We start from the raw sequence: 132,072 nt of genomic DNA on the forward strand, positions 1-132,072 counted from the left end.
TGTGCAGTTGTAAAAATATTTTTGTGCATTACTGTTTTTTTTTTTTTTTTTTAAGGTTTCTGGATTTAATATTTGTTTCTGTGATTTTTAACAGAGCTTTAGAGCTTTATAATTGTTTAGGTTTTATATGATATTATTTGTGTTTTACAGGGTTTGCTGTAATTTTTTTATGTTTTCATTTTTAGCATTTGCATTTAATTACTTGCACATCAAACATGCATGTTTTCCACGTTTTTAAAAAAATGTTTTGCGTTATGTTTCATTTTGGGTTTGTTTTTTTGTGTGTGTTCTTGTCTGTTTTTTTTTCTGTTTTTCCATAAATTGTGACATTTTTTGGTGATATTTTGTGTATTACTGGTCTTTATGTCTGTGAAGGTTCTCAGTCATCCAGGTCATCGTAGTCAAAGGAGCTTGCAAAGAAAAGCGTCTGGACTTCTTTAAGTTGCTTGAAGACGTTTCACCTCTCATCCGAGAAGCTTCTTCAGTTCTAAGGTCAAAGACCTTAGACCTTAGAACTGAAGAAGCTATTACTGGGTTTTATATTTTTGTATTTTCTCTTTCCCTACAAATTGCTTTGTAGTTTTGTTTTAACATATTTTTGTGTTTTATTGGTTTCACACAGTTTATGTTGTATTGTATTTTATGTTGTCTATAGGTTTTTTAAACAAAATGTGTCCATAACAAAGCATTTACAATGAAAATCTACAAAAGAAACTTAATCTGTGACAAAAATGCAGATTGCTGTCCTGACTCGCTCCAGTTTATGCTTTTTTTAACAGCTGATGTTTTTTATTTGAGATATTTTGTCCACTGCATATGAAACACAGAAGAAAGCTGGCCTTTTGCTTCTCTTCAACAAGACTAAACAACTCCTGTAATTTCTGATTTCCCAACCTCAGCATGTTGGCCAAAGTTTCCCTAAATCGCATTTGGCCTCAGGAAGAGTTTTCATGTGGGAATCATCATTGACGTGAAGACGCTGATTCAGAAAAAAGGTATCTCTTTATTTCAAGGTCCTGAGGGGCTCGAAAGCCACTCGGCGCTTTCTGATAAAACTCCAGGTGTCAGACTGTCGTACAGTAAATCAGCAGGAATTCATCTTCAAAACAAGATGATAGCAGCAGGTTTTTGGTTTTTATTTACACTCTTATGGTGTTGCTGACGTCTACATTTACAGTGAGAGAAGAAAAGTGAGACTTCAAGGCTTTCTGCAGATATACTTTTTACAGTGAGAACAAGTCACGCTGCCCTGTGACCCATTCTCACTTCAGCAGGACTGAAACTAAAGGAAAAGTACTTTGCTTCAGCAAACCGGACGGCCAAACCGCAGCTCTGCTTTAAGTAATCTTAAGTTCGGTGTTTACCCAGTGTTTTGGAATAGGGAAGTTTCAACAAATTCTGCATCTGTGTTTTAAAAGATCTGTTTTTGCTCAGCTACGCAAATTGTTCCTCAATTTTCTATAATCACTCTCAGAGGGATGAAGCAGTGAGGTTATCCAGTAAAACCCACAGAATAAGACCAGATTAGACACATGATTTTATGTGAAAAGTTTTAGTTGATACAATCTATAATTGAGACTAGAACTGCAAAATCTATTTTCTCTAAAGACTTGTCAATCTAGGAACACCATGTTTAACATTTCACATCTATTAAATAGACTATATTTTTATGTACAGTTACGTATACAAACCTAAATTACAATCTAATTGACAACCTACCACTGAGTTCCTTTAACTCCATGTTCAGACCTCGATGCTTTCACATGCTTTGCACATTTTGTAAAGACTTCGTTCAGATTTCTCAAAACAGATTAATGTTTTTGTTAATTATTTTTTATTTTGATGGCAATGACGAATGAAGTATCTTTGTCATTGTAATATTTTTAAGCCAATTCATAGCAAGAGTTGCCTGCTGGACACAAAGGGCTGAGGACGATAACTTTTTCTGACAGATATTTGTTGGTGACATATTTAAACTAAACTAAATTATAATACTAAACGTGCTTTCCAATGAATAGAAAACAAACATGTTGCCAGTGGAAATTGCTTTCATATTTTTATTTCTGGTACAGGTCAAATTCTCAGGACAAAGAGAGTTTCTACTTTCCGGTGAAAAATGTGAACTTAATTGTCTTCTGTGGAGGTAAATAACCTCACAAACCAATTCCTGCTCTTCTTATTTTTCTTTGTCTTCTCCTGCTTCTTGTGACGCTTTTCTGACCCCTCTTCATCAGTGTCTCTTCGTCCTCCCACTCAGACATTGCCAGCTCTTCCTTAATATGATGGTTAAAAACCTGTGCTTTCTTGATCTTCTCCAAGGCATCCTTATACTCTGAAACGTTATTATTTTGCTCACAAGGATTCATGTGCTTGTAATCTGCACTGTCCTCTGGATTTTTACCCTCAGTGGTCAGAAGGCTGGAGGTGGGCTTCTTTTGCTCCACTCTCTCCATCTGTGGTAGGTCTTCTGACTGATGGGAACAATCCTGCCTGGGGGTCTGCAGCACAGGTTTTAGAGTCTCCTTCAGCTTAAAAGTTATGGCCTTGTTTCGAGCAGCCTCCAAACTCACTGTGGTGGCATTTTCCTGCATTTCCTTCACCCGATGTTGTAACCAAAAGTTCTCCCAGCACAACTCCTCGGCGTACGCTTCAGACAATCTTGAAGTTGAGGTTTTTACAACCGCTTGCTTTTTTGCTTTTTTCCTCTTTTAGCATCATTTTTAAGTTAACTTTTTAAGTTTCGCGTTCCTAAGATTCTCAGAAAACTTGACCTCTGACCTTGAGGTCAAGGTCAATGAGAATTGAACTTGTCTGAAATTTTCAGTAGATGCACCTATGGTAAGAATTCCAAAACACTACGTCTCCTCATTGTCCCATTAACAGGATTTTCAGGAAACTCGACATTGACCTCGACATCAAGGTAAAGGTCGAGTTCAGAGGTCAAGTTCAAATTCCACCTACTGTATCCATTTCAAACACCTATGTTGCCTCATGCTCGAGTAATCACGTTCATAAACTTGGGTGTTCGTGCCTTCTGCCTACCCACCCAATGTTTTCTGATTTCAAAATATTAACATAAAATCATTTACAATTAATTTGTTGTTCCTGGTTACTATTATGTGTTACTATTGTTGGGTTAAGGCTGCCAGCCGTGCCAGCGCCATCTTACCCTTCCGACCATACATACATTACACAAACATCACATGGGAAAGACAGGTCAGAGAGGTATAACAATGGAAAATACACAACATGAGGCTAGACGAGGAGAAAAAAGAATTCCCCCCAGACTGAGCTCCAACAGAGAGAACAGTTTGAGAACAGAGAAAAAAGAAAAAAAAAACTTATTTTCAAGAGGATTTTAGGTTTAAATGTTTGATTTGTGTAAAGAAAAGAACATCTTGGGGCTTTCTCACTGACTAAACATGTATAAGAGTATGGACATTGATGTCATGTGTTGCAGTGTCGATGAGCCTCTTTCATCCCTGCACTTCTCATATCACATGACACAAAGCCCAGTCTGAGCCGGCGCAGCGATAAGGTCAAACGGCAGCGTATCACTGCTCTGAAAAAACGCCCCCTTGACCTTTATACCCTGCGCTCTGAGCCTCCAATCAGACCTTGCTTCTCCCTCCATAAACGAGGCGGCGGTGCAGGCTGAGGCCCAGACATCGATGACATGTCAAAGCGGTGTGTCGCAGACGCACTCGAGCGCCGCCTGTCATCAGATGCATCTATCTGAGAGAGGGGATGCGAGGGCCGGCCGCCCGGCACTGAACTTCAAAGTGACCTCCCGTGTGATACATCAACGGCGTGGTGTGGGAAGAGAAAGATGAGGGTGGAGGGAAAACAAAGGCAACCTGCTGACCTTTTCCTCGACACACCTACACCTTCGACAGAAAACCATTCATAAATATCAGGACGACCATCAGCGATGGAGACATTCAGAACACTAAAAACGCAGGAACAGAACAAAGAACCTGTTGCTTCTTAGACATCAGCTCAGTCCACTTTGTCTGGAGGTCATTTAATGTCTGATATTTTACGTTCTTCATGTATTATACACATTTTAGCCTTTTATTATTATACACATTTTAAACTTAAAAAAGAAGTCCTTACTGACCCCTCTTTTCCATCTATCAGGATGTGGACTGGTTTCTAGAAGAAAGACTGAACCCCTGTTCTCTGCTTTCAGGATCAAGAGTATGCAGCTACAGCTAACATTTGCTTAGAAATGGAGTCCACCAATCACTAACATCTCCAGTAGATCAGCTCCAACACAAATGTGTCATGAGGACCAAAAGCTAACACTGATGTGACTCCACATTAAATGTTGCTCATCCCTTCAATCTCATTGCTATTTCCAATAACACTGAGTTCAACCCTGCTACTTGCTGTACTTTTAGTAATATTTCAATAATAACAGGAAATTTGAGTTTTAAGTTCACACACAATTTACAGGACAGTCAAAAAATATTAACGTCTTATCAAATCCTAACTTAACTGTATTTGTTTTGTTAAAAAATATGAAGATCGAGGTTAGATATAATTCTCATGACCTGCTTTGGGAGTGAAATGCCGAGTGTTTCTTGCTAAGTGCTGTTCAACCTCACTGTCATCATTGAGTTTTTACAAGAATGCATTTTTGTTGCGATCACATTGGGTTCAAATTGTCTGTAACAGGGACGACCACAAAATGGTTTTTAATGAGAAATAAATGTCTAATAAAAACTATGATTTCATGTAAAATCATATTTTCTAAAATATTTAAGGAATCCATTATCAGATTAATATAATTAAGTATATACAATTGGAGTACTGTTACTATTATTGGTCATGTTTTCAGAAAAAGTATGATCCAAAGGACTCAGGTCTAAAAGAATCACCCAGGTAATATTAGTGAGTAAACTAAGATTAGCCAGCTAGCTCCTAAAACAGGTATCAAGCAACTTGCTAGATTAATGCTAGCTAGGGTTAGCTAATGTTAGTCAAACAGCTAATTTTAACTAATATTACAAGGTAAGATAACATTACTCATGACATGTTAGCATCTTAGCTAATGCTAGCTACTAAGCTAACACTAGCTAATATTAGCTAGGGTTAATATTTTAGCTAATGAAACAATTCGATAGCAGTTTTTTGGGTGTGAGGATTAAACCCAACCAGCTTGAACTAAAATCAGGCTAATTTTAGCTAAAATTAGACTTATTATAGCTTTCAATTAATAGTAACATTGACTTTTATTTAGATTTACAGATTTTTCTTTAAGTTAAATTGAACTTTTTAGTTTCCACAATGGATTTGAATATGATCAAATTGACAAAAACAATCTCAAGGGTCTCCTGAAAACCTCTTTTAGTAGTTTTAACTCTGTAAATAACCTTTTAAAAGCTGTGTTTGTGTCACTGCTCTTCAGCTTTATCAGATACATTATCAGTAATATCTCATTATTTTAGTATTGTAACTTTAAACTCATAATGTTTCTGAGGCAGCACATTTTGAAATTTTCACCTCCTGCTGGTGTTTGGTTCGGGAGGCAGCAGCCTGCACCCCGGGCCACTGTCCCATGTCAGGGCGGCATATCATGTAGCTGCCCGCCTCATCCATCACTGAGCAGGACGGATGTGTGTAGTTTCTCATACGCATCGCTCTCATTAAATATTTAGGACGTATTCTGTCAAAACTGGCGCCAAAACAAGTCAAACTGATCCTTTAATTTCACGCTGTCACCTCCTGCAGCAGAAAAATACACTCCCGCTCCTGAACGGCAGCTACAAGCAACTAATAGCGGAGAGGTCAGAGGTTAGGAGATGTAATGAAATATCCCTGTGAGCTTGTGGTGGGCTCATATTATGCACAAATGTGAGGAAAGCGGAGAAGAAGAAGTGGGTGGAGGTGGAGAGGTTTGTTAGAGTAAAAGGGTGATGGGTGGGAGGAATTATTCTCACCGTCCTGTTCAGTTTTCATTTTTAATGAGATCAAAATTTGGAGAATTTTAAATATTAATGCTACATATCTCTAACAGGCCCAGAGAAAAGCAGGAGGAGTTTTCTGCCATGCTATTTTTCGTATGGGGATGATTTAGATGAACACAGCTCCACCTTTGTCCATGAGATGCTACTGTGAAGTCAAAGAGCATGACCTTTGTTAAGGGTTAGTATTATTATTGTTATTGTTATTTCTGACTTTTAGGTGTTTAGCTTAGTTAGCAATGCATTACAACAGAACTGTACCATAAAATAAAGTCAATATATTTTATATAAAATACAATGACTTATTCTTATGCTTCATGGCATAGAGGAAAAATTCCTCAGAGATGTCGGTTGGCATGATTTTGGTTCTCATGATAGTGTCACACAGAGTTGCTGCTGACGTGTCGGTTGTACATCCATGATGTGAATCTCCCGCTCCACCACATCCCGAAGGTGCTCAATTAAATTGAGATGAGGTGACTGTCTTAGCACATTTGAGCTTTGTGACATTGTGTATTATCCTGCTGGAGCCATCACTGCAGTCATAAAGGGATGGACATGGTCAGCAACAATATTCAGGTAGGCTGTGGCGTTTAACTGATGCTCAGTTGGTACTAAGCCAGAAGTATACTAAGAAAATATACCATACCATTACACTACCAGCAGCAGCAGCACCTTTGATACAGGGCTGGATAGATCACTACTTCCATGTTGTTTACACCAAATTCTGACCCTACCATCTCAATGTGGCAGCACAAACTGAGACTCACCAGGCAACGTTTTGTTGTCTAGTTTTGGTGGTCCAATGCAAATTGTAGCTTCCGTTAGTGCAGTGTACTCTTCTGCTGCTTTATCACTTGTACTTCTAGGTTTGAGTTGTTATCCCATTAAAGCCATTTGCCAATCTCTTCAGAACTCTGACATCAATAATGGATTTTCACCCAGAAAACTGCAGCTCAGTGGATGTTTTCTCTTTTTCAGACCATTTTCTGTAAACTCTAGAGACGGTTGATGGACAAGATCCCGGGAGAACAGCAGTTTCTGATCTCCCTGTGAGACCAACAACATTGCCAGAGTCAGGCCATGTCTACATGCCTAAATGCACTGAGTTGTTACCATGTGATTTGATGATTAGATATTTGCATTAACTAGCAGTTCTATCTAACAAAGTGAATGTAAATATTTAGTATTTAGATACTGGTCCTCAAAAAGACCTCAAAATGTGATTGCAAATCGTGATAATGTCTCTTGTCATGCTGACTTTCGGTCATCCAGCAAATAATACTCTCGAGCAGCATTTTAGGAACTGATGCTAAATATATGACACAATGACAACTTTAAGATGTAAGAAGTTCATAACTCATGTTAAAATCATCCGATTATCAGATATGATGAGATTTAACTTCAAAGTTCATTAAAAATATTTTTGCTGTAGTTGCTGCAGCAGACGTTTGCAACTAATGCTGTTATTTCAGGAGAACTGGTCTTAAATATATGAGTAATTTGCAGCAAAGTCATTAAGGTCAAAGGTCACGGCTCTCTGACAGCTGATAACATACGACCGTTAATCCGTCATCAGGAAACGGAGAGAAGTGATGAATGTGGAGCTGATTTCTTTCAGCATAGAGAGAGAGGAGAACATTAATATGGAAATAATTAGGTGTGAACCTCGTGGTCACTGCAAAGGATAGCACAACGAATAAAGTTTAGATCAAAAAGGAGCCCACAGATGCTGTTCCTTATCTTTCGAGTGGTTCCAATAAAGGAGCTGAAGTATGTTCTCGTCTCTAAATAAAGACACTTTATGTACACACAGCTCTCAGCCATGTCTCATGTTTTATCCGAGACTCTTGACCCCGCAGCTGGCCCGTTATAGCAGCTCGCCACTCTCCTCGCTCTGGAGGAAGCATGCGATCGACTTCCTGTGCATTCCTCTCCATCTGAAGAATGCTGTCCAATAAAGTGGAGCGCACATGTTTGTGTAAGAGGAGAGGAGCCGGCGTCGCCGTCATCTGTCCACCTGGACGTCTGCAGAAGTTGGCCGCGTGCAGTCTCAGACGTCTGTTTCGGGCTCCAGATGACCGCGGCCCATAATGCAGCCCAGGCCTCCAGGATCAAGGCGCTTCCTCTTAACCCCCCCTCTGACAGCGATCCCAGCTTTCGTTAAACTCCGATGTAGCCAAAAAGGTCGGGTGGCTTGTCTCCACGAAGCATCTGTTGGAATTCCTCGCCATCTGGGATCAAGGATACGAGGCAGTGGGACCCAGAGAAAAGATGCACATTCCTTAGTTAAGAGCAGCCATACTGCATGGCCAGAAGATGATGGAAGATAGTTTAAATGTAGACGGACAAAAAAGTGAAAGATGAGTCACATCTCAGCTTTAATGTGGAGATTTATGTCGCCCAGAATCTTTGAAAACTGCCGTCTGGAGAAAAGTACAACAGTTTTCCCACATTTATCAGCCTGTTATGTACGATGTCAAATATGTAAAAAACAAAAAACATAGAAAGAAAGAAAGCAATCACTAAAATGGGCTCACAGCGAGCTGAAACCTCTGGGGCTGAAATATAAAGTGCCAAAAACTGCAGTAACTCAAATATCCACTAGAGGCTGGCTCCAAAAGTGAGTCAATCCCCATAGACTCCCATACTAAAATGCCAACTTTGATCAAATTGTCAGTCAACAGTTGTTGGCCAATGAGCAAACCCAGAACAACACTTCTTTCTAAAACAGAATAAAGTCAACAGCAAAGTATGGAAGCTTGTTTCCAAAAACGCCAGAAGTAAGTCGAAATTTTGACTTATCAAAATTTCATGTTACATATCTCAAAGTAAGTCAAAATTCTGAGTAGGTCAAAGTCATGACTTATGAATTGCATTTTTCCCCAGAATTTTGACAATTAAAATTTTTACATCGAGTACCTCCAAATGATTTAAAAATCTAAGTAAGTAAAAAATGTTGAGATACATATCAATATCAAATTTTCAAGCTTTTAGATTGAAATTTCAAGATGCTAACCCAAAGTCTTGAGTTACAGGTGGCTTTCTACTTTTTGTTTGTTTTCCCAGTGATGGTAACAGTCTTCCATAGAAAGACAGGAACAGAAGTCTTTCTGCAACTTGGGGGGTTTGTCCCCTGATGGCTGTTAGAAAGAATGCAAATCCGGAAGCTAGGTTCATCTTTTATACAGTCTGAAATGATGCTAACCAGTGCTCCCTCACCGCCAAGCATTTTTTCGTCCACTTTTACAATCAACCCAAAAACACTGTGTGGGATCATACATGTGAATAAGATCACCATAATTAAAAATGCAGCGTGTACAAGAGATTTCCTCTCCGTTAATTAAGGCAGTACTTGTTTCTTGGCGGTTCCTTAAGTTAGTGCTCAATATGCACAAAAGGATTTAACCTATCATTCAAACATATAGGAAAAAGAAGGTATTTTGGGAATATCTCGGATTGATTTCTGGAGAAAAACTGAAAATCTGCTTTTCTTGGCATTAAAAACTAACTTTAGAGCCTCTAGCTGTTTAAAGGAAGTTCACAGACAGCACAGAGACAAGCTTTTGTAAACTGTCTCCTCAGGTCTGTGGTGGAGGCAGACACCTCTCTGCACTGGCCTTCATGTAAAGCTCCATCATTTATGCTGGACGTGCTTTAAAACTATGAGCCACTCAGACCTCTCTGCATTCTTCTTCTTCGCTTGTTTATAAACGTCAATAACGTTTTCCACACACAAATATGTATTTATTTACAGAAGCAACAGTCCAGGAAGACGAGGGCGTCACGTCTTATTTGGTAACTTTATTTTTTTCAAACATTTTAAAGAAAAACAGTCCAGGGTGGGGGAATGTTTTTAAAGATATATTTTGCCAAAAAGTTATTATTCCTACATAGTACCCAGGACTTCATGCTAAAAAATAACAAAATGTGGAAAATGTGATGACAAGGAAACAAGAAACATGAGGAGAGGAAGTATGACAAGAGAGAAGATGAAGACAAGAAGGAGTAAATTAGTAGAAGAAAATGACAAAAGGGGAAAAGAAATATAAGGTATTCAAGAAGAAGAAAATGAGAGAAAAGGGAGGAGTAAAAAGATGAAGGAGTAGGAGTTAAAGAAGAAAATGAAGAAGCAGAAGTAATAGAAGATGAAGAACAAGAAAGAGAAGTATAAGGAGAAGGAGGAAAAAAGATTTTAAAAAAGAGCTGAGAAAAGGAGGAAGATGAAGAAGAAGTAAGAAAAAGGAGAAGGTATAAAAGAAGGTAGACAAAGAATGTAGGAAGAGGAGGTGGAGGAGACAGGAAGAGGATGAGATAAATACAGGATAAAAAGGAGCAGAGGCATAGAAGAAGAATGAGAGACAGGGAGAAGAAATGAAGTAGAGGAGGGAGGAGGAGGATTAAGGTAAAGAAGACTGTCACCTATGTGGAGGTTGGAGAGGAGAGGGAGGAGCAGGGTCAAAGGTCAGAGACAAGCTACATGTTAGTGAACACCACAAAGAAACTCTCAGCGTGTGTGTGTGTGTGTGTGTGAGAGAGAGAGATCTCTGTGTGCTAAGTCAAAACACAATATGTCTTTAACCATGTGTCGATTACATTAATATTTACATGTCTTTAATTTGTACTTTTACTCGTTATTGTTTCTCTTTATTCAGAGGAGGTTCAGGACATGCTCTCGGGGAATAAGGCTACAGAAATGCCTTTAGAATAAACAAATAAAAATCTATAATTCATGTTAGGTGCTGTAGAGCTACCTTTACATACAACGCAGACTTTATACAGTAAATGGCCTTACAATTATTTTTGTAAACATAAACGCATTAACTGAGGTTTCCAGATATCAACATATATATCTGCTGTATGCATGGATTTCATTGAACGAGGAGTTTACGTGGATTTTCCAGGACGCACTTGGATCAACCCCCTCAGGTTTACAGTCCTCTCTGTGAAACTGAGCTGAATGAAGTTCAGGCTATCACAGCTGCTTACTGCCCTCTAGTGGACGCAGAGACCTTACTTCGTCTCTCAGATGTGATCTGTTTTCCTTTAGCTCACAGTGTTTTAATTCAGGTCAGGACATCTGAAACTCCCAATCGACCTGAAGAAGATCACTAAGTTGTGATTTCAATCTGTTTGAGAGCACTTAAACCCTTTAAAAATAACACAACTCTTCCAGTTGGGGTCAAACTCATAAAGGAAATAAAAATGATTGTATGACCCTAACTATTTGAGGAATGCGACAAGCAAGAATCTAATATATATAGATCACCAATTAGTATCTTTTTGACGCCGAAGTGTGTGTATTTAGATGAGAGGGTAGAGCTAGTAACCTTAAACCTAGTATTTGTTCTTACATATGGAAATATTTTCAATATGATATGTTTGGAACCATCAGCCAGTGCCCAGTCATCAGCCTATATGGCTAAAAAAGGAGGAAGTGCCAAAGACTGTGTTTCCTTTAGTGACCACTAGAGGCTATCTCCAAAAGTTAGCCAGTCCCATATACTTCCATGTTAAAATGTCCAACTTTACATATGAAATAAACATGTTCACAGCATGTACTGTTTCTAACCATTGCACACAGGCTGACTTTTTGCTAACTCAGGTCTAAATTTGTTAAGCCTTAAAGTTTACATTAATACATGTGTGGCCTCTTTGATTGACAGGTGGATGGAGACACAGGCGGCCGGTGGCTGTAGCTTATAGCTGTCTGTTAGGCTTTGCTTCAGCTAATTGGAACCACTGATTGGAGTGTTTTGTTTTGTATGATTATTGTAATAAAAAGAATCACATCATCAGCATATGGAGACTGTTCTCAGTTTGTCCTTTTTGGAGCATTTTTATGCAATAATCTGACAAATAATGTGGATTATTCCCAGAAGTCTTTACTCCAGTTTAGCTAAAAAGGCTAACTCATTGTTAAGTGATAAATTAGTACTCCACCTTCTTGTACAAACACAGTCATTTCTGGCTCTAAAAAACAAAAGAAATCACAGTAGTGGTTATTCAAACTCGGACTGAGGTTTTCAAAATATTACGTGTGGTTTAACTTTGATTAAGAGAAACACTGTTTTTCTAGCACTTCATAGACAAAATAAATAAATAAATAACTAAAAAAAGCACCAAGCAGTAGATGTTTCCAGTAAGAAAACTGTCCAGGACTCTAGAAAATTAACACATTCATGTATCACCATCTTTCTAAAGTTACTATAAGCTACTGCTGATGAGCCTTATAACTAATACTGCAGCTCCAGTCTAGATCAAGTCTCATCAGTAAGAAAATAGACCTGTCTCGTGGCAGTGAAATGAGAAAGGGGGGTCTTGCAGATTATGGTTTAGCTGTGTGGGCCCCAACCCTCCTTCTCACAAACCCCCACCACCACGTCACAATGGCTGAGCGGAAGCTGCCCTGCTGCTGTACCAACTGATTCCCAACGCCACAGCACAATAGGCCCAAACCTGCCTCCATCCCTGGGCTCTAATCTCCTCTGCCTCCTCCCTATGCCCCTCATTCAGCCCACCATGCGGTGCGTGGGCACAATGGTGCTAATAACACTGCAGAGTGTCCCCACTTCTCCTGTCAAACAAACGAGGTTTATGTCCCAACAAAATGGCCGCAGAATGAAGGGTTTGAGAGGAACGAGGTGTCTGAGCACAGATCTAATTAAAACACAAAGAAGCAATTACTGCAGTTCTCGGTGTGACACATGAACAGCATCACGCCCAGCATGGACACATGGAGACAATACATGAATACACACATATGTACTGCTTCAGTTCTCAGTGCACAGATTGACAGAATTCATCCCTTTTCAAGGGAAACTGTGTGTCCAAAGAGCAAAACGGAACATCAAAAAAGTAGATATTAGCACTTATTGCACTGTTAATATGTAAAAATAAGAAGATATGAGCTAAGAATGCAAATTTAGTTAAATGTACCCTAAAGGTTCACTGTTAGATGAGCTCAAAAAGAGACATGTGACCAAAACACCAAATGCTGTCAAACCTGGTAGCTTTTGACAAAGGATACCCAGAAAATGTATGTATTCTTTAATTTTATAATCATGATGTGTGATTGCTACAATATAGCATAAGCTGAATGTTTTTGTAGCGTAACCTACAACCAAGAAGTTAGCCCATGTATCTTGTTAGTCTCCTGCTAGGTTTAATTTCTTTTCTTTTTCATAAATGAAAAGGGTATATGAAAGATGGATGTAGCTTCCAGTGGTTTTGGGGACTCCTTTTCACCCATTAATAACAGTATAGTTTAGTCATTGCATCTAACTTAGCAGTTTTGTCCATGAATTGCTAAAGATAGTTAGCAAACTTATTTTTGTCTTTTATCTTTTTATCGAATACCTGTTTCCCACGGAAGACAAGTATTCAGTTTATTTCCATCTACATTGTCTTCTACGCAGGAGGGGGAAATTGTTACTGTGTGCTAGAAATTCTCACTGTGACATGTCTAAAAACATTATTCACTCATCTAAACTGAAATCAGTGATTTTAATGCATTGTTTTGCATATGAAAGGATTTAAAAACCATTTCAGAATCAAAGATTCTGCCCCAAACAGCAGAGGAAGCATATCTGACCAAACCCTATCAGGTACCACTCTCATAAAGGCCTCGTTGGCTCCCAAACAGTCCCCTCAGTGTGACAGAGAGCAGGCCGATGGGACCGGTCAGATGTGACGGGACCTCCACGAGGGGATCCCACTCTGCACTTGACATTCATCTCCTCTCAGATCACTTGAGTGTGACTTTCCCTCGCCTTCGCCCAGCGTGGAGCCCGTGAGTCCTTCTCGGCGGCGCTGACATGCATTGTTGACGTGTCACTGGTTTTTGGAGAGGGCCACGTGCGTCCAGTCGCCTGAGACAAGTGCCTCCATACATGATGCGAGGCCTGAGAACGGACGAAGCAAAACGCGCTCCCAGCTGCAGGCATTGACGGTTACAAAGAGACTTATCTGAGAATCAGGGACCGTTAGAGGCTTTGTGAACAGGATGACGTCTTCGTGTTCAGCAGGAATTTACATTTTTACTGTTCTGCGTGGCTTATGCTGTCATACAGAACCGTTTGTGCAGGGTGAGTGCTTGAGGGACTTGCTCAAGGGCACTTGAGCAAGAAAAATACTCAAGGCATCTGTGGGCTTTTGAATGGAGGATAATCTCTAATCTAAACCAGCAGGCCGTGGAGGCTGTGGATTACGAGGGAAATCAATTAGGAGTAAACACACAAACACTGTTTAGCCGCTTCAGAAAAGTCACAGTGCCTCGTTTTGTCCTCTGCTGGTTTATTTTTCTGACAGCCTCAGTTTATCCTGACAGCAGAAACCAGACATTAACCCACCGCCTTCTCACCACCTTAAAACAAATAAACTGTCTGCGCTGAAGCTGGAGGAGTAAACAGTAAGTGGGCTGGACAGAGAAGACAATGAAAAATGGACAAAACATGTTTATCTGAAACAAACCAGGTCAAAATAAAAGTTATGATGACACCACAAAGCTCACAGTCATGCACTCTGTATGCACCACTCGTGGCTAAAACAGTACCGTTTGACGTTACAGATCACGTTACCTGGGGTTATAATTTAATGAGTATGGCCACTTGTAGCTTGTACAAACATTTATCTCTTAATTATTAATCCTTACACACACACACACACACACACACACACACACACACACACACACACACACACACACGCGCGTGCACACACACACACACACACACACACACACACACACACACACACACACAACTCTACTTAGTATTAGTATTTACTATATTGTATTTATTTAGAAATAAATAAATAAATAAGGCCCCAGCCACACAGGCATAGAGACCCATTACGGACCAATCACCAGTTGCTAGGGAAAATGTATATTGTGCAAGTGTATACGGTGTTGCACTAAAAGCATTCTTGCAATTGCTTTAGTTGCTAGCAGATATCTACAGTTTCTCATGGAAGACAACTGACCTGCAAGAACTCAAAATGACCAAAGGTTATACAAAATCCAACATGCAATAAACCCATTTGGGAACCAACTGGCTACTCTGTTGCTATAGTACCTGCGCTCTTATTTTATTTTATTTTATTTTTGTATAGCTTCTGGATAGAACATTTGTGGAATATATGTAATTATGTGTAATTGTGAAACAGTTTTAGAAGGCGAATAAAATGCTAAACAGACACAGGTTTTGAAGTTCTGTTACTGTGAATGCAGTCCTTTTCACCAGATGGTTTTCCAGAAACTGCTATGGACAGAAACCAGTTTCCAAAAAACAGAAACAAATAAAAAGCACCCCCAAAACCCACCACCAAAGAACCACCATCCATATGGTCTGGGTTTTGTTTTAGCCACATGCTAAACAGACATTTTTAACCTCTTGGACCTGGTGTCCACAGATGTGGATGTCACATTTTGGGTTGTCTAGACCAAAATAGTAAGTTTTGCTCTACAAGCACCTGATATCCACTTACGAGGACATTATGCTGCCTCTGTTCTATCGAAATTTAAAACAAATATCCTCATATGTGGATCTCATTTTTTCAGAAACAAAAATCAGGTAAAAAAAAAAATATCTGGCAATTCTTTGTTTTTACATGCATCAGGTCCCAATATGTCCAAATATCAAAGAGAAATTAAAAATGCATGCCATGGAAGAGTTTGGGTCTTAGGAGGTTAAAGACACTAGAAGTCTGAGTGAAGACGGGTGGTTGGGTTGTCTTGATGCATGCTCAATCATCCAGGTAAGTAAATCCCATCCAGGTAAGTGGTTGGGTTTTTAGTTACCTGGTGGAAAGGATGAAGTTATGGTTGAGGTTATGGTTGTTAAGATTGAGGAATATAAAGTTTGCATTTACTCTATATGCAGAAAAATTGAAAAAAACATCCGACCAAGACTGTAAGTGACTTAACCTTAAGTTAGTAACTCCTTAATGTGCCTCCATTGCTCCATAAACCACTAACCAAACATTTCAAAGCTTCCTTTCTGGTATCCAGAATGAACTTTAAAGGAAACGCTGCTGCTATCGACAGTTCAGATGGAAGTAAAGTAAATGAGCAGAGAGTGACAAATGGCCTCAGACCTGCTGGGTGTGAATGAATCGGTGTCATCAGTTAGTCAGACAGCGAGACAGGCGAGACGGCAGGGCCGTCTGTATCGACCTTATTGTCCCACCGGACAGAGGCTGATGGGTCTCTGAAAGACTGACAGATTTCACTTGGCCATAAGCCAGCACACACACACATTTACATACGAGCGGCACCCTACACAGCATGGGAACTTTTGGGGCTGCTGGTTTCGATGAATGGATTACGGAGGCGGAGGGCAGATTGTCAAACTATTAGTGTCAAACACGGGATTCAAAATCCCATCTCCCGCCAGTTAATGGAGAAACAAACACTGCGATCATTTATTTTTAATTGAAAACAAGTGAAGTGCTCTCTGCTGAGCTCTCGCTGATGCTTTGAAGTGCTTGTAAATGGAGAACAACGCCCTCTTTACCCTCGCACCATGAAAAATGACACAAAGACAGTGACCAACCAGCACAGAACACAATATGAACACAAATAAATATAACTAATTCCACTTCTAACAGTGACTAATGATGGCTGTGAGAGCTTGTTTTGTCTCGGTTTATGGACCGAGACATAAAAGACAAACAGGGGAGAACGTGAAGGTCAAAGTCAAGCTGCTCCTCACAGAGACCAAAACTAATGGTGTGTTCTGGCGCTCTTTGTCCACTTCAGTGTGCAGTTTAACCAAGTTTAAACAGTAATGCACTGTTATATCAGCACAGATAAAATGCAAATATGATGAGGTTCTGTAGTGTCCAAAAGCTGACTAAGCCAAAGTAGATTATGGGAAGAAATACAGGTAAACACTAGATGGTTGGTACTGGGATTTTTAATAACTGTTTAAAAAAAAATCCATGCAGAGATGCTCCAGGGTTCCCACCTGGTAGGCCATGCTCCAAAGTCTTCAACTGGCTCCACTCCATGTAGATTCACTCCTTCAAACACCTTACCCTTTCACACCAAACATAAGCTGTGCTTGCATAATAATACTTGCATGAACACAGGGTGAAAAAAACTACAAATAATCACCCAACAGCCAATAGGATGAGGAGAATGCAACTGATAGCTAGAATTAAGCTAAAAGTTCACATATTTTCAAGTCCCCTTTTTCCTGGTTCTAAATACAAGTAACAAATAAGCTGAATGACGATGTGAGAAGAATCCAAAATCTATGGAAGAATCCCAGAAGATGAGGTTTTGCAATGCAGCATGAAGCAAAACTGCAAAATTGCAACATACTGCATAAACTTTTCATGCAATTTGGTTGCATGGATACAAATGAAGGAATGATAAAGACAGAATAGTAAAGCATGCTGAGCTCTCTTCACTGTAGCTGATAGTAGATAGGCCAGACAGTAGGTAGGACAGGTAGACATCAATCCATCTGTCAGTAAGACCATAAACCCTGAGATACCTAAACTCTTCCACATGAGGCAGGACCTCATTCCCATCCTGCCCTTTTAGACCAGACAGCTATGAACTAGGAACTGCTAATTTTCATACCAGACACTTTGTACTGGCAGGAAGACCAGGACACCTGGAGTCTTTCACTGTGACGCTATATTGTTGAGTTATTTTCATGGAAATATTTAGCATTGTCTTGCTGAAATAAGTAAAACCTTTGCTGAAAAAGACTGCAACTGGATGGCACCTGGAGGCTGCACTCAACAGGAATCAAAACCATCAAACAGACTCTGGATCACCACGCGGGGACAATGCATGGTGTCCATGCAGTGTCCCTGTTTTCTAAACACGATGTCAGGACAGTTGTCTTCAGTCTCAGATCATCTTAATTCAGAAAAGGGAAATAGTGGCATTTCTAGATGTTGTTTCTATTTTTCTTTCTGTGGTAGGGTTTGAACTTGCTTTGTGGATGCAGCAACCCACATAGCAAGCTGCTCTGGCCCGGATCTGGTATCAAGCTGGCACTGCTGGCTGACTTCTGGCATGATAAGATGTATGTCATCCAGATATGGGCCAGACATGGCATAGATGGCACTGTCGATGTGATGTCATGCCACATTTGGCTCGATTGTGGTTTGGTTTATGTGGCCCAGTGAAAAATATTACATAAGAATCAGTCCATTCACTGTCTGAACAGAGTTTCGTCATGATACTTTTGCATTATTATTCACATGTTGTTATTACATGGCTTAATTAAGGTACACATTAGGCTGACATCTGGGGCCAGAGCTGAAACTGTTCTGGCCCAGCACAGGACCACCAGTGTGTCTGCAACTGGCCTTGTGCTGGCCCATGTGTGGGCCACCTCTGGCAAACCAGATCTGGGTCCCCAAAGGGCCGTCATTATTCAGTATTGTTTGCAACATTGAAAGCAGGACTCTCTTAGCATATCCAGTTATAAGCGAGTTCTTGAGAATGGCTCGTTATATTCCAGCAAGAAGTATTTGAAATTTGAGGCCTAAACTGCAACTTAAAGAAACACTGATGTTCTAAACTCTTAGGTAAAGTTAAAGTATTTGGTTAAGTTTCAGAAAACTATCCAAATGTATTGATTCATATCAAAAGAAAGCAACAATATTAGATTTTAACTAACAAGACTTAATGTTGTTGTTATCCTCAAACCAAAGTACAGTACTTTAGGTATTCTGGTACAAAGTGAGCCTCAGCTGTAGTTTGTGTTCAGTGCTAATACAAATATGCTGCTATGCTAGCCTGCTGAATAAAAATGGCGTTGGGGTAAACAGTCTCTGCTAACTATCAGGATGTTAAGGGGGTTACCGTGAAGACCTTGTTATCTGACAGAGCGATTTCTCAATCATTCACCCTCTTTCTCACGTGGGCCCTTCCTGTTTTCTTGACACTGATGTCGTCACCCCACCCATGTGAAACAACACTGAAGAAACGAGGCTGAACTGGGGGCTGCATATTAATCTGCTCGCCCCCCGTATTAAGGTCAATGGAGTTGCCTGGTCAGTCATAGCAAACACAGCAGAGACTGGGGTCTAAATCAATTTACTTAGGAAAACCTGAGGTCACCCGGGGTTAAGTATGAGGAGGCAGGGGGGCAGTGGTGCTCCTCCAGTCAACACAACATATCTGATTTAATACGCATCAGAGCAGGCGAGTGCAGGGAGGAGGGGCGAACTAGCAAATAAACTTGGCGGATATTAAAGGTCAAAGGGCTACCTAACATGTGTTTCTCTGGGACAGACTTACTGAAGGCTGAAGCAGACGAGTCTCAGCTAAAATCAGAGAGGTGTACACTGAAAATAAGACCTGACTTCCTTGAACTGTTTAGTCACAAACAGGTATGACAGTGCTTAGATTCGGATGAGATGATGAGTAAATACGTCAAGGTAACTCAAGAGATTTTTACTGTTATAAATACAACCCTGTTTACCAAACTGAGGAAATTTTTTAGTTTGGAAGTCAAATGTTTAACAGTTCAGGACCTTTGTGGTTGCATTTTGATTTGTTTGAGCACAGTCGAAGAAATCCAGATGACAACACAATCCATCAATCCATATTGTTCCTACACCTGCAAATATCCTTTGGCATCAGTGCTGCTTTCACGGATGTACCAGGAGACTGTGGGATGCATACAGTGTGCGTGCCTACCACTAGCGAGAAACATTGGCTGTGAACTGCATGTCTTCTATGCCACGAAGACCCATGTGGCCTAGATATGGGATTCTCCATTCGGTGGTAGATGCTAAACTGGGTACCACAAACCACAAGATATCAGAGGAGAATAAGACCTGTGATGCATGGTATGTCAAGCCCATCTGTGATTGGACATGCCCTGATGCCAACAGAAAAAGTCTGCAGCTATGAGTACATAGCTTTACTGCCTTGTAAATGACTTGGAAAAACTAACGGCTATGGGAGAAAACCCAGATGGAAAATCTGCATTGGACAATTGGAAGGACGATCCAGAGAGAAATCCCAGTCCATTAGAGTAAAGGTTTAGTATTGGTTAACTAGCCTGAAAAAAATAATAAATAAACAGTTATAGAAACTACATTATGTAATTTGAGACCAGGGTTTAATCCTGGGAAAATCCAATTTAATGATGAAAAACAGGAAACAAATTAACTTGGGTGCAATACATTAAAAAAATGTAATTACAAAAAATGAGAAGTGTGACTCTCAGAGTGAGAACATCAAAATATATTTCATGGCTGGTTGTGAATGTATCTTAAATTCATACTAATGATAATGACACTGCGTTTGTTAAACTAAGAATATGGATGAATGTATGCATACTTTTTCTTCGCATGTTGTATTTAGTGCTGATTTAAATGCCTGGGATTCCCAGAAAAAGTGGCTTCAGATGCCTGTATTTAAAATGTCCAAGTTTTGGGAAAAATATTAAACCCTATTTGAGACTTAACTCTATCTACGATCTACTGGGTGACTTGGTCAGGAATAAGCTCCAGTTCAGTTTTCCAGTAGTGAAGTCCTCTAAACCCAACCGGTCGTAGCAGATGGCCGCCCCTCCCTGAGCCTGGTTCTGCCGGAGGTTTCTTCCTGTTAAAAGGGAGTTTTTCCTTCCCACTGTCGCCAAAGTGCTTGCTCATAGTGGGTCATAAGATTGATGGGTTTTTCTCTGTATGTATTATTGTAGGGTCTACCTTAAATATAAAGTGCATTGAGGCGACTGTTGTTGTGATTTGGTGCTACATGAATAAAATTGAATAAAATTGAATGAAATTAGGCCAGGAAGTAAAGTTAATATCGAGGCTTGAAGGAGACATCAGACTGAACATGAGAGTAAGGAAAAGCAACAGTAGAACAGAGTGAGTGTCAGTAGGAAGGATATGGAAAACTAAGCACTGACCACACAACACTATCCTCATGAAATAAGGATAACAATGTTAACAGTGTCACTATGATCGTGAACAATGAAAAAGCAGGTACATTGTTACACAGGGAGTTAGCCCTGCTGTGTGCATTAATACTCTTTGTGAGTAAAACGAACAGTACAGTAAAGTAGTTGGCTGAGTTTAAGATAACAGTGTGAAAAGTTATTTAGTGTTTAAGGCGTTGAACATACAGTGAAGCTTTCTAAGTATTTCTGAACATGAGCTGTAACCAGCAAATTGTTTCTGGGACACTGACATCTTCTCAGACTGTACTCTGTACCTGACAGACACCTCGCTACAAATGTAACCGCACATGAGGTCACTCTTGCCTGCAGTGTCTGTGATTGGCCTGTTCCGTATGATTGTTTCCTGACACACATTTCTGTTTTCTTCTACTGCCATTTTTCAAATGACCAGAAGACGCTGAATCAACTTGAACAGAGGAACACCAGCTCCAACTAGTGTCTTGATGGTGAAATGACAAATGTGAGCCAATTGTAAGTTTAAATCATAAATCATAACAGATAAAAATCTCATAATTATGCAAGGTCTGATGTAGGGCCCTCGGGGAAATAAACATTCTGGGTTTATCATGTTTACTTGTTATACGTTTTTACACATTAACACTTTTTAGTCAAAAAGCAATCTTTTTTTTACCATTTACCCCAAAATGTCTTTAAATCTTACTGTTAAGTCTCTTCAGTTAAGTATGTTTCCAGTGTTTTTGATGTGAATGATTCTTGTACATTTTAACAAAAAGCAAATTAAAAAGAAAATGTGCTCATGATATATTTGGCATTGTTTTGTAAACTGTATTTGATGAAGAAGTTTTAATAACCAACCAAACATTTTGAAAGTTTTTCATCTCATTTAGTTTTTTTAATGTTTCCTATCGCCAAATGTTGTATGTTCATACATCTGAACACTTTGGGAGAGCCCCTTCAGTATAAATGTCCAAACCTGTCTAGACCTGTTTTTACACTTACAGCCAGTAAAGAGCAGAGATGATCGACACATCTCCAGTGAACAGTTACATGTTCAGAGGCTGATGGACTAAAGCTGTGAACTTTGCCTCCTCCATCCACTATGACGCACTTCACTTTAAACCCCGAAAAGTCAGATTTCTTCCTGCTCTGGGGACGAGCACAGGAACGTCTGTGGAAGTCATCAGGATCAGGTGTGGAGATGGGAGGCAGATTTCTCACGCTCTACTTTAAACAAGAAAAGATATTCAATATTATTTTTGCTGTGAGGCAGGATTATCTCCATATGGAAGTGATACGAGTGATACATCACCTTTTTTTTTAACCGTCACGAACTGAGCTGCTTTATTTTCATTTAATTTGGCCGCACAGATGCAGTCGAGGATCAGACTGCAGATGGTCCAATTTTCTGCCAGGAGGTGACACCACATGTTTAACCCATCATAATTTATTATTTACAGTAATATGTATTATTATTAATATTATTATTATTAAAGCTAGCAGTAGTAAACAAGTAACTGGAGAACCGTGTGGTTCTTATAAAACTAAAGTTCTCAACACTCACCAGCAGGTGGAGATAATTTGATGAAATACAAAAACATCTCTGCTTTCTCTGCTTTTTGTCAGGTCCTCACACCTGGCTGCAGAGTAATCCGAGTACAACAGCTGATGGATGTTTCATTTCCCAGGAAGCATCTGGAGGACTGCGGAGGCTCATCAGTGGAGCTGTAATCAGTTAAGCTCAGGAGATTCCTCAGTGGAAGAGTTTTTATCTTCCATATATACATACAGAAGACATAAACTGCCATAAATAAAAAATAAATGCATTTAAAAGAAAAAAACATGAAATTCAACATAAATAATATTTTTAAATGGATGAAATTATAATGTATTATAAATGTATATTTTTATTTGATACAATTGTATTTTCTACTCTTTTAATTTCTCTATTAATGCACTTACTGTTTACCTACTAAAATACGGATTTATCTACACGAAACATAAATAGGTAGACGTAGATAGATTCAGACATTTTAATTTATTATCAATTATAACTGATAAAATTTTCAGTCACTTTTATTTCTTCAATTTTTTCATTCACTAAATAACTGAAATGTATTTAAAATGATTAGAAACATGACTTTATTTACAATATGTAAAAATATATTTCTGATTTGATCTGATTTCAGGCAGCAGATTTAGATTCATTTTTATTTAACATATTTAGTACTTAGTGTTGTAAGATGTACAAATATTTATTCTGTTTTTACTTTAGTTCGGTGATAAGCTGCAATAACGAGAGCTAAAGAATTGTGATTAGTTCATATCATGTCAATGGCTGAATGACAATAATGTTGAGTCTGAGTCTGATCAAATGTCTGTATGTGGACAAGAGTCGCCCAAAGTCATGCATAATCACATTTACCACATTTGGTGTAGGGAATTACTCGCTTTAGCCTTTTATCATCAATGAACAATAAGCTGAAGGACAGAAACACCATATATTCACCTTGTGTTTGTTGTAGTCACACAGTTTATCCACTGGGGGGCGCTGTCACAACACAAGTGTTGGTCACAGCATTTTGTAAAGATAAAATGAGTGTCCGTGAAGAACAGTCATGTTGAAGGACACGTGGGGTTCATACTTGTCTGTTTAAGGTCAGATACCTCAGCGCCTCTGCTTTACTTCCTGTTTGCTGTGTGTCAGTCATTTATAAAATTAATTAATACACTTTAATTTTTTTCTGTCTTTGCAGAAATCTCCATGTAATCCAAAACTGTCTGCATTCCTCCTAACTTTATATTTTTTTTCTATTAAAATGGTGTAAAACATGTAAGAATTATTGAATGTGTACTCTAATAATACTCAATACTATTAAAATATTAAAAGAAAATACAAATTTGCGTTATGATTGCATTATAAACTAAAATACTATTATTGTTGCTGTTATTCATATACAAAATACAGAATAGCAATAATGTTTAACAAATCAAACTGTGTGATTATAAAACACAGTACATCTTTAAAAATAGTAATAATTATTATTAAACAAAATAAAAAGTGTACACATAAAACAATTAGAGCCTCTGCTGGATAACAATACTACTACTACTACTATTAAGAGTAGCAATAAAATGAAATGTATAATAAAAAATAGTACATAATAATTATAATAGTCATTATCAATAAAGTACTAAATGCAAAAATAAAAATATGAATTCACTGTTAAGATGATTACACAATAATAAACCACTGTTGTCATCATTATTAATATATGTACAACATAGATTTGTTGTTACTGTTATGCCCAAGATTAAAGTCACAGTGATTTAACTTTAACTATATGATAATACAATAGTTTTATTTAATATTTCGGTGTCTTTTAATCAGAAAGTCATTTAAATTGATTAATTAAATAGTTAATTAATTATTAATCAATACATTCATTCATAATTATTTAATATCTGTGTGTCTTTGATATGAGAAGGTTATTTTATTTCATCTATGTTTAATTTTTTTTCTACTCCTTTACATTTGGCACGGAGCACATATACATTGATAATAAAGGGAAATTCTATTCTATTCTATTCTTCTATAATTATGTGTCTAACAAAGAGAAAGTCATTTCATTTATTTTGTTTATTTATTCACTACATTTTACTGTCTTCATGTTCATGCGTCTGTTATGAGCGACACTCGTCGTGCAGTGGAAGGCAGCCACCGCGAGGTGTCAGTATCACTCTGAAATGCACCTGTGCGTGTTCTCCTTCCGCTTACTGCGCTTTCAGGAAAACTAAGTTTAAGTAAAACTCTCAGTCAGGAGCCTGAGTCCAGCTTTGAAGACAGAACACACACACACAGTTAAATTAACACAGGCAGTTTTTTTAATCCTTCTTTTTCACAGAAACACTCGGAGTGTGTTTGAAATATTCACCTTTAAAAACTGAGATCGTGTTCGCAAACCTCAATTATGCGGAGACGCGCTGAGTGGCTTTAAATAGGACACACACACACACACACACACACACACACACACACACACACACACACACACACACACACACACACACACACACACACACACACAGTTTTGCACTAATATTAAACATCAAACTGATGAACTGACGGGGTAAAGTGAGCCGGTAATGCCTCTGAGGTAACCTGAATCTCTCTGTTTCAGTCTGAGTTATTGGGAAGTTCTGAGGTTTGCTGTGTGCGCGGAGTCAGAGTCACTCCTCTCCTCTGAGGTGATGAAGAGGAGGTCTGTCCGTCCCATCAGAGAGAGAGAGAGAGAGAGAGGGAGGAGAGAGAGAGGAGAGAGAGAGAGGGGAGGGCGGTGAAGCCATCCAGAGTGACGCTCCGCAGCATCCCCGGACAGGAAAAAAAGTTCCTCCTCTCTTCCAAACTTTGGCGTGGAGAGCTGATCGGAGTCTTCCTCTGCTGCTCCGAGTCCCACTCAGGCTGTGCGCTCGGACATCTTTCTGCGGATACTTTTCCACCCGAGGCGCGCACTCCTCCGCGTGTCTGCGTGCACCGCACATGGATTTCAAGCTTTGTGGGTCTTAGATGAGAGGAAAAGTTTGAGTGGAAGGACAGAAGGAGAGAGCAGAAGACTGAGGAGAAGGTCGGGTGAGTCTCCGCTGGTCGGCCATGTGCTTACGGAAACATTAGAAACTCCGAGCAGAGCGCAGTCTGCAACTTTTAAATCAGTTTAAATAATTGAGTTTAAATATCACACTTGCTTTATTTTCTATCAGTTATATTTTTTAAAATTAATTTCAGAGTATTTTTACTTAAATTTGCTTTAAAAAAATCATCTGATTTTAATACTTGATCGTTTTCTGGCACAAGAGGAGGTGAGAAACGGGAGAAGAAGACACTTTGGGAGCTTTTATTCCAGGTGATGTTTGAAGGTTTGCAAGGAAGCAGGAATTCCAGGAATGTGCAACCTGATATTTAAGATGCTCTCTGAGCTTTTCCTTTACATTACTGTCACTTTTTACAGCCTCAAAATCAGATGAATTTAAAAGCTGTTCTGATGGAGGCTTCCTGAAGGCCTCAGACAAACATGAGGCGCACTGACACCTCCTTTCCTCCCTCAGCTCCAGTCCACAGCAGATTTTTTTTTTTAATTTGAATCCTGAAAGGCCGGTTGCATTAATTTGCATCAGAAAAAAAAGTTTTAGTGCATTTCCATTGTGCAGGATGAAGAGTTCCAGCAGTCAGGGAGGAGGAGGAGGAGGAGGAGGAGGAGGAAGGGGTGCAGAGATGGGAGAAAATAATGGAGGGCCCCCCTTTATTCAGGATGACATGGGCATGGGCGACGGCGGATGGGGACGTCCACTTTCATCCTGACTGAGGCTGGAAGAAGTGAAAGAGAAAACTGGGGGAAAACGAGGGATTCGGGAAGGAGGAGGGGGGGAGAAAAAGATTGAGGCGAGCGAGAGAGGGGGGGAGAGAAACGCCCCGCTGTGAGGACTCAAAAGTCTCTTATCCCACAAAACAACAAGTCCGCAGCAATTACGCCGTGTGGCCCCGGGGCATCGCTCCTGGTGGGTTTCAGTGGGATGAAAAGCAGAGGAGGGAATTGGAGGGAGAGAAGCAGATTCACCGTTTAGCACAGAAAAAAACACACTGTGGACAACCTGACCTCTGTCCTAGGAAAGAGGGAGCCCCGAGAGCTGAAAAAAACACATTTGAGTGTTTAAAAGTGAAAAATGCCTGAAAAGAGACTTTTTTAATTGTCTGAACACCAAACTAAACACACAGATTTACAGCTCCTGCTTGTTTCAGACACAGAAAAAAAGTTCTTTCTCTTTTGAGAAAAGAAGCAAATCTTCCATCTTTGCATCCTGTATGATTTGAGCTTGAAACTTTTTGTTATTTTGAGCGAATATTTGCACCGGTTAGCAGCCGTCTTCAAAACGCTCAGATTCTCAGCTGCTGCAGATGTTTCCCACCTGAATCAAAGGTCACGCTCTAAAGTGAGAACAACATCCAGATGTGTCGCTAAAGCCGTTCACTGATGAGTCGGGAGTTGTTGTTTTGTTCCAGGATAATATTTGCTGCTTTCCTTCTTCCTAAATGAGAGCAATCTGAGCAGGACTTTTTTAGGAGTGTGTTGGAAAAATAAAATCAGTGTGTTGTGAATTAACTGAGATTAAAATGTTGAAAGTGCAGAGAAATCAGCAATGCAATGATTGTTTTTTTTGTAGGATTTAACAAGGGGCTGAAGGTGAAGATAAAGCCTGCTTCTCCTTCTGCCTCTCTCTGTCTCCTTTTGGGTTTCAGTCCAATTGAAACACTTCAGGAGTTTAAGGGAAAATAAATAAAGTCGTATAAAACCTAAAAGCCGCAGAGGAACTCAAAGATTTTCCCATCTTTATTAATTAAAGCTGACGTGAAGCTCCGTCCGCTGATTTTCTTTGGTGCTTTGACTTCATGTTGAAGGACTGAAGCAGTTCGGGCTGAAAAGGAACCGCGCTGATTCTCAGCTGTTCTAAACATCTGGATCTGTCGCTGAAGCTGAAATCTGTTTATTAACTGAAAGCGGTCGGCTTCTGTTTCACATATTTTTGCTAAAAGACCTGCTCTGTCATTTCTGCTTCATGAAAGCGGCACATGTTCAGGCTTTTTTGTGTCATTTTCCCCTGAAAACAGAAATCATTAAACAGATTCCAGCAGCTTCACCGACACGTCCACAACGTTCAGATACAGCATGTTTTTGCGCAGTCGGAGATTTATTTCTCTGTGCTTTAGAGAAAAACAAAAGGACTCCTGAGAGCAGATTTCAAAAGACCGAAAAAGAAACCGAGAGAAGAGAAACGTCCACGTCACAGGCCTTAGAAACTCTAATTAACCTGCACCTTCTTTCTGACCTAATAATCATTTCTACCCCTAATTTATCTGTAAATTTACTTAAAGCATTTGAACAGCCTTTCTTTGCCCCAAAGTCCCTAAAACCTTCTGAGATTGTACAGATTTTTGTGTCATTTTTCCCTGAAAATCACTACCTGACTCATCAATAAACAGCTTTACCTGCTTTTCTTGTCCCTTTAAGTTTATGGTGGCCTTTCCCCATAAATATGTCCACTTAGTTATCTTGATTCATCAGTCACATTAAACATTTAAAGCCAGAATGATGAAGAATCCGTGGACAGAGCTTCCTTTCAGTTTTTCCTTTCGGAGCTGTTTGGTGGTTTTTAGGCTGCAAGGACTTTGGAGGACGCTGATTAAACAGTCTGATGAACAATTCAAACCTTTGGTTTTTCGTTTGTTTTCGTTGCAGAGAAGAACTTGTTTTGGATGTGATCAGCTTCGCTCATGTTTTCAATAACCAGAAACGGACAATGTTTGGGTTTTAGATCGTTGTTCAGAGAAAATGAAACATCTTTTCAGTCTCTGAGAACTTGTCTCAGGCAACAGTTAACCCTCGAAAGGTAAACTGTGCTCAGGTTTTAGTTGACCCTCCTCTGCTCACTCTCTCTGCTGGTTTTAAGTGGCTGTTTGCTTTCCTTGCCGGCCCCAGCGGGTCAAACGAGGGGAGGATTATTCAGCCGCTCGTGGGGACAAGCTGCAGGAATAAAGAGTCTCTCAGTCGCTTTCAGATCTACAAACATTGACTCTGAAGCTCGCCCCGCTGCTCCTCCACGACACGAGAAAACTTCCTCCAACAGAGGAAACGCAGCCGTCACAGAACGTGTTGACAGCACGCACATGTAGAAAAACACTCGGAGGACCGGCAGAAATCAAAGGTTGCCGTGGTCCGCCGGGGGCCTGTAGTTCCTCCTCTTTGCTTTTCAGGATCAGCTTTGATGCTTCTTATAATTAACTCCTGCAGGGACAGCGAGCTGATCTGAAGGGCGGATGTGAAGGATGCTCCTCGCTGCGCGGATAGACACCCGCCATGACGCGCTGACACGTTAAGGAAACGCTGCATCCTTCCTCGCCTTAAAACGAGCTCTGAAAAGCTGCCAAACTACATCAGCTGACAGAAAAAACCACTTTCTTTTAAATACTTCTCCAACTTCTTTAACACATGGCGTCCCCGCAGGGCTTCTGGGATTCTTTAGCAATCAGTCACCCCTCAGTAGCGTTTGTACATGATTGCCGACCCCCCCGGACACGCCCAAAACTCTGAGACAGGAACCTGTGAGGGGTCGGGGATAGACTTCATCTCCCAGGAGGCTCTGCAGGTATCAGCTCTGCTCTGACCAAACGACCAAAAATCTCCTCTCAGGATGATGCCTGGTTCACATTCACTAAAGGCCCATTAGCTCTGAATAGATAAAAACTGATGAACTTTCCTATTTACTAATCATGTCTACTACGCAGCAAAAGCATCAGAAGGAGGTGTCAATTGAAACTCTTTGGGGAGAGCACTAAACATGCAGCACTTTGCACCGCTACCACATCAAACTCCAAACCGTGCAGTCGACACCATTTTAAAGGTCTTAAAGTTTGCAAATGTTGTCATTCAGCTTGTAGGATGGCAGTGATGTGCACCTTTACCGGCATATAAACTCAACAGCTCATCCTCGATCATTGGTTCAGCAGGAGCCGATTAAAGAGGCATTTACCCAACTACTTCTAGTTCTTCTTTAATACCGATACTTTGGATTCAGGTGCTTTTCAGTATATTGAGTAGAAAAGCGCTATGTGAGAACCAGTTCATTTACCATTTACCATATGATTAAGCTTTAATTCTTGCTGTGGCAGGGACACTTCTTATGTGTGTTATCACATCAGGATTGACTTAAAACAGCTTTCCTAACAAATACATAAAATAATAAGAATCTACTGAATCTGAATTTACTGTATTAGGAAACAAAAATGAATGATTCTGGGGACACAGAAGTGACAGAAACCAAAACTTATGAGGAGCAGAAGATTCATCAGTGTTGTAGCCGTTTACTGTTAGCTTGTCACTTCCACAGCTGGTCCGTCAGCTTATTGTCTCCCCAAAAACGGTTGTGTTGTGTTTTGTTAGGTTTGCTGCACTTTTCTGATGGCTGGTGTTTTCTTAAGCTGCAGTGCGTTACTTTCTCCTGTCACTGTGACGACACCTCCTCACACACAGAGTGCAGAAGTTAGACACTAGAAAAGTCAAATAAGAATAATCAAGTTGTCAAAAACATGTTATGTTACTGTTAGTGAAAGTGAACCTGACCAACAAAAGTTAAACCAAGCGTAAGGAGAGAGAAGCTGACAGGGAAACCATCATCATCATCAGCGTCGTCGTCTGAGTTTACCTTAAGCCTGCCATGACCACTGCTAACAGGTAATCTGTGCCTTTTAAAGATGCAGCAAAAGAGAAACTTATGTACATGAATAACCTTTTCCTGCTGTGATCTTTGTGGACATAAACCTGAAAGTTCATGTGGGTCAAAAGTTGCCTTCATAACACTTAAATAATTCAACTGTGAAGACTTTTCTCCTTTTTGGGAAAAACACACTGAATTTATTTAATCTGATTGGATTTACACTTCCACTTTTTTTTATTTAATAAAAAACATCTTTATGAAATGAGAAGCATCCACACACAAAACGAGTTCTTGTCTGAAGTTCACTGGATCCTTTTTAACATCCTGTCCTCCAGCTCTATTGCAGGTTGCTCTGGTCACACAGCAGTTTCCTCGCTATCATGTCACAGTATTGAACAGTTACTACTTCTAACACTAACTCTAAGAATGAAAATGTAAGAATGCAGTTTAAAAGAGTTCAGTAACAACATCTGGAGTCAAAATAAGGGTGCTGTTTCCATCAGTAGTATTTATTTATTTGGTTGGGTTGTCAACCTCAACATGACCGTTTATGGACAAATAAATTCAAATTCAAATTCAAATTCAAATTTTATTTGTCACACACACACAACCATACACAGTATGACATGGGGGTGAAATGCTTGTAGCTGTACAATGCCCGACCATTAAATGACAGAAGAAAAGTTTTACAATATTTACAATTTACTACAAAAATTTACAAATTAACTTCGGAATTTACAGTAAAGAATGTGCAGATAGCAGAAGAGATTATAAAGATAAGGATTATAAATTATAGGAATTATAGGATTATAGGAAATGTGTGGTGGTGCGTGTGGTGACGAGTGGGAGAGTCCAGTCCTACACCTGGTTCAGGCCCCGAATAGCCTGGGGGAAGAAGCTCCTCCTCATTCTCTCTGTTTTGGCCTTAAGGGAGCGGAAGCGCTTCCCAGACCTCAACAGTGAGAAGAGTCCATTGTTGGGATGGGAGAGGTCCATCATAATCTTCCTAGCTTTGGACTTGCACCGCTTGGTGTAGATGGACAGCAGGTCAGGGAGCTCTGATTGAATGATGCGTTCTGCCGAGCGCACCACCCTTTGCAGATCTCGTCTGTCCTGCTTGGTGCTGTTCCCAAACCAGGTGCAGATGTTTGACGTCAGGACGCTCTCGATGGTGCAGGAGTAGAAGTTCTTGAGCACCTTCAGTGGCAGATGGAAGTCTCTAAGTCTTCTGAGGAAGAAGAGACGCTGACGGGCTTTCTTAACCAGGGTGTTGATGTGACAGGACCATGACAGGTCCTGAGTGATGTGGACACCCAGGTATCGGAAACTGTCCACTCTCTCCACTGGCGTGCCACTGATGATGAGGGGTTTGTAGTTCCTCGCCTGCTTTGTAGTGAAGTCCACGATCAGCTCCTTAGTCTTGCTGATGTTTAGGAGGAGGTTATTCTCCTGGCACCAGGTCTCCAGGTTCCTAATCTCCTCCAGGTAGGCCGTCTCGACGTTGTCGGAGATCAGGCCCACAACAGCAGTGTCGTCAGCAAACTTGACAATGGAGGTGGTGTCGGATGTCAGAAAGTGCATTTGAGGATGAGGTGGGGATGGGTGTGGGTTGCAAAGCAGCTTGCAGATGCACAGACACTCGCTCAGCTTATAAGATAAGATAAGCAAAAAAAGGTGAATGATGTAAAAACTACTTAAAAGAAAGGAGCTCAGTTAAATAAAACATGAAGTAAAAATCAAATAAAGGAGCTCAATGAGTAAAAATGTAATTAAAATAAATAACTGCTCATTCAAAACAGCAAAAACAGACTTATTCAGACTCTAGTCAACAAAGAAATTATGATTCATCATTCAGGCTATGAGGCCTTTAGTTTGATGTAAATCTGTACTGCTGTAATATCCATGATATATCCAACCAAATCTGTGTTTGGTGTAGATAATGTAACTGTTATATTAGTTATTTATTGAGCTGTGCAGCAATTGTGTGTCACTATGGAAAATACTAGACCTGTTCCAGAATCACCAAAGTTTAGGATTTACTGTAGATCCACCCAGGCAGCGAGGAGGAAGTCTGCGGTCCAAAGTGAGGCTGTAAAACAGCAAGAGGCCGGGCTGTAGACGGACCATTTGGCTGGGGGTCAGGGATCAAAGCGATTGGTCAGCGTGGACTCGACGCCATCGGCACGCTCAGGCGGTCCTTCAGAGTGTAACCTAATAAAAAAGAGGCAGAGAAGAAGGAGAAGGGAGACACTTTAGGTGTTTTACTCACGGTAACGGGATTAAGTGTCAGGAATCAAACCTGAAACACGTGCAGGACTCAAGTAAACTGTGACTTGATCCAGTAATTTACCAAAACATTAGGGACACAGCAGTATTATTTTAAGCTGTGAATCATGCAAAGCTATTCAGTGGATCTATTTTGCAAATGAGCAGAATAGATCCACTGTAAGGCAGAACTGATAGATAATCCCTGCTCTGGAGACAGAACTATCAAACAGGATATCTGAGCATTTGTTTTTCAACTTTGATGTTTAATGTTTTTGGTATTACAATTAAAAATTAAAATTTCAGTTAATGTCAGCTGGAAGTGTCTGACCCTTTAAAATCCAGATTAATCATTTAAACGTAGGGAAAGAAGTGAGAACATCTAAGCTCTGCTTCTTTATCGAAATGAATGCAAATACATTCAATAACAATAAAACGGAATTTCTCACATGTACAAGCTGAAAGAAATATCTTCCTGATTAATCATCTAATTGATAAAGTAAATAACACATTAACCCTGTTTATGTGTTTCATTTTCACTTCTGTGTCTGAGATGACTGCGTGAGTTTTGTTATTATTGAATTATTGAGGAGATTTAGAAGACTAAAAATAAATAATAAAGAATTTCAAACAGAACAGGTAAGGAGAATACAAAACACCAGTCAGGTATCACAAAGCTCTACTGTCAAAAAACACAGATTAAAAATAATTCATACATTTTTTTTATTAGAAATATAGTATATTAAAATACAATTTTGAGTAAGATTAAAAGAAGAATTTCAAACTTGTGTTCTATAATATTCTTGTGTTATAAGTAAAACTAAATTATGGTTTAGTTAAGATAAACTGTTAGAATTAGAAAATCTATAAATATTTAAATTTGTATCAAATTGTAATAAAATATTATGAAATGGCAGTTTGTATTTATTTATAATAAATAAGCATTTTAATAAAAATGCCACAAAAAATGAAAAAGGTAACAAAACATGGGGACATCTTGGTAAATGAGTTTAAAAATTCTGGTTAAATGTCTCTAAAGTTTTATTTTGATATTTTAATTGGTAGCTTTACTTAAAACATTTTCCCAGGTACAGGCCCTCGTAGTGATGGGTTCAAATTTGATGCTTTTTAATTACATTTCCAGCATTTTTCAACAGTAGTACAGGAAATGGAAATATTTTAAATTTAATGGTTTAATGGTTGACAAACACATTTAGGCTCTACAAAGAAACTAAAACCAAAACTTCAGAGAGAGCCTTTTTGTTAAACTTTCAGTGCTCATATCACCATGTGGCACAGGCGGCTGGTCCAAACTCCTGGTTGTAGTGTATGAAACATCTCCTTCTTGGTGTATATGTATGATTTTTTTCGTACCTATTTAAAACATTTTCTTTCAGGTAAAATGTGGGTTTTATTTCCAGCTTTGAAATAACATGAGTGCTCTGAATTCCTACGAGCCTCGCAGAAAGCTCTGGGCTGCCTCAAAAACAACATAAAAGTGAGGTCAGGGCATGCCATGGCACTCAGGTGGGAGGCATCCATTCATCCCGCCGTGCTGCTTTCTCCTCTGAACTCGGCCGCCACATCTGTTTGCTGTTGGCGAGGGCAGGAGGAGATCAGCCACAGGATATTGAACATCCTCCTCTGAGGGGAATCTCACGGAGAAACATCCAGCCTGGCTGATGGTCCGAGTCTGTTTACCATCAGCTGAGGGACAAATGGGGGCCTCGCGGGGGACGTTTCCTCGGTATAAATCCACATGTCACCGTTAGCCTCTGTTTGTGCTTTCACACAGTAAACAACCACCCCTTCTATTTATTTTATTTTAGACTTGCCACCGACCCCGGCTTCTTTTACGGGATAGCTATTATTCAAGGGAGAATAGGTGTAGGCCCCAGCCATAAATTCCAGCAAGTGGCCCTTGGAAAAGGGGGTACCGCTCCGAGGAATTGACTGCGTGCTCTGTGATTTTACTCCACTGCGCTGTGACCTTTTGAGTCGAGACAGAGTCATTTGTTTGCCTGACAAGAGCTGCTCTAATAATTCAGGCAGACGCTGGCTGATGAGCCAAACTGTACTCGAGTACACCTAGAAAGGAGAGGCATTTGTTTCCCGGACGCAGGGAATACCCTTCCACTGCAGGCCCTTTGATTTCTAGAAGTCGTGGCCCTCCACAGGAGGAAGATATATCCTGTGTGTCAGCGGCTGTTAGTTAATTTACACAGTGGCAAAGGTGTTTCTCTCAGGTGACTTGCTTTGAAATTTCAGAGCGGAGGCAAGCACAGAAAGAAAAAAAAACACAGGTTGTGCAGACTGTGCATGATTGCACAGTTAAAAACTGTACGTTTGCGACCAGGAAAGCCATAAAAATTAAAGTCAGATGTGTTAGTTAAACAAACTGCTGTGTTTGTGATTTAGAGTGACGGGAAAAGGATGACTTGGCAGGATAAACAGCCGCTGATTTCCTCACAATGACTCTGCAGAAATCGGGGGAGGGACGCTCTGAAGCTGTTGTTCCGTTAAATAACCCCATTGCAGGGCTCTCTTTCTGAGCTTTTCCACTCAAATGAATCATTGTGAGGTTTTTGAAAAGACCGACAGACAACAGTGGGAGGCCACGCTTAATTACCTCACTGACTGAACTGTTGACTTGCTAACGTGGTTGTTAGATACTCCCACGAGTAAATTCACTGATGCTTTTGCTCACTGCCATGCTCGCCATTTAATTTTCACCATAGTTTACTTTGTAGACTTTTTGAGGAATTAAAAAAACAAACATATGTGACCTCCAGCTACACAACAGAAATCGTGCTAGATAACGTTATTAGCTAACTTTACTAGCTATAAGTTATTAGCTAGTAAAGCAAGTCAAGTTGATCGTATGTCTTTAGAGCTAAAGAGAAAAAATGGTAGGGTGCAAGCTCATCTTTTATCAAGAAAATTAGTGCTTTGGCAGTTCTTCAGCACTTCTTAGCCAATAAATAGCTGGCATCACCTGATGACTCCATCATGTCATCCAAATATGGCCACTTTTGCATTTACAGATGCTACTAAGCTAGCAAGAGATAGACCTGATATAAAAAATTAAATGGAAAAAAAGGATTTTGGTTAAAGTTTAGTGAGTGAAATTTTGGTATTTTATTAATCTGTCATTCAACACCAATTAGCTAACAAAGCTAGCAAGCATTAGCTGATAATGTCCCTTTTTTCCTAATATGGTCACTTTTGCAACTTGTGTCACTATGAAACGAACTAATTGTATCTTTGGAACTGCGCAGGGAAAAAAGTTCAGTTCAGGTTTTATTTAAGTGAAATTTGAATAAGTTATTAGTCTGATGCTCACAATTAATTAGCAGGTATATTTGTTTTACCAATCAAGTTAGGTGGTGTTAGCTGGTGACTGACAGACTAATGTGTTGAATCTATACTGTACGGACATTGTTAGCCCTCCTGAAACCCTACAGTGTTACATAGATCTAGATTAACCCGACATGCACGCCCCTGAAAGTGTAACTACACCTCAGGTTGGCGCAGCCTACAGCTACCATGCTGTCAGTTCCTCTTATGCATTTCTATTTCCTTTTTTTTAATGTATTGTTGAAAATTCTGAATCATGTTAGAAGTTTACATTATAAAATTAAATAACTGTCATATTTGTAAGTTTAGCAATTGGTATTTCTGCCTTTGTGTCTTTACAACAATTTCCCAAGTAATTAATCCCCTTTTTAGGCCAAGAACTGTGACTCTTAGAGACGAATGTTTTCTGAGAGGCCTACACAGCTAAATGTGTGAACAGTAAATGTTAAGCTTGACTAATAATGATTTGCGAGGACACATCAGAGGGCTGTAGGCGTGAAAGGCTGCCATTACGTGCCTCATTTATCACCTCAACTAAAAGAGGTTTGTGTGTGGTGAGGAGCTTCCCATGAGGCTCCACTGCTGTCCTCTCACACCTGTTACACTGATTCATCCTGAAGACAGCAGGCACACCTGTCAGTCAGACTACCTGCTTTTTCACTAGAGGCAGTAAATTGACTTTTGGTCACTGACAAACTCAGTGAACTGAAGGTTTATCAAAGTCTGCAACCTACAGCAGCCAGATTGTTGTTGGAGCCAAAAGGTCAGAGGTCTGTCTTCTGAAACTGCCACTAAATCATTAAAAAGATACAGAAGATATTATACATGGGGCAGGACCAAAGACTCTATTAGGGACCAAATCTGCATATGTCAGTTTACCATGTAAAAACATTAGGGTTTTCAGAAAATGTACTTTAGTGGAAATAATCAGAATCAGAATACTTTATTAATCCCTCAAGAAATTATGTGGGTTACAGTTGCTCCAAAACAGTAACAGAACTACAATGCAATACTGCAATACTGCAATACTGCAATGTAAAAAGCTTACAAGCAAAAGACTTAAAACAACTTACAGTATATACATTTAATGATAAAGTTAATCTTATTTTATTTTAATTATTTTATCTTATTTTATTTTATTTTTTAATTTTTATTTATTAACAGTGCATTTTAGCACTGAAAAAAATCAGCAATTTTAAGTTGTCAGAAAAACATTATGAACCTGAATAATTAAGCTGAGAGAATTTTTCATTGGTTTCTTTACACGACTTTCAGTCAATTCTTGATACGTAGACTCATTTAAAAAAAAAAACTGAATTAATCCAAAGATTTGTTGTGGTTTTGATGCAAGCTAGTCCTGAACTAGCATTTCTACTGTGATACGGTTTTGCTAATAAAATAAGCAAATATACTAATATTAATAAGCTATACCATTTAGCCAGCTAACTGTCAGTTAGCCTCACCAGTCTAGCGACGTTTAGTGCATAACATCATCTGATAAAGTAATTTGAAAATGAAGTTATTTAACTTATATTGCTTTGTTTTATATTAAAAGACCAAAAATGTCTTTTTAGAACGATATACCAGCATAGTACTAACTGATTACCTGTTTTGGCTCTTGTTGAGTAGGTGGCATGTGGCAAACTCTTATCAGGTTTCTAAATTTATAAACAACTTAAATGATCAGATGTCTGTGTAATTAATTTACACTGACCCTCTTTCGTGTCATGTAAATCGCTTTCTATCCGTATTTTCATCTTTAAATGCATGGGATTGTTGCCAGTGGTGCCCATTGTTTGACACCAGATTTACTTCTGCTGGTTTTGGATCCAGTCCAATCTGATCTGCCAGGCTTATTAAAGAAACAGAAGGAGGAAATCAGGTTCCCAGATGTTTAGTTTTTTCCTCCTTAAAGGAAAATCCCAGTCACACTATAGAAGCTGAATTAAGAGTCCTCTTCATCTCCATCTCAGCTTTGAAGATAAAGTTGTATTGTTCCAACTTTTTAAACCACGCAGCAGCTCTGAATAGCAGTGGTGGAAAGGTCAGTAGTCAAATAAACTTTGATGACATGCGAGCTAAGACCCCCACCTCCTTATCCTCTAACCCCTTTAACCCACAAACTGACCCCCATGGTGACCCCCGAGTCCCCCCTTCCTTGTGGCAGTGGAGCAGATTGAGTCGTGAATAGCGAGAGTTTGCGAAAAGACAAAAATCTCGTGAAGTGAGCTGCTGCTCATCGTAAAATCCTCTGACATGTTTGCTTGGTGCTCTGTGAGATTATCTCACCCCTTCGTGGGTGACTAACGAATGGTGCTTGGCTTTGAGCCAATCACAGCACCAAGTGGAACTAGCTGATGGTTTATGTTCAGATTTTATAGCAGCACCTTCATTCACAGATCATTCACAACTTTTTCTTCTTCAAGGAAATATTTGATGATATTTCCCCAAATTCACGAAACTATAGATGATATAGTGAGCTTTGATTTGTGTATTACGATCACTTCTTGCAGTCCAACACAGTTTAATTCCAACTACGGGTTAAGAGACTCAGTGAAGAGTCAGAAGTCAAAGAACTGTATTGTTTGACTGATGCATTTCGGCGTACAGCCCTGTCAGGGTCATCGATGGAGGTCCATAAGTTACAGTGTGTTGGCTGCACAGTGCGTTTGTGCATTTGCCCCCCTCAGAATAATTTTTTCCATATAATTATAAATGTACTGTCCAACCAAAATGCTGGCAAAGCTTTAAGGTGCTGAAAAAACATCTTCAGAAATTAAGAGTCCAGAGTTTTTTGAATGGGTTATCTTTCAAATAATATCTTATATGTCGATTTGTGCTGATTTTAAAGTGAAATTTCTGCTTGGAGGTGGAAACTTCATAAAAAAAGAGGTTGATATTAACAGAACCATAACAGAACTTGGTTATGTTGGTCGATGTAAAGAGGTTAACTTGTTAGACATGTATTAAAACTACTTTAAAAGATTTATTTAATATAGCTGCTGTTCCATTTTGAGGTCTTGGCCTAAAAAGGCTCTCTTTGGGTATTTTTCAGGAACCTCTAAGTACTCTTAAGTGCTTCCAGAGTGTTTGTGGAGTGTCCTTTTCCTGGCCTAAATGAACACTTTCTTTCGAGTGTGCTCAACTTGGTCGGCTCTAACACCTCTTTTTGTCTCCTCTTGCTTTTGCAGCTCTCGACCATGGAGACTTCACCACAGAGAGCCACAGATAAAAAAGACAAAATGGACGGTAGCGGATTCACCGACCTCCCAAAGAAACCCTCACCCTCAGAGACCAGAGGTAAGGCACTTCTTAAAACTTTCTCCTTAAACCAGTGACTGAATTTGAGTTTGGAGCCCAGCATCAGGCCTCGCCACGCTGTGAACCGAGGTCTCCCAAGTGTTCAGCCAGGGGGCAAAGAGGGGAGCAAACCAAGTGATGAAATATACATTTCAAAGACAAGGCGCCAACTAGGGAGCTGATGCTCGTGGCTCTCCTTAGATACTAGCAGCAGTCAGAGGTGACTTACAGTAGATGTCTGATAGGAATCCTAAGTAGACAATGCTCAGATGAGCATCATTAATGGGCATCAAGGCCCAGTGTCTACAGTCAAGGAGTGTGGCACCATTTGTAAACGCTGATGAGTGGATAACAAGAGAGGTGGTGGTGGTGGGGAGGGGGTGTTGGGGCAGGTGAATGTTTGTGTTGTTGAACTAAATGAAGAGTAGCACCGATGCTGTCTCACAAGGGAGGGACAGACAGAAAGAGAGAACCCATGTTTTAAAGATGTCAGCGAACGTGTGATGAAAGCTTGGCATAATGAGGCTCAAAGACCTTGTTCTTACCTCCAGAGTATAAAGGCAAAAAAAAAAAGTGGAGCTGACGACACGGAGCTTCAGAGATCGACAAAGATGCAAGCCGATGGGCTGGCTTTGAAATGCAAATTAAACGTGTGATTTAGTGACATTTTTACTCATTCATGAAGGACTTGGTGGCCTGCCATTATAAAGAAACACTCATTAACTGGTAAAGAGGCGACAAAGCTGGCAACGCGGCCCAAAAGTCAGCACCTCGCGAAATCACAAAGGATTTTCTAGTTAGTACAACTTGTATTTTGTCAAGTTTTATTGGATATTATAACTCAGTGTGTTGTTTGAATAGAGACGTAGAGGAAATGGAGTTGGTTTCCTATCATTTTCCAACAGTTAATCTTTAATAATTCAATGAATTAAGTGTTTAACCTGCCTGTGCCTTACCTTTCACAGTGTTTTTGCAACTATATGGACTTGATAAAGCCCATTCAGAAAATGGGCTTTATTTGTACTCATGTGATTATCAGGAATAATTTGATGAAATTAATAATAATGATTAGTTAAACCAGTTTAAACCACAAATCCGAGGTCAAACTGAAAGCCTTGGTCACGCCAACCTTATTGCAGTGAATGTGGGTTAAACTACAAACTAGAACTAAGCACAAAACCTTTTGTGCAAGTTTTTTCTATCAGGAAACTCAACAGTAAGTTAATTGTTGTGTTTGTATTGTATTACTTATTTCGTACGTCTTATATTTTAACACAACACAACCTAAAACTGGATGGGGTCAAGAGGTAGAGGAGGTTGTCCGGTAATCGTATTTTGAAGGATGGTGGTTCGATCCCCAACTTCTCTGTGCGTGTTAAAGTATCTTTGGGCAAAATACTGAACCTCGAGTTGCTCCTGTCTGAGTGACTATTAGGTCCTGAGTGACATCCGGAAAATATTTACTGAGCTCATAATTAATGTGAGAAGTAGGCTCACGTTCCTATAGACGTCTAATAATGAGACTTCTGTTTGCAGTCACATCCTGTTGGATGAAAGCAGAATCACTGCACTTCACTTTTGTCTTATAATATAATGTGGATCTGCTAATAACTCATAAACCACAGTCTATGCTCAGCCTGTATTAATGTGTACAGGTCCCTGCAGGAAGACTGGATATGAGCAAAGATGAGTGAGTTAGGATGAGGTGATAGCTGGACATTTTTACTAGCCAGATTGTTTTTTTTTTGTTGTTTTTTTTTTTTTTTTGGGGGGGGGGGGTCCCATTAATGCATAAAATCAATCAATATTTTCATTTTAATTATATTTATATAAAATTATTCAGCCTTGTTACAGTTCCACTTTGCTAACTTTCTTTTAGAGCTTAAAGTAACTGAGATTTGCAGAGACGTTCAATTATTACCTCAAATCTTGGTTTCACTGGCCATAGAAACGTGAGCCATTTTACCCAGACTGTATAAAACAGATTGAATGAGTTAGTATAGCTACAGGTTTAGATATGAAATTGGAAATCATCTTTTGGCTTTTCGAATTGGGGGGTCTCTACTCTCACCTCCACACTCCTGCCTTTCCTTCTCTCTCACTATCTCCTAACATGCCTCTCCCCTCTCCTCTTCCTCTGTCTTCGACCGACAGTAGTACAGTTTCCAACCTCCAACAGCAGCAGAGGCAGTTATTAACTGAATCAGCTTATACTGGCGTTCAACTTCATCTTATAAGACAAGCCATTTTATCTCATGAATCTTTAGGGTCCAACTCCCTAAAAACCTGCTTTCTTCTGACTGGCTGACTACAGAAGTAAAAATAACAATGGTTACTTTTAGATACATGTATCTGCTTTTCTGAAGCTTCAGTGATGTTTAATCCAACGTTGTATTAATGACAGAAAATAAGGAAAAGAAGAAGATGAAATTGTGTGAGTACCTTCAGCTGAGCCACATTTAAACTACATGAACCACCTGCTGAGGTATTTTCATGATGAATGTCTCGTGAAGTGACATGAGAGGCAGAAAGAGATGCATGTTTTAAAGATGTCAGTGAACGTGTGATGAAAGCTCTCGATAATGAGGTTAAAAGACCTTGTTCTTACCGCCAGTGTATAAAAGGGATGAAAAAAAAAAGGCCTGGTGGAGCAGCTCTGACGTGGATGCAGAGTGGGCCGCGTTTGAAATGTAAATACAGCCAGTGATTTGGTGACATTTCTTCTCTTTATTAATGGAGAACTTGGTGGCCTGCCACAATGATGAAGAAATACAGCTTTAATTGTTCATATGAGACTACATGTTGGGTTCAAGTGAATGGCGCTCCATTTCTGGACGTGGACTTCTTTAATATTTTAATAAAACCACACACTTTCTTCTTATGGCCAACACTTGGACACACATTTTTACACACTGGGTATACCCTTAGCCTATTCTTTCAACATGTAGGGTAGGCATCTGGGCACTTAAGGAAACGTACTCTCGGACTTTCACCCAGGAGACTGGGGATCGTACTGCATGTCAGACCCAGAAACTGAAAGTAAAAACATGAACATAGCCACTGTGACATTACTGCTTTTTTTAAGCATATTTGATGAAAGACTGCAGTTCTCAGCGAGTTCCCAGCTAACAGTACCTAGCTTAGTTGGCAGTTCATTATCCCATAAATAAAACTACAATGATAATCTATAATTCCAATATGTCCAGATTTTAACTGTGGACTGTGAGTATAAAAACAGGACATTTCTGATACATGGCGATTCATCTAAAGTGAAAAAAACAACAACTAGGAGCTTTTACCAACCACACAAATCACCACTTCAAGCCCGACCAATTAAACAGCCATCAGTCGTAAGAGGAAAGGTGAATAGTTGCGGCACCAGAAACCTCTTTACAATTGCTAGCGCGGATGCTGTGCCAGCCTGTAGTTTGCAAACCTAACAAGTGGAACATTTTGTGTTCCACTTTTCGGTTTCATTACAACTCAGAGACCAGTTGGCAAGTGTTTCTAGACAAGTTGACATCTTCTGTGCAAACTATAGCAACCGTAGCAATCTACTACCGACAGAAGCAAATAGTGCCGCACCGTATCCCTCTTTGGAATCAATTTCAGTATGTGACTGCTAGCAACCTGTCACCAACCAATTCAGGAAAAAAACATTTTTCCCTCATGACCAGTGGTTGCCAGATAGTTGCGAATTGATCTCTAGGCCTGTGTGACTGAGGTCATTATTATTTTGTTGACATTTACAACAAAAACGACATCACATCTACTGGTACAAGCTCCAATTTGATTTTAGTCACCTCCAGCATTTTGCTGTTGCCACAAAAGCACCATAAGAATAGAATAGAATAGAATAGAATAGAATAGAATAGAATCGAGTAGACTTGCTCATTATTGTCATTGTAAATGTACAACAGAATGGTAACTGCAAGTATAAATGGATGTGGCTGTGTGATGACATCAACACTGGTGCTCAAAGCAATGGGGTCTTAAGAAAGCTGTAAAACTCAAGATACTTCATTGTTAATGAGAAAAGCCAAATTTATGTCCTATTTCTTTGCATTTTTAATTTTTTAGAGCCACCCACTGGGCCAGATTGTATTTGGCCCAGTGGGTATTTGACATCCCTGCTCTAAAATGTCTTTTGATTATTATTATTTTTTGTTCAAAGATCTGTCAGATTAAAGTCTTAAATAGAGAAAATCGACTTTGAGTCTTCGAGAAAGATTACTGGTACAGCTGCAGTTTGCTGCAGAAAAATGAAAGAGAAGCTCCATTTTTCATCCAGAATAAGCCCGCTTTGCATGAACTCCTCTGACCCTCAACACAGCTTTAGCTGAACTTTAATAAGCCTGCACTATTGTATATTTATATGTAGCCATTTTTAATCTTCTTCCTACCTAAAATAAAACGTCTCTCCATAACTCTTCCTCCCTATCAGCCTCGTGTTTTAATCTTAAATAAACAAGAAGCTTCGATTCTCCAGCCCGCTGCCCGTCTCCACCAATCAGATATCCAGCCTTGGTGCTAAAAACCACAACCGTCTGCCACTGCGTCGGGACAGAGCAATTACTTATCGTGGTAATATGCATTATTATTCCTGTTGCCAGCTCCTGATAAGTCAATATGCAGCATGAGAGGGAGGCAGATGAGCCGAGGTCCTTGAACCTGAGAGCGTATTTCCAAACAAAGCTGGGAAAAGTGGAGGATATACGGCTGCTGTTCGGCGTCTTTTATTGGCAGCGTATGCTTTACTGCTGTCTGCAGCATTCCTGTCACCTAAGTCATGCCCACCTCTGAGCCTCGGCTCCATAACAGCCCGCCCTGCTTTATATTCCCGTCCCGCGTTATTTATTTAGAACAATTTCCTCTCTATCAAAGGACATGGCTAATGCCGAGTTTTAATATGTTATTTACACATAAAAACAAGCTATTTACAGCCGCGTACGGGTGCAGAAGGGAGGAAAATGAATGGGCCCCCGCGCTCCCTCTCCGATCTGTTATATCACAGTTTAACAATCTGGATTGCTAATAGAACCATTTATCATGGAGCGGTCATTTATTTTACGTGAGCGGCCCGGGTCCCGTTCCCAGAGGCCTATGGAAATGGGGTGCGCATATAATGAAGCTCAAGTGAGAGTCACTTTGTTTAAAAAGTGGGGACGCCACGCTCCGAGTCAATTAGGATGGACCCAGGTGCTCCAGACGCTCCTATCTGCTCCGTTTGATGATCCGCCCTACCCCCTCGCCTTCCCCTTCAGGAGATTTGTTTTTTTTAGAGTGAAACATAAAATAAAACTCTGGCATGGCGGCTTCTGGACCAAAGTTTGCTGTCATTTACCAACACTCGGCCCCAGCAGCGGGGTTTTAAATAATTTTAAAAAATCTGAACTCCCCTCTCCTCGCCTGGCCGAGCCCGAGGCTCTGCTGCCCAGTTAATAGATTCAAATGAGTGCTTGTATTTCCTTTGACAGCACGCATCTGTCTGCTCATACAGGCCGGGCCACGGCACGCAGATTTACGCCAACTCTGGGACCTCTATGATTTCAGGCCCATTCTCATAACTGGAGGTATTTAGAGGGGGAAATATTACTAAGAAATGTGCGAAAATGACAAAGAAGCCACCAAGCTTTTATTGATGTATGTGTCAGTTTGTAGACGCGGGCCTCGGAGGATTAAAGTCACCCCGGATTAGGAGTAAAATCCCCCCCGCCTGTTTATATACATATATGTTCAGAGACATTTTATGAAGGCTGAGCTGAAATGTGATTTTGTTAAATTTAGAGTTATTGCCTTTTTTCAGGTAGTCGAGGAAACACATTAAAGGCACACTTGATCCATAAAGGCTCCCATACTACCTGAAAGTCATCCAGTCTGGCCAGTTTGTGAATATAAACTGGAAAACCTCCATTAGGATCAAAGGAGCCAAGCAGTGCCTACCTTGTTAACTACATTAATAACACTCCATTTAAAATTAAAAGGAGTTTTATGCGTAATACATAACATACACTTCTGTGCATTGTTTTTAACACCTTTATGCCTTTAGGGTATTCAAAAACTGTTAGCAATACTAGCTAAAAATAGCTTAGAATGCAGACTACTAATCACTAACGCCACCAAACAACTGTCTCCAAGCATGATAAGACTCCACATAAGAGCAAAAATACTAATGCTGATGTGGCTCCATAGCAAATTTGGGTAGATTGCAGCCTAGCTAGCTGCTGCAATCGGTTCAGATTTTTAGGTAAAATTTCTAGCTAAAATTAGCTCGCTTCCTTAACGAGTCTAAACCAATTTAAATCAAACTTTGCATGAAACAGATATAAAGTTAACCAAATGCAATTCTAAAAAAATTAGTTTTTAGTTGTTTTTTACAAGACACTACTGAGTCCACAGATCTTAAGCTTAGACGCAGAGAGTTCCACAGTCTGGGGGCCACGGTGGCAAAAGCTCAGTCTCCCTTAGTTCTCAGCCTGATATGCCGTAGGCCCTGATCACATGACCTCAGCGACCTGCGAGGGACATAGGGCTGTTGAAGTTCAAAAATGTAAGCTGGTGCTTGTCCATGAAGAGCTCTAAAAGGCAAAACCAGAATCTTAAAATGGACTCTGAATTCAATGGGGAGCCAGTGCAGCCGTATTAGCAACGGTGTCACATGTCAGTACTTAGATTATTTGGTCAGAAGTCTTTCTGCCTTGCAGCCTTGCTGATGTTCCCCATTTGCATTTCTTTCTTGTGCCACAAAACGCACATGACCGCACGTAACCGCATGTAACCGTATGTAACCGTACGTCACCACGAAATACGTTATGAAGAATTTAAAAAGTAGGTACACAATGGCTTCCAAGAACATGCCCATAGGACAGGTTTTTCCTTGCAAACAAGAGTGGCCTACAGACCACTCAGTAGGGCTGTGCGATATGACCAAACTCTCATATCCCGATATAAGAATTTTATCGTCCCGATAACGATATAAATCACAAAAATGTAACATTTTCTGTAAATTATGTGAATCTCGGGCAGCTCGACTTGCGGGAAGTGTTTCCAGCTGCGCGTCATGTACCTGGAGTCGAGTGTTTTAACCGATGCATGAAACGATACATTTTTAGACATAAGTTGTGACGGCCGCCGATTTCTTTGTGAGTATTTATTACACGGCGTGCTGCGGGGGAAAAGCCTGTTCTAACATTTGAGTCTAAGGTTTATTTTTTAGCACCTGGCAGCTCTTTTTTAATTCTCATCCGTAAATAATCTGCTCTTCACGTGATTCTGTTTATTTTGAAAAGTCTCAACAGGATCTTGAGCTTTATTGTGAAAGGTTTATGTGGAACATAAACAAGCGGACATGCGATGGTGTTACCATCGTTGTTGCTAACCACAACGCATAAAAACAGGTGCATGTCCGTCCTTAGTGTGGTTATGTAAAATATAAGAGAAAGAGAGAACTTTAAGAAATTAATATAGCCACTACAGTGACCATCCAAACGATGAAAAAATATTGGCGTAAACAGTTTATTTTGCGACACCAAGAAACAAACGATAGCGTAAAATGAAACGATAGACGTTTTTATATCGTCATCCGATATATATCGTTATATCGAACAGCCCTACCAAAAAGAACCTCCTTGTGTTTGCTTTGGTCGCTAGCATACAGCTGCAACCGTTGTTTGAATGGAAGTAGCGGACAACTCTTGAGGAATGTGAGCCTGACATAATGTGAAAAACCTCGACATATGTATTTAAGTATTTAAGTATTTATTTATTTATTGTCATTGTCAAGAACAATGAAATTGCGTTTGGGGCTTCCATACAACCCAAAAAAAAGAAGAAAAAAATAATAAATACCCCTTAAAACCCAAGTGTACATATTTAACCCAGTGTGACTCCAATGCAATAAGACAATCCTTAGCAATAATGTTCGTAGAAATTCAGACAAAGACCTGAGAAACATGACAAAATACAACAATGCAATCCATTCAATATTATTGTACTGTGAGATATGATATCAGATATGATAGTTATCTATTTAAGAAAGAGGGGGGGGGGGGGGCAGGAGGGGGAAGAGAATAAAGATATGATGCACCAATGCAGACCAGTTCATTGCTATTAAGAAGTTGGATATGGTTATTGTCCGTGAGAGGGGGGCAGAGAGTTCAGGAGCCTCACAGCCTGTGGATACAGGCTGTTGGCCAGTCTGGATGTTCTGGCCTGTATAGACCTGTACCTTCTCCCTGAGGGCAGCAGATGGAAAAGGTGGCGCGCAGGGTGATGTTGGTCCCGCAGGATACTGTGCACCCTCCTCAGACAGCGAGTGGGGAAGATATTACTGATCTCTGGCAGACTTGTTCCAATAATTCTGCCAGCTTCTTTCACCACCCGCTGGAGTGCTTGCTGATCGGCCTTGGTGCAGCTGGGGAACCACACTAGAAATCCATACGTCAGAACGCTGCTGATGGCACAGTTGTAGAAGTTCAACATCAGAAATCTGGGAATGTGTGCGCTCCGCAGTCTCCTCAGGTAGTAGAGGCGCTGTTGGGCCTTCCGTACAACTGAGGTGATATGGTTGCCCCAGGACAGGTCCTCGGTCACAGTTACCCCCAAGAATTTAAAACTGCTCACCCTCTCCACCGCCTCACTGCCAATGAAGAGAGGCAGATGGTTGTTATGACCCCTCTTCCGGAAATCTACAATGATCTCCTTGGTCTTTTTGGTGTTTAAGACCAAGTTATTGTCGTGGCACCATGACTCTAGTTGTTGCACCTCTGTCCTATAGTTTGTCTCATCATTGTTGGATATAAGTCCGAGCACTGTAGTGTCATCTGCAAACTTAACAATGAGATTGGACGCGCAGGAGGAAATACAGTCATGGGTGAAGAGAGTGTATAGCAGAGGGCTCAGAACACACCCCTGAGGGGCACCGGTGTTGACCACAAGGGTGGAAGAGGTGTTCTTACCCACTCTGACACTCTGTCTACGGTTATGAGCTGTCATTGTACCGATACAGACAGTATTTATGCTCCTCGCAGTACAGTATTTGTAAATCTGCAGTTCCAGTGGCTGGACGTGCCATTGAGATGAGTTTTTCTGGATGCTATGCTCACCTAATTCAATCTTACCACTATGTCCTTTTAGTGGTGCTTCTTAGGATTTCAGTGATACCACATCATCCATCACTTCAAGCCACTTTTTCCTGCTTTGACTTCAAAGTTCATTCTTGGGAAATGCCGTTTTTCCTCCTGGTGTATTTAGAGTATTCTTCCAGGGCTGTTTCGATCTAACATCAGTCTCCTCTCCTGCTGTTTCCAGGGTCGGGATTGGTCAGTGAACCTGAGCATTTTTAAAGCAAGCGTGGGTATGAAATCCTTTTACATGCTCTGAGAAAAATGGAGGCCGCATATCCCGGTGGTTGTGTACTTATTTATTAGTTTATTCTTATCTGGCCCCGGAGCTGATCTGAAACCAGAGTTATTACACGTGAAAACCATGTGACCTTTAAATCCTTCACCGGCTGCAGATTTCTCTCTGTTCTCGCAGCATTCAGCGCTCGCCGCTTCCTCTCAGTCTGTGTCGCTAAACTAGGCCAGAGGAAGCTACTGGGTGCCGCTAATGATTTGATTAACTGGTTTCGGCGGCTCCTGACATACATCTTACAGAGAGTGAGTTTGTCATTCGGGAGGGAGATTGATGTGCCGCGGTCGGCGCCCACCGCCTCCCACCCCATCCGATCCCTCCCAGGTCTATCTGCTGAGCCCGGCTGGTCCTCCGGGAAGGAGCCTAAGTACTTAGCACCTCCTCGGCTTCCCCGGGGCAGGCTGGGTGTGTGTGTGTGTGTGTGGGGGGGGGGGGATGTTGAGGGGGCAGCACACCTAAATAGGCTGTAGCATTCCTGAGCACATATATTCTGGAAGCCTGTCAGGAAAAATGATCAGTTAACCAGTTTTTAGCTAGAAATGTATTTAAATTTGCTAAAAATGATAATTGTTTATTTGTTTTACATCGATGCAGGTGGTTATTTCTGGGTTTTTAGCCAAAATAAAGAAATGTTAAGATTTAAAACACCAAAATTGCTCTTTTTTTTTAAACAATACTAATGTGGGACTAGTTGCCACTTTTTCTTTGTCCTCACTAAAGTGGTGTGTTTTTTTAGGGATTTAAACTAATCCTCTGATTGGCCGTGACAGCAACCGGCCTCCTTTGAGATGCTTAACAAATACAAACATCTGCCTCGGGTGTCACAGAGTCAAACTGGAGTTGGGCAGAAACAATGGGATCACGCCGAGCTCCCTCCGTTAGATGAATGGCGACGTGGCTGGGCTGTGTAAATAGTATTTTAAGCGAGCCGGGGTTCGTGATAAGGACAGATCTCTTTATCGGGCCGGGTGGACAGTGAGTAATTGATGGTGGCTGGATGCGCGGGGCCCCGCCGCGGGCGAGCGAGCTGCACGGGGAGCGCTCAGGGGGTCAGGCCCGCTGGCAGAGAAAAATGTGACAGGGAAAAAAAACTCAGCGTCCACTTCCTACTCCAAAAGGACGGCCACTAATCTTCCTGAGAAGAAGAAGAAGAAGTAGGAGGAGAAGACGGCGAGGAGGAGGCAAAAGAAGAAGAAGAATAGGGGGCAGTTCTTTTCTCCTTCTCTGCCTCTGTCTAAATGAGGCCCAGCCCGGGGAGGCCAGAAAAAGAGCCCCCTGACATCAGATCTGGATTACTGCACAGATGAGCTGAGCTGACACTGAGCGCTCATGCTAAGCTCATTGTTAGTGTTTCATCATAAAGTGACCCTTAAAATCAAACTTATTTACAAAAACGTTCCTCTTTATCCATCCAGATCAGGGATGCCAAACATCTGGCACAGGGGCTACAACCAATGTAGTGTGAAGCGCTTTGGGGTCCTTAGGGACTAGAAAAGCGCTATACAAATGCAGGCCATTTACCATTACTCTCTGAAGGACCTGTGATCTAGGTTGTCGTCTAATAAGAAGAAGATGACTTGATCAAATCCCCCAGCTCCTCCTGTCCACATGTTGAAATATTCTTGGACACTATACTGAACCAGGAGTCGCCCCCGATGCATCCATCAGTGTGAATGTTAAAGGTGCTTGTGTGAATGAGGCTTGCAATAAAAAAGCAGTTACTCAAATAGATAAAAGAAACACACACACCATATAAGTACAATTTACTTTATCCTGTCACTGTAGGCATCATTGACATCAAAATAATGACCTGACGCAGCAGCGCTGGTTTGTGGGCTTTTAAAAAGGTCAAAAACAGCAAATGTCTTGTACAGATGTGAGCCACAGCAGAAAGCTGCCCAGATGTGGCTGCTACACCTAAAGTGTACTTTATACTTCCACATTGAATCTTTATGGAGAATGACCTGAAACGTAACAGAAGAACCAATGAAGAAGCTCCTTCTAGCAGGTAGATGGCCTTCTGATGTAACCCAAAGGGGAATTGTGTCTCTGACTGGAATTGAACCAGCAACCTTGCACTTGCCAAGTAAAAGTAGAAGAACCAGTAGCTGGGAATGCACATAAGGAAGTGTTGGAACTAAACAGACCAATCACAGTCATTGTGGGCAGATTACAGGTGTTTCTGGATCTTTGGGTCACAGCCGTGTCACTACACATCGTTTTCCAGAGCTTTATCTCAACTAATATGTCTATACCACAGCTTTAAAGCAACATGCTGTGACAGGGAATACAGAGAGATAAACATTAGACAAATTTTGGACAAATTTCAAGTTAAATTGAAACAAATGGAAGAGACAGTTCAATTAAAACTTGGTGTGTTACTAATAAGAATAAAAGCAACACTAGATCAAAAAGAAAATCCACAAGAAAAGATGAACAAATGACCAACACAACACCAAAGAATGTGTTTTAAGGAGCCAAGAGCCTCGAATGTACGGTTACCTGCTGGGCTGAGCTCAGATTAAGCCTGAATGTGTCTGCTCTGACACTCAGGAGTGTTTACTTATTGTGTTTACAGGAGTGTTCTGTACGGTATTTTTCACAGGATCAGCTGTGAAAAATTTCTAGAGTTTTCCCAGATTTGTGTCAAAAGACGTGCTTTTTAAGCCTCAAATCTGGCTCTGTGTCCCCTGAGCACAGCCCCTCAGTGCAGTACAGTTTCCAGTAATCACAGTGGCTCTCTGCATTTCCACATGTGAACCCGCTGCGTATACAATCATCGAGGCTAATGGGCTTCCTACACACACACACACACACACACACATTTCTGCGGCTCTTTGTAAACATTTAGCTTGATGACTTTCCAAGATGCCCTCGTACCATTTGATCTGAAGTTTCCCTCTGGGGACCGGCTGGTCTGAGGAGCCTCGAGATTAAACGAACTGAAGTAAAAGCAGAATTTTTTTTTTTTTTCAAATTTCATCTATTTATAGGCGGGTACAGATTGCTGGATAGAAAAAAAGAAATTCTACTTCCAGGCACTTATTTTTCCTTGTTAGTTGTTTTCAGACTTGCGAGCAGTCATTAAGGAAACTTGTAAAAATATGGCCTAGATTCACGGGATGAACGGCACCTCACATCTGCTGGGAATCTGGCAAGTCCATACCAAACTTTGGCACTTTTAATGCCTCATACCTCCTCTTTAGGCCATTTCCTGGCACCTTAAAGATGATCAAACATCTCCTGTCTAGTTTCCTTTTAACAGAGAAAACAGTAGATAAAGAGAAACCCAGATTAACACAACCAGAGCTGAGAAAGTGGCGTTTTGGGCTTGAGGATCAAAGTAACTGAGGCTCTCTCGGCCCTGAAAAATACAACCACAGGCTTCAGGCGACTTCTGGAGACTCTGAGGTTTTCCTTGCACTGGATCCAAAAACAACAGGCTGCATTCCTGCAGATTTACAACTGTGGGGAGTGAGCGCTTGGGAGCGATGTATGGATGTTTTAGAGGATTAAGCCAAAACTCCCCAACCACCACCACCGCCTCCTCCTCCTCTATGGTGTCCCTCCTTTCCCCATCTACTAGACTACAAATGAGCTCTCCGCCCCCTCTGAGAGGTGGCCTTAGAGGTTTGGGGGGCAGGTCCCAGGTTTGTCTGGGCTCAGCACACAGACACTTGCATGGGGACCAGCCGCTTTGTCACCATTCAGCTGAAAGAGCTATGACTAAATGTATGTGTCGCCTTCCGTGGTTGGAGTTTGGGAGGTGCAGAACTGTCAAAATTCTCACAGATAAGCCACGAAAATCAGTTTGGTTTGGACCACTGTTGTCATAAAAGATTTTTATGTATATCTGCAGTCAATATGATGCTGATTATAGCACGAAACTGCATGGAAAGAGCAGGAATGGTGGAGGAGGGTTGCAAAGTAGTCTGCACGAGCAGCAGTAGCACCTATAGGCTTACTGACTCATCATTGCCATAACTTTCAACACATGCAAAGTCTGTGCAATCAGGTGAATGCGAACAAATCTGAGTTGATTAAACTTCACAGAAACACATAAGCTGGGATCCTCCTGACATGAACACCAATATGAAACAGAGGAGGAGCGTATTGATGCACATATTGGAGAACAGTGAGATGACTTGATGGTAAATCCTGAAAATACTTGATTACAGCTATCAGCTGGACTCTTGTCATCCTGGTGGCTTCCAGTGTGACTGCATTAATACCCCATGCTAAGTATGAGAGCACCATTATTTTCTTCCTGTGCATTTATACTCTGACACAAACTGTAAATGCAGACTGCTAATCCAGCTATTAAACACAGCCTACCTCCACCATAGCTGCTCCTGTCATGTCTTTGGTGATTGATCCTGATGCTGAAAGAATTAATAAAACCTTCTTTTGATCAAAGCGGTCCTGACCAAGCTGATGTTGGTGGGTTTTAGACAAATTAGACTTTTTCCAAAAACAGAAACGCTGATTTTAATGAAAACATAAAGACACGAAATCATATATTTGTTCTCTGGTTCGCTGAATGCTACTTAAAAAAAATATTTAAATCAGCAAAAGTCTCTGCTACAGTATAGATAACCCAGTTTTTTCCCTGTGTGCCTCTAAGATCTTAAATCTTAGAGGCACACAGAAATATGTCATCATCTGAACTCTCCACTGTCTGTTTCTGAAAAATAAAAAATCAGTTCAAATGCCTCACACTTTAAGCCAGCTTCCCCCTGATTGGTTGACACTCCTAAACAGAGGAGGATGGGAGGAGCTTCTGTGTCTGAGGTGACCCTATTAGTTATTTCCCCCACTCTGTGAGATCATGCAGAGCCAAGAGTAGAAAAAAATTGTCTGAAACTGAGTGTTTACATCAGTCTCAGGTTTGAGGCTTTGATTCACAGGGATGAACCATTTTTCCACCAGTGGAACAAGTCATCTTCATCAGAACAGCATTCAGTCCAACACAAGTTGGAAGAAACTGAGCTTTCCAAAAGTAAAACTAGATGCTAATTTAATAAAAACCTTCTCAAAGGCAGCTGAGGAAGCCAGGGCTCCACAGACTAGAGAGCTGTAGCTCAGTCAGAGCTGCTCCGAAGCTCTAAAGTTGACCACAGATCCCCTCTAAACACACTGGTGGTGGTGGTGGTGGAGGGCCATCTTACTGTGTATAAACAGGCCGTAGCGGTGGACTTGCTGATGAAGACCCAGACTTCTTTTCATTACTGCAGGCACATCTGCACAAGTCAGACAGAAAACATGTGGAAATGCTGCTTGTGTGTGTTAGTTTAACTTGTGACCCCCAGTGCAAACAGAGGGATCAGTGTAAATGTCACTGTGGAGGCCATATTTGCAAAGCACTCTTAAACCATGGATATCAGAGCGAGCTGAGTAAACCGCCAAAACAAACAAGTGGAGTGATGCTGCAGCCGGGGGAGAGCATACAGCATACAGTTATTAACAAATCCTCATTATCCAGCAGACCCCAACCCTGCACTCATGCACATGTGATTGTTGGCTTTTGAGAAATATGTCCTCGAGTCTTAGCGTTTCAAAAATGATCCGAATGACTTGAATAGTTTCCAGAAAAGCTTTTTTGGCGTTTCTCTGAAACATGAGGCAGGAGGAACATGCTTCTGCAGCTTCATCAGATCATTAAATCAAATCTTTATGTTTGAAACTGTGATTCTGACATTTTTGAGAGCACGGCAGAAACTTGTCTGTGTCCACTGCAGGAGCCTCCTTTGGGTAACAGGAGCCACTGGCATGTGTTTATATGCCACTGCTGCAGGACTTTAACTGTAGTCTTCTCTTTGCTTCATTTTGTGTTTGAGGTCTTTCAGATGGCTGAGGCTGGTGGTTGGAGGTCTCTTTCTTCACTCCTGCTCACAGCGGATCATCTGACTGTTAGAGGGTCCTCTGTAATACTGAGGACTGTTCGTGTTCCTATTTAAGTTCTTTCAGACAGCTTTGATGTGAACTGGCATATATATGAATTGAATTTTGAGGCTCTCGATTCTTCTCCCTGCATTTTAACAGGAGGAAGCTGGAGCTGTGGTCAGGTAATCTTATATTCAAGAAAATATTTACGTCCAAAGTGCTAAAAGTATTATGCATACCAATTAAATTTTATACCTTGATTGGTATGCATTCAGTGTATACCAACCAAATTGTTCATAACGATTAATTATCATAAAAAAGTAAACCTTTGATTTTTTTATATTTTAGCTGCATTTTATTCAGAATTGTTTCATGAGTATAAATCTAAAAATCACTCCTTCCTCCATACAGAACACTGTTCAGCCTCATTTCTGACACAAGTCTGAACCTACAACGTCCTGAAGGTGAAAGGCATGTGTTCTCACCATGTTGTTCATGCTTTGGTTTATTTTTACCTCCTAAAATCACTTCAGCTGTGACCAAACAAGCTGTTATACTAGTTACAATTGCTTATATTGTAATACAGTCATTAACTATAGTTGAAGGTTTCACAGCCGGATGTCGCCCCTCGTTTCTGTCGAGGCCTGAGAGGAGACGACGGGGCAACGCTCAGGGTCAGACTGCTCATGTGCTGCTGATCTGACCTATCTTTAAATCAGCCTGCTCCCACAGGTCCAATGAACTCATGTAGCAACTGTTAGCTGCTGCTGGTGCTTTAAATCTTTAGCAGAGAGTCTGATTCTAAACTAAAACCCATAAAAATTAAATGTGCTTTGGTTAGAGTGGTGTAAAGAACCATGCAAATACCGGGACAGTGACTGTAGGAAAGCAGAGGGGATTGGAGACGTTGCAGATGCAGAACATTTTCCTCCCCTTCTTCCCCTCCCTGCCAGCTGATGGAAATCCCCGGACCTCTTTCCATCCAAAACAAACACCAACCGCATAAAGTAAACCTTAAAACACCCTCCACATGTCCTCACATCAGCTCGTCTCAGGTCAGGTCTCATGGAGACAGCAGCGGCCTGAAACCTTTACCTGCCCACCAATGTGGACTGCTACCCTCGTTATCTATCAACAAAAATCAAATTATTCCACGTTATTCCAGGCTAAAGCTAAGCATGTTTTCCACGTTAGTGAAGGCCTGACACGTCAGGTTGACAGAGTGTAGTGACGGGCCTACAGCCACAACCTCTGTCCTGTGAGGCAGCCGCCGACTGAGCTCCGGCGCTCTTTACACAGTTACAGTGAAATGAGAAGAGGCACGCTAATTGCCTTGTAAGTATTGCAGAAAGCAGCTGGAGATTAGCAATAACAGCTAATTAGCAGGGCTGCACAGAAAATCAAAGCTCGCACATGAGGATAAACACACGGTCTGGTGTTTGCCCGCCGATTATAAATCTTTATGAAGCACAAGCTTGTCACGTTCATGGATTTTTAAAGCTCCGGTCTGAGAGACAGCGAGTCGGCTCGCGTTTCACAAACTTTCCCCTCTTAGCACTAGCGCTCGGCTGCAAAGCCGGCGACCCATGGCGACCGTTAAAAAACACGCCACAAATGACGCGGCTCTCCGCTCAACGCTGAGGAATATTTTCCCTCGTAAACGCACTGAAGTAAGTGGTTTACACGCTGAAAGCCCATGAAAGTGATTAGAGCCTCATTAAGAGGCCTTTTTGTTGGAGTCGGACATCAGTTCTAACACTCTGAAATGACTCTTTAAAGGATCGTGTTCAAAAAGACGTGGACTGACAGGATGGTCTCAGTGAACAGGCACAGGCTGCCAGAACATGAAGTTGTAGAAGTTGTAGGGCTGCAAAGGCCCCCGCCAACGGAAATATGGTGGGGGTTGTAGAGGTAGGATGTAAAAGTCTTCAAGATCTTTTCAGACCAGAGAAACTGAGAGACACATGATTCTCTTACAAGATTTCCAAACCCACAAAATCACCTGGTTTTATGATCTAAATGCAACTGGGATCATAAAATTCATCAGCAAACACTTTTCTGTGGTCATAAATTGAGTGAGAAGTTTGGATGTTTCCTGATAGACTTCTAGAGGACTCGACCCCGTCAAGCTATTAGAATCAAGGTTCAGATGCTGATTAAATATAACACTTACTAGTTTTTTGGATCCATTCTCATCCTGAAGATGCGGTTGGTTCGTCAGCCGTAGCAATATTGGCCACCGAGAGTTTTAGAGACCTAAAGGAGGGGTCACACATGATGTAACTGGCTTTCTACTCACTGGTTTGGTTTAGTTACTAAATACTGCTTTGTTACATTTAGGAAAACACTGTATTTTGTGGTAAAATGCAACCGTTAGTACTGCAGTAGCCATGTCCTGCTTTAAAGCCTTGACTTTAACCTTGTGGCCGTCAAGATATTGTTCTTAGCCTCTGTTTTTTCTGTAAATCAGTTTTTTTCCAGTAATGCCCTTTTCTTTCCTTCTTTTGTGAAGCTTTAACCTACTTACTGAAGTGAAGCAGTGGAGCAGTGAAGGTGAAAGGGTTACTCGTACAGGGAGTGCAGAATTATTAGGCAAGTTGTATTTTTGAGGAATAATTTTATTATTGAACAACAACCATGTTCTCAATGAACCCAAAAAACTCATTAATATCAAAGCTGAATGTTTTTGGAAGTAGTTTTTAGTTTGTTTTTAGTTTTAGCTATTTTAGGGGGATATCTGTGTGTGCAGGTGACTAGTACTGTGCATAATTATTAGGCATATTTATTTTTACCAGTGAAACCAATATAACATCTCCACATTCACAAATATACATTTCTGACATTCAAAAACAAAACAAAAACAAATCAGCGACCAATATAGCCACCTTTCTTTGCAAGGACACTCAAAAGCCTGCCATCCATGGATTCTGTCAGTGTTTTGATCTGTTCACCATCAAGATTGCGTGCAGCAGCAACCACAGCCTCCCAGACACTGTTCAGAGAGGTGTACTGTTTTCCCTCCTTGTAAATCTCACATTTGATGATGGACCACAGGTTCTCAATGGGGTTCAGATCAGGTGAACAAGGTGGCCATGTCATTAGTTTTTCTTCTTTTATACCCTTTCTTGCCAGCCACGCTGTGGAGTACTTGGACGCGTGTGATGGAGCATTGTCCTGCATGAAAATCATGTTTTTCTTGAAGGATGCAGACTTCTTCCTGTGCCACTGCTTGAAGAAGGTGTCTTCCAGGAACTGGCAGTAGGACTGGGTGTCACGGTCTCGCTGGCAGACCGTGGGGATGTGGGGAAAGGAGGACCCAAAACGCAGACTCTGCGATGCAAACAGTGCTCTTTATTTACAGTGGAAAGCTGTAAACACAATAACTCCCCGTTGCTCCCTCGAACCCCGTGTGCGTGCTTCCCTCCGACGTCTGTGCTCGTGCTCCCCGCTGTTGTGTTACTGCACACCCTGTGCGTGCTGCCCTTCTGGTCCCTCGTTTCACCTGCAGGACAATACAGAAGCAGCCGTTAACACTGAACCCGCGCGCACACACACGATCAGCACTTCCTAATGCTACACACTGACTTGGAGTCTTAGCTTAATGATCCCGCGCCGGTGGGAGCTCCAACTCTCTCCTAAGTAGCTCCCCCGACGAGCCCTGATCACCAACAGGTGTGGCCAGTCCTTCCGCAGGGCCACACCCCTCAGGCCTGCAGGTGGCTGAGCTCCATCCTCCAGCCACACCCGCAGACATACACACCCATACCCTGCCTATACATATGAGTGGGACACAGACTAACACAGCACAGTGCAGAAAAACACACACATCACCAAAATAATAATAACAACAATATCAACAGTCAAAACTGCTCACGGACCCCGAGTCCTCCAGAGCTGGGTCCACAAGCTCATCTTTGATGATACCAGCCCAAACCAGTACTCCACCTCCACCTTGCTGGCATCTGAGTCGGACTGGAGCTCTCTGCCCTTTACCAATCCAGCCACGGGCCCATCCATCTGGCCCATCAAGACTCACTCTCATTTCATCAGTCCATAAAACCTTAGAAAAACCAGTCTTGAGATATTTCTTGGCCCAGTCTTGACGTTTCAGCTTGTGTGTCTTGTTCAGTGGTGGTCGTCTTTCAGCCTTTCTTACCTTGGCCATGTCTCTGAGTATTGCACACCTTGTGCTTTTGGGCACTCCAGTGATGTTGCAGCTCTGAAATATGGCCAAACTGGTGGCAAGTGGCATCTTGGCAGCTGCACGCTTGACTTTTCTCAGTTCATGGGCAGTTATTTTGCGCCTTGGTTTTTCCACACGCTTCTTGCGACCCTGTTGACTATTTTGAATGAAACGCTTGATTGGTCGATGATCACGCTTCAGAAGCTTTGCAATTTTGAGACTGCTGCATCCCTCTGCAAGATATCTCACTATTTTTGACTTTTCTCAGCCTGTCAAGTCCTTCTTTTGACCCAAAGGACGTTGCCTAATAATTATGCACACCTGATATAGGGTGTTGATGTCATTAGACCACACCCCTTCTCATTACAGAGATGCACATCACCTAATATGCTTAATTGGTAGTAGGCTTTCGAGCCTATACAGCTTGGAGTAAGACAACATGCATGAAGAGGATGATGTGGACAAAATACTCATTTGCCTAATAATTCTGCACTCCCTGTATATGTTAACCACCTGTGTTTAAAAAGCATTAACAGACGAAGAAAATTTACCAAAATCACGCCTGCTAAGACAACCTTTATTAGCTCTGTGAGCCCGTCATCACTCATAGATCGTCCTGATTGATCCTCCTGGCAGAGCAAAGCTCAGGGACTTACAGAGCAATCTGAGAGACGGAGGGGAAGCCCGTGATTAGGAAACGAGAGCTCGCCTGAGGGGATTGGGGAGAGTGGGGAGGCCTCTTTGTGAACGTGGGCGGGAGGCTGCATGCAGTGGTTTCGTGTCAGCCCTCGTGGTCACTTAGGCTCGTGTTTCCTCCCGAGCTGGCGGTGCTTTCAGGAGGATCCATGATCCAGTTTCCCCGTCAGTAAGAAACATGCCATTACACCCACCCTGCTGTTTCCCTGCGCTCCAGGAGCCGGAGGTGGGAGCAGATTAACTCCTGAATGACAAACTGTTTAGATTTAACTCCTCTTCTCTCCTGTAGTGATCACACAGAAATTAAATGTTAAAACTCAGCTTCACCGTTCTCCATGTCTACAGGTTCAACATCTTCACATCCGCCACATGTGATGCTAAATACTAGCACACACTTAATGACGACTAATCAAATGAATGAATTTTTGGTCTAATAATTTACTTATTTCAAAATTTGGTCATTTGGGGTTTTTTTTATTTTGTTGTTGATTTTGGATGTGTTTTTCTTGCTAGAGATGGACTGATTTATATATATATATAAAAAACAATATGGGTATTGGTTAAATATTGGCCTAGTTGACTTATATCTGTACACCCACCATCCTCCTCTTTTATTGAGAAAATTAAACAATTCAGCAGGGTGTTGTTGGGTTCTCTGTTTGTTTGGCAGGATTACTCAAAAAGTGAATCAACTTGTAAGTGATTAACATCTGGAGGATTTGTTGGAAGGACACTGTATTGATATCGGCTAAATATCGGCCCACTTTACTGATATCGGTCAAATATCAGCAGACATCATGAACAATATTCTAGCAGCTAAACTCTGATCTTTAGCATGAATTTGTTTGTCATCTACAGGCTCAGATGCTGCTCATAAACTATGGTACTCTACCTGTTAACAGGTCTTTTATTTTAGCTCCCTTTTGCTTCCCTAGACTCCCGGAGCTGGAGGTGGGAGCAGATTGACCTGCTTGACTTAACTCCTCTTCTCTCCTGTTGTGATCACACAGAAATTGAATGTTAAAGCTCAACTTCACCGCCCTCCACTTTTACAGAAAACTTAAACCTCTTCACATCCACCAAGTGTAATACTAGACCCTAGCTGACACTAATGACAGTGTTTTGAGGTTAATCTCATCAAAATTGATATAAAAGGTGAAGTTTGTAACCCTCTCCTGTATCTGTTTTTTCTGGCTCTAATTTATTCAGGAAGCTTTTTTTTGGACTAATTGTTGTCCTGATGTGCTTTGTCTTCTCACCATTGGTGGTGTTTTCTCAAGCTAATTAGCCACCAAACCAGGCCAAACTGGGCCTGAAATAAGGTCAGGAAATATGCAGATTAGAGCTCTTTTTTAATAAGTCCAAACATGAGTCATTAGTCAGGACTTTTAAGATGAATCACTGTGATGATTTAAAAATTTTTTTGTTGTCTGCATATGCTTTAAAGAGGAGCTATTTTTTTGGTCTGAAATGGTGCACTTGATCCCTCCAATTCCCGTGCTTATGTCCCGTTACGATTCGCTGAGGCAGGTCGAGATGAGGTGCGAGTCAGCGTTTAATTGTGCTCTCATTGTGTGAGGCGGCCTCTTCTTCTTCTCCTCCTCTAAGCTAGGCACTTTATCTTTACACACTGCGCTGCTCGCTGGGCTTTGTGGAGCACGCAGCTTCCATTCAGCAGACTGAATTGTGCAGGTCAGAGGTCGCCCACTGGGGATGAGATGGAGGGGGAGAGGCCTGATGCAGATCAATACTACACTCTGCTGAGGAGCTCGGTGTATTGTTACTGCAGCTGTTTGAGTGCATCCAGTAGAGTCAGTTATTAAAGAACGGTGGGATCATTGTTCTGATAGAGGAAGGTCACAGGTTTGATTCCCATCCTAGGTACTAATCTAGCTGGGTGTTTAGTCAATAGACATGGCTGAAGGAGCATTTCCAGCTGTGGAAAGTGAAATTACTACAATTTGACAGCTTTTAAAAAATGACCAATTATGAAAGAATACAGCTGTCAAAAAGTAAAATAAAACACTTAATGAAAATAGTGTAATTTCCTTAAACACATCAAAGATATACATTAAACATCACCCATGGCATCAATTAATTCAAAATGTGACATTTGAAATGCTTTAATTTGCTTGATGACTAACTTTAAATGACATCCTCCACAGTGGCATTCTGAAGGTGTTAAACAGAAATAAAGTTTAGGAAAATGAAAACTGGGCAATAAAAAAACAACAAATAAAGCAATTAAGTAAATAGAAATAAATGAATCGTGTATTAAAAAATAATAAAGATATGTAACTAAATCTTTCTTACTCTTAAGAAATACTGAATAAATATAAGAATATATACATAAAAACTGAGGCAGAAGGGAAAGTAAATAAAAACAAGAATCATAAATTAAATAAAAAAATATACGTATTGTTCATTTAATTTTAGATTTTGATCTACTGATATAATGGCCAAGTATTGGTAATGGATAAATATTGGCTTTGTTGACTGATAGCTGTGTACCTATCATCGTCCTCTAAAATCAGTAGTGGTTTGGTTTGTTACTCCAGTTGTTTTGCCGGGTTATTCAAAAAGCGAGCCAACTTGGAACTGACCAGTTACTACAGGACTATTTGTTACTGCATCAGTATTGGCCTGGTTTACTTACATCTGTCAGCAAACATGATGAGTTTTACCAGTGATTTTATCTGCTTGTTGCACATCAACTTTAAGAGCTGAACTCTGATCTTTAGCATGAATTTGTTAGGTTTGTGCACCCACCATCCACCCCGACCTCCTCCTGCAGACTCACATGCTCATAAATTCATGTAATTTAGCCAGTAGGAAAACTAAATTACTGCACCTGCTCAGAGTTTTAGTTGCTAATGACAAGACAATAACTGTGATGAATAACCAAAAAAATAAAGAGCACAAAGATGAGATTTGGCCATTATTGACTATCATGAACTCTGATTTCTGACTGTGAGCTCCGCTAGGTGATGCAGAGATGCAGGGCAGGTTAGAGGAAAAGCAGTTTGGCCTTTCTCAGCTGGAGATTCGTGACTTTTATTCTTCCTAAAATCTATCCAGAACAAATGTTTAATCAACTTCTCTTCATTCCCCATAAAATCCAACCTTCCCTCTCATCCTTCTGTGATCCAGCAGCTGTCTTTACTCACGGACAAATAGCTTCATGACAGCGGGGATTTGCGCTGGCATGCAACCTAACTGCAGACACAATAAAGCTGCTTCTGGTAGCTTCTCTTCTTCTTTTTCTACTTCTTCTTCTTCTTCTTCTTTTTCTTCTTCATTGTGTCACGTCTGTAGGTCAAAGCATATCAGATTATCCAATCAGGTCAAAGTTCTGACTGATACACATCAAATTTCTGCAGATTTAAAAAACTGTGACCTGGGGCTTCTTCACGCAACGGTTTCTTTGAATTCCCATCGTAAAAGATCATTTTAGATCCACTATTAAGGTAAAAAGGTCAGAGGGATCCGCTCTGAAGCAGGACTTAAGTAACACTGGGATTAACCCTGAGTTATGAATGAATTTTCAGTTTAGTGGAATCACCTGCTTTGAAATTTCCTGGAAGCCGTTCTCCTCAAAAATTTCACCACAGTCTTTGAGCTGGTTTGGGTTATTGGTAGAAATCTTCAAAGCTTTAAAGGCCTGTGGGTTTTTAAGATGTATGAGATGTGGGATATGTTAAATGATGACCATTTTGGGAATGTTTTCAGCTGTAGCAACAGGCAGTTTGATTTGGGGAAGCATGCTTGAGACACTACATGTAGATGGCTGAGCTTTAGCAAGCAATATAACCTGATGAAAAATTACCCAAAATGTTAACATCAGCCCACCTCCCTTTGAGCCATAAACCCAGGCTGATTTGTGCTGTAAAGTCAGAGCGAAGAGAAGGAGACAGTGAATGCAGGCGGGTCCTCCTGCATGCTCGGGTCTCATAGGGTGTAATTTTTCCTCTGTTTAAAGCTTCATGGCAAAGTTTGTGAAACGCTTTGCTTCGTTTTGCTCGATTACAAGCCAAGCAGGCCTTCTAAACTAAACTCAAGTCAGGGAGTGGTTTATGGGGGGGGTTCTAACGTGTCATCGAGCTGTGGACGTCTGGGTCCTGTAATTTTCTGCTCTGCATTGTAATTCCCCCTCTGTGTGTTCAAGACACTGATCAGAGGCAAAGTTGTTGGAGTTTGTGTGAATCCAAACTTCCTGACCTGCAGCGTTTGCACTGAGTGTGTGTGGCTCCTGAAGCAGTGGGAAAGTGTTAATCAGGATTAGAAAGTCAGCTCCCTGCAGCTTTGTCTCCTTTTCTTGACTCCTTTCTCCCACAAGCTTCTGTTTAACACAGAAAGGAAGGACCAAAGGAGAGTTTGAAGTGTCTAAAGAGAGTTTGTGTGAGGAGTGTCAAGAGTAAGAAAACAGAGGTCACACAATGGTGGTGAGTGGAACAATCTGACTGGGTCATTCTTTTTCTGTAGCATCAGTTTATACATAAAAGTTTACATTAGAGGTTCTCTGTTTAATACAGAGCTGAACACATATAACCACTCACGCTGGATAAAATGTGTGGTGATTAAACAAGACGGGGACCTCCAGGCTCAAAAGGAAAAAACTGTGGTTCCTCTAACCAACACTAGAGGCTCCAAAGGTGAGTCACTCCACCACAGACTTCCATGGTAAAATGTTCATAAGTAGAAATATTCAGGCTTAAAATTTGTATAATTAGAAGCTCCTACTTGCCTGCTTCACTTCCAAGTTACTAAACTGGACCCCTGGAACACAATTAGCAAGTCTAGTACTAGCTACCCAGCCCTTTTGAAGTTGGCCAATCAGAAAAATTTGACTTTTTAGTGAGCCTAAATTAAGCAACCTTACAGAGATTGGAGCTAAAATAGTTTGTTTTTTGAAAAAAGATTCATCAAAACTAAATTTTGAAAAATATCTATGCCAGGTGATGGATTTACTCTGCTAATTAAGCTAGCTAGCATTAGCTGCTAACTTAGCACTGCACCCACTTGTCCAAACATGGGCACTTCTGGCTGAACTGACCTGATATGGCAAAAATTCTAATATTATGACTCCAAAATGAGTCCAAAAACTGATGTGTGGCATCACAGTTTTTTATATACAGTCTGTGATCGTAGCAGTTGTTGCTTTGCTTCTTGCAGCTGTTTCTAGGTGACCTTCTTGTCCAAACATGGTCATTTCTGGTCCCAACAACCAACATGTTAAAGACCAGAAGTCCAGGCTTCAAAATGGATGTTTGCAAACGAATGGGTGATGTCACAGTTACTCCGTCCATCTTTCATATACAGACTACGATGTGACCATGAGCCCTGGTGTCTATGCTAAGGCATTTTCTTGTATTAGATCAGACTTCTGATTTCTTCTGATTTCCAGTTGTAGTCAGAAATGTAACCCAAATCTTCTTCTGCCCTGTCTGCGCCTGCTGGAGGGCGTTCATTGGAGACAAGCAGCTCCTGGCTCATCTTTATAGGCCTGATGAAGTCAGCCAGGGGCCTGCTCTCCATCACACGCAGCAGCACAATGTCAAACAAATAAAATCGGTTCAGAGAGTGGAGCCGGGGGAGTGGCTGGGTCAAAAAATAGAGACAACACTGCTTCAGCAGATTGTGTCAGACGTGCGGCAGAGCGTTTATCAACACGGGAGGTGGACGGGTGCTGACACCACAGGACGGAGGCTCCATCTATTCTGGTAGATCGAGCCGGAGGTCCGGGGCCTCCTTGGAGAGCGGTGTGAAGACAGAGAAGACGTCTTCTGCTTCCACCTGCGAGACATTCATCATCACAGGCGCATCACTCAAAAGATTCCCCCGTGCTGCCTCCCTCTCATTGTTCACCAACATCTGTACCTGCAGAGGCCTCCGCCTCATTAAGACACCAGCACAACAACCTTACAGAGCTAATGTGCGCTCAGGTGTTATTCATAGCTCAGGTTTGTTCCCCTCTCACCCTCCACACTCATTTTCGGAGAGGAACTAGGTCTTTGTTTAATTTACAGATGGCACATTGGAGTCATTTCCCTCTCAGCTGCTCCACCAGTCCGGGGTGAGGCATAATCCCAGGCGCCCCCCTAGCGAGGGTGCCGGCGGGGTAATATGGATGTTAGCTGGGGAGCATGGTGACAGCCCCAGAAGCGACAATTTAATTCATTGTATTTTAATTATCGCTCTCATTCAGCAGCTCCGAGGCCTCTCTGTGGCTCCTCTCGACAGCAGGCCTTTATCACCAGCCCGTTGCACCACATAATAAACTTTTGCTTTCAGGTAATTACTTAATCTGGACAAACCTGTGTGTTAAGCAGTGCTATTAAGCGAGGGGGTGATAAATCAGGCGCGCAGTGGAGGTGGCTGATTACTCGACGGTGCAATCAGTCTTTGAACCCTCGCCGTCTTTTAAGTACCTAAATTACACAAACAGCATGCTAACAACGTGCTGCTTGTAGGACGGCCCCGTCAGCCCCCGCCGCCTGCTTCATTTGGTTAATGCCTGCCGCCGCGCCCTCACCTTCAGCCCGTTGATGCATGGAGGTTATTAGCACATGGCCTGAGCCCAGCTGTCCGAGGCTGATAAGTAACTCTGTCCCTCGTGGCCTCCATGCTCCACACAGTCCTGCATGGAGGGACTGGTGGTGGTCTGCCTGAGGTTGAATACACTGATACGCAGCAGGGTGACCACAGGATATGCCAAAAACTTCTTAAAACTCTATTTTTTGAGTTAAATTTAGTTATCAAAGAGAAAAAACAAATTATTTAACAGACAAAAGTATGTGGGCATCAGTGAAAATATGAGGAAACCAACCCCAAACCATCCCTCAATGTCATTATTTTACATTAATTGGCTAATCATGACTGATTTATGGTCAGAAGCAGTGAATGACCTGCGAGACCCCCATGTTGAGAGTTCTTCAGGACTGCTACAAGAAGATAATCGCTGCAAAAATCAAAACGTTTGTTTTCTGGTCCGGTTCAGTCAGAACAGCATTTTGTTTTCATGGCAGCAGCGAAAAGCTAACTTTGAGGTCAAAACCAACTCCTTCTTCTATGTGAAGTCCTTTACTAGCTCTGTGGTCGGCATGAAGCTGGACACTCTGGTGACAGTGGCAGAGAAAAGGACATTAAAGAAACTGCTGGACATTATGAACAATGCTGGGCATCCTCTGCACACGGCCATAAACAATCAGAAGAGTCTGTTCAGTGACAGGTTGCTTCTCCCCAAGACAAGAACTAACAGACTTAAAAACTCCTTTGTCCCACACGCCATCAAACTGTTTAACTCCTCTCTGGAGGGGAGAGGGAGGGGAAACAGGAGGACAAAGGAGGGGGGAACAACTAAGCTGTAGTGCCTCTGCACCTCACTGTACAATACCTTGTGCAATACTTTTTGTAAATAGTCAACAGTGCAATAGACTCAATACTTGAAATGTGCAATTCACTTGTATTTTTATTTTTTATTCCTATTTATTCTATTTATCCCCTTTGTATATTTTATTTATATTTGTCTCTGTATTTATATATGTGTGTGTGTGTGTGTGTGTGTGTATATATATATATATATATATATATATATATATATATATATAACAATTCTGTAACTGTGCTTTTTTTGGAAGTCAAATTTCCCAGAGGAACCCACCCGAGGGATTAATAAAGTTCTATCTTATCTTATCTTATCTTACTGTTGTTGAAGATTCACAGATTGATTGGATCAATGCAGCATCAATTTTTTATTCCAGTTTGAGAAATTTCCCCAGTGAAACATAAAGTGAGAGGGCATCAGAGATGGTGTTGAAATACATTGGAAATAGACAGACATGTTTGAAGGCCTGACTCATTCCCTCTGTGGTAAACTGCTTGTACCTTGCAAAAATACTAATACATTTCTGCTCCTGTAGAGCAGGACTTGCTTATCGTCAAGCTTCTGTAAAGTTGCAAAGTGATGTTTACACTGAATGGCATTTTTATGGCTGCAGTTTGGGTTCATTTGTCCAGGTTTTGAGATTTTTGCCTAAGTCTGTCATGTCTATAGTCATTCCAACACAATGGAGGTGACGGTGATGGAAAGTCCCAAACCACCCCCAACTACCACAACCATCAGCTTTGTTCATGAGGACTATGTGTCTGGTAGACAGTAACTCCAGTTTCACTATTTCTCTAAACATGTGTTGTTTCCATTGAGCTGGGATGGAGGCAGAAACCTCAGAGTTGGATTTTATTTAGCATTTGAGGTAATTGTAATTTTTGTGGCGTTTCTAGTGATTTTTTGTCTCAGTGGAGCTTCAAAAAGTCACTGACTGGATTAACAGGTGTTTTGATTTCCTGTTCCCATAGACTTCCAATATTAAAATGTCCCTTTATGGCAGAAATAAGCATGCTTACAGGCTATTTTATGTCTGTAAACATTGCATTAGCATGTCTACATACAACTGTGTAGGGGGGTGAACTATTTATAATCTTTATCTGTTTAATTGTTTTCTGACCTAAAGTTTAAAATATTAGGGCCGTGGCTTCTTTGACAGGTGAATGGCGACACAAGCAGGTACCAACTTCAGCTAAGTTAACTCACTAAACTGGATGTCTGGCCTATTTTTTAATGGTTTATAGAACTTGGTAACAAATAGAATCACATCATCAACATGTAGGGATGGTTTATGCTTAATCCAGTCTTTAATCTGGCCCTTTGGATAGACTCATGTATCTAAACTTTATTAAACCTAAATTTATGCATAAGTAAGGGCTAAGCTGACTCTCCCTTAGCTAACTGGTGTTAATGAACTGTTTGAACTGTTGCAAATGGCCTGGTAAAGTTACTGGTCCATGCTGTTGTCCAAATACAGCAACTAAGGGTTCTAAAAAAGCAAGGTGGTGATGGCCAAAAAGCAAAGTCAAGGATTTACAAAAAGCTATATCCTCCTATATAGCTATATCATATTCATCCTACATCTTTATGTAAAGCCCATTTAAAGTGGATATGTGTTATGTGATCGTTGCCGAAATGAGTCAGTTGACGTTAATTCCCACCAATTTCAATTAGACATGCTGCCAGTCAAAGCAGTATGAATTCAATACAATTTTGACCAGCCAGAAACTCTTGTGAAGTCAGAATACTTTAGACAGAATGCTGAGTGAATCATTCCTACAGCACTGGTGATGGTCACGCACTACTTAAGGCTGCACTTAATGGACCTTTGTGTCATGACGATGAGACGTCAGACTTGGTGGACTGTTCTACAACAAAATATTTCTTCATTTAAGCAAAGGCAGGGATCACCTGGGTGGGGGATGACTCAGAGGGGTGGGGCTGTGCGATCTGCAGGGTGAGAGAGAGAGTGTAAGTGAGAGGTAGTGAATGGATCGCAAATCGGGGGGTCAGAAAGTTTGGTCTTAGCCACGGGGGTTCCAGAACTGGGAGGGACGAGTCCATACTACAGTCCAGGATACTGGGGAGTTCGGTGGAGAATGGGCAGGTGGTTACAGTTTGGGAGAAGTGTTGTTGAGTTCAGCTGGCAGGCTAGAAATGACCACTAGTAGGTGAACCTCAATACCACAGAAGAGGTTAAGATAATTTGGCGATGACCTGACACACATGCCACCCTTAAATATTCCATGTCATTACAGACATTACAGCATACCAATGTAAATATTATCTTCCATGAAGAGATGCAGTGCAGGTGTGAGGGAAAGCATCCAACTTCCAGACTCCACCCTGAGGCAGACCCTTCCTCTCCAGAGGAAGTGAGGAAAAAAAACCAGTTTCCACACAAAACAAAAAGAAACAGAAATACCCTGGTCATGACATATTTGATGACATTTCAAAACAGGCCACATGTTTTAAACTTCTACGAAATACATGTCCTGACTTTACTGTTGGCTGCAGAAAGAGCATGTTTAAGCCAAAAAAGGATCGGATTCAGAAAATTAAGACTTTGACAAAAATGCAAATATGAACATCTGCAACTGTACAACTGAGCAAACTCTCCTGCAGAGGCTCTGAAATTGCTGCTCAGAGGACCTTGAAGTAAATTGTGGTGTTAACTGAAACTGGTTATATGCACATATTCTCTCTGCACGGTCATCACCAGCCCTCCTCGCAGTTTTGCGACTAAATTTAGCTCGTGCTTCACTCTAACAGCAGAAAGCCGCGTTTCTGCTGTGTGTGTGCTGAACGGAGGCTGACTATGAAAAACTGTAGCCAGCCCTCTGCGGCGCTTCACCAGCCGCTAAAACAAATGTTACCAAGCAAAGACTAATAGATGGCTAGAGCCCGAGCGGGGGCGCGGCAGCATTGCCTTACGCTGCGTACGCCCAGGGGGGATCGGGGCCCGGTGAATCAGGTAAACGCGCCTCTTGAACTCTCACGAGCACTCGCCTTTTGTTCTTCCTGTGGCGGCAGAACAATGGGGCTGTCTCGGTGATGGAATAAGCCTGCATGGTCAATCCCCGGCCTGGACTCCCAGGCCCAGGCCCGCAGAGGAAACCTCAGTGTGGATGGCTGAAAAGCTGACAGAGCGACCGGCTGAATTACTTCCTCCAAGTCCAATGTTTCCAAGGTGGAAGAGGAGAAATCTATGCTAGAAACTCTTCTAGAAACAAGTCATTACCTCTTGATTTAAGTCAATTTAGCTTTGACTCAGCTCGGAGTGCATAAAACCTTTCAAGCACATTTATTAAATCTCAGCCAGTTTAGTTTTGCATGTCTTCAAACACTTGGCAAAGTTTTACCTGGTTCTAAGTAAAGATTAATTTTCCCTTTTTTGTGCTGCTGTAAACAAAACCTGCTGTTTTCAAAGGATATTTATGAGTGTGATGCTCAGTTTACTCTATGCAGCCAACTTTCTTACAACCATCTTTTTTCAACTTTGATCATTTTGTGTCTTTATATTTTTTTCTTATCTCCTGCACTTTCCTTCCCATTCTTCCTACTTTCTTTCATTCTTCCTCTTTTGTTTAATCTCCTCTCTCTCTTTACTTTTTCCAGTCTTAAACTGCATTGGGGCTTTTATTTGTCTTCCACGGTTGCTTACAGTGGTGTAGAATTAAAAAGACCTCGTCCCCTGACCGTGCTGTTTTGGTGACCCAGATTTAGCTGCTCTTTGTCTCACCCCCATCCTCCCCTGTCCTCCTCCTGCCCCCCCTCGCTGACCCCCTCTTACAATTCACCCTCCGACTGTTATGAATGGGGCATTAACTCGAGCTGCTCTTTCAATCAATGGGGCCCTTTAGTGCTCTCTCGCATGCACACCGAGCTGCTGTACTCGTGCAGTCAGTCAGAGGGTAATTATACCGGAGCGAGCCAAATTACAGCCAGGGATGTCTGGGACAGTCGGAGAGGGCGGTCACAGAAAGCAGGGAGACGAGGAGGGAGAGAAATAGAAAAGAAAAAGAATGAAGATGAGAAAGGCAAAGCAGAAGTCCACAGAAAAATTGGAGAAATTTCTCTCTGAATTGTGACAGAAATACATTTATATAAAGAAATAACAGTACAGATAGAGACGGGGAAGGAAAGGTGTCGACACAGAGATGGCTATAGAGGTGTAGGACTTATAGAGAGAGACAGAAATAGAGAAAGAGAGCAGAGAGGAAGGGAGAGCTATAGAGGCAGATAGGAGAAATACAGAAATAGAGACATAAACAAAAATAAACAAGTTTACAGGTAACATAAAGACAAGAAAATTAAATACAGTAATGACTAAGGTGACAAGAAAAGGCAACAACGTGACAGACTGACACATGAACAGATAATACAGATTGTAATAGAAAGAATCATTGAAAGAATGAAAACACAGTGAGAGAAATAAAAATACAATCAACAAATAGAGACAAATGCAGGGAGAAATGTGGGTACCGGAGATAGGAAAAGACAGCATAGCAATGAAAACATTATCTGAGGTTACAGCATAAGGGAGGAAAATGCAGGACACAAATAAAGATTAAAATAGGAATAGAGAGAGAAAAAATGATAACAGAGGAAGATATATAAATGTTTCAAAATAAATGTTTAGGCAGATGTTAGGATTTATGTGAGGAGCTGACTATAGAAACAAGTAAGAGTTTAAGGCATTTACAGATAGGAAGGCTGGGATATATAAAGGCACAGCCGGTGGTATTGAGAGCTATGCAGAGCCATCGAGGTAGATAACAAGTGACAGAAAAGAAAGAATTAAAAGAGAAATTAGGTCAAGAAATAAAAATGGATTCAAATGTTACAAGTCAGAATAGAGATAAATGGCACTGTCAGCAGGATGGATGTAATAGAAATAAACACTAATGTGCATATATATATATATATATATATATATATATATATATATATATATATATATATATATATATATATATATGTAGGAGAAGATGGTTACCACAGAAAAGTGTGTGTGTGTGTGTGTGTGTGTGTGTGTGTGTGTGTGTGTGTGTGTGTAAAAGTCAAAGAAACAAAAGATGCAGTTATAGGAATTAATGTGATTAAGTAAAGAGGAAAGACATGACAGAGCAGGACTGATGGGAACATGTAAAACAATAAAGAACAGAGATCATCATGAGAGAGGGAGAAAGCTGTGGAGTTAATAACAGAAGTGGACATAAAAAGACAAATAATACAGATGAAACAGACAAATTTGTCAGAGAGACTGATATCACAGAGATGGGTGGAGTGATTCACGCCTCCATTTTTAGAACTGACTTTTGAAAAGTCAAATCAAATCCTCTGATTAATATACTGTACATCCGAGGATTGGGATAGTTATTTATCTCTTTTTTGTGTGGGATAGAAATAGAAAAGTAGAGATGGGGTTAGGGAGAGGTGGAGACGTAGCTGTGGAGATGCATAACAGGAAGGAGATAAACAAATGAACAGAGACATAACAGAAAACATAGCCAGGAAAATTAAACTTCAGCCGGATGGATAGAAGAAGAAAGAAGAGAGATGAGACGAGTTTCACAGAGAGAACAGATTAGAAATAGAGACAGAAATGGAGCTAAAAGAGATTAGAAGGGACATAAAGAATATAAAATTAATATATCATCAAACTGGCAATATGAACAGAGATAATGGAAGGATAAAATGATGTTAATTAAAGACTAAATAGAGATAAATACAGGAAGAGGGGTGTCCCTAAATAACAACGATCTAATGAGACATCATTAGATAATATAACAGAGATAGGAGAAGATGATTACCACAGGAATGGAAGTCTGAGTTATGTTGACAGGAGGTAGACAAATAAAAACAAAGGATCAAAAAAAGAAGAGTTTATAATGTTGTGAACGGAGATAAAAATGACAAGAAAAGAGATAACCTGTGATTGAAAAACTGATACAGAGGAATTGTAGAGATACAAGGACATAAAAGAAGACCAAATGAAAAAGAAGAAAATGAAATAAATAAACATGGAGATATATTTGGATATAGAGATGGCTGAAAATAGCTGTAGAGTCAAGCTATAGAGCGAGTTAAACAGTGACATAAATAAAAACAGCAGATGGAAGTAAATTTAGGCAGAAGGATGATTAAAGAAGTTGATTCGTGGCTGTGGTGGCTGCAAATGGTAACAGAAAATAGAAACAGAAATTCAAAACAGACATAAGACTTAAAAACATAAATACAGATAACATTTGTGGAAGGATTTCAGTGTTTTTGAAGAGCTCCAGAGGTCCTTTAAATAGAGATCAGTAGAAATCAATAAAGGTATCAATAAAGCATGAACAAAGACACTGACAGTTTCCTCTCCGCTCCACCACGTGCTGCCGGGGATCGGTCTATTTACTGGTGTAACCTCTCTGCAGCACTTCGCTGCTCGTCCTCTTCACAGCTGCTGCCGTCTGACTTTTGAATGTCACGTTTGGAGCCTTTAATTAATGTGAAGCACTCCAATAAAAACACGCGACCGCGGGGCTTTTTCCACGACAAACAGCGAGGAAGAGGAAGGGGCGGCTTCGCCCTTAACACGAGTCAGTCATGACTGGAACTCACAGGAACAGATACAAGCGTCTTCACTGCTAACCACAGATCAGTTTCACCCATTTAAAGACTTTTTTTTTTTTTTGAAATCCAACTTGAAACCAATCAATAAAAAACTAATAACCATCAGAACTTTTTCAGAAGAGGAGGAAAAGTAGGACTCTCCCACCTGTGGTTCATTAGATTTGGCTTGTTTGTTGAGGTCTGCTTCATCTTCATCATCACATGAAATATTAGGTAAACACAGGTGTTACTGACCACATTATCAAACTGCTCTTAAATCCCACAGAAACATCTTTAACACTGTAAGTAAAACCTGTTTGTCTCTTTCATGCCACACTGAAGCAGAACTTTGTTCCTGACGTTTCTTCATCTTCTCTTGTGTATATCATAAAGACCTCGGTCTTGTTTGGTCACACTCTCTCTTTGTTAATAAAAGGTAGGAACAGTCAGTGCCTCGCCATGTTGGAGTTTCACATAATGCTGTTTCATTTCTTTTCACTTCAAAATGCCCATTTAGTGTCTACGCCTCCATGTGCACCACAGATACGGGTCCTAGACCTCCAAAGTCTGTGTTAGGGGGTTGGTGGGACAGCAGTGGTATGTGTTGGATTGTAGCTCCTGGTTGGGCTTAGAAACTAAGATGTCTTTATTAAATTTGTGTTCAGTATAGGTTTAGGCAATATAAATGACTTTCGGCATGGAAAACTACTAGTTTGATTTAGGAAGAAGTCTTGGTTTGAGTAATTAAGGATGGGAATTGATAAGATAAAGATAAAATACGGTTCCATTATTGATATCAATTATCGATTTGATTCCTCATTTAATTGGAAAACATTTTTCCGTCCATTACTGTCTCCTACTCCAGAAATATGATACCATTTTTAAGTTTTAAAAATGTTAAAATATTCAAGTTTGCTTGTTCTGTTTATAAGAGCTTATATGACCTTGCCCCGCACACACTGGGTGAGTTCATCACGTTTAAATCCAATATCAGTAGAAGAGTAACCACAGCCTCTAATGCACTGTCAATTCTAATAAAAAAAACAAAGTAAAGCTTATTTACGATAACCACGTTAGGACAACTTATTCATTGCAAGCACACAGGACTAAGAATAAGTTGCTTTTTCTGAGTGAGCAACACTAATTGTTTACCCACTGACAAACATTTCAATTTCTACTAAATTAAAAAAAGATTTGTGGTAACTTATTATTTTTAATTTTGCTTACATACGAATTGAATGCAACTAAATCACTTTATGTTTTATCATCCTTGAACTTGAGAGATTTCTAGTGCAACACTTAATATAAACACTGTATGTGAGTGTGATTCACAAAAAAATAATTAAAAAAAACTCTGGTTACAGAGTTCAAATCAGAAAATTGCTGCTTTCGATTCATTTCTCTTCACTGCCATTTGTGTCTCTTTGCTTTTTGGTCTCTTGATTGAACAAAGAGGCATCACCTCAGATTTTTTATAGTTCTTGTGGACTTTATTTTGCTGTTTTTTGTCGTATCAGAGACTAAACCAGCTCTCCACTGAGTTTTGAAGCCAGCATTTGATTAAACTCTCTGTGTTTATAATGTCTCAGCTCAGCTGACGGTTTATACTGGTACATGCTGTCATTTTTGTGGCATTTGCATTTATTAATACCAGATGTGTTTGTCAACGTCAGGAAGCAGGGTTTAGTCTTCCGTGATGACTACAACAGAGTAGAATGAAAGAGAAACACTTTCTTGTTTTTTTCTGCGCTGTTTCATCGTAATGAGACACTGCTGAACTAAAAGCTGCTCTTCAAGAACCCTGGGACTCGATTAAGGGAATAAATAAAAGTTATTTGCCAGAAAACCATATTCCAAAGTTTAATGCTCCTTTGATTCAGAGTTTCAGTTGCATGAAGCCATATCACAGTCCTTCTCACCATATAACCAGAGTTCACACTCGCCTAAATAAACTGAACTGAGTTTATTTAACAAACGGGTCAGTTGCGAAAGCACCAAAACAACCCATTTAGCGTCTTTCTTAATTCCCCCTCGTGCTCTGATGAGTGACAGCGATGACCCAAGCACTTCATTCAGAGACATTTCCACACTGAAAAAGTGAAAGCAGTCACTCGTTCCAACTGTCGGCGACAGGAAACCGGCTCCCTCCTCAGCAGAGCCTCTGAATCGCGTCTTCCTCCAAAGCAAACACGGCCCAAACGATGGTGTGACAAGGCTGAGCTGGTCGCCTGAAGGAATCCAGCCCCCCGTCCCTGCGGGCCCCCTGCGGGCCCCCCGCGGCTGGCCCAAAATGAAGTAAAGTGGGCTATTTCTGCAGGCGTTCAGGGACCGGGGCTGTCCGTCACGCTGTCAGGGGCAGAGTGAGAGGAATGGACCTGGAATGCTGACTCACTCAGGTCTGAGGCCCCTAGAGGCCCCAGGAGGCCACGTTATCCCTATCCCGCTCGGTGGAGAGCAGATAATGATCCGTGGCCCTGACCCCGCCGCTCCCAAATCCCAGGTCACCCTGAGAGATTCCCGCAAGAGCGCCCGCAAGAGCGCCCGCGCGCGCGCGTGTGTGTGTCACACAGGAAGAATTTTAATGCAATCCAGAGATCAGCTGGCTCACCTCCTCCTCCTCGCTCTCTGTCTTCTTCGTCTCTGATCCGGCAGCCCGGAGTCGAGACACACCAGGATGCAATTAGCAGGACGTGAAAACTGCAGCGAGGACGAGCGAGGAGACGATGAGAGAACCATGTAGAGAGAGAGTCAGGCAATGCCCTCGTGGAGCTTTTCCAGATTAAAAACCTGAGAAAAATGTTAACAAGAAACATAACTCCATAAAGCTGAGCGAGCCACCCCCCAAAAGGCTCTGTTTATGTGGTGGTAAAATAAAGACACGACATCTTCTGTGGTTTCGTGTTATCGCAACAGCTAATTAGTTCTGATGTTTTGGGTAAACTTCCCAGATCCGAGAAGAACCCATGAAAGGAAAACAGCGCCTTAATGACAAATAAAAAGGGCCATTAAAAGGATGCTCAGAGCTTGTAAAAACAAACGGCTGGGTAAATGAGAAGCAGGAATGCACCTTTATTAAACACAACCTGGGCTTTGTCTTCATGCTTATCTGACACAAACAGTTTTTATCTAATGTAAGAGGAATCTGAGTTTACAGGAAAAAGTTAGATGCGTTTGGAAATTCTGCTTGTATTAAAACAAAACGACATCTGTTGCTACAGTTATTAGCTTAGCGTTGCATAAAGGCTGGAAATGTGGAACCATTAGCATGGCTCTGCTAGAATGCAACAAAACACCAATCAGCAGCTGGTTTGTAACTTATCTTTTGTGGGCAAAGTCAACATTTTGTGACTTTCTGTGACATCAAAATTAGATTTTCTGTTAGCTAGTCATTGTTTGTAGCTTAGCTACAATTGTGGATAGCTTTAGAGATTTTAGCTAATGCCTTTCTTTGTTCTTTCACAGCCAAAGCTTGCTACAAAATCACTTTGTCAGCTCAGGCTGTCTTGCTTACTAACAGTTTCAAATCTCTCCTGAATCATTTAGCTTTGGTGTTGTTTCAGCATTCACTTCTCAATTTTTTGAACCTCAAGCATGCAGCATGGCCAGGTTGAAGACACCAGTCTATTGTCATTTTAATGATAAACCAGTGGAATGATACAGAGGTCCTTAGATTATACAAAGGGAGATGTTGCAAGAGCTTGAGAAACAGGTTTTGTCTTAATGGCAACTACTGTCATTCAGGTTGGACTGCAGGAGTACAACATTTATTGTATTGCAGTTTGAAGTGAGATGTGTGGGTTGGATTTGTGGCTGAGATGAGGATGTTTCATCACTTTGTGTTGATGAACAATTTAGCATGTTCACTCAGGTGTCTTCCCATATGGACAGCTGAATGTTGTTTCCTTTCCCTGGATGATAGCAGGTATTCATCCATCATGTACTATAGAATCAAGGGCCCCAAAGCTTTAATTGCCTTATGGGAAATGTAGGCTCCAGCGTTTTTGGAGCTTGACTCATGCCTCGGATGAAAAAAAAGTCCAGATACTCTGGTCTTTGTTGTTTTAAGTTTTTGGAATTACACCTCAGTAATTTATCCCAACACTGAGCCGACAAACACAGATCAGGAACCATGCATCCGGCTCTTCAATCCCAGAAACAGAAAGCACAGTCACACAATTTCCTCCTCCAGTAATTATGTCCGGAAAAACAACCAATAATCAGTCAGACACATGCACTTGTGTTTACACCCGACACAGGGGGAGTGTGTGGACTCTGTGTTGAGTCAGTTAAGGGCTTTAGCTGTGTTTTATGAGCCTGTTTGGAGCTCCAGAGGAGACTCAGGCTGTTTGGATGGAAAGAGCGTGAGTAGAAGAAAGCATTTTCCCGGCGCTGTCAGTCCCAGTTTGAGTCGGGGCTGCAGCTTCCCTCCACACAGTCCATCATCCCGTCTAGTTCAAAGACCGTCTAGCTGCAGGTCTTTGTCAAAAGCCCAGTTGGATATCTTTTATGTTCAAGATGTAGGATTTCTTAGGACAACTTTGATTATTTATTTATTCCACTTCTCTTGTGTGATAGTGCCAATATTTTACACGAAAGTGCTCAGCTTGCTCTGAAATTCATGTTGCTTTATTGTAGCCCTTTTGCCTTTGAAATTTCTCTCTTCTTTTTTTGAAGTCTCCTCTCTCCCGCTCTGCCTTCCTCGGCTAACTCTCTTCTTCTTCTTCTTCTTTGCCTCTCTGTTGTTGCAGCCCCCCACCACATCTTCCCAACCTTCCACACGCCGATCCCGATTGACATGCGCCATCACGAGGGGCGATACCACTACGAGCCTCACGCACTCCATGCCATGCACAGGTAAGTGACCGCCTTCTTCTTCTTCTTTCTGGGTAATTATCTCCAAAGAGGCTTCTTCACTAAACTGGCTTCAAGTCATCAGATCTTCTTGATGCAAATAGTATTCATATTCAGTTACTCCAGAACAGTACAGAGGTTGTTTTTTTCTCTTTTTTTTTTTTTAACTCTGGAGGATTTGCTGTGATAGCACGCTAGCTGATGAGAGCTGAACGTTTGCCAAGTTCAATATCAAAAGCAGATGACAACATGCTGACTTCCAAAGTGAATAATCAATGCTAGTTCCTAAATTTCCCCTCTACAGCCCTTGTTTCCGATACAGTTTGATTATGTGGGCAAGCTTTGCTCTTCTGGCTCCAGCCGTCTGGGGATGAAACACTCTGATGCTTGAGAAGTCTGAAGTTCAGCTGCTCGGATCCAAACTGGTAAAAATCTCACTGAGAAGAGAGGAAAATATTCTCCTTTAATAGCTGAGGTGCCACTAAGCAAGGCATTTTACCAGCAGGACGAAGATTTCCAGCTTTAACTGAGGTTCCCTGTTTTCAGCGGTGTTGAAAGTATTAAAGTTTTACTACACTGGAAGTTTTTGTCCTCAGTTTGATACAAGATTTACGGACTTCTTATGTAAATGCAAAGCTCTTTAAAGATTGATGTTTTCCTTTTAAGAAATAAGTTATATCAGATCAGGTCTACCAGTGAAAAATAAGAATAAACATGCCCACAGTGTCTGAGTGGAGTTACATTTATGGCTACTACTAGCTATATTTATTTCCCTTTCTGTTTCTGACTAAGTGAAAAGTTAAATAAAATTTAAGTTGGATGGTGTCAATCTGCAGCTCGCTCCATTAGCAGCGATCGGCAGGGCCGGATCCATCACTGATGACATAATACACCCCACCTCCGCCCAGCACCTCTTTATATTCATTAATGGCTTGTTGTGGAGCTAATCTGTGTGGTGCAGGCCGTGTTGCCCCCGAGCTAGCACCGTAATTAAACTCCTGGAGTATAGAGGTCACAAAACAGGCTTCAGTGCTGGTGGTGAGTCCGACTTCTGGGTTGCAGTGAGGTTCAGTCGCAGATGAAATCCCATTTATTTTCTCTAGGGAAATTCACTTTGTTGAGAAAACACAGTGTCGGTTTTGTTCTTGCTTTTATTTAAAAGTCAAACCAGAATTTTTCCTCTGAATTCTCCAAAACCTATAACCGTGCAGCAGACTGAATGAGACTTTGGTTTCACTTCATTTCACAGTTTGAAAGACTCTGAAAATGTGTCTGGTTTAAAGTTGGTTCTCAAAACAGCGGTTAGGAAAGTCACTCCTTACGTTTTCAACTTTTATGGAGAGCTTTTGATCAAAATACATGAGTTTCATCAGCAGCTGGAGTCATTTGCAAGGTCAGGAATGAACTTCACAACAGCTTTGCAAACTCAATCTGCTGATGAGGTCCATTTAACACAATTTAAAACTCCAAAAAGACTTCTAAAGAAACTTTACAATAAAGCCATTATCCCACAGGAACTGGAGCCACGAATTCTATCGGAATCTTAAACCTCCCAGCTATTTGGGAAAAGTCATTGAGATGTCAGGTTAACCCCAATGGGGAACAGAACTCTTTCAAGTGGTGAAGTCAACCATCATCCATGTCCAAACCGCCTTTGACTCAACATATTTTATATGTAGATACATACTTCACTGATCTAGGTTTTAGCGTTGTTTCTGTTTCTGATTTTTATTAGATTTTCCTCTAAAAGGATGATGGGTCCACTAGAGGGTTGGACCATGTGGCTAACATGTTCCATTGATTGTCTGTCCGTAGATGCCTTGGTCTCTTGGGGTGGTTGAGGTCTGTTGAAGTGATATCTGATTAGGATGCTTCTAGGTGAGGGATTTTGGGTATGTCCTCCTGGGCAGACCCGGGACATGCTGGAGAGATTATATCTCTTGCCTGGCTTGGGGATGGGAGAGGGAGGTCTGGGCTTCTCTGCTTAGACTGCTATCCCTGTATCTTGACCCAGATAAGTGTATTTTTATTTGTTAAAATTAAATTCACTTTTATTTATTTAACATCAATTCACAACAACAGTCATTTCCAGGTACTCTAGTATCTAGTATAGTAAGGTAGAGAGAAAACCCCACCGATCATAAGATCATCTGTAAGCAACACTATGATGATTCACTCTTATTGGTAATTACTTTAATTGCAGGATTTGAAGTTTAACTCGGGACCCGCCCACTACCCTTTAGATGAAGTATATGAGTCTGGTGATGGCTACTTCATAACATTAACTGTCAAGACAATATGTAAACGGCATTAAGGTTAATTAAGGGTCTGGTGATAGATGGCAATATCTGAGATTAGTGACATTCAGGTGGTTCTGCAGGTTTTTTCCCCATTATTGCATTAAATTTCATAATTATTGGAAGATTTATGTTTGATTTAATCCATCACTATAATTTCATGTTGGTCTCTTCGAATGAATTTGTATGTAAGGAGCAGCTACACTGGCAATCCCAATTAAAACAAGAGAGAAACCAGGAGGAGGGTATTTGTTTTATTGACTTTAAACTAGAGCAGAGACATTATACACAGTCAATGGGACAATCTTGAAACACTAAAGATGGTTTTCCTACCCCTGCCCCCAAAGAGCTAGTAAAAAAGCCAAAATGGGAAACCAATCCTGACACATTAGAGGTTTATACTTGTTTCAGAAGTAGCTGTAATGTGTTTTCTGTTTTATAGGTGTGTGTTTTCTTTATTGTATTTAGTTTTAATTATTGGATTTTGAATCATTTTAAATTTCACTGATCTGCATGAAACATGCTAAAGAAACAGAGTTTGATTAATGATTACTTGACTGGTTTGTGCTGCCTCTTGAAGACTGAAGTGGAGTATTCCTGCTGTGTCCCAAATTAGAATAAGGACAAATGTCTTCTCCCAAAAAAATACATCGTTAGCAGGAGTGAAGGCCTGCTAGTGTTAGAAAACCTGTAGTGAAATAATAAAACTTAAAGTATTTTAACAAAAACAACAAACAGAAACTGCACGTCTTAATTGTAAACTTTTAAGAAAGTGAGCTATATAAAATCAGGCAGGGGGCTGCCGCATTCGTGGCACACTTTGAACAACGAGGAGACTTCAGAGTTACTTTATCACCGAAGAAAAACTGGCGGCGGGACAAAAAAAGTCAATAGAATCCTCCAAATAGTACTCTTACATTTAAATTCACAGATTTGATGGTGATGCATACTTCGCGCCTGGCGGAAGCAGGGCTATTCATCACGCCGGCTGGGAGAAGGGAGGGAGGGGGTAGGGAGGGGATGGCTGTCCGCGGACTCGGCCACCTTGATTAATGTGATTTGATCTTGACAGTGGACCCCTAATTCATCAAGACCTTGATCTAGCTGTCGCTCCCCCCTGCCTGTGCCAAATTCACCTAATTACAGGAACATTGCGCAGCAAATTAAGTGCGGTGTCATTTGTCGCCTGCCGCGGCACTTTATTACACACTCGTGGCAGCGTGTCAGAGGTCCCCTCCTTGATTGTCTAACATGACATCTTGCCGCCGTCCCCTTTATCATTGTTTGCATATACCGTAATGAGAGGGCTGGTTATTTTGTCAGGCCTGTCATAAAAAGCAGCCGAGGGAAAGCTTCTTCTTTTTTTCCCTCCACCGGATGCACAGGACGCTTTTTCTTCCCTCGCTGTTGCCGGCAGATGACAGTAAGGCAAGAAGGTTGCAGATGAGGAACACTTCCTCCTCCGTGATGGTGTCTCTGCGGACGGAGCGAGTCTGCAAACAGCATCATGTATAAGGCAGGGATCAGATCTACATATTGAAACTTTTGGTGGAACAAAGTAACTTTTTTGAGAAGACATTTTTAGTTCTGTAGATGGGGCAATGAAGGACACTTTCCTCCTGCTCTACAGTTTACCTGCTTGTGCGGCACTTTGACACAGTCCACATTACAAAGTGATTCACAGGGGCAAGAAAATAAAACTTAAGAAAGATATAACAAAAGACTAAAACTCAAGCAAAATCAGGAAAGTCTTTACCCTAGAAGTTGCTTTTAAGATCAACTTTCCTTTAACTTTAAAGTAAGTTTTTTACACTACCAATCTGAGTTCCTGGAGATCGTTCCAGACGTTAGGGTCCTGTTATTTTTCTGCTGGTTGCTTGACTCAAACTACAAACCTCTCAGAGATGTAGCTAGAAAACATGCCATTTAAGGCATTAGAAATAATTAACATCTTGCCATTTCCAGACCATCCAGGCTAAAGATGGGAAGTTTTTCCAGTTTAAATGAAGAAAATCTCCACTTTATGGACATGCATCAGTATGTATGAGACTGGACAGATGGAAAGCCTTCTTCAGGGGAGCCAAAGTAGAATAAGGGGAAATTGATCTCAGACAACATGGAAAAAAAGATCAGAATTCTTGTTCCAAGACATTTGTTAATAGATTTTTTCTGCAGCAATGGAGAGTAATGAAAGTTGTAAAATACTAAACTCAGTTCTTTCTGTCCTGGTTAAAAGCCCAGCATCTCAGTTCTGTTCGATTGGATGGGTTTTTTTTAGCTGCCTTTGTGTCTGTAGATGCTAAACTCATGATGTGCTGGACAAAACTGAAATTAATATTGAAGCTGATACCAAGATTTCCAAAAGTCATAATTTTATCAGAGAACCAGCTAATGACAGAGATTTTCAAGTTAGAACCCAACAAGAAATTTCCCTTCTATACCTTATACACTGGAAAATGATAAGCGAGGAGTTACAGCAGCTCATGAGACATGGACTTTGTGTTAAATTAAGCTAAATGCTTCCTGTTGCTTTTAGTGTCTTCTTGATGAGCTAACAGTATGTGTGTTAAAAATTCGACTCAGATTTTCCCTCCTTCATTTGTGATCAGTTGTAGTGAGATAATAGCCTGCTCTTTGTTAAGCTAGTACTACCATTGTTCCAAAAGATTCTTGTTGAAACTCTTTCACCATCTGAGATAACAGTTTGTAATTAGTAGTTAAACACAGTATTTTTTAGCAAGTTTCAGCTAGTTTCAGGTGACTAATTTCATTTTGATGATTCAGTCTGTTCATTTGGAAAAAAAATACTGTCCATCCAGCTTAGAACTGAGTTTTGTAAATTTGTCAAATTTGTGATCGACATGACATTGACCAATCAGCTGAAAGGAAGAAAAATTGGGTCAAAATTCGTACTCGTAAGTTGAAACTCACACACAGCCAGGGAAGCGCAGAGTAGTTTTTTGCTTTGTGTCTGTAACCAGACCTTAACAAAAAGAATTTGTAACTTCTGCAAATATTTTTCGCAAACAAATTTTTTTACACACACAAATTCTCATCTATAGATGCACGAACATAAAGTTTTCAGATATTTTGGTTTACAAGGTTACAAAACTAACTAAGCATTTGATTTACAAGTACAAAATATTTATGACAACAATTTGAGCCAATAGTTTATCAGGGTGTCTTCAGCAGTAACTCAAATTACTTGAAAGCACAACATATATAAAGAAAATAAATGTGGCCCAGAAACAGACTCCTGTGGCACACCACAACTAACAGATACCTAAGAGACACAGTTTCACAGCTATATAACAAAAATGAATACAATGTTCATGTTAAAACGGTACCTCTGTCCATACAATTTTTCAGCTCAGAAAAAAGCTTCTCAAAGTTTTTTTTTTAATTTCAATTTAAAGCTAGGCTTACATCTGCTTGTTAACATTGATTTCTATTATTTATTTGTCATTGCCTCACATGTCAAATGGAAAACACAGTTTTAATATTTAATAGAAAGACATCCAGAAAAATGTTATTTAACAATAAACACAACTTCTACACATCAGTGTGTAGACTCAATTTCTAAACTTATCCATACTTCATTAAAATTTGGTTTTTAGAAACGCTCATAAATAAAATAAATCTCCTCAAAGCTTTAAAGAGAAAACAAACTGAGGATGAAATGATGAATTGACTTCTGAAGCAGGCCGTGATTTGCAGCCCCATCTTCTGTTTGTTTGTATCTAGGTCATTTCTTTTACCTCATGAGGTGTTTGGGGGTTTCAGGTTGGCGATGGTGGAGGAGGTGGAGGGGGCATTGTTGCCTGTTAAGTTTGAGAGGTCTGCTTCACGCAGCAGACTCATAAACCTACAGTGGAAGTTTATTCAGTGGCGCGCTGCTGCACGGCGTGATTTATCTAAATCAGAGAGCTCGCCGGGCCCGACACCAGAGACGAGAGTCACTGTCACACTGTAATTCATCTCTGGTGTCATCCATGTATATGTGCACGCACACACTCACAAATAAAACAAAAATAAACAGAAGGATGCAGAAGAGTCCATATAGCTCAGATGCATCTTTTACTGCACAGGAGTTTTTGAGGATCAAAAGACAAGATATGAAGATATGCTGTTCATGTGGAGGTTTAACTGTGAAAAATTAAGCAGAAATGAGTCATAATAGCATTAGAGATCAACTCAGTGAAACTGATGTTTCAGAGTCTGTCTGCCAGTCTGTTACCTCCAGTTTAAAAGCTTTGTAAAACACAGGAGCAATCACGGCTCGGCTGTTTTTTATTGTCTAACTTCATGATCCATCAGCAGCACTAACAACTTGGGAACCAGACGAATCCAAGAGCTTATGTGCAGAATGCCTCTGGCCCTCCTCCTGTTCAAACCAGGCCAATCACAGCCGTTTATCTAATATAGAGTAGGCCTAAAAAACAACCTAGATGGCTGCTGCTGATATGGCCTTTTGAATCTGCCGTTATCCGGTAAAAGAACTGGTTGGCAGATTTCCTCTAAGAGAGCATTTAAATGTTTTTTGTTTGTTGATAAGAAAAACATGCTGGTTGCACTGTGTCCCACATCCTGCTATACTTCTGTTCTTTAGCTAGGTAAAGATTAATGTGTATAATAATGCATAATAGTGCACTGTAAGCTAAAAACAGAGCAGAGGGGGTGATAATCAGAGAAAACATTCAGAATTTCAAGTTTAAAGTCATTAATTTGTGCTAAAATTAAAATTAGATTATTTTTTACATAGAAAGCATTAGATTTGCAAAAACAGTCTCAGAAATCATCAGACATAAAAGTCAAATTTATGAACTTTGCCAGGTTAAAATGACACTGCAGTGTATTTTGCCTGCAGTTAATGGCCTGATTGCTTCTACTGTAAAATTTAACATTTTAATATCTGTGAGCACTAACTTACCTTTAAAGCCGGTTTCAAGTGGCCATTAGAGGAACTGCACTTCTTTGCGGCGCTGCATTTTTCAGTTGAAGAAGTTGCCGCTTCATTGCATGCAGTGATGTAAAAACTTTTGAGAGTTCAGAAATGTGTGTTGTACATTTAAGTTGAATTAGATCAGATTTGAATGCTTGCAGATAGAAAAGCAGCTGTAAAAGAAGTAACAGTAGATGAAAAATGTCTCCCGATGCATAAAACAAATTGCGCTCAGTATAATTTGAAGAACTGAGATGTATACCATAAGATTACATTTTTTTCTCACGAGACAGAAGACAGGGATCCTCTTTGTAACCACCACCTATTTCCGCCTCTCCCGGGCGGCTCCTTCCTGTCTCAGCCTGCTGCATGGCGCCAAACCAGGACACGCTTCGAAGGTGGAGCATTGTGCTCAACCTGCAGCCTGCTGGCACCTTCTGAACATCTGAATATTACATGACTAGCTCTTAGTGTTCTTAAACAAAGCTTTCAGGTTAGATTTAAAGAGAGAAATATTTATATTCTCATCTGATTCAGACTGTGATTGTTGGAGGAGCTTGTTATCATGGTAAACAACCCAACTTAGGCTGGATTCAAAGACAGACAGGCCTCAGGCTGTTACATGACGAGAGTGTTAATATTTCAAACAGACCGAGGGGCTGATTATGTTTTTGGGTGGAAAATCAGATCTTTATTGTGTGCATGGGGAGACAGAAAAACATTGCCTCAGTCGTGATGCAATCCAACGCTCTGGCTGTGAGGCAGTCAAGTCTTTGTTGGATGGACGGACAAGGGAGAGAGTGTATTTTTAATGAAGCAGCCATGTGAGAGATAGAAAAGATTTGGTGAACGTTAAGCAGAGGTCGTCGCACAGATGTGGAGATGACTGACTGAAACATCAGCTGTGGGTTCAGATTCAAACCACTTGAATGAATAATGATAAGAACTTTTTCATTTTGATTAAATGTTCAGTAGTTTTATTGACATTTCTAACTTTGAAATTGGTCAAAACCCCGAAAGGTCTTTTGAGTCTGTGGTTAATAAGAAATAAAAGAATTCTTTTCATCTAGCTGAGAAACTTTCCTCCTTCACGAGAGGTTTTTGCTGACACCGATGATTGACTTTGGCAGCGACTCTTTGAAATTCCGCTGTCGCAGTGAAACATGAGATCAGCACATTTTAGTTCAATTAATACTTGATGATAGAACTTTTATTTTCTCTTCCTGCATCATGTTCTCCATTAACCATTGGCTTTCAGGATAAAATTTCTATTTTTTAAAACACATGCTATGGTTTAATCAAAAAGTGCACCTTCAAACTATGAACTCTCTCTTTCTCTTGAATTACTCATTGATTTTTACCACTTTGACAAAGCCCCTCTGGACTTCCAAGCACTTTGGAAACCTGCTGTATTTTATTTTATAGATATGTTTAATACTATCACTGAGGACATAGCCAAGATAGACCAGGGACAGCCACACCTAGCATAGAAAAAAGCCTGGCAACTCAACACAATGAAGCCCGTTACAGAGCTATACATGTACTGACAGAACTGGAAGTGCATCCAGTGAGTACTGTTTTCTGATTGTTCGAGGAAGTTCTGCTTCAACAAATCCATACAACTTTTGCTCCAACTTATACAAAATGCTCCAGAACCAGTGGAATTCTAATGAGCCCAAACCTGAGTCACAATCCAAAGACGAAGTGAAGAATAAAGTGAAATCAAGCCAAAAGCCAGTCCTAAAACTATGAAGTTCAAAACTAAATCTGCAGTCAAGTCCTAAACCAAATACAAAGTCAAAAATAAAATTATAAGATAACCAACTCCAAAATGAGTCTAAAACCCAACTCTAAACTGGAGCAAAACCAGGCTAAAAGTATGTGAGGACCAAAGACACGTCAAGAAACTAGTTTAAAACAGCTGAAAATCCAGCTGTTTTAGCCAAACCCAGCAAAAATCTCCAAAGCCAAGTCCCAAATGGCCCAAAGGTGAGCTGAAAAACCTAAAATAAAAGTCCGTATGTAATCCAAAACCATGTGCAAAGAGGTTCGAAATGAAGTGCAACGCCATGTTAGAAATCATATAAAAAGGAAGAATAAAATAAGATAAACAAATTAGTCCAACACCTGATCTAAAGCCAAGTTCAAACCACAGTGTAAAACAAAGTCCAAATTAGAATGAATCTAGTCAAAAATGTATGAAACTAAGACCGAAGACAACAGTGAGAGTGAAAAAACCTCAAATAATGTCAAAAACAGTCTAAACTATGCACAAAGCAGTCCGAAGCCAAGTTAACACCTAAATATGAAATCAAGAATAAAACCTGGCATTACAAAGTCTGAAACGTATCTTAAATCAAAGACAAAGTGGAAGCTTGTCTAAAACCAAGTGCAAAAGCAGTGTATGGCATGTGTAAAACCAAGTACAGACATGCAATCCAAAACTCGTGCCCTGATCTGAACCTCATGGTGTCAGTCTGAGATGAAATGACTGTGACAAGCAAATCTGACAGAAGAACTCTGAGAACATCTCCAGTTTTTCAAAGCTTGCTCACTTCACATTTAGTAAAAATATACTTTTGTGCATATATTTGTGTAACTCTGAAGTTCACAGATTCAGGACAAAGGTGTCAGCTTTGCATTCTTTTATCAGGCTCATCTTCCCCAAAACCGCAGAATCAGCCGTCTTCCAGATAACCTTACACAGGTGAAAGACGCCCACAAAATGCCCCGTGGACACAAGTGTAATCTGTAGAGGCTGTTCTCCTCGCCGTGCAGCACTTCCTCCCCCACTGTCTGCTCGTCCCATGACCCTGATCTCACCCCTTCCTCCTCCTCTCCCAGATCAAAAGCTCGATAGAGGAACCGCGTTAGACGTGATATCACTCTCAACACTCTGTGTACACTGAGGTGGATGCTGGGAGGATTGGGTTCGCAGGTGGATTACTCACCGTCACCGCAGGAGTTTGTGGAGTGCGAGGGCGCTTCAGGTGGTCGTGTCAAAGCGTGCTTCATGTTGATGGCACGCAGCTTTTAAGGGGGGAGATCCTAAATCTGGAAGCTAACAAGTATTATGTTTGTATATCCAATTCGTCTTTGCTCCATTGTTACAAAAGTGTGAACATAACCTCTGGAGCTGGTTGCTGATTGGGTTAAAGAAGTGTAAAGATCAACTGCAGTATGCAGCAGTTTGCATATAATTTGTCTTTTCTGTTCCAGCCCTGCAGGTTTGGCCGGCAGCCCCGTCATCTCCGACATCTCCCTGATTCGCCTCTCGCCAGCTGCAGTGGCCACGGGTGACTCTCCCTTCAGCCCGCCTCACCCCTATGTCAGCCCTCACATGGAGCACTACCTGCGCTCTGTGCACAGCAGCCCCACCCTATCCATGATCTCAGCGGCCCGAGGACTCAGCCCTGCGGACTGTAAGTTCACCCATCTTCTCTTTTTTATCTATGAGACAAAGAAAGACATTTATTTCTCTGTCTGCTTTTACTCTTCCACGTTGTCCAATCAGTTTTCAGGGGACAAATTCAATCTATATTGTTGTAAAATGTAACATTATTTCAATGGATTTTTAAGCTTTATACATCATTTACACATTTTACCATCTTTGCCTTAGTTTAACTTCAGGACCTTAAAATCCTTATTTACTTTTATATAACTGTTTTTCACTGCCATCTTCCCAAGCTGGCAGACAAAACAAATACGAGTCAGTTAATATTTTTTTGTGCATTTTCATAATTCATTCACGCTTTGGATAAATCACTTATTGGAGGATCTCTGCAGATTATCAGGTATTGGAGAAGGATATTTGCTTTGTCTCCTTCTAATTGTGGATACATGTAACCATTTTAATATGTCTAACTAGTCTTTAAGCTGAAATCAAAAACAAATCCCAGCTAAACTGAAGCTTATCTAATCCAAGTGTGAAACCAACTCCAAAATCCAGTCAAATGCCATTCAAAACCATGGACAAAACCAGTCTAAAAGCCAAATATAAAAACTAATAATACATTTTTAATTGGTTTCTTTCTAAGAAACCAAACTGCAGGCTCTTAACATTACAATATAAGTGCCTTGAGGTGACTTTTGATGTGAGCTGGAGCTATATGAATAAAAGTATACCAATTGAATGTACCATAACCAAGCCAAAAACTAGTGTATGAGAAGTATCTTTTTAAAAATGTAGATATTTTAAATTCTTTTGAATAAATCCAAAGATATGAAGCCATATCTTTAACCTTCAAGCCAAATAACCTCCAAGCATGTTAGGCTAGTTATATTTTGTATTTATCATAAAACTTTATGGTTTTATTTCCACTGGTTGAAAACTCCTTTGGAGCATCGTTAAGTAATATTGTGATTTTAGAAGGAACTACTTATGACTCAGTCGGCAGTCTGGGTTTGAAGTGTTTGGTGACATGTTTTGGGGTCTTTCTGCAGGGAAACCTTGACCTCCTCATCCTTCCACATTGATACTAAGAGGATTCTTTTAGAAACACTAAGTTGAAATTGATAAAACAGTGCTGGCAAACCCTCAACAACCCCCCACCCCTCCTCAAAATCTACCCGGACGTGATGACAACTCTTTCCTCAGCGCTGAATTACAATAACAGATTGGAGCGCGGTGGTGGGACGGGGTATAAATCTTCTTTTACAGTCTGTCAGTGGTAATGTGGCAAACCTTTTAATGTGAAATAAGCAGCCGCGCCTGAGATCGGCCCGTGATAAAGCTGCACCGAAGGAGAAAAGATTGTTGAAAGACAAGGTGTTGAGTTTGGAAATGAAGACTGCTAGCCTTCCAGGTGACCTCTTTATTCACCTCAGCATGGAGATGTGACTTCCTGTTATTTTCACATCGCTGTTAAAGGACACTTTGGCAACAAAGAAATGTAATATGTGAAAAAAAGTCAACTGGAGCCCGTTTAAATAAGCATCTTTTTGTTTTTCGGAGGTTCTGCAGTTTTTAACCTGCTGGCTCTCTTCCTGCACTGCGTCTCTTTTCCCACAGCTTCATCTGATTAACTAGCTCTCTGGTCATCATTCAGAAGTTTTTAAGGTGGAAATGTGATCCTGTGAGGGCGAATTAAGGGCAGCTACTTCAGCTATGAAGTCAGCACGGCGTCTGCTCTTTTTTACGCCCAGAGGCCTGATGTCGTCTGAAAGATCGATTAGGACTCGAGCAGGAGGTAGAGAGCCTGAAAAAAGGGAGCAAGACACAATGTGAGGACGTGGAGGAGAAAAACAGATTCATAATTCAGACTTTGAGGTGCTGACACATTTAAAAGGATCTTACTATGTGCAGATGTTAACACCAATACGATTCACGAGTTTGCATTATAAAGTAGCTGTAGGCTGCCTTTAAAATCTATAAACTAGATTAATTGGCAGATTAATTAAGTGGCTGCAACCACCTTAAAAACTGAAGAAAAAGTAGTGAAATTAGGTAACTAAACTCATGATGTGAAAGTTCCTCCACTGTCCATCAAAATAATCAGTAAATCAGAACTAATATTTACACTCCGGAGTCTTTGACCTTAACATACACCAACAACATAAAGACTTGTTTTCCTTGTGTGACTGAAGAAATGGGGGGTTGGTGGGTGGGAGCACCTACACGGGCTGTTGCACATCAGCGATCCAGCTCCACCCCACTGGCCCCTCTCCCCATTCAGAGATCCCCTCAGTGTGAGGCACCAGGAATTTGCCCCTCTCCCCCTTCCCTCCCTCCTCCTGTTTAGCCATTCACTCCATCCCTGCATCCATCTATCCTCCCTGTCCTAATTTCCTGTTCTCATAGCTTTCTTTAACTCTGCTCATTCGCACCCTCTCTGCTTGCTCCTGCAGTGGCCCACGAGCATTTGAAAGACCGTGGGCTGTTTGGACTTCCTCCTCCTCCACCTGGAGCCAGTCCGGCTGAGTATTATCACCTAATGGCGAGCCACCGGAGCCCCTATAGCGAGCTGCTCATGCAAGGGGCCGGGGCCACGGCGGGGGCCCACCTGTCTGACTACATCGCTCCCATTGATGGTGAGTACCTCTGAGATTTGACTTGAAAGGTTTCCAGCTGCAGTTTCCTAACTTCTCTAAGCCCCTAGTTTTGGTTTTCTGGATTCCTGTGATTTTTAGGCTAAGAAGTTCAGACATAGTACGATGACAGTAAATGAAAAAATGTGAAACTGCAGTTTCTGTCATTACCAGTGGAAGGTGCCTCCAAAACCGAGTCGGTCCCCATAGACTGCCATGTTACAATGTCCAGCTTTACAGCAGTGATGCACCCATACATTCTATTTAACTTCGGCCTTTTGCCCCAAACAGGTCACCTGGGTGTAAAAAAAAAGAAAGGAAAGGGGGCTTTAAAATATCAAGGATATGAGTGACAATGTACGCCACCGTATGCTTTACGCAAATGGTGAAAATGTGTGGAAACAGTTTTAAAGTTGAAATAAAACCTACGTTTGAACCTCTTTTGGCTTTTCATATTGTTGATTTTGACTTTCCAATCCAATGTATAGAAAAAAAAAGTAAACCAACATTTCAGTTAAGTTTTTCTAAGTTTATCTTATTTGTTTTGTCTTTTCTTTAGGAGATGAATCACAAACTACAAGTGTATCTAATCTGAGTTGTATATACTTCTGATAACAAACAGTGTATCTGTGTATCTTATGTGTTTTTATAGGTTATTTGGGGTGTTACCGTGTTGTGAGCGTTATTTCAGGTGGCAAATCCTGTATCACGTGAAAAGTCAGTTCATCCAGCTGACTAAAGCGGACTGTAGAAAGGTCTCTTTTCCCACCAGCCCACCCGGCTCTACCCAATGAGCTGCTTTGACCCCGATTAGGGAGATGAAATTCGTATCACGTTGGAGATGAAACAGAGATCACAGGAGAGGTGTATAAATAAAAAAGCCCTGTGTACATTTTTCATGTCAAACATCTTCAAACATCTGAAGGGCTTCAGGTATTGGACATGTGCTGAGCAGCTCGCCTCCACACCAGGCCTCCACCAGCACTTTTCCGTAAACATGGAGGACTTATTGTGGTGCTGTGATATTTCCACTGTGGGGCACATTTGGCTGCAGTAGGTATATTTAATGTAATGGATGCCTGCTTTGATCCGGCGCTTTGCTCTGCACCTTAAAAGGGTACCCGTGTCTGAGAGTGAGACTAATGGTGGAGGGGAAGTCCTGGTGATGAACACCAGAAAACTTCATCTGTCTGAGTCATTGTGATAATACCTGCCAGCTTAACGCCTCTGCACTTGCACAGATGTGACATTTCCTGTTAGTGTTTCTCATACAGTAAATTTCTAACTGGGTTGTAGGATATTTATGGCCATCTTCCTGCTCATCCTTTACTCACCTTTGCTTTTCTAGGTGCTTTACATAACTACTGTGTGCCACAAGACTCATATAAAAACACAGCAGGGAGAGAATTAGGTTCCTCTGGAAAAAAAAATCTTTATAAGAGATGACTTTTTCTAGAATTGTGAGGCGAAAGATAGAATTCTGGTTGTTTTCCTCATAAATCTGGCTTTTTCTGTCAGAAATCTAAAAATTTTCTAGTAGAAATCTGACTTTAATCTCAGAATTTTGAAAAAAAAGTTATGGGTACCCATCAATATATATTTTTTATTGGTCATAATCCCGAGCAGGTGTGCTGGAAGTGTTAAAAACAAAACTGGAGTGTGAGAGTATGAGAGCTGTTGATTTTTAAAAAAATATTATTGTTGGCCTGTTTTTGACTCTCGTGTCTGGTGTGGATGCACGTATATATTTATTTTTTTGCTTTTTTATTGGGTTTTGTTCTAGGCACATGCTTAATAAGCAAACCTTGAGAAACTAGTTGATGTTACGCTTCAGAAAAGTCTCAAAAGTTATTCCAATGCTACTCATGGATTTAGATTGATTTATCTGAAGTGCAATTATGGATAACATTTGTAACCTGCCAAGGGACTGCATATATAAATTGTCTTTAAGCTAACTTTGCAGCAATGCATCAAAAGGCAACATTTGTTAATATTGCAATTTTCCCTTTCAATTAAAGTTTAAATAAAAAACAAAACAAAACAATTACTCTATACTCATCAAAGCAATAAGCTTATGCATTGCTTTTCAGCTGGTAGCTGGTTTCCAGTACTTATTTCAGGCCAGTGGTTGCCTTGGTAACCCGGTCACATGTGATACTTTTCCATTGGAAGTTGCTTTAATTTATTGTTAATTTGTTGCCTCAGTGATGGGACTGATAATTCCAACAGCTATGTGGCGAAGTTGGTGACCTTCATTGACATTGGATAGTCTCTCATTGCTGCATAGCTGTTCATACACTCTTTAGTAATATTCTATACAGCACTAGTTACACATTTTAACCATCCACCATGTTTTGCTCAAAAGGGTTTTAAAGGATTCTTCAGGACCTCGTGTGTTTCATGACTTACCTGGTTAAGTAAAGGTTATACTTACTCGCTGCAACATCTTGTGCTACTAACTGGTTTTATACAAAAGTAAAGATTGTCACCAGTTTAGCTTCCATTTGATTTCTCGTCAACACATAGATGTCTTTCATTAATTTTGGATGATTTGGATTTTAAAGTATTTTGAAACAGTAAACACACTTATGTTAAAAGTCTACCTTTAAGTAACCAGGTCGTGTGTGACTGCTGCATATATTTGCTGTCTGCTTGGAACAATCATTCTCACCTTCTTCTTTCCAGTAATATATGTAAATTCTAAAGCAGCTCAGGAAGTCTGAACTCATAGAAGAAAGCACAGTGATGTTTCCTCTATAAATGAACTATAATGAGCTTAAAGGACAGAACAACACATTTGCGTGGGAATTTTAGGTCTTTACATTTCTAAAACCTTTACATGTGGTTTCTTGCTGGAGTATCCTGAGGCTGTAAAATGAAAAGGAGAACTCCAGGTTGTAACTTGCAACCAATCTATGAGGTCCACAATGACACTGAAAACAGAGCACATCTGAAATTAAATATAAAAATACAATATATAAATGTACAAAATAACTGGTGACTTTAGGCCTCACCCCAAGTTTTACAGTGAGTGATACGGTTGCCTGCTGAGCCGCTCAACGAGCCGTCAGCGTGGGTTAAACTCTTCCCCACAGGCTTGTGAATGAGCTCGCTGTGTTATGGTGTTGGAGGCCAAAGTTGTGCTGCTGAGAGCTAAGGCAGGCTGCCAGCAGCGTGAAGCCGGCCAGCCGCGCTCACTAAAGCTGTCATAACTCAGTTTCCAGCCGTCCCGAAACACTATGCAGGCGCAGGAGCCAAAGCAAACGGAAAGCACGTTTGGCTCCGTCTCGCCAAAATGTCATTGTTAAGATATTCACTGAAACTGTGAGCAGGGAGCAGCAAGATCACTCTACCTGCCAAACACGGTGAAATATTTCCATTCTTAGAAATGAGGTGAGGAAAGCTGGTGATGTTTGAGAAAAACTACTCAAAAGAAGCAACACATAAGGTATCTGTCTAACAGGAATGCTGTCTAAGATGCTTTCTTCATATTCATCTTCTGTGGTTGCACTCAGTCCTACAAATATTTAGTTTTCCGCAAATCTGTTACCAGGCTTTTGGTATCAGAAGGTTTTGATTGGTTTGTTTTGGGGCTTTGTTAAAGCTGAGTAAAGATTCAAGGTGGAGATATTCAACACATGCAGCAGATCTACTAATTTCTGTTTTAAGATCTTTAAATCAGTTTTGTGTGTGTGTGGGTGAACAATTCCTCTCGTGTCTCCCTATCTTTGACACCATCTGTGGTAGTTTCATGTTGAATAAGTAAGCTCGAAGTTTTTATGTTTTTGAACGTAATCTTTCACACCATCAGATCAGTTTTGTCTTCAGTTTGACTTGTTTATATTATAATGATTTAAAAACTTTCTGTTACAAATAAAACAGTCTCACGCTGCAGGTGAAAGAACAGAAACTTGGCAAAGTCATAACATGAGATTTTATTTTATAGTGATTACATCTTTATTTTCATGAGAAAAGGCATCGAATTTACTCATCTGTTACACGTTTTCATGGTTGATGGTCTGGTGTCTTTTTATTAGCTCCAGAATGAGAGATGTGCAAAGTGCAATCATGTAAAGTTAACCCAGAGAGCCGACACATCTGGGCCTAATCCGGGCTTCTTTTGGCACTTGTCGTGCTGGCGAGTGTCGTTTCTCAAAAACAGAACATCCTTGACCTCTGGCTGCGTTGTGGCAGCCATGCTAACCCCATGTTTATGCAGTCATTCAAGGCCAAAGAAAACTGCAGATGTGGGCCACATCTGGGCCAAACATTCGCTTCTAGCTGGGAAGCATCTTTGACTGGTTTTCCTCATATTTATTGCTCACATAAGGAAAATATTTTTGGCTATCATTTAGTCACTTTTGCTTAAATGTTTATTTAAAATTAACAGATGTCATAGTTGACAGACTCCTTGTGAGTTTTTTTAAGTGCTTATGTCAAAGTTTGACTCCAGAATAATCGAAAGTTTAAGCAGCTTATTGATTTTTATCTAAAGTTTATGACTTTCCTTTAATTGAGAGCCCCCCCCCCTCCCCAAAATGTTTTCAACACACCTCACCCCCCCCCCTCCCCAAAGCAGCTTCTAATATAAATCACAATGGAGAAGTGGGGGAGGCGGCAGTGGCAGCGGCGAGCGAGTCGAGCCGGGGTTTTCCATTGGTCCATTTATCAGTGGAAGTGGCACATTAATAAACACATCTCCCCAGAGGTGAGAGGAAGTAACAGAGATGAATATGGCTGCCAGTCCTGAACGGCGTCATACGAGCCGCTGCCGCCATCACCGATAACAGTAGGAAAAAAAAGAAAACCTCACCCCCACCACCACCATCAGCATCAGCATCAGCATCAACCTGGGCTTTATCTGAGCTTCGTCTGGTTAAATGTCCAAATTAGCATCCAGCAACACCGGCCGCCCCTCAAACAGTAACAAACCTCCAGAGCTAAGATGTCCCTCGAGAATCGAGGAAATGTTTTTCCTCTTCTGTGGATTTGTTAGATCATCATTCAAATTCCATATGTCCCAGCATAAAGATGCCTCCTCCTCCTCCTCAAGTCTTTAAACAGGTAACATATGCTGCAGGACATACTTGGAAAGACCCTCTGAGCCCCATCGTTAATAAGCACGGCAGTGAAAGCAAACAAAGCAGAATTAATTGCTTGCTGAGCTCCTCGCTGTCGCAGGAAAAGCTCAACGTCAGAGCCTCTAGTTTCTGAGCCTTGGTGACAGGAAGTGAACCAGATGTGCTCCAGGAGTCCCCCCAACTGTTTCTTTGTAAGGAACAAGGACAGATTTTAACATTTATCTTAACAGCCCTTTTCCAAGCAGCATTTAGTGTCAGGTGTCCAATACAATGCTTTAATGTGCTTTAATTAACTCAGTTTTTGAGAACATTAGAGCCACCGTCAGTGGTGGAAAACTCATGGATAAACTCTTTCTTTAAATGTACATTTTTTAAATATTCCCATCTTTGAGGAAGATACCAGCTTCTTTCACTGTTATTATTTGGTAATTTGATGTGCAAAAATAAAGGGCAACTTTTAAGGCTTCCATTTGTTTTTGAGCAGCAAACAGATATGGCTGTATGCACTATGTAGACTAGCCTAAAAACAGCATGTTGCAGATTAAGACCAGATTAACCTGCCACATTGTAGTCATTACCAGGGTTTCAGAAAACGTATTTGAATCTTCCCAGAGGCTTAGCTCTATACATGGTAATACCCACCATGATGTCACCCATGAGCTTGTTAACTCATATTTTGAAGTATTGTCTTCAGCATTGGGCTGTTTTTTTTTGTTTGTTTGTTTTTTTAATCCAATTCACAGGGAAACGTGATATAACGTGCATATCTGAGTTTACCACCATTTCATTGACAGAGCTCAGAGATTCCAAGATTGCAGAGAGGGAGACACTGACACAAGATCTTTTAGGGAAAAAAAGAATTGAAAAGTTTATGAGCGGTAACAGATGTCATTCAGGATAATAGTGCTAATTATAAATATTGCTGATACCGTAATTTGTCAAATAATTGTGCTAATCTATGTGATGCACCGTTACAGTTTATGGGTGCAGCTTGCTAGCCAAGCTATACCAACCAGCATTAGCTCATAACTTCTTCCCATCCTTTCATTCAAATGTGGTCTGACTCAGAAACCCAACATGGAGATTGTTCAGTCTGCTCACTTTAAGGGTTCACCATGCCAGAAATACATGGGTGACATCATAGTGGCTACTGACATCTTTTATATACAGTTTGTGGGGATTGACTCACTCTGACTTCATAGGAAAAAAATATCTATAGTCTCAGGCTGAATCGTTTAAAATCTGTTTATTTACTTATGTCACATTAAACATTATTATTTAACCATAACACCTAAATACAGTCAGTGTGCTTCTCATTGTCTTCTGGACTAGCTGGTTAGGAAAAAAATGACAATTAAGCATGCAATGAGTTCTGTATGTCCGCCCAGTGTTACAACTTAAAGAAAAAGGAAGTTTGGAGCCTGTTTTACCTGCCTGAAGAAGAGTTTTGTTGTCTGAATTTACATGTCAGAGCTGAGATCGATCAGATGGTTCTGCATACATTTCCTTGCAGTTGAAATCAATTCTTTGTAAATTGCCCTCATTTAGCATCGTGAAGTCCAACCCAGACTGGGTGATGTTTATCTGGAGTAATTACGAGGAATTATTGCGGGAAGATTGATTGGTCGTGTCTGAATCTTAATGAGGTCGCCACATGTGGGCAGATGTGAGAGCTGCATTGGATTTCATGCAGACACATGTTTGGACTAAAGACTAAAGTTGTGAAATGTAATGATCAGACAGCTGCAGAGGAGGCTAATTCCCTGCTTCACTCTAAGGCCTGTGAGAATTGAAATGAGGGTTTTTCTCCAAAAGAAAACTTGGGAAAAAAACCATGTATTTGTCTGTAATTTAAGCCCTTCTCATGTTAATTTTTTAAAACAATAAACAGCCAGTACATGTTGACCTCTGTCAAACTCTCCCAAATCCAACCAAGAAACACATTGATTAAAAAATGTCCCTAATTTTTCTGATTTACGCAGAAGTCAGTTTTATTGATTACTGTTTAAACAGCACCAAATACATGTCAACGCTGTGATGCTGGGGATATGTTTCCCTCATTCTTCACCTTTGTGTCAGCCCATTAAGGACACATTTCATTGCAGTGCATTTGTATAAAATACAACCCATTACAGATGGTAAAGTGACCTGCCTGTGAGTATCAGGGATGTCTCAGTAGGATGAGGCACTTTGGGTACTCAAAGATTACACACATCAACCGAGCAACAGCACCTTTCAACCACCAAACAAACAGTTTCATATAGATGCATGTAAATTATGGTTTAACTACAGTTCTAAATGTGCCATCAAGGGACTAAGTCCTGTTATTAGCATATTAGCTTCCTTGTAAGAAAAACAAATTATTTACTGATGCTTCTTATCTACATGGACATAATAAATGTGGGGTCCTTTGTCCATTTGCTCAAATTGATTGAGTGCCATTGTGATGACAGCTGTTTTTAGATTAAAGGTATTGACCAGTGTCAGTGTTTTAGTCTCTGTGTTGGCTTTTTTCAAGACAGAAATGAACCTATCAGAATGACAGGGTAAGTTATCAGCTAACACAGACACCGATTCTTCCTAATTAAAAGCCAAATAAAATCAGAATTTTACTAAAACTGGAGGGATGGTCTGTTAGTACAATAACCACACAATAAGCCATATTATCTGTCAGATGATCATATGAAAAGTGCACCAGAAGGAACAAACTGATCGCAGCTTATAACTGTATGCTGATGATCTGATTTTATTTATTACCAAAATTAAACAAATCCTTTTAAACTTGGTCTAGAGGTCCATTCAGGAACATAGCAGACAGTTAGCAGCTAAAGCCCCTGTCAGTCAAGGCGGCACGACCTAATAATGCCGATGTCATGGTCCTGGGCCATGTTGGCCCAGTATTCTTAGTTTTCGTGTGTTTTGTATTTTGTTCTTTATTTATGCCGTGGTTCCTAGGTTGTTCTGTTAAGATGTTCCTTATTTGATTACCCCCTGTGTGCCCCTCTGTGTATCTGTGAGCCCTCGTTTCCCCTCCTTGTGTTTTCCCCCAGCCCGTTATGTCTGTGCTCTCCCCGTGCTCTCTCTCTCCTCCTGTCTGAACCTCTGTGTACTTCCTGTTTTACTTTGACAGTCTCTTGTCAGTATGCGTCATGTTGTGTTCACTCCTGCCCTGTCTCATTACGATTATCTGTCAGCTGTGTTCCCCGTGTGCTCCCACTTCCCTTGTTAACCCTCTGTGTATTTATGTCTGTGTCTCCCTCATGACTGTGTGCCCCTCCGTGTTTCCTCGTGAGTCAGTTCCTTTATGACTTCACAGTTTAGTTTCATATTATTTTGTATCGCCTTAACTTCCGTCAGCAATAAAACTGTGTTTTGAGTTCATTCCTGCCTCCGTGTGCTTGCGTTTGGGTCCTCATCCTGCCTGCACACAGCCTAAACATGACAGCCTTAATGCAATTTAAATAGGTGAATTATAAAAAAAAAATTATTCCCCTGTATAGTTGTCATGAGGGCAAATTAACTACATAGGCTAAAAATGTTTTTTTTTATTAAGCTGTAAACACATTTATTTCTGCTGGAACTAAAGAAATTAAGTTGGACATTTTAAGTTTTGGAGCCCACCTCTAGTGGACATTAGCGGACCGGTTTATGTCCGACAATATTTTCACCTTTAAGGTGTTGCGGATAAATACAAAAAAATAAAGCCAGTATTGGTACCAAAAAAACAGAAGATTTATTCATAACACATGGGAAAAGACCCAGGGAAACCGAGTTAATGATAAAAATGATTAACAAAAATAACGATAAAAAAAACCCATACATTTCACACCCGAGCCTCAACTCTCGCGGCCCGGTATCAAACGACTCACAGACTGGTCCCCCGGGGTTGGGGACCGCTGACTTAGACTGTACAGTAAAGACAGTTTTCATATAATGTTATGCAAATCAGCGTCAGCATGCATAACTGTTAAAGCCAGGTGGCATCAGTGTTATACTTTATTCCCTATGTAAAGACAAACTGAAACCCAGCCTGCAACTATTTGAATTCTCCCTCCACTGAAAGTGTTCTTTACTTATTTTAGGAAAGTAGGGAGTTGTAAAGCGAAATACCCTGAAAACATGGTGATTCTTCTCAGTGTTGTGCAATCAAACAACAACTAACCCCCTCGACCCTTCTCCATTTAAAATTTGTGTCACTGGGACAGATCCAGTCGGATGTAGGTCACTTATTCCAGACGATTGCTTCTACAGTGTAATTCCTGCATCCTTGAGGCTTGAGTTTATTGTCTAATATCTACAGTAATATCTGCCAGGCTCTGTTTGTGTCAGTGAAGAGATAGTTTACTATATTCGCTGTGAGCACTTATTGATAGGGCTGTTGTGAGTCCGCGGGGTTTTGGGTGTCACAGCGATGCTGCAGCAGCATCCATCACAGCAAGCATGCACTTCCACCCTCACCGCTTTAATGCCTCCGCCCCAAAATAGCACAAACAGCAGACACAGGCTGATTCTAAGTAGACTGCATTCAGGTGGAGAGTGACTCGTTAGATTTAAGAGTCTTTCCTTTAGACTCCTCTCACTGCTAACCTACATGTTACCAGTGTGATGGATAATATCACCTGTTCACCCACCTGTGTGTCATCCACAGTGTCGCGGTTCTCAAGCCCCAGACTGACGCCGCGGCTCAGCAGGAAAAGGGCGCTGTCTATCTCGCCGCTGTCCGACGCCAGCATCGACCTCCAGACGATGATCCGCACCTCACCCAACTCCCTGGTGGCATACATCAACAATTCACGCTCCAGCTCGGCCGCCAGCAGCTCCTACGGACACCTGTCGGTCGGCGGGCTCAGGTATCCGCACCCACACTGATGTCAGATAACGTAACACCTGGATCTGTCACTCAAAGGTTCAGTTCCACTGAACTTAAACCTTCTCATGAGACAAGTTTTGATTCTTTATCTCAATCACTGAACCCTTGCAGTGTTTGATCGCCTTCTCAGACTGAACAGGTTTATTCCAGCTCAGGTGTCTGATTTTCTCTCTCTCTCTCCTGATTGGTTGTTATGTTGCAGAAGGGAAAAGCCACAAAGTTTTTTCTTCTTTCTTTCTGATTTTCGTTTTTAATTTTATTTCCTCAAATAATTAAAGAATGGAGGTTAACTGCACAGTAAACCAAAGTTTCATTTATTCATTGTAAATATAAGTATCAAGTTTTATGTTTACCGCTGAGATTCTCTTTTATACAAAAATCCTTTATACAAAAATTTCCTCTTGCAGCCCGCCCTTCCCCTTCCCTCACCCCATCAATCCCATGGCCTACCAGCAGCTCCTCTCCCAGCAGCGAGGCCTCAGCGCCTTCGGCCACACTCCGCCCCTCATCCAGCCGCCGCCCACCTTCACCACCCGCCAGGGGGCCCTCGGCCTCTCCTCGCTTCCTGCCTCCACCCACAACAGCGACCTGGTATCCAAGGTAAAGGGGCAAGGGTTTGATTCCACTTCGCATCATTTTCTCCATTTCATTGCCCCTCGCCGTCCTGCTTTCCTGTGTGATCTGTCATGTCCTCTCCAGTACAGGAGAAAAAAACTAATTTACAGAAATGAAAGAGGAGTTTGTGCTAAAGGAAGCTGTTCTGTACCTTTAAAACCATCAAATATGGTATCACACAGGGATAAATGTAAGAACCGGTGCACTTTATTTTAGAAGTACTGCAAGTGATTTTATTAATTCATTTAGTTTCTACACAAAGTCATATTTGCTGATAATTTTAGGTTCAGGTTAGTATCAGGATGCAGGTTAGAAATGATTTTTGTATTGTGTGGATGTTATTTGATGTCTGCGCTCCACGTGCTCTGGACCTTTTATGGAGTTCTGCTTCACAGATGCCTTGATTGAATTATTGATTGATTGATTAACTGGTGTGTGACTAAAATTAAACACATCCACATTTCTGAGGAATGCTCAAAGCTGAGAATTTAGTCTAAAAAAATTTTTCCTGTAACTTGATTCAGTTTTTTTCCTTTTCAGTATATTTTCCAGTCTTCACATATTTATATGTGTCTATAGAAGATGCTGTCATATTGATTTGGACAGAATTTAGCAGCAGTTTCTGTTAGAAACAAGTTCAAATAATCTTGAAGTGAATGAGAGCTTTTGGTTTTCCACCTCTTTTAAAGAAAAAATGCTTTTTAAAGATTTAAAAAAAAAAAAAATTGCTAAAAAAGCCCTACTTGTTCTTTTTTGTTTAACTTGTCACATAGGACCTGGTTCTGGATTCATTTTTCAGAAGTAATAATCTAATTTCTATTTTTTGTTGATTTTCAGCATTAAACTCTTTTTATTTGTTGCTAGTAAGGATTATTATTTTCTCATTTTTGTACTCAGTTTCTGGTAGTCGCTGCATTTTCCTTCTATAAAAGTCATTTTTTAAGCACATTTTCACTGGTTCAGTAACATCAGCTCTGTTGACACATTCTTATAAGGCTGTTGTTAATTTTCTATTTTGACTAAGCAGACGTAAAATGTTTATTCTTACAGTATGACAGCTTCTTAGGTGGAAGTCATAAACACACCGACATCTGAATACTGTCATTACTAGATATTGTAGATTTCTTATACATTTTTATTTCTTTTGCCGTTTTAAAAAACAAGACTGTAAACATCTGCCTCGTATATTTGAATCAGTATTTAAAGTTCTTCAAACAAAAGACAGTTTTGTCTGGTTTGAGTTTAAATAAACAGAGAAAATAATATAAGTTTAAGACAGCTGTAAGCTGACAGAGTTTTGTGTACTCGAAGCTTTCTGGATGATTGAAGCCTCTGATTTCTGTGCGGTTGCAGGAAATTCCCCCTTTTTGTTCCCCAGGTATTTTTCTCCATGCCAGCTGCTGAAATAACTGTTTAGCCGAACCCTGAATTTTGCAGCTCCGGTTTCCAGCTGTTTGTTCTCACTGTAGATTTTGTTTGTCATCATCCCGCCCTCCGCTCGCTCACCGGGTCACGGCGCTCTCAGTGTTTTTATTTGCGGTGTCAGCCTCCGCACATGCTCGGTAAACTCTCGGGGGCAAACCCATCATTTCTCTACTCCAACACTTGGTTTCTCTGTCTAATCTGGTCGTTTAATCTCGGAGTCTGGCTCAGATTACAGATGTTTGTGTGAGAGGTTAGGAAGGGCATCGTGTAGATCCTGCAGAAGGGAACAGGGGCCGGTGATTTGCCTTGTGTTATATTTTGAATTGGATTTGCCTTTTTTAGAGAGTTTTTCAGCTGAGAATATGAATTACTCTATGATAAATATAGAAATGTTTGCATAGTTTAATTTTTGTTCTAGTGGGGTTTTGTCTTGGTTGCTTGTTGTTGTTGTTGTTGTTGTTGTCACTATTTCATATAAATAATATTAAATCTACTCCACAGGGTGACACCATATTAATGCAAAAAATGTTAAATTTCAACTTAAATGCACTTAAAGTAAGTTAGTGTAATTTATATAACCCAGTATCACATGTAAAACAGCATAAAAACAATAAATAAATACAGTAAGAAAAAGTATTAAGTTAGAAAGTAAGAAAATTACAAATTAAAACAAACAAAAAATAAAATAAATAACAATAAATATATACACAAACAGAAGGAGAACAGCAGATAAATCACTCAAAATAGTAATATTGTCCTCCACGGGCTTCCGTACATCTTGAACTTTAGGTTACAGTAACCCTCCTGTAAAAATATGATTATTGTGCAGGAGTAACAGGATTTTTACTGGAGATAAACTTTTACTTCAATTCATTTAAATCCGTTCTAGATGTTCTTGCATAACATCTAAAGGTGTCTGATCCTGAATCTTTCCCCTCCTCAGAACCACAGAGGCGACTCGGCCGTCAGCAGCACAGTTGACCCTATGAACACCAAAAGGTCAAAGGTCAAGCCTGAAGCAGAAGGACTGAGGCCATCGTCTCCCTGTTCACCGGTACGAAAGAATAAGAGAAAAATGTGTTTTACTGCTTTGCATCAGGGTTATATGGAGTAAAATGACCTTTAAGTTAACTGAGACTTGAACTGTAAATAGATAATTTGCTCAACAAAGTCTGAACGTAGTTTCAGGAGTGAGTACTCTTTAGAAAGAGGCATTGTGTGGAAAGACGGGACTTAGTTTTGAAAGAAACTTTGGCGCCACTCATTAACAATGCTTTTAAAAAAGTCACGACCTTTTGTAATGAGTAATCAGATGTTTGTAAAATCAGGACCTTTTTTGGATCATGAGGTGACGTTTTTGGACTATTTTGAGAAGCGTGGGAGTTTGGACAGGAAAGTGGGAACATTTGTTTGCCTTCACTCTCTGTGTCCTGATCCATGGCCCCTGATGCGCCACAGCCTCCTGTGACCTTCTTGTAAATCGCATCTCGGATACAGAAAAACTCCACATGATAAGAGCTTTGCATCCATTCGTTTGGCTCCCCCTCCCTCTCCCTCCGCGGCCACTGTAAACTGTGCCAGAGCACTTCATTTTCATGAAATATTGGCCGGGCTTTATTGTCATGTGAGGAGCCTTTTCCTCTTCCTTTTGACAAATTTGCGGCTTCTCTCCGATAGCGAGGCAGGTTTGGGCGTGATGCATGGGGACGGCGGTGCGCGCAGTCGTCTTGGGGCCACCAGAATTGATGAAGATCGCGTGCGTGGGGCAGAGACAAACATGCTGCAGTCAGCACCTTGTGTGTCAGTGTGTGTGTGCGTCTTTGTGTTGGTGGAAGTGTACCGGGAGCCACGTGGGACAAACTACGTGTCAGTTTGTGTCTCAGACATGTGTGAGCGTCCCTGTACATTTGTCTTGGTGAGGACACTGAGCAGGAGAACATTTTAAACAGTGACACTTCCAGGAAGTGGGGACATCTGAGGAAAGTTTCAATTTTTTACAAAGTTGTGAACTGGAAAGTCTGGGAATTTTTTGGAACACGAATATATATATATATATATATATATATATATATATATATATATATATATATATATATATATATATATATATATCATTTGGTTGGAATAATTGATCACAACTCTGGGACATTCTTTGATTTTTGTCAAAGTTGTGAAAGGAAAAGTGGGAACAATTTTGGAAATTCTGGAAGTTTTTTAGACAGTGAAAACTGGGGAAAGTGGAGGCGATATTTAGAAAACAGGGAAAGCTTTTATCAAACTGAAAGAACTGTTTGAGAAACACAGTTTCTCAACAGGTTTACCAGATTTGCCGCTGTTGAAGACGAGCCCGGACGCCTGATCACACACTCAGAAACACAAAGCTGACAATGTGAGATTTCAGTGTTTGGTTCATTTACGTTCACGCTGCTGAATTACAAGCTAACGTGGAGTTGTAAACAGAAGTCACGCGTGTGTGTTTGTGGTTGAGGTTGTCAAAACAAATCTGATGCCAACCTCTTCAACTTCAGTGAAGCATGATGGAGCGGTGCGAGCTTTAATCTGTAATTTACCATCTCTGGTGTTCGTGGCAGGTAAAACATATGAACAAACAGCTGAATGTGACTCCTAACAGCTGGGCAGTAAACGCTTCCACATGTGCTTGGTGCAAACAAGCCCTCAGATGAAGGCGAGAAAACGTGCTTATTTCAGTTCGAATAAATAACTCTCGGTGTTTTTCATTTATATTGAGAAAAATAAAGGACAGCTTGACATGTGTTTAACAGTGTTCGGTCTGGATTCTCTACAGAACCATCACAGTGGCTTGTTGGACCTGAAGGATGACGTGGATCGGGACGATTGTAAGCAGGAGCCCGAGGCTGTTTACGAAACCAACTGCCACTGGGAAGGCTGCACCAAAGAGTACGACACGCAGGACCAGCTGGTCCACGTAAGTGTGCGACTGCAAAAAAACCACCGTCTGCAAACTGATAAATATTCTGACATCTCAACACCTTTGCTAACCTAAAAGAAATGAAGCTGACAGAAAGATTTGTCCTGAAACCATAAAAATCAGGCCAATGAAAACCCTATCTGCCTCTTGAATAAATACCATATGATCAATGTAGCTTCTGAAAACTCAGATAAAGATATTAAACCTAGACTATTAGAGTTTGATTTGGCTCAGTTGTGGTTAAAAATCAATCAGTTTAAATTCCAACAATGAGAATGTCAAATCTGAATGTTATTAGTCATTTTTTCTTGCATCATTCACACATCATGCACCAAGCACTCATTTAAAACAAAAGTAAAATATGAAGGTCCCAGAAAGTTGATTCTGTTCATCTGGACATAGCTTTTTCAGTGGGGGAAGATATCAAATATGATAGATAACTGCGACTCAAACTGTATTCTATATGAAACTCTGTTGTTGCTTAACAGGTTAAAATGACTCCTGTTTAGACTGGTGACCTTGGTTGGGTTCCTCTTGTGGCAGCCAAACTATGGTCTCCTTAAACCTGACCAAACAAAAATTAGAACCATAAAAATTATGATCGTCACATATTATATACAAACCTCAGTTTCCCTGTGAACATCCAACACATTGTTATGCCACAGCATGAACTACTGCCATTCTGGCAGATACTGCTGCTGACAAAGAGAGAAGTACTGCCCATGATTCAATAGCTTGTTGAACCACCTTCAGCACCAATAACTTGAGGTAATGGTTTGCTGTATGACTTTATCGGTCTTTCACATCATTGTGGAGTCAATCTTCTTTGCAACATTACTTCAGTACATTGACTTTTGCCACTGAAACACCTTTATCATTGTCTTTTTCAGTCATTCTGTTGTATATTTGATGCTGTTCTTGGGATCATTGTATGCTTTACCCATCAAACAAAAGGCTCACATTTGACTCTGGAATACTTTGGTATACAGAAGAGTTCATAGTTGACTTGATGGCTGCAGGGTGTGCAGACTGCTGTGTTTAGTTTTGTGCATTACGACCAAACGTCTCCATTATGGTCTGACCTATCCAAAGGACATTGTTGCTGAACTTTTTTGTTTTGTTCAATGCAACATTATAAACCTAAGCTTGTTCAGTCTTTTTCTAAGTGTGCTGTCATGAGCTTTAACATTCAACATGCTAACTGAGGCCTGTAGAGTCTGAGATGTACCTCTGAGATGTATTGCACGTCTGATCTTGCTGGGATTCCCAGTCCTGGATAGTAGTATTGTGTAGTATTGTGTTAATACACACCTGAATGCTGCACATCAGAAAACTGACAAAACCTCTGCTTTTGTAGAGGTGCTCTAGCTTGATGATGATCAGTTAATCGAGCTAATTTACTTTCTCACTTAATTTCAGTGGAAGCAGTGAGCTTGTGCTTAGTTTTTCACAGGACAGCAGAGAGTCTCCAGTTTTGCAGATGATAAATCATTTGAAATTTGGCCTGCTAAGTTACCAGATGGTTTGGATGGCTAGCTGACCTTTTCCACTCAAGAGATGGAATACTAGTGTTAGCTTTATGGCTGTAAAAAACAATCTGCATTAGCTGTGTTCTCCTACCTAGAGAAATAAGTTAACTAAATATAACAGCAACATTACTTCGATACAAATAAGAGTTGAACGTAGGTGCTGTAATGTCTCCTATTTGGTCCTGACATTATGAAGCTGCAAGTTTAATGCCGACCTTACTGGAAGACAACTCGGGATCAAATTTGATACTGAAAATGAGAAAATCTGCCCTGAAACAAGGGAAATAAAATCTTTTAATTCCTAAAAACTAAATGTTGACTTTCTGTTCCAAAGGTCAGGAATGAGCTCTTTGATCATCTACGTGAACATCTACCTGGACACTGAAAACAACCTCTGTGTTCATTCAGTTCTTGTACATGCTTGTTTTGAGTTTTTCCTCTGGCTGACGAGCTGACCTCCAAACCATCATCGCTTTCATTTTTTCTCATCGCAGCACGCAGAGTCTTGGCTGAAAGGGTCTTAGGCATTCCTCAGTTGCAGTGAAGCAGAGAGAGAAAAGAGGCAGCAGAGTGAGGAGGATTAGTGAGGGTCCTGCAGGGCTGGGAGGCTGCTGTCCATCATTCATTAAACCCCGATTCTTCTGTCCATCTGAGGAAAGTCTCACATAAACCAGCTCTGTGACCGTTTACAGACTTTTAAAGCTGCTATGTGTGGCATTTTCAAACACCGGAGCTTCAGATTCAACATGATTCTGATGCTTTGATCGCAGCGCTGTAAACAAATGAGTCTGTGGTCGAGGTAATTGTCAGCTGTGCCCTTGTTTTTTACAAATCGAGACCACATTTCCTGTAAACTTCATTAGATCCTATCCTCTCCCTGGCAGAGCTCCACTCATTTGTTTTCTTTAGATTCAAGGGTAAACATGTGAGGAATCATTTTTCCATTGATCAGTAACATGATCAAAACCTGTGCTCACTGGCTGTATCTGCATACAAAGACACAGCATGGAGGTGGAAAGTGGATGGATACACTAGTCTTTACCGCGAGATATCAGCAGGTGACTCATCCTAACACCACTAATATCAGTCCTGTGGCTTCTCAGAGGAATTTGGTTAAATCAGTACTTTATGTAATTGAAGGAAGTTTTTTGGGGGACTTGTCTGGAATAAATCATGTAAGCATATTTCCCAACATTGCTGGCAGCTTATTTAAAGGAAGAATTCATCTCAAAATCCATTTTACATATTTTTCTTCTGATCTGTAGTGATGCTCGTCCGTCTAGATAGTTTAGGCGTGAGTCGTCCAGTTTTTGGGACATCAGCAATTTTGGCTTTTTGAAACCAAATGCTTGACTTTAATTTGGGATCATAGTTTACATCATCAAATCACCAACCTTCTGATTAGCAGATGACCCAACTTTAGTCATAAATACAACAATCCTCAGACCAGTAAACGCAGTGATATTCTTAAAAAAAACCTAAATTTGGACTTATTCATTTCCATCAAAGTGAGCAGTTGGAGACAGCCAGAACAGTCACAGGTTCACGATCCCTACTTTATGCTCTCTGTTATTAAAAATCCACAACTGTGTAGGGGCTACAGCATGTGGGAACTATTTTCTTTCACTGTCTACATCCACTACACATAGGAAGATTGTGGCTCACCTAAAGGTGCACACGACATCCTTACACAAATATATGCACGATTCCTTCTGCACAGTGACACATATAGCAAATGTTATTCGGTAGAAAAAAATAGTTGATGCCTGTAGTGATTTCTGAAAAGAGACAGTCATCGGGTCTTCAAGTGCATTTTACTTTAACTATACTGGTGAAAAGGCAGAATTTCTGACAGCTGATAGCTTTAAAACAGATACCAAATCAAACTAGAGCATGAGGAAAGAATAGATCATTTATTTTGGGGTTGAACGGTCCTTAAAAGAGGAAGTCAAGCAGTTGTAATCACGAAAATAATTGTGTTTGTGCAAATATTACAACAAACTGTCTTCCGCTTGGGTTAGATAATCAGGTAAGTCAATAACCTTCCACGGGAGGCTCTATTGAGTTTTTGAGGGCATTTTATTCTCTCAAAAATCTGTTAAAGCAGGAATAAATTTGAGGTTTCAAAGACACATAAGAGAGAAAAAGGTCAATTTTGAAAACACTCACAATAAAAGGATGAAGCTTGTCGAAAATGCTAAGAAAAAATATGATTTATTTTAAGAAGAAATGGTTTTTAGTGAGCTGTCTGATTTCGCTCTTTAACCCATGTTCATTTCCACTGTCGCAGGCAGTCTACGTATTCCCAATTAGACTTTCATCTGCTGCAGCCTTCCTTTGAGATTTCCGCTGATAAGATGGATTTCCACAGAAACATTAAACCGGGAACAACGTGGGAGCCTCTTAGTGGACAGCTCTCCCCAGAAAACCCTCTCATTTCTCTGTGTGTGTGTGTCCCACAGCACATCAATAACGACCACATCCACGGAGAGAAGAAGGAGTTCGTGTGCCGCTGGGAGGACTGTTCGCGGGAGCAGAAGCCCTTCAAAGCTCAGTACATGCTGGTGGTTCACATGCGCCGACACACGGGGGAGAAACCACACAAGTGCACGGTGGGTAACGGATGGCCTCTGCGCCCTCTTCAGGCTCCCACAGGGCCCCTCATGCTCTCTAAACACCAGCAACTGCACATATGCACACATCTGGAAAACACACAGATTTCTTCAGACTTCCTCTTACTGAAGCATTCATCATTTTACTGTCAGATTAAAAGAATTTATACCCACACAACATCTGTAAACCCCTGGTTTTGACCCAAACCCCAGTTGATGGATTTATAACCTGTAACAGTATATTTAAGTTTTGTTCCAAAAAAATTGCTAAACTGCTGCTTTGCAACCAACTGGTCTCCAACTGGTTTTTCTGCCTGTGTGACTGAAGCTTTAATCATAATTATCAGTCTCACGATATGATTTAAAGTCTTTACTTGTATAAATAGAAGTGAATATCTACTTTTAAAGTACCACACAAATATTAGGATGTCCACTATGAAGGCCTTGTGTTACCCTGTTGGTTATTTAACTGTTTATCCAGACAGTTATCTGTGTTTTGTCTTTATTTTTTTGCTGCCATTTGTTTGTTAGAGTCACTTAATTATTTCCTGTCTTCCTGTGCAGTTTGAGGGATGCTCTAAGGCCTACTCCCGCCTGGAGAATCTAAAAACCCACCTGCGCTCGCACACCGGCGAGAAGCCATACGTCTGCGAGCACGAAGGATGCAACAAAGCCTTTTCAAACGCCTCGGACCGGGCCAAGCACCAGAACCGGACGCACTCGAACGAGGTACAAAAGACTTCTCCGCTCACTGAAACTTCACACAGACTCTCTTATGGAGCTGCATAACAAATTCTCTCAGAGCGCTGCGATTGAAGTGGTGGAGATGTGAGGCTGCAGGTAGTGACAGCAGTTCACCTCCGCCTCAGGTGAGCTGAAGGCTTCATGTTGGGCAGCAGGTTTGTTCCTTTGTGTCTGTACGAAGTGGTGCCGGCACCCTTTGTGTCCCCCTGTGCAAGTCTTGCAGACATTTGTGAGTAAATAATGAGGTGGAGGCATAATGAGCTCCACGGCCCACAATGCATTAGGGCGAATCATGCTTGCCGCCCCTGCAGGAGCCAGACCACCTGCAGGAGCAGAAAATGAATCCTGGCAGTGTTTCAGAGCGCTCAGTGGGACTGCAGAGTGGGAATTCGGCATCGCTGCAACAGCCCACGGTCACACTGAGCTGCTCACATGCAGCTCAGATACAACTCAATAAAAAAAGGTCCGCAGCATTAGAGAGGGAGTTAAAACCTGCAGGTTGCCTCTGACTGCTGAGAAATCCCAAAGTCACTGATTGTTTCTGCTGATTTCCTCATTAAACGTTCAGTGCTAACAGCTGTTGACAGCAGATCTGCACAGCCTGCTGGAGTCACAGTTCACTATGTACCCTCACAGTGAATATGCAGGCTCTAATGACCGTATATATAAAGATGGATGTGGCCACCATAACATTTGGGAACTGCAGTTTTCGGTAGTTTTCAGTCTTTTATTTCAGCATTGAATGATTTTTTCTCTGCACCTACAGAAACCTTACGTATGTAAGATCCCCGGGTGCACCAAGCGCTACACCGATCCCAGCTCTCTCAGGAAGCACGTGAAGACAGTGCACGGCCCTGAGGCCCACGTCACCAAGAAGCAGCGCAGCGACCTGCCACCCAGACCACTGCCACCCCGGGAGAACAGCGAGAATGAGACGGGTCCAAGAGAGCGAACCCACAGGGAAGACAAAATATTGGACAACAGCTCCCCCAGAGGTGTGGAGGACTACCTGCAGGTCAAATCCATCAAGACAGAAAACTCTATGGTAAGACCGCTCAAATCTGCACACACACACACAGGGGCACAAAGTTAGACGAGTTATGTACTGCATGCTGACTTTACTACACAGCTTTTGATTCTAACAACTCTAGTATAAACCTCTTTTGTTTAATGAAGTATTTCTCTTATTTCTCTTCTTTTAGTCCAGCATGCCTTTTTGTTCTAACCTTTCTTCAGCTTCCTGCCTCATTGTTTTCATTTCTCTCTCCTTTCTGACTTTCCTTATGGACAGACCTTACTGAGGTGAGCTCATCTGTGGCTTATAACTATTGTACATTATTTAAAGTCCTTTTTATTTACCATCTTTCAACTTCCTTCCTTTCCATTGCACTGATTCACTTCCAAAATTACATTATGACCAAAGAACAGCAGCTTCAAAGTCCCAAACACCTCCAGATTTATTCTCCCCACTCTTGTTGTAAAGCCATCTTGAGTTATGCCTCATTACCCTCTCCCATTCCTTTCCTCATTTTCATTCCAAGGTGCCAGATTTTCTTGTAATGTTTTAAAGTGGCCGTGAGCAATATTAGTTCAGGCTCTTTGAAGGTCTTTCAATTTTTTTTAAACACTGGCTACTTTTTCATTAATTTTAATTCCATTCCTTGTACCTGTCCATTTCCAGAGGATTGTTAACTCTCAACAGAAGAAACAGTGTTGTGCCTACACCAGGGTTGTCCTTGATCCAACACAGCTGATTTAAATGGCTAAATGACGTCAACATGTCTTGAAGTTCTCCAGAGGGCTGGTAATGAACTAATTGTTTGATTCAGGTGTGCTGACACCCTGTGTCAGCACACCTGAATCAAACAAGTTAACAAAGAACACATTTTGAATTGCATCTTTGGCCACTTTATTACGAGCTGCCTGTCACATAAACACATAATTTATGTGCCAAAGACAGACCAAAACAAAATAGAATTTTTGCACCAAGGTGATTCCCAAAGAGCTATTAGCTGAAAACTTGTCATAACTCATCATGGTGTGCAGTGTGTCCTTGAAAATATTAAGATGTATGTGGCCCTTCACTGAAGCCTCATCAGAAATGGTCTCAGTGGAAGTTTGGCTGATAAGAAGCCATTTTTAATGAAGGGGACCAAGGAGAAAAGACTGAGGCTGGATTATACAAGATCTGGACTGAAAATCAGCAGCAGCTCTGATAGAGTGATGAATCCAAATAAAAAAATCTGTGGTGAAAATCATTATCAGTATGTACAGATGTGGTCAGGTACAACAGTGAGTGTCTACAGACATCTGTAAAACACGGTGGAGGCTCTGTCATGGTTTTGGGCTACATATAACTCAGTGGTGTTGGAGATCTTGTCAAAATTGATGAGATATGAACAGAGAAAAGTACCATCAAACTGTGATCCACAATGCAATATTTTTTGAAAAGCATCTGATTGATATAAGCACCTTTTTCAGCATGATGATCCCAAACACACTACCAGTGCAGTAAAAGAAACCCACGGTGCAGCACTATCAGTCATTAATGAAATGACAAGAAACCTTTCCAGCTCATTTGAATTGCCGTATGCTTTATTTCCATTTACGAGTCCAGTTGTTCCCCTTTTCCTAGCTAAGTCTAAAGAAATGATGTGAGGCTCAAGACTTTTGCACAGTACTGTATAATCAAAAAATGGTCACATTTCATAAACCGTTGATTTATGCAAGTGTGTAACAGACTTGTGTGTAATCACGTTGAGTCAGGTTCAGAAGTTTTGTTTTTAGCAACTGCAGTATAATCTAAACAACTTGAAATACTGCTAGAAATACTTTAAGTCTCATGCTTTTCTTTTTAATGCTGGTATTCCAGCAAGACAAACAGAGCATTTTATTGATAAAACTGCAGTTTTTTTCACTGTAATTTTCTTGATGAGACTATAACTTGCCATATATTTGCCACCATTTCCATAGGCTTTAAATATAAAATGGATGAAGCCACTACCCAAAAAATAAACTCTGTAATTTCACTCATCAAAACAGCCAAATGTGTCAGATAATGGCAACTAAAACATGCCAAAAGGCACACAAAACACAAACATGGTGGAAAGGTCAATTTCATTGACTCCAAAGCACTGGGCTTAACCTCTGGCATGGGGGCTGGTCCTTGATTAACGTCTGAGAAGCCCTGCCCTATTTCAGTAACAGCTGTTTAAAGTACCAAAAGTCAAGAAGGACTATAATCCTTTTCAGGGTAGAATATTAAAAACAACTCTACATTGCCTAATCTCTTATTGAAGTAGCTTTTCTTGGGGTTTTTTTTGTTTTTTTTAATGGGATTTGTTTAATTTGTATAATTAAATTGGAATTAATTGCATCCAGTTAGTTTCTGAGATTTTAGTCATCTGAAACAAGCAGGGAGTTATTTATGCATGACGTTGTTATCTCGAAATGGTACTACGGTGTACATTTTTCCATTACACAGGATTACATTCACAGCAGAGACCTATCAAACACCCATCACAGACCATGATAAAAGTCACTCCTGGATGAATATTCAAACACTGGGAATTGGTTGTGCAAACTGAGCCAACCAGCAAGCTGTGATCAAGACAGCTTTTTTAGCAGCGAATATATTAGAGACTGCAAGGAAACAGGCCAGGCAGTGGATATACACCGTCTAATCATTGCTGTCCTTAGTCCGACTGGAGAGGTTTGTCATCATGTTAAACCCTCTGTTAACTCGAATTTGATGTAAACAAAACTAACATCGAAAGATATAGTTGTGAAGGTAAGAGAACAACAAGCTTCACCTAAATGCTTGAGCAGCCTCCACCCTGACAGTTGATTTTTTGGAGAGGGAAATGTGATCACATGTTGTGATGATTGGCCCGGCGCTCTGGCTCAGGCTCAAGCAGCCTTTCATCCTGCCCATTTCTAATTCACAGACAGACTAAGACAGTCTGTAATCTGTGGTGCGCCCCCACCTCTTCACCCCCATCCCCAAAAAACACACTCATTATTTACAATTAAGCTGGGGGAGGATAAAAGACTCACTGATTCACTGTTTTTCATGCCATGTTAACCACTGTCCCATTTTTGTTCTACTACAGAAAAGCTGTTTTTAGGACAAACTATTGTGTCTCTTTCTGTTTTGCTCATGTTCTTTTTTTTAAATCTCATTTTCTGCATTCCTTCTCTTTCTCTTCCTTCTTCACAGATGTATCAGTCCAGCCCTGGTGGTCAGTCATCATGTAGCAGCGAACCATCACCACTTGGCAGTGCCACCAACAATGACAGTGGAGTAGAGATGGCGGCGCACAGCGGGGGGAGCCTAGGGGACCTCAGCACCCTGGATGACCTGCCGTTTGTGGAGTCCTTGGGCTTTGAAGATTCCACCAGTGGGGTCGCAGCGGTGGGTCTTCGCTTTAGAAAGCAATTCAGCACCAGCCAGCGCCTGGAGCATCTCAAGAAGGAGAAACTGAAGACAGTGAGGGACTCCTGCCAGTGGACCAACAACCCAACACCACCTGTGGTCCTCGGGACGAAGCTCCCACCCATACTGGCAGGCGGTGAGTTGATAGAAAGTCTAGATTAAAGCTGCTTTGACAGTTATTCACTTCACTTCAACCTTTCACTAAAAATATAGAAACTTTTCCATAGTTAACACTTTTCTTAGGTGATTTGGTTTCCAATCCAAGAACTAATTAGTAAGCAGGTGGACACTTTACTTTAACGTTTCCCACACATGAATAGACTTGGACAGGACTTTACTTGGACAATCCTCCTATAACCGTGCAGAAGAACTGAGTGTGAAGGTTGAAACTGTCAGTTTACTAGATCCATCTTTGTTCCATCCTCATCCATGGCCATAAGCTGTAGGTAGAAACAATAGGATCATGGATACGTGCTGAGCTTCCTTAGCACTTTGTCTGAGACCAGCTTTGGAGGTGATGAGCTCAGTCATTTAGGAGAAGATTAATAAAATGAACATGATTACATGGAGTCCTTCCCTGGTACCCAAAGTATCTGACTGGACACCTGAGAGAGATGTTTCAAGTATGTCCAACCAAGGCAGACCCAGGGATCCTTCACATTATTCAGGTGCTTTTCCAGTTCTGAGTGGTAGTCCTTCTACTCTGGAGGATGGAGGTTTATGCTGCTGTGCTGAACTCACTGAAGCTGCAGAGCACAACAAAGGACTTTCATCAAGACCATGGACTAGAATGAGAAACTGCCCAGTGAGCTATCTGAATATTGATCTGTTTTTTATTGCGGAAAAAGTATATGTGGTATTACTTGTGGCATTAATTGACGTAGAAAGAGCAGGTGCACCTTCTTTCATATGAACACATACACCCACTGCCCCCTCAGATAGAATCTAATTCAATGAAACGCACTACATTTGGTCCACCAGCAAGTTCCTAGTATTTTATGTTTGTTCGATTGAGTTTAAAAATACCTGAAAAAAAGCTCCACAAGCTTGACAAAGTAGCTCTAGATCTAGAGTTTCTCATTCTCGTCTGTTTGTTCACAGGTTCCCTCCTGGAGAGCCAAAATATGGGTGGGGGTCCGGCGTCCTTCCCTGGTTCTAGCTTTGGTGAACTGAGCTCTAGTAAAATGACTGTGCTAGAAAACCTTTCCGAGAGACGTGATAGCACTTCCAGCACCTTGAGCTCAGTCTACACCCTCAGTCGCCGCTCCTCAGGCATCTCCCCTTGTTTCTCCAGTCGGCGCTCCAGCCAGGCCTCACAATTTGGTGCCAACCGCCCCAGCAACATCAGCTCTGCGGACTCCTACGACCCCATCTCTGCCGACATCTCACGGCGTTCAAGTCAGGCTAGTCAGTGTGGTGGGAGTGGCGGAGGAGCAGGAGTGTTTGGAGCAGTGGGTCTTCCCAGCCCTCTGAGCCTGACCCCAGCCCAACACTACCGTCTCAAGGCAAAATATGCAGCTGCCACTGGGGGCGTACCACCTACACCTCTTCCATATATGGACCAAATGTGTCTGCAATCCCATGCAGCCCTGTATGAGGACTCCCAGAAACCCTCCACCAACAAAGGCCTACCTTTCAGACAGTACAGCAGCTATGCCACAAGAAGTTTGATGCCCCACGAAGTCCCATCTAACATCCCCCGTCGAGCCAGTGACCCTGTGAGACAGGTTGCCCCAGAAACTTTAAACCAGTCGCAGTTGCACCGCTACAACAGCATGGGCACGCTGAGTGGAAGGGTGACAATCCAGCCTTGTCCACCTCCTGCAGCAGATCACCGACGTTTATCTCAGCAAGACTGTCATCGATCAGATGGAGGTCTTCACCGTTACCCTTATAGTCTGCGACCACCAAGCATTTCAGAGAATGCTACCATGGAGACAACAAGTCACATCCCTGATAATGGAGACAAGACAAATGAAGATTTCCAAGGAGCCTCGGCTATCCAGCAGCAGCACTTCAGTCAGAGAAGGATGGCTATTGTGAATCTGCTCTCACAGATTTTACCCACTTCGAGGAATAGTCCAGGTCAACAGCAACAGATGTGTCCACCTTCGCCATCCAATGTTCCAGCAAGTTCAGGACTCATGGATGCCTCCCAGGAGTACTCCAGACTACAGGTTCGAGGGAACCTGGCTGTGCTCCAGCAAAACCACAATTTTGGATCTCTTAGCAACCATTTCAGCTCCAACCAGCAGTTGAATCAGAACCTCACAATGCAGCAGAGGTACATTCAGCTGAACTCCGAGCCAGGAGCAAACTGCCTCCAGCAACAAGGATTCCAGCAGCCATCGAATCTCAATGAAGCCCTGTTAATTGAAGGCATCCAGCCCTATGACAGGAATGGTAACACCACCTATAAGCCTTGCATTAACACCATTAGTGGGAGCAACTGCAAACAGGAGTCATGTGACATGGAGACCTTTGACTTGCACTTTGCTGATGCTGGATTTCAGCCTGTGCAGATAAAAATTGAACACACTGACACATCAATATGTAACATGAACTCCCCAAATCCCTCACAAGTTGGAAATCAGAACAATTTTCAGCCAAGGCCACCAACCGAACCGAGATCTCTGAACAAGAACCCTTCAGTTCCAAAAGTTACGCAGCAAATGATGCAAGCTGCTAATGCTAACTCCGAATTATCCACTGCTGGAGTTTTAGGACTTCACCGCAGCAATAATGCTAATGACAATGCCTTGTACTACACAGGGCAGATTCAAGTATATGAGCCTAATGGTAATGTAAACTGTAACAAGGTGGTGCCTCCCACTTCAAGCGCCAATCAGACGGCAAGAACCAGTGACTGTACCACAGCACTGGAGCAGGCCCAAATAGACTTTGATTGCATGCTGGATGATGGGGATCACTCCAGCCTCGTGTCGGGAACGCTAAGTCCAGGTCTGCTCCAGAGTTTGTCCCAGAGCTCCTCTCGCCTCACGACGCCCAGGAACTCGGTCACGTTGCCTTCGGTGCCTGCGGGGACAGGGAACATGGCCATCGGGGACATGAGCTCACTGCTGACTGCTCTAGCAGAGGAGAGCAAGTTCCTCAACTTGATGTCTTAGCCTCAAACTGTGTGCAGACATTTTGAACCCCTGATGCAGAATAACCCTTCAACCCTGCAGTTGGAATTGGTGTGATTGTGAGCTGAAAGCTTCTGTAGCCTGCCTGTTGTTTCCTTGTACAGTCTTGTTTATGAATTATTTAAAATGGCAGTTTTTTTAGTCTTTTCAAAAAGCCATATCATTCTTTTTTCTTTTTTTTTTGCCTTAGGTAGCAAAAATGATGAACAAGGGAGTTTATTCAGTTGTTGTACAGGTCTGCAGTAAGATCAGTTTACTAAGTGCCTGCCTCAGATACAACAAACACATGTTGTGCGTATAGTTATATTCAAAAAAACGTGCAAATTCAACCAGGTAATTATCTGTGTACTCAATTAAAACCTTTCACACTGTAAATTACTTGAGTTCAACTTTAATATTTGTCAAGGAGAAAACAGTTCACTATTCTTTTTTTTCCATCTATCATCAAGTTTACAGCCACTTCCCTTGGTGAGCTGTGATTTGATTGCTGCATTGCTGCTGAGATTAACTGTGGCATCTCAGATTTGGGCATCAGAGACTTGATTTGTGACTGGAATTATTGATAACTTGGCCGTGCTCTCACAGAGAGAAGAGGAGAAGACTTCAGAGCAGAGACTCAAGCTTTCTTCTTTTTTACACTGTTGAAAACAGTTTGTTGTGCTCGTTATATGTAAATATCCTTTGTATATTTCTAAGAAATACAGTATTGACTTTGATTTTTTTAAATGCATGTGTTTTGTGTTGTCCTTCCAGCCCAGGTTATCCACAGCAGAATCAGAAATACATTTTTTTTCAGTATCTAAAAAAAACTATTTGGCTGTAGTTTAGGAAACACTATGCAATGCCATGCAAAGAGCAATATTAATGTTTAAAATGCACCTACTAAGCCAATTTCAAGCATTTTTTTTCCTGGGCCCAACAGAAGACTTTGAAAGCAGGCCAATTGAGCTTGTATGTCTATAATTGCCTGGGTTACTGACATCCACTCTCTCTAACATCATAAAGATCTAAGAGTAGAAAAATAATGTATGAAACAGAGCGTTTGGAGCAATCTGAAGCCTCAGCCTTTGGCTGACTGGGATTACTTTAGCCATGATTAACTTAAGCATCCAATATTCCAACAAAATATAAATGATAGTCCTAAAAATGTCGTTTTAATGTGTATTGTAGGGCTTAAGGACCATTTTTGTAACAATTAAAGAAACCAACTGAGCCCAACCAGGTCTTTATGATGTTTGCAGAGCTATACAATGTCAAACTTTTATTCTCATAAATGTGATTGTCACAAGCCATTCCAACAAGATATTTAGTTTATTAGTAAATATATAGATATATAGATATAAATCCAAGATATCTCTAGAAAATACCAAAGGTTTGTATCCAGCTCAGTTTGTATTTAGCTCAAAGTGTGCCTGATTTAAGCTGTTTTCACACATGATGGTGTGGGGAGAAGTTACATGTAGCACAAAATAATCAACTTCCGACCTATTCTCACTGCTGAAAGAACTCTGGTTTGGTCAAGGTAGCGATCATGACAGCATGCAAGGTGCAGCACACATTATCAGTACCACTGAGCGAACTGGCTTCTTACCTACGCATTGATCACATTCTCAAACAAGACTGGCTGATGTAAACTGTGACTCCTTTCGACATTTGCATTTTCACAATCTCTAATCCCTAGAGATGTTCAGGGCTGGAGTGTTTAAGATGTTTTAAAATGGTTCTGCTTTAATGTAAGCGTTTGCTTTTGTTTTTTGCAGGATGGTCTCTAAAGTTGGTTTGTACCACAGTCCTGAACTTTGCAAGGCATTACAATTATTTGGCAGGGGTGGGCAACTCATTTCTTCAAGGGGTCACATGAGAAACTGGGGTTGTTGTGAAGGGGCTCTACTGGTGGACCTATTAGTCCTCCTAAACAGTCCCAGTTTTTCATGTGGCTCCTTGGGAAAATGAATTGCCCACCCCTGAAGTCCAACAAAATAGGACTAGACAGTCTTTAACCTTTTCACGTTCACATAATTAAGACCATATAATGTCCCACACACCCACGTGAGATAATCCAATCCAATCCAATCCAACTTTATTTATATAGCACTTTTAAAAACAACAAAGTTGACCAAAGTGCTTTCCAATAATAAAACAGAGATAAAGCAAGTCTAGAGCATTAACACCAAGCAAGTGGCCATCATAAGTTATTTTTTACAACTCACTTGTTTAAATGTTATTAAGGCTTAAAAGTATTATTTACTCACAAATGGTTGGTGACACAGGTGGCCAGGCTTCACCTTAACTAATTGGAGTCCCTGAACTGGACTTCTGGACCTTGTTTGTGCTGTTGGAACATTTCAATAGAATTATTTGACCAATAATATACCTCCTGTGCAGTTAACTGTACTTACAGACCATCTAAGAAGTCTGTGCTCTACTTTTTGTAAATACATTTCTAGGATTTTATTTGAATATTACTTAATTACCAGTTATCTGTGTCTATGTGATGCATATATACAGTTTGTCAATACATCCTGCTAACCAAGCCAGCTAATAATTTAACAGCCACTCATCCATATACAGTCACTTCTAGGACCCTCAAACCAACATGACTCTAGCCTAAAACCACAGTCCACAGTGACTTTTATGCACAGATTATGATCTGGACCTGATTCTCTCAAAATCTTATGTAGTTTGTAATTTATGAACATGGTTAAAGTATGTTAGGAAGATTCTTTGTAGTCAGGTGTTTTGGTATTCCTTCGCACTAATTCTAAAGTGTTGAGATCTACTAGAGGGATGATCCCTGTTCCTCCAACCCTTATACTATACCCTCCTTTAGTGCTTTAACAATAATGCTGGAAGGTCCAGCATCTACCATGTGGTGTGGGGCTCGGGAGGTAGAGCAGGTCATCTACTAATCAGAAGATTGGTAGTCGTTCTTTGGGTGCTCCAGTCTTCAGTTTTAAGTATCTAAGGGCAACATACTGAATCCAAAATTGCTTTTCAATGAGTTCATTGGAGTGTTAAATGTTAGATAGAAAACACTTAGGAGGAGAAAAAAGTGTTTGTACGATGAAGTGTGAATGGGTGAATAAGGCATGTTGTATGAACAAGTGCGTGCTCAAGTAGATTTGAAAAGTGCTATAAAAGAAACAGTCCATTTACTTTTCACCATAGCTGTTCAGTCAAGTTGAGATCTGGTAAGCATGAAGGCCACAGTTCTGTAGTCCCATAGATGGATGGTACTGTCATTCCAAATCCCAAAATATGGCAGACAAATGTAGGGTCAAAGGTTCAGGTTCAGGGTTTTACTTGAATCGATCACCTGTCAAGCTGAAGCAGCAAGAGGACGGCTATCAATTTCATTCCACTTTTTTGCTAACAACTGCTCTGGTAATGAGCCCAGTCCAAAAACATAAAGCCTACTCTCATGTAAATCAAATAAAGCGTCAACTCAGTCTGTTTTCCAGCAGGTTCTGTCGTCTCCTGGTTCTCGCTGTGGCTGAGTAAATATTATTATTCATCAGTCCGCCCCTTGATCATTTCCTGCAGGAGGAGGAGGAGGAGTGTTGATCGCTTCAATAATTCAACAATAAAACTTTCGTCTTTGAAGCCATGTTCCCACACCCCGTGCCGACAACGCACTTTCTTCACTCCTTCCTTGTTGAATGTCAGGCTGAGGCGCCAACACATTCTTAAGACGACCTCTTTCAGGGCGGCTTTGAAATAACTTCCCCTGACCTCGTCTTGCCTTGCCGGCGAGAACAGGCTTGACATAATGTAAATCCTCACTGGTAAGCTGATGAAAAAGGACGCTAACAGGAGGCGAAAGGGCTCGATGAGTGCAGAGCGGCGGCTGCTGCTGCAGTTAGCCTGTGTGTATTCCAATATTGGCTCTGACAGAGCGGCCCAGAGGACTCGGCTGCTGAAACCACATAAAACAAACCAGCTGAGAGGAGCGAGCGATGCCGGGGACGCAGCGCTGAGCTGAGAGGAACAAATGATTTTAGTCTGTCAAGGAATTCAGCCGAGGATACGTTTGATCTGGAGCTTGTGATTGCTTCTGCCACTGGAATTCCTTCTCCTCTCAGAGATGTGAAGTGAGAAAGAAAATAGCCCCGGGCTGTGAAATACAACCAGGGCCCGAACAAGAGGTGGAGATAAGACTCGCAAAGATGGTGCATTAACAGCACCTTCATTTATTGATGGCGATAACTGAGTGAGGAAGATGAAAGACGGGTTTCAGCACTCATGAAGTATGACTGTACTGTAACTTTGTTAGGGAAAAAACAATGACTGGGGATGTTTTGCAGCAGAGAACCTGCCCTAACCTGGCGTTAAATTCTTATTTGGTTTTTAATTTAAGCCTTAATGAGTTATTTAATATTTAAGATTCGTTCTAATTAATCTAATGTTTCCAAGTTCTTTGTTTTCTAAGCTGCATAATCTGATCACTTTTGCAAGGTGACAGCCACATTTTAACTTTGTTAAAGTCGTTATCTTTGCAATCAAATACATACAGCTGTAGTCAGAGGTTTACATCCATTTATCATGGGCATAAGGGTCACAGCAATTTTTGGCTTTTAATGCTTTTTTTGAATTCTTTTACAGGAGTGTAATGATCGTACAGCAAACATCTTTAATGTCTTTAATAAACAGTACCTGGGTTTGAATTTATTTTGAATTTTCTCTGATCTTTTTGGGTCAAAAGGCTCTACAATATATTTTAACCTGACAATGCTAAAGCCTATTAACTTCTCATTAGTCATTATGATTGACCACACTTGCTAGTTTCTCTTGCAGCATAAGAAGGATTTGTTTGACGGCACTCACTGGACTGATCAATACTTAGAACAATGAGAGAGTCCAAGAAAGTCAATGAAGATCTAATGTAGATCCAGTGTAGATTTACACAAGCTGGGAAGATTGGGAAGCCATTTCTAAACAACTGCAGATTCCAAGATCATGAGTTCAAAACAACTGTACTTAAATACAAGTTATTGTGATGCGTCATCGCTTTGCCAAGCTCTGCAAGAAGACCCAAACAGACACCCTGAGATGAGAGGAAATTGGTTAATATGTTCAGGAACAACCCAGGAAACACCAAGACTCAAGGCTGCCATTAACTGGAAAGTGCTGGAACACCAGCATCACTGGGCTGTACAATCATCCCAGTCTGGAAAAAGAACAGTTTGAAGAAATCATTAAAAGCCCCAAATTACCATGACAATCATATTTCTAAACTTCTGTTCACAACCGTTGGTGTCTTGGACATAAAGTTATGATTTCATTGACTTGTCACATTCTGTTGGTAAAGTTTAGTCAGCTGTTGGAAGGTTTTAAGCTCTTTCTGAATAAAAGGAGAAAAGTACATCAAAAGCTTAAAATTAAAGACAATTTAACTAACTGAAAGCCACATTATTTATGAAATAATTGTATTAGAAATGTTCCAAAAGGCTCCATCAGCACAAACACATTCCAGAGGCCCAGTTCAAGGACTCCAATTAGCTGCTACCTGTCAGTGAGAGAGGCCACATCCCCAATGTGCCTTGCAAAATCCAGATGGGTTAGTTTGTTTCCTTTTACAGTTGTTATGAAGGGTACTATCTATAGAGGCTAAAACTGTTTTTATATCAGGCTATAAATATGTTTATTTCTGTAAAGTTGGACATTTTAATATGGAAGTCAATAGGGACTGACTCGCTTTTGGAGCTACCACTGCATCTCTAACAAAGTCATGCAACAACAGAAGTCTATAATTGGTTAATCTGACACACACTAGATATCCTATAGATACAGTTACTACAAAATTGTTAAAGATCAGAGAAATTCTAGATAATTCTCCACAAATTCCTCCAGTATTTCGCTGCTTTGCTACATTCATTACAGTCTTTGAGTCTTCATTTTAAAGACTTGATCAGGTGTATCTGCAGTTTTCCCAGGATGAGGTCAATCACAGACTTATTTCCCTTCATGTGTCTGTTTTTTTAATCCATCTATCTAAAATATTATGCTGCAGAAACACAAAGCTCGGACAAACAAAGTTTGAGATTGGACAGAATGAAGATGATTACATGAGTCTGGCAGCTTCACTTAAATCTGCCATTCAGAAGTTCAGCAAAACTGTTGGAAATTCTTGAAGTGACATCTGCTCCTCCTCCCTCATAAAGAAACCCAGAATCTATGTATATGGGAGCATTTTTCATTTTTAAACTTTAGCTGCTGCATACCAGATGTCTCCTACATCACTGGACGTCCAGGCTCATGTTTCCACTTCACTTCACTGTGTGTGTTTGTGTTGGCTGTTGGAGCAGGATGGACTTCAAACTACAGCTGTGAGGTCACAAATTCTGCTTCGGGTTCGTGCCTCAAACTCATATTTTAGGTGTTAGCAGAAACATGAACTTGCATCATTCTCCAGAGTGGCATTAACACTTCCATCCAGTAACAACCAAAGTACATTGTTGTGCTTGAAGGTGTGTTAAAAAAAAGCCAGAATAACTTCAAATGTATCTTTCAGAGATTGTACATAGAGCAAAAGCTGGAAAGAGATTTTGTCCAAACTACAGCGAGCCCCAAAAGTGCCCAAGTGTCACCTTCAATCAGCACCATCAGCGGGTGGACATTTTACAGCCTGAGCTCATGGTAGGGCGACAAACAGGCCTGTCTGCAGAGAGTTTAAAGACCTTCGGAGGAATGTTTTTTACAGTGAATGCTACATTCTCAGGCGTCTCTCAGGGCTCCAAGTTTGACAGGCTCTTTATGACCGACAAGCTTTTGCAAACACTCAAACCTTAGCAAAGCTGCCTGCAGCTGAAGACGGAGATGGCATCAGTAATTCCCAACTACGGGTACAAAACTCCCACGTGGTACTAACCAGTTGATAATATGGAGAGAGTATGTCAAGTAACCTGAAAAAAACAGCTAAACAGCTAAAATCAATGCTGTATGGTGCATTTCACAGCAGAGTACAGCTCATTTTGAAATCTTACACAGGGCCTCCATTCATGCACTGACTGAAAAAAGTCATTTTCAGTCCATATATTTTAAATAAATATTTAGATATGGTATAGTTTGAGTATTTTATTAAAAATTTGCAGGTTATTCTAAGGTTTGGAAACTGAGTTTTATTTTATTTTATATTATTAAAACCCTATATGCTGTATGTCATTGGTCTGTTGGTTAGTTAATTTCCTGATTTCTAGTTATTAATTTACGTTTGCTTTACTGTTGCTTAGTTTGTTAGTTTGTTTTCAGTCTATTTGTTAATTTGTTGGTTTTTTATTGGTTGTTTTTGTTTTTTTTCTGTAGGTTTTCTGGTTGGTTATTTTTTAATTTAATTTGTTGCTTTATGTGATTGTTGGTAAGTTTGCTTGTTGTTTTGATGGTTGGTTTTGTTAGTTTGTTTTTTGGCCTTTTTGTTTTTACTTGTTTTGTTATTGCTGCTTGTGTTGCTCTGTCGTATGAGTTAATGTTAAGTTTATTCATTTAGTAAAGTTGTTTCATAGTTTGTAGGTTGTTTTGTATGTCGGTTAGTTTATTTGTTGGTTCTGGTTGTTTTGTTTGTAGATTCAATAGTAGGTTTATTTGTTATTTTGTTGGTCGGATGGTGGGTTGGTAATGTTGGGTAATTCGGTTGGTTTGCTGGCTCTTTTATTATTATTTTTTGGCAAGTTTGTTTGTTTCATGTGATAGCTAGTTTACTGGTTTGTTGTTTGATTAACAGTTTAGTTTGTAGGTTAGTTTGTTGGTTGATTTGTTGGCGATTCTATTGTTAAGTAGGTTGGCTTGTCTGTAAATTGGTTATGCTTTGGTTTATAGATAGTTTTTTTGGGTAGTCCTTGGTTAGTTTGGTTGTTGGCACATTGATTTGTTGTTTAGTTGGTTGCTGGGTTTGTCGGCATGATTTGTTGATGGTTTATTGGTTTGTAAGTAAAACAAAACTTTATTTATATAGCACCTTTCAAGATAAAAAAATCACAAAGTGCTTCACAGAAGCTAAAACCTAAAAATCAAAATCAACCAAAAGCAAGTTTAAAAAGATGAGTTTTTAGCTGCTTTTTAAAAGCGACCACTGAGTCCACAGATCTCAGGCTCAAAGGGAGAGAGTTCCACAATCTGGGGGCCACAGTTCCAAAAGCTTTGTTGCCTTTTGTTTTCAGCCTCGTGTGTTGGACAGCAAGCAAGCCCTGGTCACATGACCTCAGGGACCTGCTGGGAATGTATGGATGTAAAAGTTCACTTATATATGTTGGTGCTTGTCCATGCAGAGCCCTGAAAGTCAAGGTCAAAACCTTAAACTGGATTCTGAATTTAACGGGGAGCCAGTGCAGCTGAATCAGCAGGGGTGTGACATGGGAAAACTTGGAGGACTTGGTCAGAAGCTTTGCAGCAGCGTTCGGAACAACTTGCAGATGCTCCAAAGAGGCTTTACATAAACAAGTAAACAAAGAATTACAATAGTCCAGACGAGATGAAACAAATGCATGAATGACAATTTCTAATTCGGAGCGCGATACAATGGGACTCAGCTTAGCAATGTTTCTCAAGTGATAAAAACAGGAGCGAACCAAAGATTTTACATGGGCATCCGAAGTCAGAGCTGAATCAATACTAACACCAAGGCTCCTGATAGACGGTTTTGCAAATGTAGCAAGTGGACCCAAGTTTTCCATAACACTAGGTACAAAATTTTTAGGAGCACAAACAAGAACTTCAGTCTTCATTTAGTTGAAGAAAGTTTCCAACCATCCAACATCTAATGGAGTCTATGCACTTATGCAAAATCTGTAGCTTGGAAAAATCATGGGGCTTAAAGGAGATACAGGGAGTGCAGAATTATTAGGCAAGTTGTATTTTTGAGGAATAATTTTATTATTGAACAACAACCATGTTCTCAATGAACCCAAAAAACTCTTTAATATCAAAGCTGAATGTTTTTGGAAGTAGTTTTTAGTTTGTTTTTAGTTTTAGCTATTTTAGGGGGATATCTGTGTGTGCAGGTGACTATTACTGTGCATAATTATTAGGCAACTTAACAAAAAACAAATATATACCCATTTCAATTATTTATTTTTACCAGTGACACCAATATAACATCTCCACATTCACAAATATACATTTCTGACATTCAAAAACAAAACAAAAACAAATCAGCGACCAATATAGCCACCTTTCTTTGCAAGGACACTCAAAAGCCTGCCATCCATGGATTCTGTCAGTGTTTTGATCTGTTCACCATCAACATTGCGTGCAGCAGCAACCACAGCCTCCCAGACACTGTTCAGAGAGGTGTACCGTTTTCCCTCCTTGTAAATCTCACGTTTGATGATGGACCACAGGTTCTCAATGGGGTTCAGATCAGGTGAACAAGGTGGCCATGTCATTAGTTTTTCTTCTTTTATACCCTTTCTTGCCAGCCACGCTGTGGAGTACCTGGACGCGTGTGATGGAGCATTGTCCTGCATGAAAATCATGTTTTTCTTGAAGGATGCAGACTTCTTCCTGTACCACTGCTTGAAGAAGGTGTCTTCCAGAAACTGGCAGTAGGACTGGGAGTTGAGCTTGACTCCATCCTCAACCCGAAAAGGCCCCACAAGCTCATCTTTGATGATACCAGCCCAAACCAGTACTCCACCTCCACCTTGCTGGCATCTGAGTCGGACTGGAGCTCTCTGCCCTTTACCAATCCAGCCACGGGCCCATCCACCTGGCCCATCAAGACTCACTCTCATTTCATCAGTCCATAAAACCTTAGAAAAACCAGTCTTGAGATATTTCTTGGCCCAGTCTTGACGTTTCAGCTTGTGTGTCTTGTTCAGTGGTGGTGGTCTTTCAGCCTTTCTTACCTTGGCCATGTCTCTGAGTATTGCACACCTTGTGCTTTTGGGCACTCCAGTGATGTTGCAGCTCTGAAATATGGCCAAACTGGTGGCAAGTGGCATCTTGGCAGCTGCACGCTTGACTTTTCTCAGTTCATGGGCAGTTATTTTGCGCCTTGGTTTTTCCACACGCTTCTTGCGACCCTGTTGACTATTTTGAATGAAACGCTTGATTGGTCGATGATCACGCTTCAGAAGCTTTGCAATTTTGAGACTGCTGCATCCCTCTGCAAGATATCTCACTATTTTTGACTTTTCTCAGCCTGTCAAGTCCTTTTGACCCATTTTGCCAAAGAGAAGGAAGTTGCCTAATAATTATGCACACCTGATATAGGGTGTTGATGTCATTAGACCACACCCCTTCTCATTACAGAGATGCACATCACCTAATATGCTTAATTGGTAGTAGGCTTTCGAGCCTATACAGCTTGGAGTAAGACAACATGCATGAAGAGGATGATGTGGACAAAATACTCATTTGCCTAATAATTCTGCACTCCCTGTATATTACTGAATATCATCTGCATAGCAGTGATACGAAATGTCCTTAAAAGTGCTCAATAAGTGTTGAAGAGGAAGTAAATACAGTAAGAACAATAAAGGCCCCAAAACTGAACCTTGTGGCACACCATAGGCAAGAAAAGTAGAAGAGGAACTCTACTTAGAGGTAGCCACAGAAAAGGATCGTTCATGCAAATAGCATTCAAACCAGTCCAAAGCAGCCCCTGATATACCCACCCAGTGTCTCAGCCTATCTAGCAGATTATGATGGTCCACAGTATCAAAGGTGGAGGTCAGGTCCAACATCAACAGAACGGAGCATTCTTCTGCATCACATCTCATCAAAATGTCGTTGGAGACTCTAAGAAGTGTAGTTTCAGTAGAGTGAGCTCTACGAAAGCCAGATTGGAATTTATCCAGAATGCTGTATTCATCTATCCATCCATCCATCCATCTTCATCCGCAGCCTAAGCAAAGAGGCCCAGACCTCCCTCTCCCCAGCCACCTCCTCCAGCTTATCCGGGGGAATACCAAGGCGTTCCCAGGCCAGCCGAGAGATATAATCTCTCCAGCGTGTCCTGGGTCTGCCCCGGGGCCTCCTCCCGGTGGGACATGCCTGGAACACCTCACCCAGGAGGTGTATTTATCTAGAACAGCTATAAGCTGCTTAGCCACAACCTTTTCTAAAATCTTCGAAATGAACGGTAATTTTGAAATCGGTCGGTCTGTAGCTACTAAGAAGAGAAGCATCAAGCTTAGGTTTTTTTTAACAGTGGGTGAATAACAGCATTCTTACAATAAACAGGGACCTGACCAGAAACCAGTGAGGTATTGATAATTGTGAGCACACAGGGACCAACAGACTGAAAGACATTTTTTAAACAAAGATCCAGGTAAAATATCAAGAGAGCAGGAGGATGCTTTCATTGAATTAACTAACTTGACCAGCTCAGGTAAGGACACAGGTAAAAATCTTCCTAAAATTACAGGCCTAGCTTGAGTTGGAGTAGACAAGAGAGACACAGAAGGAGAGATTTTGTTCCTCATGTTACTGACTTTTTCAAGTAAGAAAGAAATTTTTCACAATCTTCATTTGATGAAATTTGTAGGTTGGTTTATCTGTAAGTTGATCAGTTTACGCGTCTATTACAATAGTTGGGCAGTTTGTTTGGTTTATTTTTGGTTTTCAGGTTAATTTGTTGTTTGGTTGGTGGGTTTGTTAGCTTACTGATTGGTTGTTTTCTTAGTTGATTAAATTGATTTCATGGTTTGATTTATTGTTTGTTGATTTTTTTTTTTATTGTTTTGTCTTTGGTATGTCAGTTGGTTTTTCTAGGTTTATTTTTCATTGGCTTGTTGGCCGATTCATTCATTTAAACTAACTTTTCTTAGTTTCCTCAAATCCTGAAAATCCTGCACAGGAAATTCTTTTAGCATGCACCACCAGTGACACCACCCACCATCATAAGAATGTGAGAGTCCCCGCATTCTGTGCGGTCAGACACTGAGTCAAAGTGATGATATTGTAAATGACTACCAGCTCCATCACAGTGGTGACACTCATTCCAGCAGACTCGCTCTGATGTGAAGGAGACTGTTCTTCTGCTCTGACCTCCACCGCCCCTCTTCTTGTCTTTTTCCTTGCGATGACACCACATCACATCTCCACAGCTCTGCATTATTTCGTTATTATTACTCATGTGACAGTCTAACAAGGCCGACTCTCTCCTCCTGCGCCTGGTGTCAGAGCAGATGATGGATAGTGCTCTGCACTCACCGATGCCTCATTCATTTCTATTAGACTAATATGTAAATTCCATCCAGATTTCAGTCTCTGCCTGCTGAGGCTGGAAGACAATATTAATTTACGAATCAATTTCAGAAGCTTGTGGTCAAACTGGCAGCTGAGGAGGATGTCTGTCTCCATTTGTATCTGCCCACAGATGATCAGACGTCAGTAAGGAGTCAGCCACAAGCAGACACTCAGTAAAGTAAACGCCCAAAAAAAAAGAACAAGCCTAGAAATGACCTACAGAGAGACTTTTTCTACAGAAACTGCTTGCAGTTCACATAAAGGACAATAATTAGATACGGCTAATCCTTTACACTTGCTTCAAAATAGAAAAAACCCAAATTTTAATTTACTGTTTGCAAATATAATACTAAGTTGTTGTTGTTTTGTTTGTTTTTACAAACAGACAACACTATTTTGTCTAACATATGCTAATCAATCAGTTAAGAGTTTACAACAATCCATCTTCTGTTCATGGTGACTTCTTCAATGAAAACTGCCACGTTTAAGCTACACCTCCATAGGGCCCTTTATATTCTGAACTCTCCTGAGTGCCCTCTAAGAAACTGTGGAGCTTTTTCTGTTTTCCCAGAACCTCAAATATTACAGTTTTCTCAAAGCCAATTTCTTGTCACATTTATGCACAAGGAGTTCTTCAGTGATGGAGATTTGTTTCATTAATAAAACCCTAATTAATAAGTAACTAATTACTAATTAATAAGACTTTAGTAGTTAATAAGACCAATAACTAATCCTAAAATTGTCTCTAATACCACAACCGTCATCAGCATTTCAACATGCAGTGTTAATAACAAGTTTCCATCAGAGGGCAGGACATAATGACATTTTATCAGATGTCTCCTGTGTTTGCCCATTACATACAGGTTGCACTTCACCATAACGTGCTGATGCCAGTTACAGATAATGTTCACATTCTGGAGACCTACAAGTTTAAGGAGGCTTGAGAAGTGACTGTGGCCCAAGTAAGCAAGTAACTAGCAAGAAGATGGTAGTTTGCCTCCAGTTTGGACCTTTGTGTTGTCCATAATTCTTCTCGCTTTCTTTACCCACAAAACCAACAAACCTGCAAACTACTGAGTTATTTACCTCTGCATTAAAATGTAAGGGGTTCATTCTCTGGTGAAAATGATATCTACCTTTTGTTTTG

The 132,072-nt window shown here is 40.8% G+C and overlaps 1 protein-coding gene across 2 annotated transcripts; it reads left to right on the top strand.

The window, feature by feature from the left end:
- The first annotated feature begins 25,290 nt into the window (after positions 1-25,290).
- LOC113016477 (zinc finger protein GLI2-like) lies at positions 25,291-119,455 on the top strand. Of its 2 annotated transcripts, none has more exons than XM_026159321.1 (14): positions 25,291-25,499; positions 38,947-39,055; positions 77,964-78,069; positions 88,525-88,727; positions 91,153-91,335; positions 101,062-101,263; positions 101,691-101,883; positions 104,267-104,377; positions 106,130-106,270; positions 110,265-110,414; positions 110,979-111,143; positions 111,925-112,203; positions 115,378-115,729; positions 116,695-119,455. In XM_026159321.1, exons 2-14 carry the CDS (start codon positions 38,956-38,958, stop codon positions 118,719-118,721), a joined length of 4,212 nt encoding a protein of 1,403 aa, XP_026015106.1. In that variant the 5' UTR covers positions 25,291-25,499; positions 38,947-38,955; the 3' UTR covers positions 118,722-119,455. The 2 variants fall into 2 exon arrangements, with proteins under 2 accessions (XP_026015106.1, XP_026015107.1); XM_026159322.1 differs by having other exon boundaries at positions 25,291-25,494.
- Positions 119,456-132,072: the final 12,617 nt, after the last annotated feature.

The sequence above is a fragment of the Astatotilapia calliptera genome, chromosome 23, assembly GCF_900246225.1.
Source record: "Astatotilapia calliptera chromosome 23, fAstCal1.2, whole genome shotgun sequence".
Lineage (NCBI taxonomy): Eukaryota > Metazoa > Chordata > Actinopteri > Cichliformes > Cichlidae > Astatotilapia > Astatotilapia calliptera.

Coding starts and splice junctions, on each gene's coding strand:
- LOC113016477 (XM_026159321.1), top strand. CDS start 38,956: ATGGAGACTTCACCACAGAGAGCCACAGATAAAAAAGACAAAATGGAC. Junction 101,264..101,690: donor CTGTCGGTCGGCGGGCTCAG/GTATCCGCACCC, acceptor TTCCTCTTGCAG/CCCGCCCTTCCCCTTCCCTC. Junction 110,415..110,978: donor AGAAACCACACAAGTGCACG/GTGGGTAACGGA, acceptor CTTCCTGTGCAG/TTTGAGGGATGCTCTAAGGC.